General features: G+C 52.8%; 2 protein-coding genes across 6 annotated transcripts; both read left to right on the top strand.

Moving 5' to 3' along the window:
- The first annotated feature begins 35,344 nt into the window (after nt 1-35,344).
- On the top strand, nt 35,345-75,386 carry LOC137309134 (netrin-G1-like). Of its 4 annotated transcripts, XM_067977429.1 has the most exons (7): nt 35,348-35,590; nt 55,026-55,669; nt 58,718-58,890; nt 60,400-60,426; nt 69,680-69,847; nt 72,446-72,580; nt 73,924-74,153. In XM_067977429.1, the coding sequence occupies exons 1-7, from the start codon at nt 35,348-35,350 to the stop codon at nt 74,151-74,153; spliced, it is 1,620 nt and encodes a 539-aa protein (XP_067833530.1). The 4 variants fall into 4 exon arrangements, with proteins under 4 accessions (XP_067833529.1, XP_067833530.1, XP_067833528.1 ...); XM_067977428.1 differs by lacking the exon at nt 69,680-69,847 and having other exon boundaries at nt 35,345-35,590; XM_067977427.1 differs by lacking the exons at nt 69,680-69,847; nt 73,924-74,153 and adding an exon at nt 75,300-75,386.
- Nucleotides 75,387-80,043: 4,657 nt separating this feature from the next.
- On the top strand, nt 80,044-105,966 carry LOC137309120 (E3 ubiquitin/ISG15 ligase TRIM25-like). Of its 2 annotated transcripts, none has more exons than XM_067977411.1 (6): nt 80,044-80,670; nt 81,505-81,600; nt 82,290-82,520; nt 91,356-91,378; nt 92,334-92,542; nt 102,899-105,966. In XM_067977411.1, exons 1-6 carry the CDS (start codon nt 80,110-80,112, stop codon nt 103,432-103,434), a joined length of 1,656 nt encoding a protein of 551 aa, XP_067833512.1. In that variant the 5' UTR covers nt 80,044-80,109; the 3' UTR covers nt 103,435-105,966. The 2 variants fall into 2 exon arrangements, with proteins under 2 accessions (XP_067833512.1, XP_067833513.1); XM_067977412.1 differs by having other exon boundaries at nt 92,334-92,467.
- Nucleotides 105,967-140,012: the final 34,046 nt, after the last annotated feature.

A 140,012-nucleotide genomic window follows, 5' to 3' on the forward strand; every position in this document is an offset into this window, starting at 1 on the left:
CAGATAAACACATGAGGGAGAAAGGAATAGAAGGATATGGTGATAGGGTGAGATGAAGTAAGGTTGGAGGAGGCTCGTGTGGAGCATAAACGCCGGTATAGACCAGTGGGGCCGAATGGCCTGTTTCTGTGCTGTACATTCAATGTAATTCTCTGTAATATCTGGAAGCCAGTCTGGGACGAGCTGAATCAGACCTGTTCTGTCACTCGATGATGTTATTTACACTCAGTCACAAAGTCAGGGAGCTGGAAATTTAATCTCCTGATGTGAGAAATGATTAGAAAATGTGTGGGTGTCGAGACTGTAACTTTATGTCCTGTCAGTGGGGTTTTGACAAGATGCTCAAGATGGGTTAATGCTCCCTGACAGGGGAGGTTTTCAACTGTTCTCCCTGTTTACAAATCAGACTAACGACCTATAAAATTCCAGGGTCATGTTTTATTCCACAATCATCGTAGAAATAGGAACACAGGAACAGGAGGAGGCCATTCAGCCCCTCGAGCCTGTTACACAGGAACAGGAGGAGTCCATTCAGCCCCTCGAGGCTGTTGCTTAGGAATAGGAGGAGACCATTCAGCCCCTCGAGCCTGTTCCCCCATTCAATTAGATCACGTCTGATCTGTACCCAACTCCATTTACCCGCCTTTGCTCCGTCTCCCTCGATACCCTCACCCAACAAAAATCTATCGATCTCAGTCTTGAAAGCTTCAATTGACCCCCAGCATCCACAGCCTTTTGGGGGAGAGAGTTCCAGATTTCCACTCCCCTTTGTGTGAAGAAATGCTTCCTGACATCACCCCTGAACGGCCGAGCTCTAATTTTAAGATTATTCCCCCTTGTTCTGGACTCCCCCCACCAGAGGAAATAGTTTCTCTCTATCCATCCTATCAAATCCTTTAATCATTTTAAACGCCTTGATTAGATCACCCCTCAATCTTCTAAACTCGAGGGAATACAAGCCTGGTTTATGGAACCTGTCCTCATAATTTAACCCTTTCAGCCCCGGTACCATTCTGGTGAATCTGCACTGCACCCTCTCCAGGGCCAATATATCCTTCCTGAGGGGCGGTGCCCAGAACTGAACCCAGTCTCCAGATGTGGTCTGACCAGAGCTCTGAACAGCTGGAACATCACTTCCTCCCCTTTGTATTCCAGCCCCCGAGATAAAGGCCAACATTCCCAGATTTGCTGGTAAATTACTACATGGAATAATAACTCTCTAACAGCACTGTGGGAGAACCGTCACCACACGGACTGCAGTGGTTCAAGAAGAAGGCCCATCACCACCTTCTCAAGGGGCAACTAGGGATGGGCAATAAATGCCGGCCTTGCCAGCGACACTGGGAAATTCCCCGATCTCTACTTCCCGATTCACCTCCCACTTCTCTTGTCCCCTTTATTTACTCTCGGTTAATATCCGGCACTTTGGGCCTGAGCCTTGGTTTCTCGATAATATAAAATATAATAAAATAGTAAATAATGAGCCCAGTGCCCCTGAGAAAGGAGTGACTCCGACACTGGGTCCATCCTGTTCCAGGAAACAGAAGCTGGGGGTTTTCTATCTGATTCCTGCAGCAATAATCTCGCACCATCTCCTCCTGACCTCCTGGTGACCTCGACATTATTGACAATAATGTTGTGAAGTGAATGGAAATAAAAATGGGGAGAGATGTGAAACAGGCCTTCGATTCACTCTCCCCCGTTTTACACTCTCACCAGAGTCACAATCTACCCCAAACACAGACACACAGAGAGACAGACACACAGGGATAGACACAGACACACAGAGAGACACACAGAGAGAGACACACTCACACACAGACACATAGACACAGACAAACATGGACATAGACACACAGACACACAGATATACAGACACAGACACACAGACACAGACATTCGCAGAGACAATAAACTATCAGAGAAACAGGCTTATTATTTAATGAATGAAGATGATTGGCTCGATCTCTGAATCCTTCTGTAAACTTCGAAGCAGCTCATGAATCCCAGGAAATATTCCTGAGGATCAGGAGTGGGCTCCAGAAAGTCCACATCAGGCAGGAGTGATTCTGCTTCCAATATCCTCTTTAAACAAGTTTCCTTCTGCGATGTGCTGATTTAAATGTCACTCGGATCAAGTCTCTTTGTGTCAATATTACGGCTGGTTTGATTTTGCTGATGTTGGGTTGTGGTGAGTTTGAGATTTCCCTGGGTAAAGATCGCCCCCTTTAGATGTTCCCCTGTCCCTCAGCTGGTCCGAAAGCCCCAATAATACAGGAAGATAATCGGGAAACACAGAGGGAGCAGGAAGTGGGGAATGTTTCTATTCTGTGTCGTGGTTTTCACCGAATCATCAAATCATCAAATCACCGAATCATCAAATCATCAAATCACCGAATCATCAAATCACCGAATCATCAAATCATCGAATCACCAAATCATCAAATCACCGAATCATCAAATCATCAAATCACCGAATCATCAAATCATCGAATCACCAAATCACCGAATCATCAAATCATCAAATCACCAAATCATCAAATCATCAAATCACCGAATCATCGAATCATCAAATCACCGAATCATCAAATCATCGAATCACCAAATCATCAAATCACCGAATCATCGAATCACCGAATCATCGAGGGTAATTTTAACCCCAAAGAGCGGGTGAGTTGGGGGTTTGTGGGAGGTTAAAATTACAGCTTTTTGAAGCTCGGCCACAACCCGACTCCAACCCGCCCACTTCCGGGTTTAACCCCGGGGCGTTTGGACGCGGCTCAGCCCAATCCCGGAAGTCCCGCCCCCACTTAATGCCGGCGGGCGGATTGTTAAAGGGGCAATTTACCTCATTGAGATAGTTGAGGTCATTAATTTTTTGTTGATTCTCAGTCTGAAATGAATTGAAGCCTCACCTGCACGGGTTTCCCGGGGCTTCTGAATCTCGTCAGGTGAGAGGAGGTGAGAATGGCCGATCCATGAGGTGAGTGAGGGCCTTTATTGCACTGCTGGTGGGCCCAGAGGAGGAGGATTGTTCCCTCCAGGCCCAACAAGCTCACCTACTGCGATCGGACCCCCCTGAAGGTCAACCATATCCCCAACAGGGGAGCCCCGCCCACCGCTGCGATCCTCTCCAAGGACCCACCCCCCCCGACAATGATCTCTCCCTCCTCTCCGATTCCCGGCTCCTTTCCCTCCCAATTGAGGAACCGATCGGCTCATGTTTTGAGCGAAGATTCTTCGTTAAAACTCTGCTCATATGCTGCGGAACGGGCCGTCGAATCACCAGGCCCGATTTTAACCCATTCTCCCCCAGCGGGAACCGGGTGTAGAATCACCAGGCCCAATTTTAACCCATTCCCCCGCTGTGGAAACTGGGTGTAGAATCACCAGGCCCGATTTTAACCCACTGCCCCCCCTGTGGAAACTGGGTGTAGAATCACCAGGCCCGATTTTAACCCACTGCCCCCCCTGTGGGAATCGAGTGTAGAATCACCAGGCCCGATTTTAACCCACTGCCCCCCAGTGGAAACTGGGTGTAGAATCACCAGACCCAATTAGCCAATAACCAGCCGATCAATCCGACTGTCCCGTGGGAAACCCGGAAGCAAAAATAATGACCACGGATTGAGTTGTGATCACAGATTGTGACGCACTCACTTCACTTCCTGGTTCCCCGTGGGAAAATCTACCCCCCCCCCCCCCCACCACCCACCCTCGCCGCGGAGTTCTCGACTCCAAGTATAAATCATAACCATAGAATCCTCCAATCTTACAGCCCAGAAGGAGGCCATTCGGCCCATCATGCCTGTGCCGGCTCTTTGAAAGAGCTATCCAATTAATCCCACTCCCCCTGCTCTTATCCCATAACCCTGCAAATTTTCCCCTTCAAGTATTTATCCAATTCCCTTTTGAAAGTTATTATTGAATCTGCTTCCACCGCCCTTTCAGGCAGCGCATTCCAGATCAGAACAACTCGCTGCGTAAAAAATTCTCATCTCTCTTTTTGCCAATTACCTTAAATCTGTGTCCTCTGGTTACCGACCACATAACTGAAGTCCCTCATCCCTGGTCCCATTCTAGTAAATCTCCTCTGCACCCTCTCCGAGGCCTTGACATCCTTCCTAAAGTGCGGTGCCCAGAATTGGACACAATTCTCCAGCTGGGGTCTAACCAGTGATTAATGGCGTGTAACAGAAAGGCAGTGGATATTAACCCTAACTGGAGCAGGACAATCACACAACACACAGGTGGATGAGAAATGAGCAGTAATGGCCCGTAGATCAGACATTGTCAGAACAAACATTGCCCTTTGCTGCTCCATTGGGAGCCCGAGAACCATTATATAAAATCACACAGGGCACCTACAGACTCAAAGGGATGTGGAACTCGAGCAACATTCATCTCAGTAAATGTGGAGCCCGTGAGTCTGTCTTTGGGATGAGACGTTAAACCGAGGCCCCGTCTGTCCCCTCAGGTGGATGTAAAAGATCCCTCGGCACGATTTCGAAGAAGAGCAGGGGAGTTCTCCCCGGTGTCCTGGGCAATATTTATCCCTCAAACAGCACCTGAACAGATAGATGATCTGGTCATTTATTTCACTGTTTATGTGTGAAAATTGTCTGCTGTGTTTCCTACATTACAACAGTGAGTACAATTCAAAAGTACTTCATTTGCTGTAAAGCACTTTGGGATATCCTGAGTTTGTGAAAGGCGCTATATAAATGCAAGTCTTTCTTTCTCCTCTCATTCAAAACAGCAACTCGTGGGGAAGGCAGTGGGTTCGGGTGGGGGTAAGTTACTGCGGCCATTTTAATCTCTCGCCCTCCCACCTGGTTCCTGCTGGGAGAATGGGTTAAAATCGGGCCTGGTGATTCTACGCCTGGTTTCCACTGGGGGAGAATGGGTTAAAATCGGGCCTGGTGATTCTACACTCGGTTCCCACTGGGGGAGAATGGGTTAAAATCGGGTCTGGTGATTCTACACCCGGTTCCCGCTGGGGGAGAATGGGTTAAAATTGGGTCTGGTGATTCGACACCCGGTTCCCACTGGGGGAGAATGGGTTAAAATCGGGCCTGGTGATTCTACACTCGTTTCCCGCTGTGGGGGGGGAGTGGGTTAAAATCGGGCCTGGTGATTCTACACTCGATTCCCACTGGGGGGGAATGGGTTAAAATCGGGCCTGGTAATTCTACACCCGGTTCCCGGTGGGGGGTAGTGGGTTAAAATCGGGCCTGGTGATTCTACGCCCTGTTCCCGCTGGGGTAGAATGGGTTAAAATCGGGCCTGGTGATTCTACGATCCGTTCCGTAGCATCTGAGCAGAGTTTTAACGAAGAATCTTCGCCCAAAACATGAGCCGATCGGTTCCCTTTGTTTCAGACGCTGACAGACCTGTCGTGTGTTCCCAGCGTTGGTCGTTTACCATTTTACTCTCTGTAAGATCGAGGATTCGTCTGTTCCCATCGTCACCGGAGCAAGAAGTTAAAAAGATGTTTGTGTTAAATTTGAATGATTCCAACACACGACTCGTTCCCTAAAGTGCCTCAGATCAGCTGCGGAGTGAGGATTGGAAGTGGATTTATTCACAAATCAGACTCCGAGAATGTGATCAGTTCAAACAAACAGAGGCTGAACATGGAAATCTATTCAAAGGGGAATATGGAATAATACGTCAGCTGGGAAAACAGAGATTGCACCAAGTGTGTTCATTACAAACTCCAGACACGCTCAACAGCCCATAATTAGTGCTCAGTGATGTAATATTATCCTGTCAGTGTTTATTGCTTTATCACACGGTTCATTTAATGGATCAAAACAGGATTTTAACCTGCGCTCCTGACTCGCTCAGTAAGGGGACTGAGAACTGCAGTGACTGGGCCAATAGGAGGGTCGTGTCCCTGATCTCAGTTCACCCGTAGCCCAGGCCCAAAGGGTGGGGGAGGCCCATCATTTCCTGCACCGTTTTCTGTACAGAATCTTTGTGTTAAATCGATGGGGCTCAATCACAGGCTTTGGGCCTGTGCAAAAAAACAATTCCCACTCAATAGAACCTGGTTGGTCCGAGCTGGAGACCAGACTCACAGATAAAGGCGGCTCCACTAATATTTAATTCACTAATATGGCCATGATATTGAGGAATATTAAATCACACGGCCCCAGTCATTTTATACAGGCTGGTAAGATCTCCGATTCCCTCTAATGGTCGGTTCACCCACTCACAGGAAAGGAGAGACTTTTATTTAAGATTCTCCGTACGATCAGCATCGACTTTTATCTCCTTTGTGGTCGTTATATTTACAAATTGGTAAAAAGTAATGGGATATAATTATAATGGGATATAATTGTAATGGAATATAATTGTAATGGGATATAATTGTAATGAGATATAATTGTAATGGGATATAATTGTAATGGGATATAATTGTAATGTAGAGAGAGTAGATCGGGAGAAACTGTTTCCACTGGCAGGAGGGTCGGTAACCAGAGGACACAGATTTAAGATAATTGGCAAAAAAAACAGAGGGGAGATGAGGAGAATTTTTTACAGCGAGTTGTTCTGATCTGGAATGCGCTGCCTGAAAGGGCGGTGGAAGCAGATTCAATAATAACTTTCAAAAGGGAATTGGATAAATACTTGAAAAGGAGAAATTTGCAGGACTATGGGGAAAGAGCGGGGGAGTGGGACTAATTGGACAGATCTTTCAAAGAGCTGGCACAGGCACGATGGGCCGAATGGCCTCTTTCTGTGCGGTAAGATTCTGTGTCACTTTTAGCTCAGTAAGATTGAAAATAATGGTCACACAGTTTGAAAAGTTTATTTCACTCATTTGATGAACTGGTACTAGTTGGTTTGTGAATGGTTTTGAAAACAATGTAGGATTCGATTGGTCAGTTTTCTGCTGGCTTCTCATTTCTCATTGGTACTTTTTTATGCTATTAAGTTGTTCACATTTAGTCATTCAGATTCGTGATTGGCGATTTATCAGAGTGATCTTCTTTGAGCCAATCATGACTCTCTGCCCTATACACTTTGAAAATGTGACAGCCCGAGTTGTGACAGCCCGAGGTGTGACAACCCGAAGTGTGACAGTCTGAGGCATGACACCCCGAGGTGTGATACTGTGTGATGCGACCCTTGAGGTGTGACCCTGTGAGGTGTGACACCCCGAGGTGTGACACTCTGTGATGGGACCCCTGAGGTGTGACACTCTGACATGTGACACTCTGAGGTGTGACACTCTGAGGTGTAAACAATTTTACAACACCAAGTTATAGTCCAGCAATTTTATTTTAAATTCACAAGCTTTCGGAGATTTTCTCCTTCCTCAGGCAAATGTTTCAAGATCTCCTTGAAGCCTACGCATTTATACATATTGAACAATAATACATGGTGTTTACAGACTGCCCCTGCAACTGCCCGTTGCCAAGGCAATCACCGTGTTCAGACAGAGAGGTGTTACCTGCAGAACCTCCGAATACACATTCAACAAAAAAACAAACAGGGAAAAAAAACAGAGAAAAAAAAACACAGAGAGAGGCAGAAACATCCGGAAGGCAGAGAGAGCCAGCAAATGACCCATTATATTAAAAACAGATAACATTTGTTCGCTGGTGGGGTAACGTGTAGCGTGACATGAACCCAAGATCCCGGTTGAGGCCGTCCTCATGGGTGCGGAACTTGGCTATCAATTTCTGCTCGACGATTTTGCGTTGTCGTGTGTCTCGAAGGCCGCCTTGGAGTACGCTTACCCGAAGGTCGGTGGATGAATGTCCATGACTGCTGAAGTGTTCCCCGACTGGGAGGGAACCCTCCTGTTTGGCGATTGTTGCGCGGTGTCCGTTCATCCGTTGTCGCAGCGTCTGCATGGTCTCGCCAATGTACCATGCTCTGGGGCATCCTTTCCTGCAACGTATGAGGTAGACAACGTTGGCTGAGTCACAGGAGTATGAACCATGCACCTGGTGGGTGGTGTCATCTCGTGTGATGGTGGTATCTGTGTCGATGATCTGGCATGTCTTGCAGAGGTTACCGTGGCAGGGTTGTGTGGCGTCGTGGACGCTGTTCTCTTGAAAGCTAGGTAGTTTGCTGCGAACGATGGTCTGTTTGAGGTTGGGTGGCTGTTTAAAGGCGAGTAGTGGAGGTGTGGGGATGGCCATAGCGAGGTGTTTGTCCTCATTGATGACATGTTGAAGGCTGCGGAGAACATGGCGTAGTTTCTCCGCTCCGGGGAAGTACTGGACGACAAAGGGTACTCTGTTGGTTGCGTCCCGTGTTAGTCTCCTGAGGAGGTCTATGCGATTTTTTGCTGTGGCCCGTCGGAACTGTCGATCGATGAGTCGAGCGTCATATCCCGTTCTTACTAGGGCTGCAAGAAAGCAGACAAGATCCCGAAAGGACTCCAGATCACGAACCCACTCAAGTCCACATACAACTCGGATTACGCTGAGAGACTCTGCCGCCGTACCTCTCGCACACTCCGCAAAGCATCTCCACACTCTGAGGTGTGACATTTTTAAGGTGTGATATTCTGAGGTGTGAATCCTTGAGGTGTGATGCCCTGAACTGTGACATCTTAAGGTGTGACACCTCTAGTCCAAACTGTCAGCTGTGACCCTCTGAGAGCTGTGATGTGACAGGTCCATGCTCCACACAAGACTTTACAGATAGTCACACATAATTACAGATATTCTCTATAAAACGGTGTTTACCAAACATTCTGTTGGTGAAGGTCTCGGGGGGAAATGAGTCCCAGTGATTATGGGATGTCATCAGCCTGTTGTGGAGAGAGAGAGAGTTTGAAACTGTCCAATTACTGATTGTCGAGCTGTGTGATGACTGTATTTTACACGGTGATTATTATGGTGAAATGGGAGATGTTTTATTGAGAGTGTCAGTTATTACTGATGCAGCAAAACAGACGGCCGATATTTGGAAAGTGTCCATGTGTGGAACTCCTGAACTGACTGGATGGGAAAGTATTGAGAATGAGCCTCGATTTATAGTCAGTGCAGAAATATTGCAGAAATATGGAGTGAGAATTTCCTGATTGGTGAATTCATTGAGACTGCAACAACAACAACAACAACTACAACTTGCATTTATATAGCGCCTTTAACGTAGTAAAACGTCCCAAGGTGCTTCACAGGAGCGTAAATCAGACAAAAATTGACACGGAGCCACATAAGGAGATCTTAGGACAGGGGACCAAAAGCTTGGTCAAAGAGGTAGGTTTTAAGGAGCGTCTTAAAGGAGGAGAGAGAGGCGGAGAGGGGGAGAGGTTTAGGGAGGGAATTCCAGAGCTTGGGGCCCAGGCAGCTGAAGGCACGGCCGCCAATGGTGGGGTGAAGGGAGTGGGGGATGGGCAAGAGGCACAGAGATCTCGGAGGGTTGTAGGGCTGGAGGAGGTTACAGAGATGGGGAGGGGCGAGGTCAGGGAGGGATTTGAACATGAGGATGGGAATTTTAAATTTGAGGCATTAGTGGACCAAATATATATCGCAATTATATAAATGCAGCCTCATAAATGACCCTCAGTAAATTTCAACATAGTATTGTTATTATAGATAATCAAAGATATGAAGATTTTCTGGTCTAGTGGTTATGTTACTGTTTGTCCAGTAATCCAAAGGCTGGAACCAATAATCCAGAGAACAAGAGTTCAAATCACACCCGGGCAGTTTGAGAATTTAATCTCAGTTTTAAAAATCAGGAAATAAAAATCTGGTCTCAGTAAAAGTGACCATAAAACTGTCGGATTGTCGTAAAAACCCAACTGACCCACTGATACACACACCAGCCATCCTTACCCGGTCTGGGCCTATATGTGACTCCAGTCCCACACCAACGTGGTTGACCCTTAACCTCCCTCTGAAGTGGCCGAGCGAGACACTCAGTTTGTATCAAACCCGCTCCCAGTGGTTCAAGAAGAAGGCCCAGCACCACCTTCTCAGGGCGACGAGGGATGGGCAATAAATGCCGGCCTTGCCAGCGACGCCCACATCCCCAGAATGAATAAAAAATAACACACCAGCACCTTAAACTATGTGAAAATAATCCCATCTCGAATGCTGATGGTAAATAATTCATTCTGATTCCCAATGGATGGAGAATATATAAACCTGGTGCTAATGTCACCGTATAAACTGTCTCTTCATTCCACTGTTCTCAGAATTAATGCGCTTTGTGAGAAACTTCAATAGTTCAGCAAGTCATAAATATTTAACACCCAAACCTCAATGTTCACTTTAATCGAGGGTGGAGAAGGAATGATTTTGGCCTAAATTTTAACCCATTGTGGGCAGGGGGGAGAGCAGTGAAAATTGTTTTAATGACTGGGCCCAGAGCTGGGGGGGTTTCAGATCTGATTCTCGCTCAGAGTTAAATGATTGTGTTTGTTTCCCTGGTGAGGGACAAAAAATGCCGTCAGATTTCAGATTCTGCTCTGCCCCCGAGTCTCGGCCTCAGCTCATGTTTCCCGCTGCGTTTCTCAATTCTCCCAGTTTTTATTTTGATAGATCGGGCCGTCCAGGATCTAATTACCTCGAGCTCTGCTCATTTATCCTCACCCTGTTTACAGATTTTAACGCTGTAAATCCTGTTAAATTAGCAGAGCTGGGAGTTGCGGGATTGGGATGAATTCAGACGGTGTGATTCCAGCCCCAGTCCTTCGATATCCCGGGTATTAATCTCACTCCAGTTATCATCATTCACTCTGCGTTAAAACATTTTCTTTTTGCTGTTTCTATTTGTTTTAATCCCCTTCCCTCTCCCTCCCAGCTGCTCCTTGTTGGTCTGAGGTTCCACAGCTCTGGTCACTCCCTCACCCCCCCCAGTACCTCACCCCCAAGGGGCCAGTGTTCATGTGATGGTGAATGTCAGCTCGATATTCGACTTTGGGGGGAATCACAGACAAAACTGATCCTGTCTCCAACCAGTGGTTGAAGATGTTCCATAAACAGCGATGTGATAATGACCGGATAATCTGTTTTATGATGTTGGTTAAGAAATAGAAGCAGGAGTAGGCCATTCGGCCCCTCAACTCTGCTCCGCCATTCAATCAAATCATGGCTCACCTTTGACCTCAACTGGGTGCAGTAGCATCGTGGTTATGTTACTGGACTAGTAATCCAGAGGACTAATATTCCCGAGTCATGAGTTCAAATCCCGCTACGGCAGCTGGAGAATTTAAATTCAATTAAATAAAAATCTGGAATTAAAAAAAACTAGTATCAGTTATGGTGGCCATGAAACTACGGATTGCTGTAAAAACCCATCTGATTCACTAATGTCCTTTAGGGAAGGAAACCTGCCGTCCTTACCCGGTCTGCCCTATACGTGACTCCAGACCCACAGCAATGTGGTCAATTCTTAATCGCCCTCTGAAAGGGCCGAGCAAGCCACTCAATTGTTCAAGTTGGCGGCTCACCACCACCTTCTCAAGAGCAATTAGGGATGGGCAATAAATGCCGGCCCTGCCAGCGACACCCACATCCCATGAACGAATAAAAAAAACTCCACTTTCCTGCCCGATCTCCATCTCTCCATATCCCTTGATTCCCCGAGAGTCCAGAAATCTATCGGTCTCAGCCTTGAATATATTCAATGACTGAGCATCCACAGCCCTCTGTGGCAGAGAATTCCAAAGATTCACAACCCTCTGAATGAAGAGATTTCTCCTCATCTCAGTTTTAAATGGCCGACCCCTTATCCTGAGACTGTGCTCCCTCGTTCTAGACTCTCCAGCCAGGGGAAACAATCTCTCAGCATCTACCCTGTCAAGCCCCCTCAGAATCTTAAGGGATAAATATTGGCCAGGACATTAATCGGCTGATGTTCAAACCCAGAGTCCCGGGGAATTCAATCAGTGACTGTGTGATTTGCCTCTCACTCTCCTTCAGATTGTGAGGCTGTCATTTTGATCCTTGTTTCCTCCCTTCATGCCCAGTAATAGCTGACATTCCGACCTTTGGGAAGTCCCGATCAGGGATTATATATATTGTGAATTAATCCTACACTTCCCACAAGGATGGAACTGTCACTGGGAGCGTTTAGTACTCTCTCACTCCTCATCTCCCCTCAGGCCGAACAGTTATAGGCCGGTCAGTCTTACCTCGGTGGTGGGTAAACTATTAGAATCAATACTGAGAGATAGGATAAACTGTCACTTGGAAAGGCATGGTTTAATCAGGGATAGTCAGCATGGATTTGTTCAGGGAAGGTCATGCCTTACAAATCTGATTGAATTCTTTGAGGAAGTGACAAGGAGGATTGATGAGGGTAGTGCAGTGGATGTTGTCTACATGGATTTTAGTAAGGCATTTGACAAGGTCCCACATGGCAGACTGGTCAGAAAGGTAAAAGCCCATGGGATACAGGGAAATGTGACGAATTGGATCCAAAATTGGCTCAGTAACAGGAAACAAAGGGTAAAAGTCGATGGATGTCTTAGTGAATGGAAATCCGTTTCCAGTGGTGTGCCACAGGGCTCAGTGTTGGGTCCCTTGCTGTTTGTGGTTTATATTAATGATTTGGACTTGATTTGCAAACTTGCAGACGACACAAAAATTGTCCGTGTAGTTGATAGTGAAGAGGATAGCTGTAGACTCCAAGAAGATATCAATGGGTTGGTGGAGTGGGCGGAAAAGTGGCAAATGGAGTTCAACCCGGAGAAGTGTGAGGTAATGCACGTAGGGAGGGCAAACAGTAAAAGGGAATATGCAGTAAACGGGAATATATTGAGAGGGGTAGAGGAAGTGAGAGACCTTGGAGTGCATGTGCACAGGTCCCTGAAGGTGGCAGTACAGGTAGATAAGGTTGTGAAGAAGGCATACGGAATGCTCTCCGTTATTAGCCGAGGTACAGAATACAAAAGCAGGGATGTAATGATGGAACTGTATAAAACGCTGGTAAGGCCACAGCTGGAGTGTTGTGCGCAGTTCTGGTCACCACATTACAGGAAGGATGTAATTGCTCTGCAGAGAGTGCAGAGAAGATTTACAAGGATGTTGCCAGGGCTTGAAAATTGCAGCTATGAGGAGAGATTGGATAGGCTGAGGTTGTTTTCCTTGGAGCAGAGGAGGCTGAGGGGAGACTTGATTGAGGTGTACAAAATTATGAGGGGCCCAGAGAGAGGAGACAGGAAGTACCTGTTTCCCCTAGCAGAGAGTTCAAGAACTAGAGGACATAGATTTAAGCTGATTGGCGGAAGGATTAGGGGGACATGAGGAAAAACATTTTTACCCAGAGGGTGGTGGGTGTATGGAATTCACTGCCCGAATTGGTGGTAGAGGCAGGGACCCTCAACTCTTTTAAAAAGTACCTGGACCTGCACCTAAAGTGCTGTAAGCTGCAGGGCTACGGACCGGGTGCTGGAAGGTGGGATTAGAATGGGCACCTGGTTGTTCTTCGAGCCGGTGCAGACACGATGGGCTGAATGGCCCCTTCTGAGCTGTATCTTTTCTATGGTTCCATGGTTCTATATTCTTTTGCTGATTACCTTAAATCTGTGTCCTCTGGTTACCGACCCTCCTGCCAATGAAAACAGTTTCTCCTTATTTACTCTATCAAAACCCTTCATGATTTTGAACACCTCTATTAAATCTCCCCTTAACCTTCTCTGCTCTAAGGAGAACAATCCCAGCTTCTCCAGTCTCTCCACATAACTGAAGTCCCTCATCCCTGGTCCCATTCCAGTAAATCTCCTCTGCACCCTCTCCAAGGCCTTGACATCCTTCCTAAATTGCGGTGCCCAGAATTGAACACAATTCTCCAGCTGGGTCCTCACCAGTGATTTATAAAGGTTTAGCATAACTTCCTCGCTTTTGTACTCTATGCCCCTATTTATAAAGCCCAGAACCCTGTACACTATTTTAACAGCCTTATTAACTTGTCCTGCCACCTTTAAAGATTTGTGTACATCCACCCCCAGGTCTCTCTGTTCCTGCACCCCCTTTAAAATTGTACCATTTAGTTTTTATTCTTCTGACCAAAGCGAATCTCTTCACACTTCTCTTAATATAAATCAAAAAGAGCAGTGGTCCCAACACCGAGCCCTGGGGGACACCACTGTAAACTTCCCTCCAGTCTGAAAAACAACCGCTCACCACTACTCTCTGCTTTCTGTCCCTCAGACAATTTCATCCCCACACTCCCACTGTCCCTTTAATCTCATGGGCTTCACATTTGCTGACAAGTCATAGAGTCATAGAGTTATACAGCACGGATGGAGGCCCTTCGGCCCATCGTGTCCGCGCCGGCCATCAGCCCTGTCTACTCTAATCCCATATTCCAGCATTTGGTCCGTAGCCTTGTATGCTATGGCATTTCAAGTGCTCATCCAAATGCTTCTTGAATGTTGTGAGGGTTCCTGCCTCCACAACCCTTTCAGGCAGTGAGTTCCAGACTCCAACCACCCTCTGGGTGAAAAAGTTCTTTCTCAAATCCCCTCTAAACCTCCCGCCTTTTACCTTGAATCTATGTCCCCTTGTTATAGAACCCTCAACGAAGGGAAAAAGCTCCTTAGTATCCATCCTATCTGTGCCCCTCATAATTTTGTACACCTCAATCATGTCCCCCCTCAGCCTCCTCTGCTCCAAGGAAAACAAACCCAATCTTCCCAGTCTCTCTTCATAGCTGAAGCGCTCCAGCCCTGGTAACATCCTGGTGAATCTCCTCTGCACCCTCTCCAAAGCGATCACATCCTTCCTGTAGTGTGGCGACCAGAACTGCACACAGTACTCCAGCTGTGGCCTAACCAGTGTTTTATACAGCTCCATCATAACCTCCTTGCTCTTATATTCTATGCCTCGGCTAATAAAGGCAAGTATCCCATATGCCTTCTTTACCACCTTATCTACCTGTTCCGCCGCCTTCAGGGATCTGTGAACTTGCACACCAAGATCCCTCTGACCCTCTGTCTTGCCTCGGGTCCTCCCATTCATTGTGTATTCCCTTGCCTTGTTAGTCCCTCCAAAGTGCATCACCTCGCACTGTTATGTGTTTTGAAAGTCTAATATTATATATAATATATATACACATTCATATAGATATAAATATGTGTATATATAGGGTTAATGTATTTAAATATATAAATAAGTGTGTACACTTACATATACCTGCATGTCCTTCTGTACACAAACACACACACGTGTATATTGATATAAACCCATTGCCCCCGCCCTTGTCCCACACACAGGACTCTGCCCCTCACTCATTCCCCTGGAACACTGAGGGGACCCAGCCTGAGGAAGGGGATTTACAGGGAGAGTGAGACTGGCCGCGGTGAGGGGGAGGCTGCTCATTTATTCCAGGCTCCAGTTTTCGATCGCTGTCTGTATCCCAGCCATCAGCCCACAGGCAGTGTGTGCAAAGCTTTCACAGACCAGCATTAACACTGAATTAAAGGGCTGGACGGCCCCAATGTGCCGAGTGATTAGTTTCCCGTCTTGGTTCATTCAGTGCGGATGCTGCCGTGGATCGGGGGCTGGACGTGTCGAGCTATCGAGAGAGGGGAACATTCGCCCGTCTCCAGTGAACACACGACTCTCACAAACCAACCGGGATAAAACTGGAAGCTTTAAAGTGGAGCTGGGTCGGTCCAATCAGTCCTGGGAATAATCCGTGCAGGAAATAACCTTCAGAAATAGGCGGTGAGTGAGAGAGAGAGAAATCGGGGGCTCCGGGCAGGTGGATCGAGATTATTGCAGCCCAACACCATCCATTTATTACAGTGTGTGGACAGTGTACAGCCCACAGCAACAACAACAACTACCTGCATTTATATAGCGCCTTTAAGGTAGGGAAACCTCCCAAGGCCCTTCACAGGAGGGGATTATCAGACAAAACTTACACCGAGTCACATAAGGAGATATTAGGACAGGAGACCAAAAACTTGGTCAAAGAGGTGGGTTTAAAGAAGCATCTTAAAGGAGGAGAGAGAAGGGGAGAGGGGGAGAGGTTTAGGGAGGGAATTCCAGAGCTCAGGGACTCGGCAGCTGAAGGCACGGCCGCCAATGGTGGAGTGATTAAAATCGGGGATGGACAAGAGGCCAGAATTGGAGGAGCGCAGAGATCTCGGAGGGTTGTAGGGCTGGAGGAGGTTACAGAGATAGGGAGGGGCGAGGCCAGGGAGGGATTTGAACACAAGGATGAGAATTTTAAAATCGAGGCGTTCCCGGACCGGGATCCAGTGTCGGTCAGTGAGCACAGGGGGTGATGGGTGAACGGGACTCGGTGCGAGTTAGGATACGGGCAGCAGAGTTTTGGATGAGCTTTAGGGAGGATAAAGATCATTGTTTTATTCCAGTTTATACACGGTTCAGTAACACTTCCTGGTTTTATTTCAGTGACAGCAGAGTGTTCAATTTCGAAGCTCTGTTTTTATTTCGATCGATTTCTTTGTCTTCAGATATCTTTTAAATCTAATCTCAGGATCTGTTTACAGAACTCTCTCTGAATCCCAGAGTAAATTAAAGAGAGTAGGGATAATGGGTAGGTACTCACATTGGCAGGATGTGACTAGTGGAGTCCCGCAGGGATCTGTCTTGGGGCCTCAATTATTCACAATATTTATTAACAACTTAGATGAAGGCATAGAAAGTCTCATATCTAAGTTTGCCGATGACACAAAGATTGGTGGCATTGTAAGCAGTGTGGATGAAAACATAAAATTACAAAGTGATATTGATAGATGAGGTGAATGGGCAAAACTGTGACAAATGGAATTCAATGTAAACAAATGTGAGGTCATCCACTTTGGATCTAAATGGTAAAAAGTTAAAAACAGTGGATGTCCAAAGGGACTTCGGGGTTCAGGTACATCGATCATTGAAGTGTCATGAACAGGTGCAGAAAATAATCAATAAGGCTAATGGAATGCTGGCCTTTACATCGAGAGGACTAGAGTACAAGGGGACAGAAGTTATGCTGCAGCTATACAAAACCCTGGTTAGACCGCACCTGGAGTACTGTGAGCAGTTCTGGGCATCGCACCTTCGGAAGGGCATATTGGCCTTGGAGGGAGTGCAGCGGAGGTTTACTAGAATGATACCCGGACTTCAAGGGTTAAGTTACGAGGAGGGATTACACAAATTGGGGTTGTATTCTCTGGAGTTTAGAAGGTTGAGGGGTGACCTGATCGAAGTTTATAAGATATTAAGGGGAACAGATAGGGTGGATAGAGAGAAACTATTTCCGCTGGTTGGGGATTCTAGGAGTAGGGGGCACAGTCTAAAAATTAGAGCCAGACCTTTCAGGAGCGAGATTAGAAAACATTTCCACACACAAAGGGTGGTAGAAGTTTGGAACTCTCTTCCGCAAACGGCAATTGATACTAGCTCAATTGCTAAATTTAAATCTGAGATAGATAGCTTTTTGGCAACCAAAGGTATTAAGGGATATGGGCCAAAGGCAGGTATATGGAGTTAGATCACAGATCAGCCATGATCTTATCAAATGGCGGAGCAGGCTCGAGGGGCTGAATGGCCTACTCCTGTTCCTATAAATCCCTGGTTAATGCTCGTGTTGTTCTGGGGTTTCTGAAACTGCCCCGTTAATTGTTGGATATTGTTTCTTGGGAGAACAGTGTGGAGCTGTGTTTGGGGAGAGAATTCCTCTCACCCTTTATATCATTTATTAAACTCGATTCCAAATTTACTCTGGTTTCCAGTCAGGACTTAAACATCTGGAATATTAATGATGAATAATAATGAGAGAGCTGTTACTAAACGATGGAGGTTCGTTAGGAGACGGAGGCTGGTGTGAGTCAGTTTAACACAGAGAGCCCGTGTCAGTGAGAGAGAGAGTCAGACACACAGAGCAGTGTATAAACCCCTTCGTACCTGCCCTGTTACCCCGGTGGGAGCTCGATCCACTCATGCATTTTATAACATGATTGCTGATCATTAAAGAAAGAATTGCATTTATATCGTGCCTTTCACCACCTCAGGGTGTCCCAAAGGGCTTTACAGACAATTACATTCTTTCAACATTGTAGTCACTGTTGTAATGTGGGAGACACAGCAGACAATTTGTACACAGCAAGATCCCACAAACAGCAATGAGATAATGACAACATCATCTGTTTTAGTGATGTTGGTTGAGGGATAAATATTGGCCGGGACACTGGGGAGAACTCTCCTGCTCTTCCTCAAAATAGTGTCACAGGATCGTTTACATCCACCTGAGAGGACAGACGGGGCTTTGGTTTAATGTCTCATCCCAAAGATGGCACCTCTGACAGTGCAGCACTCTCTCAGTACTGACCCTCCGACAGTGCAGCACTCCCTCAGTACTGACCCTCCGACAGTGCAGCACTCCCTCAGTACTGACCCTCCGACAGCGCAGCACTCCCTCAGTACTGACCCTCCGACAGTGCAGCACTCTCTCAGTACTGCCCCTCCGACAGTGCAGCACTTCCTCGGTACTGACCCTCCGACAGTGCCGCACTCCCTCAGTACTTACCCTCGGACAGAGCAGCACTCCCTCAGTACTGCCCCTCGGACAGTGCAGCACTCCCTCAGGACTGACCCTCCGACAGTGCAGCACTCCCTCAGTACTGCCCCTCGGATAGTGCAGCACTCCCTCAGTACTGACCCTCTGACAGTGCAGCACTCCCTCAGTACTGTCCCTCGGACAGTGTGGCACTCCCTCAGTACTGACCCTCGGACAGAGCAGCACTCCCTCAGTACTGCCCCTCGGACAGTGCAGCACTCCCTCAGTACTGACCCTCGGACAGTGTGGCACTCCCTCAGTACTGACCCTCGGACAGAGCAGCACTCCCTCAGTACTGCCCCTTGGACAGTGCAACACTCCCTCAGCACTGCCTCTCGGAAAGTGCAGCACTCCCTCAGTACTGCCCCTCCGACAGTGTGGCACTCCCTCAGTACTGACTCTCTGACAGTGCTGCACTCCCTCAGTACTGCCCCTCGGACAGTGCAGCGCTCCCTCAGTACTGACCCTCCGACAGTGCAACACTCCCTCAGTACTGACCCTCCGACAGTGCAGCGCTCCCTCAGTACTGACCCTCCGACAGTGCAGCACTCCCTCAGTACTGACCCTCCGACAGTGCATTGCTCCCTCAGTACTGACCCTCCGACAGTGCTGAACTCCCTCAGTACTGACCCTCCGATATTGCAGCACTCCCTCAGTGCTGCACTGGGAGTGTCGGCCTGGATTTTGTGCTCCAATCTCTGGAGTGGGACTTGAACCCATGACCTTCTGACTCAGAGGTGAGAGTGCTGCCCACTGAGACCAGTCAGTGAATTATTTTATTATTCTAAGCCCTCAGACAGTTTGACTCCAGTCTGTTGCAGGAAATCCATCTCTGTCCGTCCATCTCCCTCCTGTCTGAGCCCCAGTCACACCTCATATAAAGCACATTACAGATTTTACAATCACTGCAACTCTCCTTATTAACGTGAGTCCAGGATTAACACCAGTCCCTGATTAACCCCACTCCCGGATTAACCCCAGTCTCTGATTAACCCCAGTCCCTGATTAACCCCAGTCCCGGATTAACCCCAGTCCCGGATTAAACCCAGTCCCGGATTAACCCCAGTCTCTGATTAACCCCAGTCCCGGATTAACCCCAGTCCCGGATTAACCCCAGTCCCTGATTAACCCCAGTCCCTGATTAACCCCAGTCCCTGATTAACCCCAGTCCCGGATTAACCCCAGTCCCGGATTAACCCCAGTCTCTGATTAACCCCAGTCCCTGATTAACCCCAGTCCCTGATTAACCCCAGTCCCGGATTAACCCCAGTCCCGGATTAACCCCAGTCCCTGATTAACCCCAGTCCCTGATTAACCCCAGTCTCTGATTAACCCCAGTCTCTGATTAACCCCAGTCCCAGATTAACCCCAGTCCCGGACTAACCCCAGTCCCTGATTAACCCCAGTCCCGGATTAACCCCAGTCTCTGATTAACCCCAGTCCCGGATTAACCCCAGTCCCGGATTAACCCCAGTCTCTGATTAACCCCAGTCCCGGATTAACCCCAGTCCCGGATTAACCTCAGTCTCTGATTAACCCCAGTCCCGGATTAACCCCAGTCCCGGATTAACCCCAGTCTCGGATTAACCCCAGTCTCTGATTAACCCCAGTCCCGGATTAACCCCAGTCCCTGATTAACCCCAGTCCCTGATTAACCCCAGTCCCTGATTAAGCCCAGTCCCTGATTAACCCCAGTCTCCGATTAACGCCAGTCTCTGATTAACCCCAGTCCCTGATTAACCCCAGTCCCGGATTAACCCCAGTCTCCGATTAACGCCAGTCTCCGATTAACCCCAGTCCCGGATTAACCCCAGTCCCTGATTAAGCCCAGTCCCTGATTAACCCCAGTCTCCGATTAACGCCAGTCTCTGATTAACCCCAGTCCCTGATTAACCCCAGTCCCGGATTAACCCCAGTCTCCGATTAACGCCAGTCTCTGATTAACCCCAGTCCCTGATTAACCCCAGTCCCGGATTAACCCCAGTCTCCGATTAACGCCAGTCTCTGATTAACCCCAGTCTCTGATTAACGCCAGTCTCTGATTAACCCCAGTCCCGGATTAACCCCAGTCTCTGATTAACCCCAGTCTCTGATTAACCCCAGTCCCGGATTAACCCCAGTCCCTGATTAACCCCAGTCTCTGATTAACCCCAGTCCCTGATTAAACCCAGTCCCTGATTAACCCCAGTCTCTGATTAACCCCAGTCCCGGATTAACCCCAGTCCCTGATTAACCCCAGTCCCTGATTAACCCCAGTCTCTGATTAACCCCAGTCCCGGATTAACCCCAGTCCCTGATTAACCCCAGTCCCTGATTAACCCCAGTCTCTGATTAACCCCAGTCCCTGATTAACCCCAGTCCCTGATTAACCCCAGTCTCTGATTAACCCCAGTCCCTGATTCACCCCAGTCCCTGATTAACCCCAGTCCCGGATTAACCCCAGTCCCTGATTAACCCCAGTCCCTGATTAACCCCAGTCTCCGATTAACCCCAGTCCCTGATTAACCCCAGTCCCGGATTAACCCCAGTCTCCGATTAACCCCAGTCTCTGATTAACCCCAGTCCCGGATTAACCCCAGTCTCTGATTAACCCCAGTCTCTGATTAACCCCAGTCTCTGATTAACCCCAGTCCCGGATTAACCCCAGTCTCTGATTAACCCCAGTCCCTGATTAACCACAGTCTCTGATTAACCCCAGTCCCGGATTAACCCCAGTCCCGGATTAACCCCAGTCCCTGATTAACCCCAGTCCCTGATTAACCCCAGTCTCTTATTAACCCCAGTCCCAGATGAACCCCAGTCCCTGATTAACCCCAGTCCCGGATTAACCCCAGTCCCTGATTAACCCCAGTCCCGGATGAACCCCAGTCCCTGATTAACCCCAGTCCCGGACTAACCCCAGTCCCTGATTAACCCCAGTCCCGGATTAACCCCAGTCTCTGATTAACTCCAGTCCCGGATTAACGCCAGTCCCTGATTAACCCCAGTCCCGGATTAACCCCAGTCCCTGATTAACCCCAGTCCCGGATTAACCCCAGTCCCTGATTAACCCCAGTCCCGGATGAACCCCAGTCCCTGATTAACCCCAGTCCCTGATTAACCCCAGTCCCGGATTAACCCCAGTCCCTGATTAACCCCAGTCCCGGATTAACGCCAGTCCCGGATTAACCCCAGTCCCTGATTAACCCCAGTCCCGGATGAACCCCAGTCCCTGATTAACCCCAGTCCCTGATTAACCCCAGTCCCGGATTAACCCCAGTCTCTGATTAACCCCAGTCCCGGATTAACCCCAGTCCCTGATTAACCCCAGTCCCTGATTAACCCCAGTCTCTGATTAACCCCAGTCCCTGATTAACCCCAGTCTCTGATTAACCCCAGTCCCGGATTAACCCCAGTCTCTGATTAACGCCAGTCCCTGATTAACCCCAGTCTCTGATTAACCCCAGTCCCGGATTAACCCCAGTCTCTGATTAACCCCAGTCTCTGATTAACACCAGTCCAGGATTAACCCCAGTCCCGGATTAACCCCAGTCCGGATTAACCCCAGTCTCTGATTAACCCCAGTCCCTGATTAACCCCAGTCTCTGATTAACCCCAGTCCCTGATTAACCCCAGTCCCGGATTAACCCCAGTCTCTGATTAACCCCAGTCCCGGATTAACCCCAGTCCGGATTAACCCCAGTCTCTGATTAACCCCAGTCCCTGATTAACCCCAGTCTCTGATTAACCCCAGTCCCTGATTAACCCCAGTCCCGGATTAACCCCAGTCCCTGATTAACCCCAGTCCCGGATTAACCCCAGTCCCTGATTAACCCCAGTCCCTGATTAACCCCAGTCCCGGATTCCCTTTCACTTGCCGTGTGTTTCTGAATGTAAATCCCTGTCACTGGGAGGCAGCAGCCGAGGTCCCGACCCCCGGTCTCAGGGTCTGTTACTGTCCGGTGCCCAAACACACGGCCGAGGGTTTGATCGAGTCGATGGTCCAGACAGTGATCTGAAGCAGGTCGATCTGGGTGTGTCGCGACTCACTGATCCGGATTAACGGGCTGAGGATTTGCTGATGCAACAATTTCGATGCCTGAAGGACAGAAGTTTATTGGGTGAGTCTCTCCGATCGGGGCACTGGGCGAGTTGGTGACTGAGGGCTTCGGACGGGGAAATTTGCGGACAATTCCAGATTAGGAGGTGTGGTTAATTCTTCAGAAGGTTAAAGGAAGCTGCTAAGGGATATTGATGAGATGGGGAATGGGCTGGACAGGGGCAGAGGGATATTGATGAGATGGGGAATGGGCTGGACAGGGGCAGAGGGATATTGATGAGATGGGGAATGGGCTGGACAGGGGCAGAGGGATATTGATGAGATGGGGAATGGGCTGGACAGGGACAGAGGGATATTGATGAGATGGGCAATGGGCTGGACAGGGACAGAGGGATATTGATGAGATGGGGAATGGGCTGGACAGGGGCAGAGGGATATTGATGAGATGGGGAATGGGCTGGACAGGGGCAGAGGGATATTGATGAGATGGGGAATGGGCTGGACAGGGGCAGAGGGATATTGATGAGATGGGGAATGGGCTGGACAGGGGCAGAGGGATATTGATGAGATGGGGAATGGGCTGGACAGGGGCAGAGGGATATTGATGAGATGGGGAATGGGCTGGACAGGGGCAGAGGGATATTGATGAGATGGGGAATGGGCTGGACAGGGACAGGGGGATATTGATGAGATGGGGAATGGGCTGGACAGGGGCAGAGGGATATTGATGAGATGGGGAATGGGCTGGACAGGGGCAGAGGGATATTGATGAGATGGGGAATGGGCTGGACAGGGGCAGAGGGATATTGATGAGATGGGGAATGGGCTGGACAGGGACAGGGGGATATTGATGAGATGGGGAATGGGCTGGACAGGGACAGAGGGATATTGATGAGATGGGGAATGGGCTGGACAGGGGCAGACGGATATTGATGAGATGGGGAATGGGCTGGACAGGGGCAGAGGGATATTGATGAGATGGGGAATGGGCTGGACAGGGGCAGAGGGATATTGATGAGATGGGGAATGGGCTGGACAGGGGCAGAGGGATATTGTTGAGATGGGGAATGGGCTGGACAGGGACAGAGGGATATTGATGAGATGGGGAATGGGCTGGACAGGGACAGAGGGATATTGATGAGATGGGGAATGGGCTGGACAGGGGCAGAGGGATATTGATGAGATGGGGAATGGGCTGGACAGGGGCAGAGGGATATTGTTGAGATGGGGAATGGGCTGGACAGGGACAGAGGGATATTGATGAGATGGGGAATGGGCTGGACAGGGACAGAGGGATATTGATGAGATGGGGAATGGGCTGGACAGGGGCCGAGGGATATTGATGAGATGGGGAATGGGCTGGACAGGGGCAGAGGGATATTGATGAGATGGGGAATGGGCTGGACAGGGGCAGAGGGATATTGATGAGATGGGGAATGGGCTGGACAGGGGCAGAGGGATATTGATGAGATGGGGAATGGGCTGGACAGGGACAGAGGGATATTGATGGGATGGGGAATGGGCTGGACAGGGGCAGAGGGATATTGTTGAGATGGGGGAATGGGCTGGACAGGGGCAGAGGGATATTGATGGGATGGGGAATGGGCTGGACAGGGGCAGAGGGATATTGATGAGATGGGGAATGGGCTGGACAGGGACAGAGGGATATTGATGAGATGGGGAATGGGCTGGACAGGGGCAGAGGGATATTGATGAGATGGGGAATGGGCTGGACAGGGACAGAGGGATATTGATGAGATGGGGAATGGGCTGGACAGGGACAGAGGGATATTGATGGGATGGGGAATGGGCTGGACAGGGGCAGAGGGATATTGATGAGATGGGGAATGGGCTGGACAGGGACAGAGGGATATTGATGAGATGGGGAATGGGCTGGACAGGGGCAGAGGGATATTGATGAGATGGGGAATGGGCTGGACAGGGACAGAGGTATATTGATGAGATGGGGAATGGGCTGGACAGGGACAGGGGGATATTGATGAGATGGGGAATGGGCTGGACAGGGGCAGAGGGATATTGATGAAATGGGGAATGGGCTGGACAGGGACCAATGGGATTCAACGTCGGTCAGTGCGAGGTGATGCATTTTGGTTAAATAAACAACTGCAGTAATTATACTGTGAATGGGAGTGGGTTCAGGACTGTGGGAAGCAGAGGGATTTGGGGGAGGACAGGGTCACAGGTCATTACAGGGACCACCTCAGGGGGAGAAGGCTGTAAAAAGCTCATGGAATTGTCGGTTTCACCTCAAAAGGTGCAGAATATAAAAACCAAGAGGTAATGATGAACCTAAATAAAACCTTAATAAGACCTCAGTTCGAGGACTGTGTACAGTATTGGGCTCCACACTGTCGGAAGGATATTGGGGTTTAGAGAGAGTAAAATACAGATTCACTGGGACGCTGCCTGGAGTGAGGGAAATAAATACCAAGAAAGACCAGAAAATGGGGTCTCTGTTTTTCTCTCTCTCTTTGTCTCTCTGTCTTTGAATGTTTCTCTCTCTCTCTCCCTTTCTGTCTTGCTCTGTATCTGTCTGTTTTTCTCTCTTTGTCTGTCTCTCTCTGTCTGTCTCTCTGTCTCTGTCAGTCTGTGTCTGTTTCTCTGATTTGTAAGATTTCTTGGAAAAATCTGTCTGTGTCTGTTTCTCTGTTTCTCTGTATCTGTCTCTGTCTCTTTCTCTCTCCCTGCACCTCTGTCTGTCTGTCCATATCTGTCTTTCTCTCTGTTTCTCTCTCTCTCTCTGGGAGTGAATGAGACGGGATCTTACAGAGTCGTGTATGATACTGAGTGGAATGGAAAAGGTTAATCCCCAGTCACTATTTTAAATTAAACCGTGACTGCAGGAGACACAGGTACAGACTGGGAAAAGGCAGGTTCAGGACTGGTGTCAGGAAGCACTTCACACAGAGAGTGACCAATATCTGAAATTAGTCCCGGAGCAGGGGAGTGGGACTGAAACCTCTGGGGCCATTCACAAGGGTCAGTTGGAGGCTGTGACGGGTGGGGCTGGGGGATTTGTAGGATTTCTTGGAAAGGTGGGGCTGGATGGGCCGAATGGCCTCTCTCTGCGTCTCTCTTAAAGCTGCCGGACTTGCCTTCATTTCTCAAGTTAAATGTCGTGGTGTGATGGGGAGCAGGAGGTACGAAGGGTCCAAGAACCCCATCACCCCAAGGTTTATGTGTTTAATCCTTCCAGAGAATCGTACGGTACAGGAGGAGGCCTTTCGGCCCATCGTGCCTGTGCCAGCTCTTTGAAAGAGCTATCCAATTAATCCCACTCCCCCGCTCTTTCCCCATAGCCCTGTATAGATGGAGCATCAGTCAGCTCTCCCGGGAATCGGGTCACCAACTCTGGTTGGACATGTTCCTGGAGGTTTCATCACATGACCTCTCACCTCCAAACACCCCATCCCCAATCTCCCGCCATTGGTCGCCCGACACATCCATCCGTGTGACTCCCCACCCCTCACTCCCACCATTGATCGCCTGACATGTCCATCCGTGTGACTCCCCACCACCTCACCCCCACCATTGATCGCCCGACATGTCCATCCGTGGGAACCTCCCCCCGCACTCCCGCCATTGGTCACCCAACACGTCCATCCTCATGATGACCTGCCTCCACACTCCCACCATTGGTCACCTGACACGTCCGTCCTACACCTCGTGTAAAGTGAACAGACTCTTTGTTACCCGATTCTTGACTGTCAGTCAAACAACCAATTTCCCCCAGCTCCAATATTTTTACAATTAATAAATGAAAATACTCAAAGAAAATGTAAACAACTTACCATTTTTAATGCCCCCATGATGTTTCTCCCCCGGTTTGCTCGCAGCGGTGTCCTGGAGATTAATCTTTTATTCCTGGAGACTCCAGGACAATCCTGGAGGGTTGGCAACCCGACCTGGGAAGGTTGTAAACAGAAACAGGACCGATCCCTGAAGTGATTCAGACATCAAACTCCAGCCCTGGACTTTCACCTCCCCTCCCCCATATTATTAAAACTGTAATTACTTCACATTTCTTGTGGTATCTTTTTTCATATTTATCAGTAACAGTAGAACACACAAGCCCAAATCCGGGCTGAATATCGGATTCATTTTGATTCGGGCAAATTTGAGTGTTAATGTAATCGGACAGATTAATGTGACGGGCTTCAGGACCACACGGAAGCTTCAGGTGGGACCATTGGTCAGAGTAACCCGGCGGGCTTTAGGACCGCGGGGAAGCCTCAGGTGGGTTGATGTTTCCAGTCTGTATCTGCTCCTGGATTGAGATTTTATTTCTCTCTCTGTGAATCTCCCCGGGACCGGGACCGGGACCAGGCCGGTCTCTCTCCCCATCTATTCCCCTCTCTCCCCATCTATTCCCCCCTCTCTCCCCATCTATTCCCCTCTCTCCCCATCTATTCCCCCCTCTCTCCCCATCTATTCCCCCCTCTCTCCCCATCTATTCCCTCTCTCTCCCCATCTATTCCCCCCCTCTCCCCATCTATTCCCCCCTCTCTCCCCATCTATTCCCCCCTCTCCCCATCTATTCCCCTCTCTCCCCATCTATTCCCCCCTCTCTCCCCATCTATTCCCTCTCTCTCCCCATCTATTCCCCCCCCTCTCCCCATCTATTCCCCCTCTCCCCCCATCTATTCCCCCCCTCTCTCCCCATCTATTCCCCCCTCTCTCCCCATCTATTCCCCCTCTCCCCCCATCTATTCCCCCCCTCTCTCCCCATCTATTCCCCCCTCTCTCTCCATCTATTCCCCCCCTCTCCCCCCCTCTCCCTCTCCCCCCATCTATTCCCCCCTCTCCCCATCTATTCCCCCCTCTCCCCCCTCTATTCCCCCTCTCCCCCCCTCTCCCTCTCCCCCCATCTATTCCCCCCTCTCTCCCCATCTATTCCCCCCTCTCTCCCCATCTATTCCCCCCTCTCCCCATCTATTCCCCCCTCTCTCCCCATCTATTCCCCCTCTCTCCCCATCTATTCCCCCCTCTCCCCATCTATTCCCCCCTCTCTCCCCATCTATTCCCTCTCTCTCCCCATCTATTCCCCCCTCTCCCCATCTATTCCCCCTCTCCCCCCATCTATTCCCCCTCTCCCCCCATCTATTCCCCCTCTCCCCATCTATTCCCCCCCTCTCCCCATCTATTCCCCCTCTCCCCCCTCTCTCTCTCCCCATCTATTCCCCCCTCTCTCCCCATCTATTCCCCCCTCTCCCCCCATCTATTCCCCCTCTCCCCCCATCTATTCCCCCTCTCCCCATCTATTCCCCTCTCTCTCCCCATCTATTCCCCCCTCTCTCCCCATCTATTCCCCCCTCTCTCCCCATCTATTCCCCCTCTCTCCCCATCTATTCCCCCCTCTCCCCATCTATTCCCCCCTCTCCCCATCTATTCCCCCCTCTCTCCCCATCTATTCCCCCCTCTCCCCATCTATTCCCCCTCTCCCCCCTCTCTCTCTCCCCATCTATTCCCCCCTCTCTCCCCATCTATTCCCCCCCTCTCCCCTCTCTCTCTCCCCATCTATTCCCCCCTCTCTCCCCATCTATTCCCCCTCTCTCCCCCCATCTATTCCCCCCTCTCTCCCCATCTATTCCCCCCCTCTCCCCATCTATTCTCCCCTCTCTCCCCATCTATTCCCCCCCTCTCCCCATCTATTCCCCCTCTCCCCCCTCTCTCTCTCCCCATCTATTCCCCCCTCTCTCCCCATCTATTCCCCCCTCTCTCCCCATCTATTCCCCCTCTCTCCCCATCTATTCCCCCCTCTCCCCATCTATTCCCCCCTCTCCCCATCTATTCCCCCCTCTCTCCCCATCTATTCCCCCCTCTCCCCATCTATTCCCCCTCTCCCCCCTCTCTCTCTCCCCATCTATTCCCCCCTCTCCCCCCATCTATTCCCCCTCTCCCCATCTATTCCCCTCTCATTTCTCTTCTCTCTTTTATCTTCTCTTCTGTCCTCTCCTCTCTCTCTCTTTCCTCTCTCTCTCTCTCCCGGTCATTTTATTTCGGGATTTATTTCCTGTCAGCAAATCCCGCGGCCGCAAAATCAACTTTAATCCGGTTTCTCTGCTAAAGTCATCGGACCCGATTGAAGAGGCTCCGTCCTGAGGAATGTGGAGCTCGGTCCCTGATCGGAGGGCGCTGATCTCGGCCAGTGTAAGTGAGACTCTGGACATGTCCCCCCGGTAGGTGGGTCTGTGTACATTGTATAGGGGGGTCTGTGTACATTGTATAGGGGGGTCTGTGTACATTGTATAGGAGGGTCTGTGTACATTGTATAGGGGGGTCTGTGTACATTGTATAGGGGGGTCTGTGTACATTGTATAGGAGGGTCTGTGTACATTGTATAGGGTCTGTGTACATTGTATAGGGGGGTCTGTGTACATTGTATAGGAGGGTCTGTGTACATTGTATAGGGTCTGTGTACATTGTATAGGGGGGTCTGTGTACATTGTATAGGGGGGTCTGTGTACATTGTATCGGGGGGTCTGTGTACATTGTATAGGGGGGTCTGTGTACATTGTATAGGGGGGGTCTGTGTACATTGTATAGGGTCTGTGTACATTGTATAGGGGGGTCTGTGTACATTGTATAGGAGGGTCTGTGTACATTGTATAGGGGGTCTGTGTACATTGTATAGGAGGGTCTGTGTACATTGTATAGGAGGGTCTGTGTACATTGTATAGGAGGGTCTGTGTGCATTGTATAGGAGGGTCTGTGTACATTGTATAGGAGGGTCTGTGTACATTGTATAGGGGGTCTGTGTACATTGTATAGGAGGGTCTGTGTACATTGTATAGGGGGTCTGTGTACATTTTATAGGAGGGTCTGTGTACATTGTATAGGGGGTCTGTGTACATTGTATAGGAGGGTCTGTGTACATTGTATAGGGGGGTCTGTGTACATTGTATAGGGGGGTCTGTGAACATTGTATAGGGGGGTCTGTGTACATTGTATCGGGGGGGTCTGTGTACATTGTATAGGGGGGTCTGTGTACATTGTATAGGGGGGGTCCGTGTACATTGTATAGGGTCTGTGTACATTGTATAGGGGGGTCTGTGTACATTGTATAGGAGGGTCGGTGTACATTGTATAGGGGGTCTGTGTACATTGTATAGGAGGGTCTGTGTACATTGTATAGGGGGTCTGTGTACATTGTATAGGAGGGTCTGTGTGCATTGTATAGGAGGGTCTGTGTACATTGTATAGGAGGGTCTGTGTACATTGTATAGGGGGTCTGTGTACATTGTATAGGAGGGTCTGTGTACATTGTATAGGGGGTCTGTGTACATTTTATAGGAGGGTCTGTGTACATTGTATAGGGGGTCTGTGTACATTGTATAGGAGGGTCTGTGTACATTGTATAGGGGGTCTGTGTACATTGTATAGGAGGGTCTGTGTACATTGTATAGGGGGTCTGTGTACATTGTATAGGAGGGTCTGTGTACATTGTATAGGGGGTCTGTGTACATTGTATAGGGGGGTCTGTGTACATTGTATAGGGGGGTCTGTGTACATTGTATAGGGGGGTCTGTGTACATTGTATAGGAGGGTCTGTGAACATTGTATAGGGGGGTCTGTGTACATTGTATAGGAGGGTCTGTGTACATTGTATAGGAGGGTCTGTGTACATTTTTTTTTTTATTCGTTCATGGGATGTGGGCGTCGCTGGCGAGGCCGGCATTTGTTGCCCATCCCTAATTGCCCTCGAGAAGGTGGTGGTGAGCCGCCTTCTTGAACCACTGCAGTCCGTGTGGTGACGGTTCTCCCACAGTGCTGTTAGGAAGGGAGTTCCAGGATTTTGACCCAGCGACAATGAAGGAACGGCGATATATTTCCAAGTCGGGATGGTATGTGACTTGGAGGGGAACGTGCAGGTGGTGTTGTTCCCATGTGCCTGCTGCTCTTGTCCTTCTAGGTGGTAGGGGTCACGGGTTTGGGAGGTGCTGTCGAAGAAGCCTTGGCGAGTTGCTGCAGTGCATCCTGTGGATGGTGCACACTGCAGACACAGTGCGCCGGTGGTGAAGGGAGTGAATGTTTAGGGTGGTGGATGGGGTGCCAATCAAGTGGGCTGCTTTATCTTGAATGGTGTCGAGCTTCTTGAGTGTTGTTGGAGCTGCACTCATCCAGGCAAGTGGAGAGTATTCCATCACACTCCTGACTTGTGCCTTGTAGATGGTGGAAAGGCTTTGGGGAGTCAGGAGGTGAGTCACTCGCCGCAGAATACCCAGCTTCTGACCTGCTCTCGTAGCCACAGTATTTATATGGCTGGTCCAGTTAAGTTTCTGGTCAATGGTGACCCCCAGGATGTTGATGTTGGGGGATACTGCGATTGTATAGGAGGGTCTGTGTACATTGTATAGGGGGGTCTGTGTACATTGTATAGGAGGGTCTGTGTACATTGTATAGGAGGGTCTGTGCACATTGTATAGGGGGGTCTGTGTACATTGTATAGGGGGGTCTGTGTACATTGTATAGGGGGGTCTGTATACATTGTATGGAAGGGTCTGTGTACATTGTATATGGGGGTCTGTGTACATTGTATAGGGGGGGTCTGTGTACATTGTATAGGGGGGTCTGTGTACATTGTATAGGAGGGTCTGTGCACATTGTAGAGGAGGGTCTGTGCACATTTTATAGTGGGGTCTGTGTACATTGTATAGCGGGGTCTGTGCGCGGTGTACGGGCTCTGTGCGCGGTGTGCGGGCTCTGTGCGCGGTGTGCGGGCTCTGTGCGCGGTGTGCGGGCTCTGTGCGCGGTGTGCGGGCTCTGTGCGCGGTGTGCGGGCTCTGTGCGCGGTGTACGGGCTCTGTGCGCGGTGTACGGGCTCTGTGTACACCGCACGGGCTCTGTGCGCGGTGTACAGGCTCTATGTACAGTGTACAGGCTCTGGGTACACTGTACGGGCTCTGTGTACGGTCCAGGGTGGGATATGCTGCTTCCTGCAATCTGACAATCTCCAACACCCACAAACTCTGATTCCCATTTCCCCCGGGCTGGAACAGGGCCCCCTGCCGGTCCGGCCCAGTCTCACACCCTGGACCACCCCCAGTTTTGGGGACAATTTCCTTTCACTGAGCGTCTCCCCCAACTCACTCCTTCCCACATTGTCTGACTTTATAAACGATTCGAGATGCAGAAGGAGCTTTCTTTATTTAATGGTTAATAAAGAAATAATCCTGAACACACAAACAATGGGATTGGATGAGCCTTAAATCAGCGTTGATGAAATGAGTTTTTGATGAGCGGCCGGTGCTGAACTTGTCCTGTTTCCCCCCGCCGTGTGTTTAATGCTCCTGTCTGGGATCAGATTCACTTCTCACAACATTTCATTTCATTTCTAAATCACAGCAGAGTTTCCAGAGCGAGGGCATCAAACCAGCCCACATCCCCGAACCAGCCACTGGGCAAGATTCACACTCCCCTCAGCTCTGAGCTGCCAATAAATTCAACCCCAACTCGCCTGTTATCGAGGTGTAATTATTCCTATTGATCTGCAGCTTGTGAAGATAATGTGATCACTGAAACAAATCTCCTAAACTAGGCCCAATATATCAAAACCTCATCAAACTCTAGTGATGTCCGACTGTGAGACCCTCGAGCCCTCCCACCCTCCGAGATCTCCGCGTTCCTCCAACTCTGGCCTCTTGTCCATCCCCCACTCCCTTCGCCCCTCCATTGGCGGCCGTGCCTTCAGCTGCCCAGGCTCGAAGCTCTGGAATTCCCTCCCTAAACCTCTCCCCCTCTCCCCCTCTCTCTCCTCCTTTAAGACCCTCCTTAAAACCCACCTCTTTGACCAAGCTTTTGGTCACCTGTCCTAATATCTCCTTATGTGGCTCAGTGTCAAATTTTATTTGATAATCGCTCCTGTGAAGTTCCTTGGGATGTTTTACTACGTTAAAGGCGCTATATAAATGCAAGCTGTTGTTGGGGTTACATAAGAACATAACACAAGAAATAGGAGCAGGAATAGGCCATTCGGCCCCTCGAGCCTGCCCCGCCATTCAATCAGATCATGGCTGATCTTCGACCTCAACTCCACTTTCCCGCCCAATCCCCATATCCCTTGATTCCCTCAGTGTCCAAAAATCGATCGATCTCAGTCTTGAATATTCTCAACGACTGAGCATCCACAGCCCTCTGGGGTAGAGAATTCTAAAGATTCACAAACCCTACGAGCAGGTGGTGTGACGTAGGAGCCAGAAGATGAGTGTGGATTGTGAGGATCGAGCTGAAGGGGAACAGCATTCCGGGGGAGGAAGGGTGACGTTCGGAGACTATTTCTGCTCACAGTGTAGCAGCTTATAAAAGGCCGTAGTATTTATTATAGAAAATGGGTTATAAATATCCCAGTTACAAGTCTGTATATCAGTCAGAGTCCAGAGTAACACATTGTGTCGTAAAATGGTCCACGGGAGGGACATCAAACCCAGAGTTTGTCAGTTTTTATTGGGGCCACTTTTAAAAAGAGAATGAGAATAATTTCACTTTTCCAGTGTGAGGAGCTGCTGAGATTGAGGTGAGATGATGGAGGGAGGGGAATATTTTTGCTTTTGCAGCTCCTTCTCACCTCTCCTGAAGGTGCTGACTCAAGTCCCACTCCAGAGACTCGAGCACTTAATCCAGGCCGACACTCCCGGTGCAGTACTGAGGGAGTGCTGCACTGTCGGAGGGTCAGTACTGAGGGAGTGCTGGACTGTCGGAGGGTCAGTACTGAGGGAGTGCTGCACTGTCGGAGGGTCAGTCCTGAGGGAGTGCTGCACTGTCGGAAGGTTAGTACTGAGGGAGTGCTGCACTGTCGGAGGGCCAGTACTGAGGGAGTGGTGCATTGTCGGAGGGTCAGTACTGAGGGAGTGCTGGACTGTCGGAGGGTCAGTACTGAGGGAGTGCTGCACTGTCGGAGGGTCAGTACTGAAGGAGTGCTGCACTGTCGGAGGGTCAGTCCTGAGGGAGTGCTGCACTGTCGGAGGGTCAGTCCTGAGGGAGTGCTGCACTGTCGGAAGGTTAGTACTGAGGGAGTGCTGCACTGTCGGAGGGTCAGTACTGAGGGAGTGCTGCACTGTCGGAAGGTCAGTCCTGAGGGAGTGCTGCACTGTTGGAGGTGCCGTTTTTCGGATGAGGTGTTAAACCGAGACCCCATCTGCCCTCTCAGGTTGATATCGATGATTCCATGGCACTATTTTTAAGAAGAGCAGGGGAGTTCTCCCCGGTGTCCTGGCCAATATTTATCCCTCAACCAACATTGTGAAGAAACAGATTATCTGGTCATTTATCTCATTGCTGTTTGTGGGATCTTGCTGTGCGCAAATTGGCTGCCGCGTTTCCTACATTACAACAGTGACTACACTTCAATAAAGTATTTCATTGGCTGTAAACGCTTTGGGACGTCCTGAGGATGTGAAAGGCCCAAAGCTGCTCAAACAAAGTCCTCCACAGAGAGAGCCAATAGAAAGTGTTTGAGTGGGAACCTCGATTCCTTGTCATTGAATTGAAGGGCTGGAGACTCTCACATTTTAAAATTGAACAAAGCTCTTTCACTTTAATCCTCACTCCAGCCAATAGGTGACCCGGCTCCGTCACACTCACTGGTTCTCAGTGTCTGCAGTTATTGGTTTATATTAAAACGAATAAAAGGCGGTAACGATTGATTCTGGGCAGTGTGGTCCTGATGATCAGGGATCCAGAGTCTGGACCTGGTGTTGTCTGAAAGGATCTTTTGATTGTCTGTAATTTCTGAATGTTGCAGTAAATCAGTGTGTTTATAATCAGATAATGAATAATATCCTTAATCCCTCAAACTCCAGTGTGTTCTATTTAATCAGTGAGCTTTTCAATAGTGGCCGAGATTTAACGGGAAAATCCCTTTACAAGATTTATTTTTATCTCGATCAGAATCCTGGGAGTTGAGTTGAAATCTTCATCTCATCGAAATCGAGATAAAATCTCAAATCCAGGCACTCGGATTGGATTAGTCAGAGTGCGGGGATTGGCTGTTAATGGGCAGTGTGAGTCTGAGGATTGGGCTCGAAGGTCAGGAGCAGAACCTGGTCCAAAATCCATTGATTTTATTTCTCTCCGAACAGGGAGCTGATGTCAGAAGGAGGAGATGATCAATGGGAGAGAGAGTCTTGTCAGGACACAGTCATCACATTGGGTCCCAGTACTGACTGATCAGCGAATAAGGACAACTGTCTGACACAGAGAACAGCTGGGGGAAAACAGCTGGAATTCAAACACCTGGAACATCTGCAAACACAGCTGTGGAAAAACAGCTGGAATCCCAACACCTAGAATATCTGCAAACACCGCTGTGGAAAAACAGCTGGAATCCTGACACCTGGAACATCTGCAAACACCACTGTGGAAAAACAGCTGGAATCCTGACACCTGGAACATCTGCAAACACCGCTGTGGAAAAACAGCTGGAATCCTGACACCTGGAACATCTGCAAACACCGCTGTGGAAAAACAGCTGGAATCCTAACACCTGACACGTTCGCAAACACAGCTGGGAAAAACAGCTGGAACCCCAACACCTGGAACATCTGCAAACACCGCTGTGGAAAAAACAGCTGGAATCCTAACACCTGACACGTTCGCAAACACAGCTGGGAAAAACAGCTGGAACCCCAACACCTGGAATATCTGCAAACACCGCTGGGGAAAAACATCTGGAATCAGTGTCCAGTCAAAGTCGGATCGTCACAGAACGTTCACACCAGACCTCGGAGTGGAGACCCCCTGAATCACCCCCAGACAGACCGAGATCACCCCCTCTCTGAGCGGGGTCCAGTCGGAACGATGCGTCTGTCCGGTTTGTTGCCCCTTCAGGCCCTTTGGACAGCCCTGTCTGTCTCCACACAGCACTTCCCGTCCTGGGGTCACTATGACCTGTGTAAGACTCAGATTCACTGGGACCAGGGGAGGAGTTGGGATTACATGGCCTGCCAGCCCGAGGCGGAGCTGGTCAGCAGGTTCCTGAGGGTGAGGTTGGATCCCCCCAACAGTACGTGTGGAGAGACCCCGGAGATGTACTGCACGCTGGTGAGTAGAAGCCTTTCACACCCAGTCTCTGTTGTGTGTCACGCTGGGAATGGACGGTCACTGAATGGCCTTTATCAAAGTGAGTCATTACATAGAATTACAGAGAATGTACAGCACAGAAACAGGCCATTCGGCCCAACTGGTCGATACTGGTGTTTATGCTCCACACGAGCCTCCTCCCACCCGGAGTATTGCACTGTCGGAGGGTCAGTACTGAGGGAGTATTGCACTGTCGGAGAGTCAGTACTGAGGGAGTGCTGCACTGTCGGAGGGTCAGTACTGAGGGAGTGCTGCACTGTCGGAGGGTCAGTAGTGAGGGAGTGCTGCACTGTCGGAGGGTCAGTAGTGAGGGAGTGCTGCACTGTCGGAGGGTCAGTACTGAGGGAGTGCTGCACTGTTGGAGGGTCAGTACTGAGCGAGTGCTGCACTGTCGGAGGTGCCGTCTTTTGGATGAGACGTTAAACCCAGATCCCATCTGCCCTCTCGGGTGGGCGTGAACGATCCCAGGGTTACTATTTTGAGGAAGAGTAGGGGAGTTCTCCCCGGTGTCCTGGGCAATATTTATCCCTCAACCAACATCAAAAACAGATGATCTGGTCAAAAAAAGTCCTTCATTGGCTGTGAAGAAAGAAACAAAGATCTTCCATTTCTATAGCGCCTTTCACATCCTCAGGACGTCCCAAATCGCTTTACAGCCAATGAGGTACATTTTGAAGTTTAGTCACTGTTGTCATGTTGGAAATGCAGCAGCCAATTTGTGCACAGCAAGATCCCACAAACAGCAATGTGAGAAATGACCCGATAATCTGATTTAATGATGTTGTTTGAGGATAAATATTAACTTCCTGCCGCCATATTGGGACCTTAGTTGGCCGGTTTACGCCTGAGAAACGGAGCCTTGTTGTTCGGCCGGTATCTCGTAGTTTGTATATTTTTTATTCTGTAACTGTGTTTTTTACTCGTGTCCTCGCTCCTTCTCTCCCAATCTGTTCCCTCTCCTGAACTTCTGTTCTCTGATTCTGTTCTCTGATTCAGTATTCAATGTGAGTGGGTGAGTGAGACGGAAAGACTGCAGGGTGAGAATGGATTCAGACTCTGGCTGTAGCGTTGGTGCAAAGACAGCAATTCCTGCACAGATGCTGCAGATTTTAAAATTCTCATCCTCGTGTTCAAATCCCTCCATGGCCTCTCCCCTCCCTATCTCTGTAACCTCGTCAACCCTACAACCCTCCGAGATCTCTGTAACCTCCCCCCAACCCTACAACCCTCCGAGATCTCTGTAACCTCATCAACCCTACAACCCTCCGAGATCTCTGTAACCTCATCAACCCTACAACCCTCCGAGATCTCTGTAACCTCGTCAACCCTACAACCCTCCGAGATCTCTGTAACCTCGTCAACCCTACAACCCTCCGAGATCTCTGTAACCTCGTCAACCCTACAACCCTCCGAGATCTCTGTAACCTCCCCCAACCCTACAACCCTCCGAGATCTCTGTAACCTCGTCAACCCTACAACCCTCCGAGATCTCTGTAACCTCGTCAACCCTACAACCCTCCGAGATCTCTGTAACCTCCCCCAACCCTACAACCCTCCGAGATCTCTGTAACCTCCCCCAACCCTACAACCTTCCGAGATCTCTGTAACCTCATCAACCCTACAACCCTCCGAGATCTCTGTAACCTCCCCAACCCTACAACCCTCCGAGATCTCTGTAACCTCGTCAACCCTACAACCCTCCGAGATCTCTGTAACCTCCCCCAACCCTACAACCCTCCGAGATCTCTGTAACCTCCCCCAACCCTACAACCCTCCGAGATCTCTGTAACCTCCCCCAACCCTACAACCCTCCGAGATCTCTGTAACCTCCCCCAACCCTACAACCCTCCGAGATCTCTTTAACCTCCCCCAACCCGACAACCCTCCGAGATCTCTGCGCTCCTCCAATTCTGGCCTTTTGTCCATCCCCAATTTTCTTCACTCCCCCATTGGCGGCCGTGCCTTCAGCTGCCTGGGCCCTGAGCTCTGGAATTCCCTCCCTCGACCTCTCCGTCTCTCCACCTCTCTCTCCTCCTTTAAGACACTCCTCAAAACTTACCTCTTTGACCAAGCTTTTGGTCACCTGTCCGAATATCTCCTTCTATGACATGGGTGTCAATTTTTGTTTGATAATCGCTCCTGTGAAGGGCTTTGGGAAGTTTTACTCCATTAAAGGCGCTATATAAATGCAGGTTCTTGTTGTGGTGATATAATGTTTGGATCCAGTGGTGTCGAGGTTCTGTTACAGGACGAGGAATCAGAGAATGTAACTTCAAATCCCACCCGGACAGTTTGAGAATTTGAGTTCAGTTTAAAAAATCTGGAAATAAAAATCTGGTCTCAGTAAAAGTGACCATGAAACTGTCGGATTGTCGTAAAAACCCAACTGGTTCATTAATGTCCTTGAGGGAAGGAAACCTGCCGTCCTTACCCGGTCTGGGCCTATATGTGACTCCAGTCTGGGGGCCGAGAGGCCCTTTAATATCGGGGCCCAGGTTTTTAAATCTCTGCATTTTTTAAATCTTTTCCTGTGAGCTGTAAAATCAGACTGAACAAAGAGCCAATGATGGACGTGTTTCTCTAAAGTGTGGGAGCTCAGGTTCGAGTTCAGAGAATGGGCTATATTTATATAAAAGGCCGCGGTTTCACCCAGTCTGACTCACATTCTGGGCTCCACTTCCCGCAATATCACTAATTTTACCAAAGTCTCTCGACAGCAGAATGAAGGGGTTACGATCAATATTTCAGCATCTCCAGGACATGATGTTCAATGTCAGCTGACCAACTGAATCCATGGCCTTGTTACTGATTATATCGCTCACCTTCTCTCCCCGGAAAGTCTGTTAATAATTGATGTAAAGTTGCTTCTCCAGAGAACAAAACATGGTTGAGGTTTGATTGAAATACTGAGGGGACAGTGTGAGGATACGGGAGGTGAGTATTGGTGAGTGAAGCAAACACTGACGGGAACATAGGAACAGCAGGAGGCCATTCAGCCCCTCGAGCCTGTTCCCCCATTCAATTAGATCATGGCTGATCTGTACCTTAACCCCATTTACCCGCCTTTGCTCCGTATCCCTCGATACCCTCACCCAACATAAATCTATCGATCTCAGTCTTGAAAGCTCCAATTGACCCCCAGCATCCACAGCCTTTTGGGGGAGAGAGTTCCAGATTTCCACTCCCCTTTGTGTGAAGAAATGTTTCCTGACATCACCCCTGAACGGCCGAGCTCTAATTTTAAGATTATTCCCCCTTGTTCTGGACTCTCCCACCAGAGGAAATAGTTTCTCTCCATCTACCCTATCGATTCCCTTTATCATTTTAAACACCTCGATCAGATCTCCCCTCAATCTTCTAAACTCGAGGGAATACAATCCTGGTTTATGCAACCTGTCCTCATAATTTGACCCATTAAGCCCCGAGTGTGCGCTGTCAGTGTGCCCGTGTTTCAGTCCGAGCAGTCCGAGCCCGCATGCAGCAAGACCTGGACAACATCCAGGCTTGGGCTCATAAGTGGCAAGTAACATTCGCACCGGACAAGTGCCAGGCAATGACCATCTCCAACAAGAGAGAGTCTAACCACCTCCCCTTGACATTCAATGGCATTACCATCGCCGAATCCCCCACCATCAACATCCTGGGGGTCACCATTGACCAGAAACTTAACTGGACCAGCCGTATAAATACTGTGGCTACAAGAGCAGGTCAGAGGCTGGGTATTCTGCGGTGAGTGACTCACCTCCTGACTCCCCAAAGCCTTTCCACCATCTACAAAGCACAAGTCAGGAGTGTGATGGAATACTCTCCACTTGCCTGGATGAGTGCAGCTCCAACAACACTCAGGAAGCTCGACACCATCCAGGACAAAGCAGCCCACTTGATTGGCACCCCATCCACCACCCTAAACATTCACTCCCTTCACCACCGGCGCACTGTGGCTGCAGTGTGTACCATCCACAGGATGCACTGCAGCAACTCGCCAAGGCTTCTTCGACAGCACCTCCCAAACCCGCAACCTCTACCACCTAGAAGGACAAGAGCAGCAGGCACATGGGAACAACACCACCTGCACGTTCCCCTCCAAGTCACACACCATCCCGACTTGGAAATATATCGCTGTTCCTTCATCGTCGCTGGGTCAAAATCCTGGAACTCCCTTCCTAACAGCACTGTGGGAGAACCGTCACCACACGGACTGCAGCGGTTCAAGAAGGCGGCTCATCACCACCTTCTCGAGGGCAATTAGGGATGGGCAATAAATGCCGGCCTCGCCAGCGATGCCCACATCCCATGAACGAATAAAATAAAAGATCAGCTTGAGTATATTATTTGGAGACCTTCCCTGAACCATTGATATCTGACCCTCCCGGACCCCGCATCAGAGCCCCCCCCCAACTGAACCCCACCAGACCCACTCCAAACCCACCCCCCCCGATCTCCCACCAGACTCCCAACACCCCCCACCAGAACCTCCCCCCGAACCCCACCAGACCCACTCCAAACCCCCCCGATCTCCCACCAGACTCCCAACACCCCCCACCAGAACCTCACACCGAACCCCACCAGACCCACCCCAAACCCCCCATCCGCCCACCAGACCCCCAACAACCCCCCCCCCAACCCCACGAGACCCACCCTGACTCACCCCCGACCCCCTCCCCCAGACCACTGCAGCACTTCGACCTTCCCCTGAACCCCCTGCCCTCAGAAAGGGTTTTAATAGAGTAAATAAGGAGAAACTGTTTCCAGTGGCAGGAGGGTCGGGAACCAGAGGACACAGATTTATGGGAATTGGTGAAAAATCCAGAGCGGAGATAAGGAGAATTTTTTTAATGTAGTGAGTTGTTCTGATCTGGAATGCGCTGCCTGACAGAGTGGTGGAAGCAGATTCAATAATAACTTTCAAAAGGGAATTGGATAAATACTTGAAAAGGAGAAATTTGCAGGGCTGTGGGGAAAGAGCAAGGGGAGTGGACGAATTGGATAGTTCTTTCAAAGAGCCAGCACAGGCTCGATGGACCGAATGGCCTCCTTCTGTGCTGTAATATTCTATGATTCTATGGACTGAGGGACACTCTGTGGGGCCTGTTGTTAGACTCACTCCCCCAGTTATATTGTTCACTCCCCCTGGACTGAGGGACACACTGTGGGGCCTGTTGTTAGACTCACTCCCCCAGTTATATTGTTCCCTCCCCCTGGACTGAGGGACACACTGTGGGCCCTGTTGTTAGACTCACTCCCCCAGTTATATTGTTCACTCCCCCTGGACTGAGGGACACACTGTGGGGCCTGTTGTTAGACTCACTCCCCCAGTTATATTGTTCACTCCCCCTGGACTGAGGGACACACTGTGGGGCCTGTTGTTAGACTCACTCCCCCAGTTATATTTTTCCCTCCCTCTCACAACCTTCTCTAAACAGACAGCTTTTCCCAACAGAAACCCTGACTGTTGTGTCGAAGGCTCAGTCCAGGCAGGAGTTTGAAGGTCGAGTTATCTCCCTGTCACCCTGTCCCTGTCTCTCCTCCCCTTCAATACACGTCCAGCTCACTCACTCACACAGAAAGGAGATGAGAAGCAGTCGGTCACTAACACTGTTTAACAAAGGAGATGGGAGATCGGAGGAGGGACTGATTCAATCTCACAACACTTCCCAACAAAAAGCAGAAACTCAATCCCATTAATTCACAAACTCAATGTTTGAGTCAAAATGAAATGGGATGAATTAAATCCACTTTCCATTTCAGTGGATTGTGTTTAAAATGTAAATGAGATGAGCTTCCTCTTTAAACCGGGCCAGGTTTCCACTTTAAAGGAGTGATGATCCTTTGTTGCTGGGTTTATTCCCCTGTGGGTCAGCATTGAGGAGTGGGGCTGTGGACAGAAGCAGGACTGACTGCCGTTTGCTTGTTAATACACGGCCCGTTCTCTGCTCGTTCACCCTTCGACCTCCCGCTGACCTCGTGCCCAGAGTCCACCTTCAGTTCGATTTGGTTCGCGGGTCGATAAACGTGTGTGAAAAGGAGACGGGATAATGTCTGGGCTCACCCTTTCCCTCCTGCATTTTCAGGGTTTCTTTCCACTCACAACAACAACTACCTGCATTTATATAGCGCCTTTAACGTAGTAAAACATCCCAAGGTGCTTCACAGGAGCGTAAATCAGACAAAAATTGACACCGAGCCAAAGATGGAGATATTAGCACAGGAGACCAAAAGCTTGGTCAAAGAGGTAGGTTTTAAGGAGGTCTTAAAGGAGGAGAGAGAGGGGGAGAGGTTTATGGAGGGAATTCCAGAGCTTAGGGTCAAGACAGCTGAAGGCACGGCCGCCAATGGAGGGGTGAAGGAAGCTGAGGATGGACAAGAGGCCAGAATTGGAGGAGTGCAGAGATCTCGGAGGGTTGTAGGGCTGGATGAGGTTACAGAGATAGGGAGGGGTGTAGGGCTGGAGGGGGTTACAGAGATAGGGAGGGGTGTGGGGCTGGAGGGGGTTACAGAGATAGGAAGGGGTGTCGGGCTGGAGGAGGTTACAGAGATAGGGAGGGGTGTAGGGCTGGAGGGGGTTACAGAGATAGGGAGGGGTGTAGGGCTGGAGGAGGTTTCAGAGATAGGGAGGGGTGTAGTGCTGGAGAGGGTTACAGAGATGGGGAGGGGTGTCGGGCTGGAGGGGGTTACAGAGATCGGGAGGGGTGTAGGGCTGGAGGAGGTTACAGAGATAGGGAGGGGCGTAGGGCTGGAGGAGGTTACAGAGATAGGGAGGGGTGTGGGGCTGGAGGAGGTTACAGAGATAGGGAGGGGTGTAGGGCTGGAGGGGGTTACAGAGATAGGGAGGGGTGTAGGGCTGGAGGAGGTTACAGAGATAGGGAGGGGCGTAGGGCTGGAGGAGGTTACAGAGATAGGGAGGGGTGTGGGGCTGGTGGAGGTTACAGAGATAGGGAGGGGTGTAGGGCTGGAGGGGGTTACAGAGATAGGGAGGGGTGTAGGGCTGGAGGAGGTTACAGAGATAGGGAGGGGTGTAGGGCTGGAGGAGGTTACAGAGATAGGGAGGGGTGTAGGGCTGGAGGGGGTTACAGAGATAGGGAGGGACGAGGCCATGGAGGGATTTAAACAAGAGGATGAGAATTTTTAAATTGAGATGTTCCTGGACCGGCAGTCGATGGAGGTCAGCGAGCCCAGGGGTGATGGGTGAACGGGACTCGGTGCGAGTTAGGATTCGGGCAGCAGAGTTTTGGATGAGCTGAAGTTCACGAGATGGGCAATGTTACGGAGGTGGAAGTCGGCGGTCTCGGTGATGGAGCCGATAAGATTGTTTATTTAGTTCTTCCCGACCAAAAGGCATCAGTTAATTCCCACCGATCTTGGTGTTGAAAATAGAATATTCCCCAGGCTCTGTAATCCCCAATTTGATTAATCTCTGGCACCAGATCAATGTCATCGTCTCCAATTCCACTTTAGTGCTAATTTGCTGATTGATTTCAGTGTTTCTTGTGTTTCAAAGCAAAAGGTCACAGAGGAAGGAAATCGGGGATGAACAAGAGGCCAGAATTGGAGGAGCGCAGAGATCTTGGAGGGTCAAAGGGCTGGAGGAGGTTACAGAGATAGGGAGGGGTGTAGGGCTGGAGGAGGTTACAGAGATAGGGAGGTGTGTAGTGCTGGAGGGGGTTACAGAGATAGGGAGGGGTGTAGGGCTGGAGGAGGTTACAGAGATAGGGAGGGGTGTAGGGCTGGAGGGGGTTACAGAGATAGGGAGGGGTGTAGTGCTCGAGTGGGTTACAGAGATAGGGAGGGGTGTTGGGCTGGAGGAGGTTACAGAGATAGGGAGGGGTGTAGGGCTGGAGGGGGTTACAGAGATAGGGAGGGGTGTAGGGCTGGAGGAGGTTACAGAGATAGGGAGGGGTGTAGGGCTGGAGGAGGTTCCAGAGTTAGGGAGGGGTGTAGGGCTGGAGGAGGTTCCAGAGATAGGGAGGGGTGTCGGTTTGGAGGAGGTTACAGAGATAGGGAGGGGTGTAGGTTTGGAGGAGGTTACAGAGATAGGGAGGGGTCAGGCCATGGATTTGAAGAAGAGCAAGAGAATTTTAAAATCAGAATTAAAATCACTGATGATTGAAATCCGAATGTGGGAAGCTTTGCCACAAGTGCTGATCGATACTGAATCATTTATAGTATTGAAAAGGTCACTGGGTAAATACTGAGAGAGGAATTAAAAAGTGTCCGAGAGCAGGAAAACAGGACCATCGAAAACCAGCCCCAATTGGGGCCGAAATTCAGCCCCGGCAAAACGGGCCAAACACTCGCCTCCTGAGTTAAAATCCCCGTCTCCAATAGAATGGGACCGGGGATGAGGGAATTCAGGTGTGGAGAGACTGGAGAAGCTGGGATTGTTCTCCTCAGAGCAGAGAAGGATAAGGGGAGATTTAACAGAGGTGTTCAATATAATGAGGGATTTTCACAGAGTAGAGAGGGAGAAACTGTTTCCAGTGGTGGGAGGGTCGGTAACCAGAGGACACAGATTTAAGGGAATTGGCAAAAAAGCCAGGGGGAGATGAGAATTTTTTTACACAGCGAGTTGTTCTGATCTGGAATGTGCTGCCTGAAAGGGCGGTGGAAGCAGATTCAATAATAACTTTCAAAAGGGAATTGGATAAATACTTGAAAAGGAAACAATTGCAGGGCTGTGAAAGAAAGGAAGACAGAGAGACTTGTGTTTCTATCACACCTTTCAGGACCTCAGGATGTCCCAAAGCTTCACAGCCAATTAAATACTTTTTTGAAGTGTGGTCACTGTTGTAATGTGGGAAAAGCAGCAGCCAATTTGCGCACAGCAAGATCCCACAAACAGCAATGAGATAAATGACCAGATAATCTGTTTTAGGTGTTGGTTGAAGGATAAATATTGACCGGGGAGAACGCCTCTGCTTGTCTTCGAATAGTGAAATGGGACTATTTACGTCCACCTGAGAGGGCAGACAGGACCTCGGTTTAATGTCTCATCCAAAAGACGGCACCTCCGACAGTGCAGCATTCCCTCAGTACTGCCCTGGGAATGTCTGCCTAGATTATGGAGCTCAAGTCTCTGGAGTAGGTCTTGAACCCACGACCTTCTGACTCAGAGGTGAGAGTGCTGCCCACTGAGCCAGTATAACCCCGTGCTGTGACCCCCAATATTCTGATTGTTTGTTTAACAGCCTGGGAACATTGTGCTGATGGTTTCAGTGACCTGTCCACTCAGACCCCGAGATCTCTCTCCTGCTCCAACACCTCAAGTACATTCCCATTTAGCACATAATCCACATCAACCTTCCCTCTGCCCAATCTCATGACCTTACATTTCTCTGTATTAAACTGGATTTGCCATTTCTCCGCCCATTGATCGAACTTGTCAAGATCCTTTTGAATTTGTTCCCATTGATATTCATCATTTTCCACTGCTCCCAAGTTGGTATCGTCTGAAAATTTGGACACAATCCCTTCCTCGAAATCATTTATAAAAATTATAAACAGCGGCCCCGACACTGAACCTTGTGACACTCCCCTGGTAACTGTCGGCCAATCAGAGACCTGCCCGTCCCCCACTACTCATTATCTACCAATCATATCCCAATCCAGTTTAATCCATTCCCATCTGTCCCGTGGGCTTGGACCTTATGTTGTTGCCTATTATTTGGGACATTGTTAAATGTCTTCCTGAATCCTGGGGAGACAACATCCACCGTCTCCCCCGATCTACTCGGTCTGTCATCTCCTCAAAGAAATCCAATCAATAAGTCAAGCATCACCTCCCATTGTCTCGAATTAGCTCTTGTCTCACAAGATGACCCTTATATTATCCCTCCCAATACTTTCAAACACTTTCCCAACACTGGAAGTAAAGCTTGTGGGTCTGTGATTCGATGGTTCATCCCTCGTCCCTTTCTGGGACTCACATTTGGGATTTTCTGATCCTCTGGGATTTGGTCCGAGTCTCGTCAACTCTGAAAAATATCCACAAGACTCTCAATCGTTTGTGTCGATTCCTTCAGACCCCTGGGATGAAACGTATCAGATCCAGGAGCCTCATCTCCCTTGAGCTTCAACAACCTCCCCAACATGTCCTCTCCACATTTCCCCATCTACATTCACCTTTAAACTGGACCCCAATTCTGACCTTTCTCCTCCCATTTCTTTTGTAAACATTGTTAAAAAACGAACGGTTAGAAGCTTCAGCAATTTCTCTATTTCCGGACGTGACCTCCCCATCGTCACAGTTTGTGACTGTGTGTAAATTTCAGGCTCCCGGTCAATGACTGACTTTATTGTGATTGGATTGTTTTGTGTCTGTAACCGTGCGGAGTCTGCTGTGTGACGGAGTCACGCCAGATGGGAGAAGAATGTGGTATTTCTGTTTGTCTGGGATTGGTTTGATGGCCGTCCATAGGAATTACTGGAGGGGAAAAGACCGAGGTCGATCTCGTTCACCTTCTACCATCCTGGTAATCACATGATCCAATGGGAATGGAGTTATTGACCAATCACAGCAATCAATCTCTATCAATGAGTCTCCAACAGACCCAGAGATGAGGTGAGGAAAACCCCCAGTGGGGGAGAGCTTTGGGAACCATAGGTCCAAAGTCCCCTGTTCCTCCCGAGCCTGTTACACTCACCACACGTCATGTCTCAAATTACTCAGATACTGGATCACAAAATATTATTTCTGAATGAAATCGATGTAATTTGTATCTGAGTGAATCAATACTAACTGTTCCCACCGTCTCCCTGGGGAACCTGTTCCATAGATTGACCACTCGCTCACTGAAATATTGTTCCCACAGATGAGTTTTGAATTGACCCCCTTCGAGCGCAGGCCGTGTCCTCGGGTTCTACTGTTCTGGACAAGGTCTACGGGGACAGGGCGGGGGAGTGGGACTAGCTGAATTGCTCTTGCATGGGGCCGGCGTGGACTCGATGGGCTGAATGGCCTCCTTCCATGCTGTAACCTTTCTATGATTCTAAGGTGAAACAGCTGGTCATGGTCGACATTATCCAGTCTCTTTAGAATCCTAAAAAACTGGAATCAGATCACCTCTAAACATTCTCTTTCCCAGTGAGAATATTCCCAATTTACATCATCGCTCCTCATAATCCAATCCCTCCATCCCCTCAATCATTCTGTATCCTTTCAATAGCTGCAATATCCTTTTTGTACTGTGGTGACCAGAACTGTACACGGTGTTCTAACATCTGTACACGGTGTTCTAACATCTGTACACGGTGTTCTAACATCTGTACACGGTGTTCTAACATCTGTACACGGTGTTCTAACATCTGTACACGGTGTTCTAACATCTGTACACTGTATTCTATGAGCTGTACACTTTATTCTGTGAATTGTACACTTTATTCTCCGTGAGGTCACACCAATGATTTATAAAGTGATGGGATTACCTCACTATTTTGCTCCCTTTAAATTCACTCACTGTCCATGAGTTTGAAGGAGGATGTGGTTAACCAGGAATCCTTGTCTCAGCGAATTCTCCACCTGTGTTGTGAGGTTTGCTCGAACTGTCGACTTAAAGGGAGGAACATCACTACTTCTGGAGAAACACAGTCTGTGTGACTCACTCGGCTAAAAGTCTGACAGCCAATTATTTCTAAATCCGAGCACCAATTATGAAAATCCCAGCGAGTCTCGACAGCTGGTGAATGTTAACGGGAAGTGTCGGCTTCTCTTCTTTGAGCCGAGTCAAGTGATTCGGTTCCATGTTCTCCAGAAATTTCTCCCAGAAAAGGGGTCCGGTGATGTGGTGATTTTGTTACAAACATGGAAATGACGGGCAGGAAAGGACCAGCTGGTCCATCAAGCCTGTTATTGGCCGAATAATCCAGAGATCGTGAGTTCAAATCCCACCATGGGCAGTTTGAGAATTTGAATTCATAGAATCGTAGAATCTTACAGCACAGAAGGAGGCCATTCAGCCCATTGTGCCTGTGCTGGCTCTTTGAAAGAGCTATCCAATTAGTCCCACTCCCCCTGCTCTTTCCCCATTGCCCTGCAAATTTTATACTTTTCAAGTATTTCTCCAATTCCCTTCAGATTTCTTGACATAAAAGGCATCAAGGGGTTTGGGGAGAGAACGGGAATATGGTATTGAGATGGAGGATCAGCCATGATCTTATTGAATGGTTCAAAGGGCTGAATTCTAACCGGACGGTGTTTTAAGAGGCTGTTTCCAGATGTTGAGGTAATGACTGACTGACCTTGTGACCCTGTCATCAGGGGATGGATTTTTCTATCGACCAGTTTGAATGATGAGGAGTCTCGGGGCCGTCTCCTGTTATTCTCTGTTTCCCGTTCTCTGTATTGCCCACGTTCATATTTAATTATAAACACAGATAGAGACAGACAGGCAAGGTCATGGGTACAAGGCCCACTCCAGAGACTCGAGCTCATAATCCAGGCCGACACTCACAGTGCAGTACTGAGGGAGTGCTGCACTGTCGGAGGGTCAGTACTGAGGGAGTGCTGCACTATCGGAAGGTCAGTACTGAGGGAGTGCTGCACTGTCGGAAGGTCAGTACTGAGGGAGTGCTGCACTGTCGGAAGGTCAGTACTGAGGGAGTGCTGCACTGTCGGAGGGTCAGTACTGAGGGAGTGCTGCACTGTCGGAGGGTCAGTACTGAGGGAGTGCTGCACTGTTGGAGGATCAGTACTGAGGGAGTGCTGCACTGTCGGAGGGTCAGTACTGAAGGATCATTGCATTGTCGGAGGGGCAGTGCTGCATAATCGGAGGGTCAGTACTGAGGGAGTGCTGCACTGTCAGAGGTGCCGTCTTTTGGATGAGATGTTAAACCGAGGCTCCGCCTGCCCTCTCAGGTCGTTGTTTAAAACTGGTTTCCCAGACAGGCCCCAGGTGACCTGATCACCTGCTCACAGCCCTGAGTCTGACTGAGGCCCACACTGGGGGACGTTAGTTTGGGGAGAAGGCCCTTTATTGGAGGCCTTTAATTAGAAGGAGGTGGTCTTTTGGACAAGGTGGTTTTAAGGTTGGAAGCTCGGTGTTGAATGAAACCTGATTGTGTTTCTATAAGGAGCGATCGACACAGGGCCCTGTCAGTAATGTGGGATTACACCACATGCCCATCACTGGGAGTCAAATCAGAGAGAACTTCAGATCAAAGGATCAGCCTGTTACCTGGGAGACTGAAAACCATCGAAAGTAGAAGGTTAATGGGATGTTGGCCTTTATCTCGGGGGCTGGAATACAAAGGGGTGGAAGTTATGTTCCAGCTGTTCAGAGCTCTGGTCAGACCACATCTGGAGACTGGGTTCAGTTCTGGGCACCGCACCTCAGGAAGGATATATTGGCCCTGGAGAGGGTGCGGTGCAGATTCACCAGAATGATACTGGGGATTAAAGGGTTAAATTATGAGGACAGATTGCATAAATATGGCTTTTATTTTCGAAGATTAAGGGGTGATCTAATTGAGGTGTTTAAAGTGATAAAAGGATTTGATAGGGTAGATGGAGAGAAACTATTTCCTCTGGTGGGAGAGTCCAGAACAAGGGGGAATAATCTTAAAATTAGAGCTCGGCCGTTCAGGGGTGATGTCAGGAAACATTTCTTCACACAAAGGGGAGTGGAAATCTGGAACTCTCTCCCCCAAAAGGCTGTGGATGCTGGGGGTCAATTGGAGCTTTCAAGACTGAGATCGATAGATTTTTGTTGGGTGAGGGTATCGAGGGATACGGAGCAAAGGAGGGTAAATGGAGTTGAGGTACAGATCAGACATGATCGAATTGAATTGCGGAGCAGGCTCGAGGTGCTGAATGGCCTCCTCCTGTTCCTGTGTAACAGGTTCGAGGGGCTGAATGGCCTCCTCCTGTTCCTGTGTAACAGGTTCGAGGGGCTGAATGGCCTCCTCCTGTTCCTATGTAACAGGCATTTGGACAGTTACATGGGTAAGATGGGTATAGAGGGATATGGGCCAAGTGCAGGCAATTGGGACTAGCTTAGTGGTATAAACTGGGCGACATGGACATGTTGGGCCGAAGGGCCTGTTTCCATGTTGTAAACTTCTATGATTCTATGATTCTATGATTTATTGCCCATCCCCAGTTGCCCTGAGAAGGTGGTGCTGGGCCTTCTTCTTGAACCACTGGGAGCGGGTTTGATACAAACTGAGTGTTTTGCTCGGCCACTTCAGAGGGAGGTTAAGGGTCAATCACGTTGGTGTGGGACTGGAGTCACATATAGGCCCAGACCGGGTAAGGACGGCAGGTTTCCTTCCCTCAAGGACATTAATGAACCAGTTGGGTTTTTACGACAATCCGACAGTTTCATGGTCACTTTTACTGAGACCAGATTTTTATTTCCTGGTTTAAACTGAGTTCCAATTCTCAAACTGCCCTGGTGGGATTTTTACTCCCGTTCTCTGGATTATTTGTCCAGTAACACACCCACTACACGACCGTATCTTATTCTGCTGTATCCGACTGGTTCACACTGACATGAACCCAACACAGTGCAGCTTTCAGAAGTAGGAAGTCTCTCGTGACGAAGCTGCTCCTTTACGACAATGGACGAGTGTTGGTAAAAAACCTCCTTAAACGTCACACAGGGTTAGAGAGAAAGAATTTGCATTTATATAGCGCCTTGCACAACCTCAGGACATCCCAAAGCGCTTCACAGCCAATGGGGGGAAAATGGCGGCCAATGTGCACACAGAAAGATCCCACAAAGAGCAATCTGATAATGACCAGATAATCCGTTTTCCTGATGGTGGTTGAGGGATAAATATTGACCAGGACACCAGGGAGAACTCCCCTGGACTGCTTCGAATAGTGCCATGGGATCATTTACATCTACCTGAGAGGACAGACGGGGCCTCGGTTTAACGTCTCATCTGAAAGACGGCACCTCCGACAGTGCAGCACTCCCTCAGTACTGACCCTCCGACAGTGCAGCACTCCCTCAGTACTGACCCTCCGACAGTGCAGCACTCCCTCAGTACCGACCCTCCGACAGTGCAGCACTCCCTCAGTACCGACCCTCCGACAGTGCAGCACTCCCTCAGTACTGACCCTCCGACAGTGCAGCACTCCCTCAGTACTGACCCTCCGACAGTGCAACACTCCCTCAGTACTGACCCTCCGACAGTGCAACACTCCCTCAGTACTGTCCCTCCGACAGTGCAGCACTCCCTCAGTACTGTCCCTCCGACAGTGTAACACTCCCTCAGTACTGTCCCTCCGACAGTGCAACACTCCCTCAGTACTGACCCTCCGACAGTGCAGCACTCCCTCAGTACTGACCCTCCGACAGTGCAACACTCCCTCAGGACTGACCTTCCGACCATGCAGCGCTCCCTCAGTACTGCCCCTCCGACAATGCAGCACTCCCTCTACTATCCCTCCGACAGTGCAGCACTCCCTCAGTACTGACCTTCCGACAGTGCAGCACTCCCTCAATACTGACCCTCCGACAATGCAGCACTCCCTCTACTATCCCTCCGACAGTGCAGCACTCCCTCAGTACTGACCCTCCGACAGTGCAGCACTCCCTCAGTACTGACCCTCCGACAGTGCAGCACTCCCTCAGGACTGACCCTCCGACAGTGCAGCACTCCCTCAGTACTGACCCTCCGACAGTGCAGCACTCCCTCAGTACTGACCTTCCGACAGTGCAGCACTCCCTCAGTACTGACCCTCCGACAGTGCAGCACTCCCTCAGTACTGACCCTCCGACAGTGCAGCACTCCCTCAGTACTGACCCTCCGACAGTGCAGCACTCCCTCAGTACTGACCCTCCGACAGTGCAGCACTCCCTCAGTACTGACCCTCCGACAGTGCAGCACTCCCTCAGTACTGACCCTCCGACAGTGCAGCACTCCCTCAGTACTGACCCTCCGACAGTGCCGCACACCCTCAGTACTGCCCCTCCGACAGTGCAGCGCTCCCTCAGTACTGATCCTCTGACAGTGCAGCACTCCCTCAGTACTGACCCTCCGACAGTGCAGCACTCCCTCAGTACTGACCCTCCGACAGTGCAGCGCTCCCTCAGTACTGACCCTCCGACAGTGCAGCACTCCCTCAGTACTGACCCTCCGACAGTGCAGCACTCCCTCAGTACTGACCCTCCGACAGTGCAGCACTCCCTCAGTACTGACCCTCCGACAGTGCAGCACTCCCTCAGTACTGACCCTCCGACAGTGCAGCACTCCCTCAGTACTGACCCTCCGACAGTGCCGCACACCCTCAGTACTGCCCCTCCGACAGTGCAGCGCTCCCTCAGTACTGATCCTCTGACAGTGCAGCACTCCCTCAGTACTGACCCTCCGACAGTGCAGCACTCCCTCAGTACTGACCCTCCGACAGTGCAGCGCTCCCTCAGTACTGACTCTCCGACAGTGCAGCGCTCCCTGATGATGGGAGAATGGGACTTGGTGCGAGTTAGGATACGGGAGGCAGAGTTTTGGATGAGCTGAAGTTTACGGAGGGTGGACGGTGGGAGGCCGGGCAGGAGAGTATTGGAATAGTCGAGCCTGGGGGTGAGAAAGGCATGGATGGTGCAGTGGAACAGTAAACAAGAAACCTGGTCCAGAAATGTGAGAATCAGAGAGAGCTCGAGCGAGTGGTGGAGAGAGACAGTCGCTCAGTCTCTCTCTTCACTCCCGCTGTGGTTTCACACTGAACTCCCACCACTGATTGCCCCTCGAGTTTCCTCACCGTTTACACACTGTCATTCCATAGAATGGTGAGTTGTAGCACTGGGACAAGGGGCTGTTAATTATGTACCGAGGACACGGCAATTCAGGAGCACTGAACATCTGGACAGTGTGATTATTCATTCATACTTTTGACAGCTTTAGGATTCTGTTACTAATGGACACTCGTTTCATTCTAAATACAGACATCAAAATAATCGATTCCAATATCCAGCTTTAGTCAGTGCCTTTAGAAAGATGCTGTGAGAATTGTAGATTCATTAATCTCGATTCTCTCTGTATACGGCCCCCTCTCCATCTTTCTCACACATTAGTTTTATTGATTGCTGCAACAGCCACTTTCTGAAGATTGCGGTCTAACAGGCGAGCTGTGTGATCATTTGGAAAAGGATGTTGGTCTGATTCCATGTTGCCGATGTTGGGGAGAGTATCAGTGTGTCCCATCCACAGGATGCACTGCAGCAACTCGCCAAGGCTTCTTCGACAGCACCTCCCAAACCCGCCACCTCCACCACCGAGAAGGACAAGGGCAGCAGGTGCATGGGAACACCGTCACCTCCAAGTTCCCCTCGAGTCACACACCATCCCGACTTATAATCAGAGAATCGTAGAATCATACAGCACTGAAGGAGGCCATTCAGCCCATCGTGCCTGTGCCGGCTCTTTGAAAGATCTATCCAATTAATCCCACTCCCCTGCTCTTTCCCCATCGTCCTGCAAATTTTTCCTTTTCAAGTATTTATCCAATTCCCTTTTGAAAGTTATTATTGAATCTGCTTCCACCGCCCTTTCAGGCAGTGCATTCCAGATCAGAACAACTCGCTGCGTAAAAAAATTCTCCACATCTCTCCTCTGGTTACCGACCCTCCTGCCACTGGAAACAGTTTCTCATTATTTACTCCATCAAAAACCCTTCATAATTTTGAACACCTCTATTAAATCTCCCCTCAACCTTCTCTACTCTGAGGAGAACAACCCCAGCTTCTCCAGTCTCTCCACATAACTGAAGTCCCTCATCCCTGGTCCCATTCTGGTAAATCTCCTCTGCACCCTCTCCGAGGCCTCGTCTGTCCTTCACCCGACTGTCGGAATCATCAGAGAATCTGGGAACATTGTGATGGGAGAATACGACCCACATAAAAGCTGATGTGTGACCTCTGATTGTCTGCGGGCCGTCGACTCATTCCCGAAACGCACCTTGTGTGAAATATGTGGAGCTGCCGCTGTCTCTGTCGCTGCTTCACTGCGGAAGGACCCTGACCTGAAGTGAGCCCGAGGGAGCCCTGCCATCTCCTACTGCTTCCTCGCAAACCAGCCGCAGATAAAGCATCATTAGGACCACAGGCTGGGCTGTGGTCTGACACCCAGAGCCCAGGATTATGGCCTGGTCGGAAATAAGGGATTGTTTTAACAACGGACTGTAAAAAGACAACTGCCCCTCGATCATTCCGCCCGGAAAACTCTCCTCCTTTCTCTCTCTCTCTCCTTTTGGGCAATAAATGCCGGCCTCACCAGCGACGCCCACATCCCGAGAATTAATAAACACAAATGATTCTTTCAGAACAACATTCCTGAGAAATTGGCTGATGATAAATTCTGTGATTCAGATATTCCGAATTCTGATACAACAAACTGCACAGTGACGGGGAATCACTCCCGGTGACGGGGAATCACTCCCGGTGACGGGGGATCACTCCCGGTGACGGGGGATCACTCCCGGTGACGGGGAATCACTCCCAGAGACGGGGAATCACCCCCGGTGACGGGGAATCACTCCCGGTGACAGGGAATCACCCCCGGTGACGGGGAATCACCCCCAGTGACGGGGAATCACCCCCAGTGACGGGGAATCACCCCCAGTGACGGGGAATCACTCCGAGTGACGGGGAATCACCCCCAGTGACGGGGAATCACCCCCAGTGACGGGGAATCACCCCCAGTGACGGGGAATCACTCCCAGTGGACAGGGAATCACCCCCAGTGGACAGGGAATCACCCCCAGTGACAGGGAATCACCCCCAGTGACGGGGAATCACTCCCGGTGACAGGGAATCACTCCCGGCGACGGGGAATCACCCCCAGTGACGGGGAATCACCCCCAGTGACGGGGAATCACCCCCAGTGACGGGGAATCACCCCCAGTGACGGGGAATCACCCCCAGTGACGGGGAATCACTCCCAGTGAGGATAAGGTGGGATCTTACAGTTGTGTTTCCAATTCCTGTGTAGTTTTACAATTCAGGTCTCTAAATATTTTAGAGGTGTGAAGCTATTTTTAGTTAGACAGAGCGAGAATCATTCCTCGACACTACAGCGATATAATTAACCAGCTGTCTAACTGTCCAGCACAGAGTGCAGTGAGATGGAGCGCGTACAGTTTAATCAAAACTTATCCCTGAGAAAATCAGAGTGGATGGATATTCCTGGATTCCAAGACAGTGCAGAGGGAGCTTTACTCTGTATCTAACCCGTGCTGTACCTGCCCTGGGAGTGTTTGATGGGACAGTGTAGAGGGAGCTTTACTCTGTATCTAACCCGTGCTGTACCTGCCCTGGGAGTGTTTGATGGGACAGTGTAGAGGGAGCTTTACTCTGTATCTAACCCGTGCTGTACCTGCCCTGGGAGTGTTTGATGGGACAGTGTAGATGGGGCCTAACTCTGTATCTAACCCGTGTTGCTCTGTGCCCAATTCCAGGAGAACCCCTACATGTGCAACAACGAGTGTGACGCTCGCACGCCCGAGCTCGCACACCCCCCCGAGCTGATGCTGGATCACGAGGGCCGGATCCCAAACACCTTTTGGCAAAGCGTCTCCTGGAGGAGTTTCCCCGAGCCCCTCCTGGTCAATATCACCCTGTCCTGGGGCAAGACCATCGAGCTGACCGAGGATATCGTCATCACCTTCGAGTCGGGCCGGCCGGAGCAGATGGTCCTGGAGAAATCTCTGGACCACGGCCGGACGTGGCAGCCCTACCAGTTCTACGCTGCCGACTGCCTCAACTCCTTCGGGATGGAGCGGAGAACGGTCCGGGATCTGAGCCCAGCCTCGGTGCTGGACATCATCTGCACGGAGGAGTACTCCAGGGGCTACGTGTGGAAGGTGGACAAGACGGTCCGCTTCGAGATCAGGGAGCGGTTCGCCCTGTTCGGGGGGCCCCTTCTCCGCAACATGGCCTCGCTCTACGGCCAGCTGGACACCACCAAGGACCTGAGGGACTTCTTCACCCTGACCGACCTGCGGGTCAGGCTGCTCCGGCCGGCCACCGGGGCCACCAGCGTCGACCAGCTCAACCTCTCCAAATACTTCTACGCCATCTCCAACGTGGAGATTCACGGACGGTGAGAGCTCCTCGTCACCTCTGCTCAGGGTCACTGATCCCACACTTCACATCCAGGGGGCGCTGTATCAGGGCAAACATCTGGGGTACGGTCCATTAGGGCAAACATCTGGGGGACAGTCCATCAGGGCAAACATCTGGGGGACGGTCTATCAGGGCCAACATCTGGGGGAAAGGTCTACCAGGGCAAACATCTGGGGGATAATCTCCCAGGGCAAACATCTGGGGGACGGTCTATCAGGGCCAACATCTGGAGGGAACTCCATCAACAATAACAACTTGCAATTATATAGCCCCTTTAACAGAGTAAAACGTCCCAAGGTGCTTCACAGTAGCGACTATCAAACAAAAATTTGATACCGAGCCACATGAGATATTCGGACAGGAGACTAAAAGCTTGTTCGAAGAGGTAGGTTTTAAGGAGCGTCTCAAAGGAGGAGAGAGAGGTGGAGAGGGGGAGAGGTTTAGGGAGGGAATTCCAGAGCTTAGCTCCCAGGCAGCTGAAGGCACGGCTGCCAATGGTGGAGTGATTAAAATTGGGGAAGCGCAAGAGGCCAGAATTGAAGAGATCTCGGAGGGTTGTCGGGCTGGAGGAGGTTACAGAGATAGGGAGGGGCGAGGCCATGGAGGGATTTGAAAACAAGGATGAGAATTTTAAAATCGAGGCGTTGCCAATGTAGGTCAGTGAGCACAGGGGTGATGGGAGAACGGGACTTGGTGTGAGTGAGGATACGGGCAGCAGAGTTAGCCTCAGACTGTGGCCGGGGAGAGGGATGGAGTCGGTGTCTGGGGAACGGAGTTTGAGGCGGGGACTGAAGACAATGGCTTCGGTCTTCCCAGTATTTATTTGGAGGAAATTTCTGCTCCTCCAGTACAGGCTGTTGGAAAAGCAGCGTGACAAATCAGAGAGAGTGGAGGGGTGGAGAGAGGTGGGGGTGAGGTAGAGCTGGGTGTCGTCAGTGTACATGTGGAACCTGACGTTGTGTTTTCAGATGATGTCACCGGGGGGGGCAGCCTGTAGATGAGAAATTCTACACTCAGCATCTGGGAGACTCACTCGAGCTTTTAGTCCAGGAGAATCTTCAGACACTAATTCGAGAACAGGAACAGGAAAATGTTTACGCTGAGGTTAATTTGCCTCCAAGGAACTGTCTGGGTTTCTGCTTAGTTCAGCAAAAAGTGCCGAGAACAGCAAATGTGCTGAATGTGTGAGGACCAATCTGCAGATTTTGAAGCTTCACCTTCCCAGTGAGTTAAACAGCGGCCCGATGCTGTTAGCACAGAATCCCCGAGACCAGCGATCTCACACTTTACAACACAGAAACCCTCACAACACACTGGGCCTTTCCACATCGTATTTACTAAAGGGAAATCTTCATCACACTCACTGTTAATGTCAGCGATGCGATTGTGTCCTTTAGAACATTAAAAAATATATTTCACAAGGAGGTGATCCCAGACCGACCTTCCCCAGAAACTGTAAACTCCCATCACAGCAACTAAACCCTCTTCAATGTGATAATGACCAAAGAATCTGTTTTATGATGTTGGTTGGTGGATAAACATTGGTCAGGACACCGGGGAGAACTCCCCCGCTCTTCTTTGAAATAATGGCTGTGGGATCTTTTACGGCCACCTGAGAGGGCAGACAGGGCCTCGGTTTAAAGTCTCATTCAAAAGACACCAACACCAATAGTGCAGCACTCCCTCAGTACTGACCCTCCGACAGTGCAGCACTCCCTCAGTACTGACCCTCCGACAGTGCAGCACTCCCTCAGTACTGACCCTCCGACAGTGCAGCACTCCCTCAGTACTGACCCTCCGACAGTGCAGCACTCCCTCAGTACTGACCCTCCGACAGTGCAGCACTCCCTCAGTACTGACCCTCCGACAGTGCAGCACTCCCTCAGTACTGACCCTCTGACAGTGTAGCACTCCCTCAGTACTGACCCTCCGACAGTGCAGCACTCCCTCAGTACTGACCATCCGACAGTGCAGCACTCCCTCAGTACTGACCCTCCGACAGTGCGGCACTCCCTCAATACTGACCCTCCGACAGTGCGGCACTCCCTCAGTACTGACCCTCCGACAGTGCAGCACATCCTCAGTACTGCCCCTCCGACAGTGCAGCTCTCCCTCAGTACTGACCCTCCGACAGTGCAGCACTCCCTCAGTACTGACCCTCCGACAGTGCAGCACTCCCTCAGTACTGACCCTCTGACAGTGCAGCACTCCCTCAGTACTGACCCTCCGACAGTGCAGCACTCCCTCAGTACTGACCCTCCGACAGTGCAGCACTCCCTCAGTACTGACCCTCCGACAGTGCAGCACTCCCTCAGTACTGACACCGGGGAGTGCCGGCCTGGATTATTTGCTCAAGTCTCTGGAGCGGGGCTTGAACTTATGACCTTCTGTCTCAGAGGCGAGATCTCAATATCTCATTGCTGTTTGTGGGATCTTGCTGTGCGTAAATTGGCTGCTGTGTTCCCCACATTACAACAGTGACTACATTTCAAATTTACTTCATTGGCTGTAAAGCACTTTGGGACGTCCTGAGGTGGTGAAAGGCGCTGTGGAAATGGGAGTTCTTTCTCTTTTTAGGGTTGACCCATGTTCCTGGTCTCTGCTGCTCCAGTCAGTGGGAATTGCCCATGAGTGGGAATTGCCCATGAGTGGGAATTGCCCCGTGCTGGGAATTGATATGCTGGGAATTGTCCTGTGCTGGGAATCGCCCCGTGCTGGGAATCGCTGTGTACTGGGTTTGTCGTCCTGTGCAGTTCGGGCCTGAGATCTTGTCACTGGGTCCAGTTTGGGGAAAGGGGAGACTGTGTGAGGGGATCACAGGCTGCCCATGTTCTGCAGGAAGGGGTTTGCATCAGTTTAAAATTCTGCAATGACCTTTAACTGGGATCCAGGACCTTCCTGTGATGGAGACACCAGGAACCTAAGCTGGTAAAGGGAGAGCTGAGCCCCGGAGCAGAGAGTCCGGTGTGTAACGGAGCTGCTCGGGGTCATTTTAAACCAGCTTGTCCCCTTGTTTTTTTGCCAGGTGTAAGTGCAATCTTCACGCCAACAACTGTGTCCTGGAGAAGGGGAAGCTGAGTTGCGAGTGTGAGCACAACACGACGGGGCCGGACTGCGGGAGATGCAAGAAAGGCTTTCAAGGCCGGCCGTGGAGAGCCGGCTCGTACCTCCCGATCCCCAAAGGGACGGCCAATATCTGTGAGTAACGAGGGCTTCTCCGGCCCCGCCTGATACCGGCGGCACCTTGGGTTTCGGTTCAGATTTCATTCTAATTCCAACTCCCGGCAATGCACCGATTCCAAAATAGAAGCAAATGGATGTTTGTGAATGAATTAATGTGTAAACAGAGACTCAGAGCGGGAGATTGGACAGAGACAGAGAACAGGAATAAGGACTGACTCCAGGGGGAGGGGACCACGAGGGGGAGGGGAAGGGGTTCAGGAGGGGGGAGAAGGGGTTCAGGAGGGGGGAGAAGGGGGTCAGGAGGGGGGAGAAGGGGTTCAGGAGGGGGGAGAAGGGGTTCAGGAGGGGGGAGAAGGGGTTCAGGAGGGGGGAGAAGGGGTTCAGGAGGGGGGAGAAGGGGTTCAGGAGGGGGGAGAAGGGGTTCAGGAGGGGGGAGAAGGGGTTCAGGAGGGGGGAGAAGGGGTTCAGGAGGGGGGAGAAGGGGTTCCGGAGGGGGGAGAAGGGGTTCCGGAGGGGGGAGAAGGGGTTCCGGAGGGGGGAGAAGGGGTTCAGGAGGGGGAGAAGGGGTTCAGGAGGGAGGGAGAAGGGGTTCAGGAGGGGGGAGAAGGGGTTCAGGAGGGGGGAGAAGGGGTTCAGGAGGGGGGAGAAGGGTTTCAGGAGGGGGGAGAAGGGGTTCCGGAGGGGGGAGAAGGGGTTCCGGAGGGGGGAGAAGGGGTTCCGGAGGGGGGAGAAGGGGTTCCGGAGGGGGGAGAAGGGGTTCCGGAGGGGGGTGATGGTCGATCCCCGGGGTGTGAATTTCCCCCGTGGCCCCTTTTTCTGTCGATTCCCTGATTCCCGGAGCCGGTTGAACGGAGGCGGCGATGGCGGCCCTGCCTTCCCACAATGCAGCGCGGCGGAGCAAAGGCCCCATCGAGAGCCCGGGCCCCGCTGCACTCTGGGAGATTGAGTCCCCTGACCCCGTGACCCCGGGGGCCGGATGTTGGCCACTGGTTGTCACAGTCCGGATGGGGAGGGGCGGAGCTGTCTGACCCTCCTCAGGCGAAGCCTCCATTCCCTCAAGGTGGGGCTCACTCTGGAATTACCACCTCCTGTATTATCCCCAACCCTCAACCCCTCCCCCTCCCCAACCCCTCCCTCCTCCCCCCAACCCTTCTCCTTGCCCTCCTCCATCACTCTCCCTCCATTCCGCTCCCCCTCCACTCCCCCAATGCTTCTCCCCCTCCCCAAATGCTCCCCTCCCCTTTCCCCATCCCCCTCCCCCGTCCAAACCACCTCCTCTCCCCCTCCTCCCTGCTCTCCCCCCTCCACTCCACTCCCCCCCATCTCGCCCCGTCCTCCCTCCTCTCCCTCCCCCTCCCCCTCCTCACCCCCCTCCCCCTCCCTTCACTCTGAAGAAATCTCCTTTCACTGTAATGTGTTTACGTTGTGTTCTGACACATTGTTCCACTAAAATACTTTATAATCCGTGTTCGACACAAACACCTGAACTCAGGCCCTGATTTTTGTTTCCGTTTCCCTCTCCAGGCCTCCCGAACACCGTCACCAGTGACCGTAAGTAGGACCTACGCTCTCTGACCTGTGACCTGCTGACCCAGAGCCCATTTCTGTATCTGGAGCGAACCTTCCCCTCGACCCCCCCTCGTGTCTCACTGACCGTGGAACAGGTGTAGGTGTGAACAGGGAGTGAGTGTGGAACAGGTGTCGGTGTGAACAGGGACTGAGTGTGGAACAGGTGTAGGTGTGAACAGGGACTGAGTGTGGAACAGGTGTAGGTGAACAGGGACTGAGTGTGGAACAGGTGTAGGTGTGAACAGGGACTGAGTGTGGAACAGGTGTGGGTGTGAACAGGGACTGAGTGTGGAACAGGTGCAGGTGTGAACAGGGAGTGAGTGTGGAACAGGTGTAGGGTGAACAGGGACTGAGTGTGGAACAGGTGTAGGTGTGAACAGGGACTGAGTGTGGAACAGGTGTGGGTGTGAACAGGGACTGAGTGTGGAACAGGTGTAGGTGTGAACAGGGAGTGAGTGTGGAACAGGTGCAGGTGTGAACAGGGACTGAGTGTATTTGTGGAAAGCTGTCTGGTTCCTGATACCGAGATCAATCGGGACCTGTTGTAATCCCGTTCTCCCAGATACAGAAATGGGAACTGGACGAGTGTCTCTCGGCCTCAATCTCTTCTCCTTCGTTTCCCGTATTTTGCATGAACTCGTTCCCGTTTATTTAACCCTTCGCATGCTGTCCATCTCATTCCAAACCATCGGCTACATTGAGCACCCAAATCAGCACCCATACTGACCGGGAGCAGAGTGTCCATAACTCCCCGTACTGACCGGGAGCAGAGTGTCCATAACTCCCCGTACTGACCGGGAGCAGAGTGTCCATAACTCCCCGTACTGACCGGGAGCAGAGTGTCCATAACTCCCCGTACTGACCGGGAGCAGAGTGTCCATAACTCCCCGTACTGACCGGGAGCAGAGTGTCCATAACTCCCCGTACTGACCGGGAGCAGAGTGTCCATAACTCCCCGTACTGACCGGGAGCAGAGTGTCCATAACTCTCCGCACTGACCGGGAGCAGAGTGTCCATAACTCCCCGTACTGACCGGGAGCAGAGTGTCCATAACTCCCCGTACTGACCGGGAGCAGAGTGTCCATAACTCCCCGTACTGACCGGGACAGAGTGTCCATAACTCCCCGTACTGACCGGGACAGAGTGTCCATAACTCCCCGTACTGACCGGGAGCAGAGTGTCCATAACTCCCCGTACTGACCGGGAGCAGAGTGTCCATAACTCCCCGTACTGACCGGGAGCAGAGTGTCCATAACTCCCCGTACTGACCGGGAGCAGAGTGTCCATAACTCCCCGTACTGACCGGGACAGAGTGTCCATAACTCCCCGTACTGACCGGGACAGAGTGTCCATAACTCCCCGTACTGACCGGGTCAGAGTGTCCATAACTACTGATACTGACCGGGAGCAGAGTGTCCATAACTCCCCGTACTGACCGGGAGCAGAGTGTCCATAACTCCCCGTACTGACCGGGAGCAGAGTGTCCATAACTCCCCGTACTGACCGGGTCAGAGTGTCCATAACTCCTGATACTGACCGGGAGCAGAGTGTCCATAACTCCCCGTACTGACCGGGAGCAGAGTGTCCATAACTCCCCGTACTGACCGGGAGCAGAGTGTCCATAACTCCCCGTACTGACCGGGAGCAGAGTGTCCATAACTCCCCGTACTGACCGGGAGCAGAGTGTCCATAACTCCCCGTACTGACCGGGAGAGAGTGTCCATAACTCCCCGTACTGACCGGGAGCAGAGTGTCCATAACTCCCCGTACTGACCGGGACAGAGTGTCCATAACTCCCCGTACTGACCGGGACAGAGTGTCCATAACTCCCCGTACTGACCGGGACAGAGTGTCCATAACTCCCCGTACTGACCGGGACAGAGTGTCCATAACTCCCCGTACTGACCGGGACAGAGTGTCCATAACTCCCCGTACTGACCGGGACAGAGTGTCCATAACTCCCCGTACTGACCGGGACAGAGTGTCCATAACTCCCCGTACTGACCGGGACAGAGTGTCCATAACTCCCCGTACTGACCGGGACAGAGTGTCCATAACTCCCCGTACTGACCGGGACAGAGTGTCCATAACTCCCCGTACTGACCGGGACAGAGTGTCCGTATCACAGTCCGATACTGGACAGGAACATGTGCGATGCTGGGACTGGGACTGGGACTGGGACACCCTGGGTTCTATGAAACGTTACACTTTGGACCCAAACCTGCCCCTTTCCTGCCCAGGTACAGCCAGAACCGACATGAAAAAACAGACCATCAAAACCTTCATCACTGGCACAAACTTAACGAAAGATAAACTCGTTCTAATGTCTTCAATGATTATCTATTTTGTCCTTAATGACTGACCGTGATTGTTACTGGATTCAGTCTCGCTGAATAATAACAGGGAGACTCAGTCAGATACTGGATCACACAGTTTGTCTTTCAAACACTCAACCTACTCGAATTACTGAAATCCCATAATAACAGCCTGTCACCAGCCTCCCCCCATTAAATCATCGGCTCCACAGACCAGATTCCAGCTAATTAGCGTTCGCTCGGCTTCGAGCTCCAACCCGGGCAGTGATTCGACCCGGAGAAGCGATTGATTGAACCGACATTGGCTCCCGGTCTAGCAACGCCTCGCAATTAAAATTCTCATCCTCACCTTCAAATCCCTCCCTGGCCTCGCCCCTCCCTATCTCTGTAACCTCCTCCAGCCCCTCGCCCCTCCCTATCTCTGTAACCTCCTCCAGCCCCACACCCCTCCCTATCTCTGTAACCCCCTCCAGCCCCACACCCCTCCCCATCTCTGTAAACCCCTCCAGCCCCTCGCCCCTCCCAATCTCTGTAACCTCCTCCAGCCCGACACCCCTCCCTATCTCTGTAACCTCCTCCAGCCCCTCGCCCCTCCCTATCTCTGTAACCCCCTCCAGCCCCACACCCCTCCCTATCTTAGTAACCTCCTCCAGCTCCTCACCCCTCCCTATCTCTGTAACCTCCTCCAGCCCTACACCCCTCCCGCTCTCTGTAACCTCCCCCAGCCCTACACACCACCCTATCTCTGTAACCTCCTCCAGCCCCTCACCCCGCCCTATCTCTGTAACCTCCTCCAGCCCTACACCCCTCCCTATCTCTGTTACCCCCTCCAGCCCTGCACCCCTCCCTATCTCTGTAACCTCCTCCAGCCCCTCACCCCTCCCTATCTGTGTAACCTCCTCCAGCCCCTCACCCCTCCCTATCTCTGTAACCTCCTCCAGCCCCTCACCCCTCCCGATCTCTGTAACTTCCTGCAGCCCCTCACCCCTCCCTATCTCTGTAACTTCCTCCAGTCCTACACCCCTCCCTATCTCTGTAACCCCCTCCAGCCCGACACCCCTCCCTATCTCTGTAACCTCCTCCAGCCCTACACCCCTCCTGATCTCTGTAACTTCCTCCAGTCCTACACCCCTCCCTATCTCTGTAACTTCCTCCAGTCCTACACCCTTCCCTATCTCTGTAACCCCCTCCAGCCCGACACCCCTCCCTATCTCTGTAACCTCCTCCAGCTCTGCACCCCTCCGAGATCTCTGCGCTCCTCCAATTCTGGCCTCTTGTCCATCCCCGATTTCCTTTGCTCCGCCATTGGCGGCCGTGCCTTCAGCTGCCGAGGTCCTAAGCTCTGGAATTCCCTCCATAAACCTCTCCACCTCTTCCCCCTCTCTCTCCTCCTTTAAAATGTTCATCAAAACCCACCTCTTTGATGAAACTTTTGGTCACCTGTCCGAATATCTCGTTATGTGGCTCGGTGTTAAATTCTGTTTGATAATCGCTCCTGTGAAGGGCCTGGGGACGTTTTACTACGTTAAAGGCGCTATATAAATGCAGGTTGTTGTTATTATCTGTGGGCGAGGGTCAGAAACTGTGACCGTTTGTTCAGATTGAATAGAATCATAGAATCATAGGATCATAGAAGTTACAACATGGAAACAGGCCCTTCGGCCCAACATGTCCATGTCGCCCAGTTTATTCCACTAAGCTAGTCCCAGTTGCCTGCACTTGGCCCATATCCCTCTATACCCATCTTACCCATGTAACTGTCCAAATGCTTTTTAAATGACAAAATTGTACCCGCCTCTACTACTGCCTCTGGCAGCTCGTTCCAGACACTCACCACCCTTTGAGTGAAAAAATTGCCCCTCTGGGCCCTTTTGTATCTCTCCCCTCTCACCTTAAATCTATGCCCCCTCGTTATAGACTCCCCTACCTTTGGGAAAAATTTTTGACTATCTACCTTATCTATGCCCCTCATTATTTTATAGACTTCTATAAGATCACCCCTTAACCTCCTACTCTCCAGGGAAAAAAGTCCCAGTCCATCTAACCTCTCCCTGTGAGTCAAACCATCAAGTCCCGGTAGCATCCTAGTAAATCTTTTCTGCACTCTTTCTAGTTTAATAATATCCTTTCTGTAATTGAGTGACCAGAACTGTACACAGTATTCCAAGTGTGGCCTTACCAATGTCCTGTACAACTTCAACAAGACATCCCAACTCCTGTATTCAATGTTCTGACCAATGAAACCAAGCATGCCGAATGCCTTCTTCACCACCCTATCCACCTGTGACTCCACTTTCAAGGAGCTATGAATCTGTACTCCTAGATCTCTTTGTTCTATAACTCTCCCCAACGCCCTACCATTAACGGAGTAGGTCCTGGCCCGATTCGATCTACCAAAATGCATCACCTCACATTTATCTAAATTAAGCTCCATCTGCCATTCATCGGCCCACTGGCCCAATTTATTAAGGTCCTGTTGCAATCCTAGATAACCTTCTTCACTGTCCACAATGCCAATAATCTTGGTGTCATTTGCAAACTTACTAAACATGCCTCCTAAATTCTCATCCAAATCATTAATATAAATAACAAATAACAGCGGACCCAGCACCGATCCCTGAGGTACACCGCTGGACACAGGCCTCCAGTTTGAAAAACAACCCTCTACAACCACCCTCTGTCTTCTGTCGTCAAGCCAATTTTGTATCCAATTGGCTACCTCACCTTGGATCCCATGAGATATAACCTTATGTAAAAAATATATTTTTAACTGAGCAACTTGACCCCTGCAAGAAGGAATTTGTTTTTATTGAAGTTTGTGAGACTCAGTTCGGAGACACAGTCAGTCGTGGGGATGGGAGCAGGAAGTTACAAAGGGACATGGACAGACTGAGTGAGTGGGCAAAACTGAGGCAGATGGAGTTCAATGTGGACAAGATATATTGGCCCTGGAGGGGGTGCAGCGCAGATTCACCAGAATGATACCGGGGCTAAAAGGGTTAAATTAAGAGGACAGGTTACATAAACCAGGCTTGTATTCCCTCGAGTTTAGAAGATTGAGGGGTGATCAGATCAAGGTGTTTAAAATGATTCAACGATTTGATAGGGCAGATAAAGAGAAACTATTTCCTCTGGTGGGAGAGTCCAGAACAAGGGGGAATAATCTTCAAATTAGAGCTCGGCCGTGCAGGGGTGATGTCAGGAAGCATTTCTTCACACAAAGGGGAGTGGAAATCTGGAACTCTCTCCCCCAAAAGGCTGTGGATGCTGGGAGTCAATTGGAGCTTTCAAGTCTGAGATCGATAGATTTTTGTTGGGTGAGGGTATTGAGGGATATGGAGCAAAGGAGGGTGAATGGAGTTGAGGTACAGATCAGCCATGATCTTATATGAACAGCAGAACAGGCTCGAGGGGCTGAATGGCCTCCTCCTGTTCCTGTGTAACAGGCTCGAGGGGCTGAATGGCCTCCTCCTGTTCCTGTGCAACAGGCTCGAGGGGCTGAATGGCCTCCTCCTGTTCCTGTGTAATAGACCGGAGGGGCTAAATGGCCTCCTCCTGTTCCTGTGTAACAGGCTCAAGGGGCTGAATGGCCTCCTCTGTTCCTGTGTAACAGGCTCGAGGGACTGAATGACCTCCTCTGTTCCTGTGTAACAGGCTCGAGGGGCTGAATGGCCTCCTCCTGTTCCAATATCCTGTGGATAGTGAGGTTTCACTGCTGACATCATCTTTAAAAAAAATCTATCAGCTGAAAAGTAACTTCTGGCAGGAAATCATTACAAACATCTGTCTGACCCCAGCAGATTGAAATCATTGCAAACATCTGTCTGACCCCAGCAGATTGAAATCATTACAAACATCTGTCTGACCCCAGCAGATTAAAATCATTACAAACATCTGTCTGACCCCAGCAGATTGAAATCATTACAAACATCTGTCTGACCCCAGCAGATTGAAATCATTACAACATCTGTCTGACCCCAGCAGATTGAAATCTGTGACGATTTTCAGAAATATTTGTTGGGTTTTGATGGAAGTGTCTGGTTGCTTGTCTCTCGGACCCACTCACTGTCCCGTGCAGTCTCGAGTCGATATGTTTGTGCGCACAGTACAGATGTTCTGTTCAGACCGCGCGTTGTTCTCCATCTGGGATTAATCTTTGCTGATTTCTCCTGACGCAGCTCATCCAAAGCAAGGTCAGACACGGCCAAGTATCTCATCACTGGAGGTCACTAACACAAAGCAAGGTCAGACACGGCCAAGTATCTCATCACTAGAGGTCACTGACACAAAGCAAGGTCAGACACGGCCAAGTATCTCATCACTGGAGGTCACTAACACAAAGCAAGGTCAGACACGGCCAAGTATCTCATCACTAGAGGTCACTGACACAAAGCAAGGTCAGACACGGCCAAGTATCTCATCACTCGGGGTCACTAACACAAAGCAAGGTCAGACACGGCCAAGTATCTCATCACTGGAGGTCACTAACACAAAGCAAGGTCAGACACGGCCAAGTATCTCATCACTGGAGGTCACTAACACAAAGCAAGGTCAGACACGGCCAAGTATCTCATCACTAGAGGTCACTGACACAAAGCAAGGTCAGACACGGCCAAGTATCTCATCACTGGAGGTCACTAACACAAAGCAAGGTCAGACACGGCCAAGTATCTCATCACTCGAGGTTACCAACACAAAGTAAGGGAGGAGCTCTCAAACAATGCTACTGGCTTACAGCAGAAAGATGAAGAAAGAAAGACTTGCATTTATATAGCGCCTTTCACAATCTCAAGACATCCCAATGTACTTTACAGCCAAAGAAGTACTTTTGAAGTGTGGTCACTGTTGTAATGTAGGAAACGCGGCAGAAAATTTGCGCACAGCAAGATCCCACAAACAGCAATAAATAAAGAGCAGATAATTTATTTTTAGTGACGTTGAGTTGAGGGATAAATATTGGCCAGGACAACGGGGAGAACTACCTTGCTCTTCGAAATACTGCCATGAGATCTTTTACGTCCACCTGAGAGGGTGGACGGGGCCTCGGTTTAATGTTTCATTCGAAAGACTGGACTTCCGACAATGCAGCACTCCCTCATTACTGCCCCTCCGACAGCGCAGCACTCCCTCATTACTGCCCCTCCGACAGTGCAGCACTCCCTCATTACTGCCCCTCCGACAGTACAGCACTCCCTCATTACTGCCCCTCCGACAGTACAGCACTCCCTCATTACTGCCCCTCCGACAGTGCAGCATTCCCTCATGACTGCCCCTCCGACAGGACAGCACTCCCTCATTACTGCCCCTCCGACAATACAGCACTCCCTCATTACTGCCCCTCCGACAGTACAACACTCCTTCATTACTGCCCCTCCGACAGTACAGCACTCCCTCAGTGCAGCGCTCCCTCATTACTGCCCCTCCGACAGTGCAGCACTCCCTCATTACTGCCCCTCCGACAGTACAACACTCCTTCATTACTGCCCCTCCGACAGTACAGCACTCCCTCAGTGCAGCGCTCCCTCATTACTGCCCCTCCGACAATGCAGCACTCCCTCATTACTGCCCCTCCGACAGTGCAGCACTCCCTCATTACTGCCCCTCCGACAGTGCAGCACTCCCTCATTACTGCACCTCCGACAATACAGCACTCCCTCATTACTGCCCCTCCGACAATACAGCACTCCCTCATTACTGCCCCTCCGACAGTGCAGCACTCCCTCATTACTGCCCCTCCGACAGTACAGCACTCCCTCATTACTGCCCCTCCGACAGTACAGCACTCCCTCATTACTGCCCCTCCGACAGTACAGCACTCCCTCATTACTGCCCCTCCGACAGTACAGCACTCCCTCATTACTGCCCCTCCGACAGTACAGCACTCCCTCATTACTGCCCCTCCGACAGTGCAGCACTCCCTCAGCACTGACCCTCCGACAGTACAGCACTCCCTCATTACTGCCCCTCCGACAGTACAGCACTCCCTCATTACTGCCCCTCCGACAGTGCAGCACTCCCTCAGTACTGACCCTCCGACAGTACAGCACTCCCTCATTACTGCCCCTCCAATAGTACAGCACTCCCTCATTACTGCCCCTCCGACAGTGCAGCACTCCCTCAGTACTGACCCTCCGACAGTACAGCACTCCCTCATTACTGACCCTCCGACAATACAGCACTCCCTCATTACTGACCCTCTGACAGTACAGCACTCCCTCATTACTGCCCCTCCGACAGTACAGCACTCCCTCATGACTGCCCCTCCGACAGTACAACACTCCCTCATTACTGCCCCTCCGACAGTACAGCACTCCCTCATTACTGCCCCTCCGACAGTACAGCACTCCCTCATTACTGCCCCTCCGACAGTACAACACTCCCTCATTACTGCCCCTCCGACAGTACAGCACTCCCTCATTACTGCCCCTCCGACAGTACAGCACTCCCTCATTACTGCCCCTCCGACAGTACAGCACTCCCTCATTACTGCCCCTCCGACAGTACAGCACTCCCTCATTACTGACCCTCCGACAGTACAGCACTCCCTCAGTACTGACCCTCCGACAGTACAGCACTCCGAGTGTTGGCCTGGATTTTAGGTTCAAGTCTCTGGAGTGGGGCTTGACCCAATGACCTTCTGACTCCGCGGTGAGAGTGCTGCCCACTGAGCCACACCACCGGACTCTATAAACCCTGGAACGTTCCCATCCATCGCCATCTGCCTGATTCAATGTGACCGTATCGAGCCAGGAGTCTGATGTTCTCCCCTCACTGCTAAAAGTCTCAGTGTCTCCCCTCCCTCCCGTTCCAGACATTTCCTCTCCGCCTCTCATTCCTGCAGCATGTGACCCGCTCGCAGTTTGCGACCCGCCTACGTCCTGTCTACGTCCCGTCTACACTTTCTGTCTTTTCCTTGCAAGACTGTGAATGTTTCGGCCACTCGAACCGGTGCAGTTACATCGAGCTGCTCACCACCACCATTTGCGTGAGCTGTAAGCACAACACGAGAGGCCGACACTGCCAGTTGTGCCGACTGGGCTATCACCGAAACCCGTCAGCAGAGCTGGACCATCACAACGTTTGCCTCGGTCAGTTCCTGTTACAATCTCCGCTCTCGCCTCCTTCCTTCACCCTTCAGATTTCAGCCCGAAACAAGATAAAGAAACAAAAAGGAACCTTCGATAGGGCTGAGCAAAAGGAATCGGCTCCCCTTTCCCCAGAGATTAGACCCGGTCCGACCTTTCCCCGGAGATCAGACCCGGTCCGACCTTTCCCCAGAGATCAGACCCGGTCCGACCTTTCCCCGGAGATCAGACCCGGTCCGACCTTTCCCCGGAGATCAGACCCGGTCCGACCTTTCCCCGGAGATCAGACCCGGTCCGACCTTTCCCCGGAGATCAGACCCGGTCCGACCTTTCCCCGGAGATCAGACCCGGTCCGACCTTTCCCCGGAGATCAGACCCGGTCCGACCTTTCCCCGGAGATCAGACCCGGTCCGACCTTTCCCCGGAGATCAGACCCGGTCCGACCTTTCCCCGGAGATCAGACCCGGTCCGACCTTTCCCCAGAGATCAGACCCGGTCCGACCTTTCCCCAGAGATCAGACCCGGTCCGACCTTTCCCCGGGGATCAGACCCGGTCCGACCTTTCCCCAGAGATCAGACCCGGTCCGACCTTTCCCCAGAGATCAGACCCGGTCCGACCTTTCCCCAGAGATCAGACCCGGTCCGACCTTTCCCCGGGGATCAGACCCGGTCCGACCTTTCCCCGGAGATCAGACCCGGTCCGACCTTTCCCCAGAGATCAGACCCGGTCCGACCTTTCCCCAGAGATCAGACCCGGTCCGACCTTTCCCCGGAGATCAGACCCGGTCCGACCTTTCCCCGGAGATCAGACCCGGTCCGACCTTTCCCCGGAGATCAGACCCGGTCCGACCTTTCCCCGGAGATCAGACCCGGTCCGACCTTTCCCCGGAGATCAGACCCGGTCCGACCTTTCCCCGGAGATCAGACCCGGTCCGACCTTTCCCCTGAGATCAGACCCGGTCCGACCTTTCCCCGGAGAACAGACCCGGTCCGACCTTTCCCCAGAGATCAGACCCGGTCCGACCTTTCCCCAGAGATCAGACCCGGTCCGACCTTTCCCCAGAGATCAGACCCGGTCCGACCTTTCCCCGGAGATCAGACCCGGTCCGACCTTTCCCCGGAGATCAGACCCGGTCCGACCTTTCCCCGGAGATCAGACCCGGTCCGACCTTTCCCCGGAGATCAGACCCGGTCTGACCTTTCCCCGGAGATCAGACCCGGTCCGACCTTTCCCCGGAGATCAGACCCGGTCCGACCTTTCCCCAGAGATCAGACCCGGTCCGACCTTTCCCCAGAGATCAGACCCGGTCCGACCTTTCCCCGGAGATCAGACCCGGTCCGACCTTTCCCCGGAGATCAGACCCGGTCCGACCTTTCCCCGGAGATCAGACCCGGTCCGACCTTTCCCCGGAGATCAGACCCGGTCCGACCTTTCCCCGGAGATCAGACCCGGTCTGACCTTTCCCCGGAGATCAGACCCGGTCCGACCTTTCCCTGGCGATGAGGCCTGGCCCTGAGGTAAATTGAAAGCCCTGTGTTGTGACGATATTATCATTGCTTCCCTGTCTCCATTGTTTTTCTGGAATTTGTATGTTGTTTGTTCTCTCGGCAAACGAACATCCTTCATCGTAGCAGCATCACTCGCCTCTGCTCAATGTTACCCTCCCCCATTGTCTAACATCAATGTTCTCTCTCCATTTCCTCATCTCCTTCCCATTCTCCACACATAGAATTACAGAGAATGTACAGCACAGAAACAGGCCATTCGGCCCAACTGGACTGTACCGGTGTTTATGCTCCACACGTGGCTCCTCCCACCTTACTTCATCTCATCCTATCAGCAGATCCTTCTATTCCTTTCTCTCTCGTGTTTATCTAGCTTCCCCTTAAATGCAACTATGCTATTTGCCTCAACTACAGTGAGTTCCACATTCTCACCACTCTCTGGATCGAGAAGTTTCTCCTGAATTCCTTATTGGATTTATTAGTGACAGTCTTATATTTATGGCCCCTAGTTTCGGTCTCCCCCACAAATGGAAACATCTTCTCTCCGTCTATCTTATCAAACCCTTTCATAATTTTGAAGACCTCTATCAGGTCACCCCTCAGTCTTCTCTTTTCTTGAGAAAAGAGCCCCAGCCTATTCCATCTTTCCTGATATTTATAACCTCTCAGTTCTGGTATCATCCTTATGATTTTTTGCACCCTCTCCAGTGTCTCTCTATCCTTTTTATAATATGGAGACCAGAACTGTGCACAATTCTCCAAGTGTGGTCTAACCAAGGTTCTGTCCAAGTTTAACATAACCTCTCTGATTGTGAATTCTCTCCCTCTAATAATGAACCCCGGAGCTTGGTTTGCTTTTTATGGTCTTGTTAACCTGCGTTAATTGTGTGCAGTCGCCCCAAGGAGTGGAACACGGGCCGTGTCCAATCAGTGTGTGGACGATTGACGCTGTTTGTAAACTGTTGGAGACTTGTTTCCCCCCAGAGTCGGCTCGTCCCCTGTCCTGGGCCCGAGTCATTTGTGTCCCTGAGGTTGTGTCGATGGGTTTTATTGGGAACAGCCATGTGCAGTGTGTGTGTTGTCTTGTTTCTGCAGACTGTCAGTGTCACCCCTATGGCTCACTCCATGATCGCTGTAATGAGACGGGATATTGTGACTGTAAGGAGGGGACAGCAGGGCCCAAGTGTGACAAGTGCCTGCCCGGATATTACTGGCACAGGGGCTGCCGAGGTAAGTAACCGTTCCAGCACCAGCCCCTCCCTCACTCCGCCTGGCTCCTGTGTGTCAGGATCAGCAGTGGATCCGATAGCAGAGATACCAGGGGGGGGAACACAAAGGCTTTTAGACAAGGAGCCCTCCTGGGTTCCCCCATCACCCTGAGAAACAATTAGTGGCACAGCTCCTCGCAAAGGGAGGGACTGGAGTTCAGTGAGGAGCATTTCATAGAATCAGACAGCACACAAGGAGGCCATTCAGCCCATCGAGGCAGTGCTGGCTCTTTGAAAGAGCGATCCTATTAGTCTCACTCCCCCTGCTCTTTCCCCATAGCCCTGCAAATTTTTCCCCTTCAAGTATTTATTCAATTATCTTTTGAAAGTTATTATTGAATCTGCTTCCAGATCAGAACAACTCACTGTGTAAAAACATTCACCTCATCTCCCCTCTGGTTATTTTGCCAATTACCTTAAATCTGTGTCCTCTGGTTACTGACCCTCCTGCCAGTGGAAACAGTTTCTCCTTATTTACTCTATTAAAACCCCTCATAATTTTTAACCCCTCTATTAAATCTCCCCTTAACCTTCTCAGTTCTGAAGAGAACAATCCCAGCTTCTCCAGTCTCTCCACATAACTCAAGTCCCTCATCTCTGGTATCATTCTGGTAAATCTCCTCTGCACCCTCTCCAAGGCCTTGACATCCTTCCTAAAGTGCGGTGCCCAGAATTGGACACAATAATTTGACACAGAATTTAACCCTCAGTCTCTCCTTCAGTATTTAATCATCAATTTAGTCCTATTCACCCATCACCCCTGTGATCTCTGACCTACATTGGCTCCCGGTCCAGCAACACCTCAATTTTAAGATTCACATCCTCACATTGAAATCCCTCCGTTGCCTCGCCCCTCCCTATCTCTGTAACCTTCTTCAGCCCGACACCCCTCCGAGATCTCTGCGCTCCCCCAATTCTGGCCTCTTGCACATCCCCCATTTCCTTCACCCCCCCCATTGGCGGCCGTGCCTTCAGCTGTCTGGACCTTAAACTCTGGAATTCCCCCCAAACCTCTTCGCCTCTCCCCTTCTCTCTCCTCCTTTAAGACCCTCCTTAAAATCTACCTCTTTGACCAAGCTTTTGGTCCCCTATCCTAATATCTCCTTATGTGGTTCAGTGTTAATTTTGGTCTGATTTACGCTCCTGTGAAGCACCTTGGGCCGTTTTACTACGTTAAAGGCGCTATATAAATGCAAGTAATTGTTGGTGTAAAAGTGAAACACTGGGAGCGGCGACAGTTCAAACAATCTCTGAGGTCAGGAGATTTTCAGTGACCTGACGTTTCTTTTCTCTGACCTCTTGCAGCCGGCGTGTGCGATAACTTGCTGACGCGGTGTCAGAACGGAGGAGTGTGCGAGGACAATGGGAGGTGTCGCTGTCCCGCTCCCTACACCGGGCTCCTGTGTGAGAAAGGCCAGTGTGGGAAGGAAGCAGGAGGGTGTGTCTCCCAATCCCCCCGGGACCCCACCTTACACCGGGTGCTGCTGTCACTGACTGCGCTGCTAACCACCGCTAACGGACGCCCGGCGCTCTGACCCGCTTCCAGCGCCACGGACGCTCACGGGAAGGTGCAAAGAGCGGAGGAGAATCCAGCGTTTACTGCGTCCCTGTTAAACACGGTCCCCGCCCTCCGGCCCGGGAAAGGCAAACTGTAACCCAGGCCTGAGCCCACCCACCCACCCACCGAGCCCGACTGTATCTCCGAGCCCTGAAGGAATGGGCAGTCAGTGGGGACTGTACTTTCAGACCCCCCGCCGGAGGGAGGGTGGGAGGGAGGGAGGGAGCTGCTAATATTCATTCTCCAATCGCCAGCCTGGCCTCGGATGGCCAGCTTTGGGAAAGAAGAAAGAAAGACTTGCATTTATATAGCACCTTTCACCACCTCAGGACGTCCCAAAGAGCTTTACAGACAATGAAGTACTTTTGAAGTGTCGTCACTGTTGGAATGTAGGAAACACGGCAGAAAATTTGTGGAGCTCAGAGGAGGCCGTTCCCCGCTCTGGTGCAGCCCTCGCTCGCTCGCCCCTCACTCACTCCCTCTCCCTCACTCTCTCCCTTCCTCACTCTCCCTCACACCCTCATTCACTCCTCACTCACTCTGTCCCTCCACTCACTCAATCCACACTCCCTCCCTCCCTCACTTCATTCATTCACTCCCTCAGTCACTCCACTCACTCATCAATTGCTTGCCCCTCACTCACTCACTCCCTCCATCCCTCTCACTCCTCACTCTCCACACTCACTCCTTCACTCCCTCCCTCACTCTTTCCCTCACTCCTTCCCTCCCTCACTCCCTCCCTCACTCACTCAGTCACTCACTCATTCCTCACTCACTCACTCCCTCACTCACTGCGAGGGATTGCTGTTGGTACATCGTGACCTGAGGAAATCTGTGGGCCGGCTTCGAGCGGCCTACAACCTGGGCTTTAGTGACCGTTGTGTGTAATCCTGGAGCGCATCAGAGCGATGGGGGAATAATCCTGAGCAGTGAGTGGAGAGTGTTAGTGCGTTTATCGATTCTTTTGTATTAAGATGAAGTTATTTTCTTGCAATCCCACAATGTTCCATGTAGTTTTTGTGTGAATCGCGGTTTGTGTTGAATATATCTCTCACTGTGTAATTCCCAGCGACGGGGGGAATGAGACGGTTTTATTTTATTTGGATGATTTTCCTGTGCACAGATTTCTCTGTAACTGCAACGTGCTGACATCAAAGAATCTGAGTTTACAGCTCTGGAAAGTGTCATAAGATCCAGGAAAGGATTTGATGCTTTTCTCTGGACAACAATAAAAGCTGCTGCAGAAAGTGTCCTGGTCTCCTGATCTGGGTCCTGACTATGTGTCTGTGGGAATGGGTTCAGGGGGAGGGGGAAGGGGTTGAGGGGCAGGGGAGTGGGTTGAGGGGGAGGGAAAGGGGTTGAGGGGAAGGGGTTAAGGGGGTTAGGAAGGGGGTTCGGGGGGGAGTGTCCCGGGTCGGTTCCGGTCCTGGGTTCCCCGATTCCAGGAGCCTGTTGAACGGGAGCCATCGACAGATTGGGCCGTATTGCACTCTGGGAGATTGAGTGACCTGACCCCGTGACCCCAGACAGGCGGCGGAGGGGGAGGGGGACAGTGGCCAGGGAGGAGGGGAGGGGGTGGAATCAGCAGCATGGGAACGGAGTTTGTGGCGGGGATCGAAGACACCGGCTGAAATTTTAACTCCAAGCTGTGAAGTCGGCGGGGGGCGAATTCCCTGAGTCCGGGTTTCCCGGACGTCCTTAGGATTTTGACGTCAGGACGTCTTTTAGGTTTTTTTGCGCCCAAAAGTTCGTCTGGATTGACAGGCTGGTCTCAGTCGGACGGGAGAAGAGCAAGGAAGATGATGTGAGGGGTGAGTGTTAGACGGAGGGCGGGAGGGAGGTATTGGGGCTGGAATTCACCGGGGGTGAAGGGTCGATAGTCATCAGGGGTCATCGGGGGTTGGCACCAGCGGGCAGGAGTAATCGCAGGGTACAGGGGTCATCATGGGAGGTGTCAGAGATTGTGGGGGATGTCGGAGATCGTGGTGAGGTCGGAGATCGTGGTGGGGTCCCAGATCATGTGGGGGTCGCAGGTTGTGGGGGGTCGCAGGTCGTGGGGGGGTCAGAGATCGTGAGGGGTCAGAGATCGTGGTAGGGTTGGAAATCGTGGGTGGGGTCACAGATGGTGATGGGGTCGGAGATTGTTGTGGGGGGATCGGCGACCGTGGCGAGGGGGGGGTCGGAGATCGTGGTGGGGTCGGAGATCGTGGGGGGGGGGTCTGAGATTGTAGGGGCAGGTTGGAGATTGTGTGTCGGGGGGTCAGAGATCATGGGGCGGAGGGGTTGCCCCAGGGAAGCTTGTTGGGCCTGGGGGAAGCACTCCTGCTCCTCCGGGCCCACAAGCCCTGCGATAAAGGCTCTCACCTGCTGTTTGGGGCCTTCTCACCTCCTCTCACGAGGCGTGAAGGAGAAGGCCCGGGAATCCAGACAAAGCAGCACTCCCTCCGCACTGCCCTGGAGTGGCAGCTTGGATCATGAGCTCAAACTCCCGAGCCCCAGCAAGTCGCACAACTCTCTAGTCCCAGAATAGAACATGTTACCAACTGAGCTCTGCACCGGTCAGGCAGCATCTGAGGGGCAACGTTTTGGGTGGGATCCTGAGTCAGTTCTGCTGTTTATCGCCAGCAATTTGTTTTATTCAAAGTACAGATGCCATTTTGTCGAAATGTCTTTAATCTAAAAACGGAGAAACAGTGTACACACGCTGACACTAAAGGAATTGAAGGTGAAATATTAGTGAGCATTCCTGGTTCCTTTCAGAGACCGAGCAATCAGTTATTGAAGCCCCCCTGCCCATGGTTTAGTGGGTAAAGTGTAACTGGTCTGATGTGTTGACCGTGGGCTCCACATGGTCTCGGTCTCATTAAACTGGGGCAGGACAAAGAATCAGTCAGGGTTAAATTTATATTTATCAGTGACTTGGATGAAGGAATAGAGAGCCGTGTTTCTCAGTTTGCTGACGACACTAAGTTAGGTGACACAGTAAATAGTGTAGATGGGAGCAGAAAGTTGCAAAGGGACATTGGTCGATTCAGTGAGTGGGCAAAACTGGGGCAGATGGAGTTCAATGTGGGGAAGTGTGAGGTCATTCACTTTGGACCGAAGAAAGATCGATCAGAGTATTTTCTAAATGGTGAGAAGCCGGGAACTGTGGAGGAGCCGAGAGATTTAGGGGTCCAAGTACAGAAATCACTAAACGCCAGTGGACAGGTACAAAAAACAATTAAAAAGGCGAATGGGATGTTGGTCTTTATCTCGGGGGCTGGAATACAAAGGGGAGGAAGTGATGTTCCAGCTGCACAGAGCTCTGGTCAGACCACATCTGGAGACTGGGTTCAGTTCTGGGCACCGCACCTCAGGAAGGATATATTGGCCCTGGAGTGGGTGCAGCGCAGATTCACCAGAATGTTCTTATTAGGGCGGGAAAGTGGAATTCAGGTGAAAGATCAGCCATGATCTGATTGAATGGCGGAGCAGGCTCGAGGGGCCGTATGGCCGACTCCTGCTCCTAGTTCTTATGTTCTTATATCGGGGCTGGAAAGGTTAAATTACGAGGCCAGGCTGCACACACTAGGCTCATATGCCCTGAGTCTCGAAGATTAAGGGGTGATCTAATTGAATATTTAAAATGATTAAAGGATTCGATAGGGTAGATGAAGAGAAATTATTTCCTCTGGTGGGGGAGTCCAGAACAAGGGGGAATAATCTTAAAATTAGAGCTCGGCCGTTCAGGGGTGATGTCAGGAAGCATTTCTTCACACAAAGGGGAGTGGAAATCTGGAACTTTCTCCCCCAAAAAGCTGTTGAGGCTGGGGGTCAATTGAAAATTTGAAAACTGAGATTGATAGATTTTTGTTGGGTGAGGGGATTAAGGGTTAGATGGAGTTAAGATACAGATCAGCCATGATCTAATTGAATGGCGGAACAGGCTGGAGGGGATGAATGGCCTCCTCCTGCTCCTATGTTCCCATAACCAGAATTGGACACAGTGCTCGGGGTGGGTCTGACCAGAACTGGACACAGTACTCGAGGTGGGTCTGACCAGAACTGGACACAGTGCTCGAGGTGGGTCTGACCAGAACTGCACACAGTACTCGGGGTGGGTCTGACCAGAACTGGACACAGTGCTCGGGGTGGGTCTGACCAGAACTGGACACAGTACTCGGGGTGGGTCTGACCAGAACTGGACACAGTGCTCGGGGTGGGTCTGACCAGAACTGGACACAGTGCTCGGGGTGGGTCTGACCAGAACTGGACACAGTGCTGGAATGGGTCTGACCAGAACTGGACACAGTACTCGGGGTGGGTCTGACCAGAACTGGACACAGTGCTCGGGGTGGGTCTGACCAGAACTGGACACAGTACTGGAATGGGTCTGACCAGAACTGGACACAGTACTCGGGGTGGGTCTGACCAGAACTGGACACAGTACTCGAGTGGGTCTGACCAGAGCCCTGTACTGTTTGACCATGACTTCCTCTGACTGTATTCTCCTGTTTTTGATTTGTTGTCCAACATTCTTTTGTCTTTGTTGGTTTGCAGCTCTGTGTTGGTCGGACATGTTTCGTGTTGAGTTTACTGAGACTTGTAGCCTCTGCTGCTTTGCTTTTCTTCATCGGTCTTTGCCCCACCGATAAGAACATAAGAAATAGGAGCAGGAGTAGGCCAGAGGGCCCCTCGAGCCTGCTCCGCAATTCAATAAGATCACGGCCAATCTTCAACCTCAACTCCACTTTCCCGCCTGATCCCCATATTCGTTGATTCACCTAGAACCCAAAAATCTGTCTATCTCGGCCTTGATTATACTCAACGACTGAGCATCCACAGCCCTCTGGGGTAGAGAATTCCAAAGATTCACAACCCTCTGAGTGAAGAAATTCCTCCTCATCACAGTCTTAAATGGCCGACCCCTTATCCTGAGACTTTGCCCCCTCGTTCTGGACTCTCCAGCCAGGGGAAACAGCCTCTCAGCATTTACCCTGACAAGCCCCCCTCAGAATCTAATATGTTTCAATGAGATCACCTCTCTTCTAAACTCCAGAGTGTATCGGCCCATTCTACTCAATCTCTCCTCAGAGTACAACCCTCTCATTCCAGGAATTAATCGAGTGAACCTCTAAGGCCAGTATATCCTTCCGTAGATAAGGAGACCAAAACTGAACACAGCACTCCAGGTGAGGTCTCACCAAAGCCCTGTACAATTGTAGTAAGACTTCCTTACTCTTGTACTCCACCCGCTTGCAATAAAGGCCAACATTCCATTTGCCTTCCTAATTGCCTGCTGTACCTGCATGCTAACTTTTGTGTTTCTTGTACGAGGACACCCAGATCTCTCTGAACACCAACATTTAATAGTTTCTCACCATTTAAGCAATATTCTGTTTTTCTATTCTTCCCACAAAAGTGAATAACCTCACATTTCCCCACATTATACTCCATCTGCCACCTTCTCGCCCACTCACTTAACCTGTTCATATCCCTTTGCAGAATTCCTGTGTCCTCACAGCTTACTTTCCCACCGATGAACATTTTAACTTTTTCTGTATATTTTCTATTCCTCCCAGAGAGCTCCTTCCCTTTCCTCTCTGGGGGATTTGTGAAGGTTATTGTTCCTCTTTATATCAGTTTTAAATCATTTGTTAAACCGTTTAGGGTCTGGTCTGAGCTGATTAGTTTTCGGTTTGTGTTTACTGAGCCCAGCTTGCTGTATTCTGGCTTCAGATTGTAAAATTGCAATCTTGTTTTTCTGATTTTTGTTTCTGAGCTGCTACTGCAGGCCTGAAAGGGTTAATCTTCAACCAAAGTGAGTCATGAAACTTAAACTAACTTTGTCACTCCTTGCACCGAGTGTTTATGAGAATTTCACTTCCTGCTCTGGTTCCTCTCTCTCTCTCTCTCTGTTCTGTGTGAAAACTCTTTCAGGTGCTGCAGGAATGGAGCCCGGAGCTTTAGAGGATGAATTAACCTGTGCTGTGTGTCTCCAGGTGTACCAGGACCCGGTGATATTACCCTGTCTGCACAGTTTCTGTTTGAAATGTATTGAGGGAGTTTGGGCCCAGACAGCAGGCCCAGAAGGGTTTGAGTGCCCTCAGTGTCGCCGGAAATTCAACCCCAGGCCCAGTCTGGAGAGAAACTTCACGCTGTGTAATATCGTGGAGAAATACAATCGCTCACAGCCTCCTGCTGATTCAGCCGGTGTCATGTGTGAATATTGTGATGAGACTCCAACCCTGGCTGTGAAGACGTGTCTGAAATGTGAAGCTTCCTTTTGCTCCCGTCATTTAAAACCACATTTATGGAAAGAGGCCTTGAAAGATCACACCCTAATCGAGCCTACGGCTGACCTTACAGAGAGACAGTGCCTTGACCATAAGAAGGTCTTTGAATACTACTGTAAAGATGATGCAGAGTGTGTGTGTGTTTCCTGTACAATAACAGGGAAACATAAATTCCACACACTGCTGAGCCTCGATCAGGCACAAGCTGCAATTAAGGTGAGTGACACAATTCCTGATATTAAATACAGTGAGGGAGAGTTTTCCTGTTAATGATGAACATTAATTCGAACTGATTGCAGACAGTGCTGATTTAGCCCAGTGTTTTCTTTCTGCCCGGAGTCTGCGTTTATGGCTGTTTGTTTTTTGTCAGTCAGATTTGCTCCCTCCCCTTTCTCTTACAGTCTGTCTGAGAGAACAGGGTGGGCAGTGGGAGGGGTGTGAGAGTGACCCAGGGAGACTGCCCCTCACCCACACTCAGCCCCTCCTGGTGAGGGCATTGTGGAGCTCAGTAATTCACTGTGTGGGCACCTGTGAGAACTGGCACTCCATGGCATAGGGCTGTAGAGCAGAGCATGTTGGAGCCCTGTGTAACGCTGGGGTATTCTGACATCTGACCATCAGGGAGAGGACCATCACCGGTGGGGGGAGTGAGGGACACCCACGGGGGGTGACTCAGGGGCTGGGGGGAGAAACTGTTTCTCACAACAAGAGGGAATTGGTGTTTGAGAAATGCTGGTGTGACTGAGTCTGTCTCCCTTTCCCCTCGGCTGATTCCTGGAAATGGAGGAGCTGAGTCCGTGTGAAAATGCAGCACACGGTGTGTCAGTGTGAAAAAAAGCCGGTGTGTGTGGTCACTCAGTTTATACAGGGCGGGGAGCGCCTCTTTACTGAGAGCCACAGAAGGGAATATTTCTGCTCAGGGCCCAGACACTGAGAATCCCCCAAACCACTTTCTATCCACACCCAGTGGGGTCACTCCTGGAACGGAATCATTTCCCCTTTAAATTCTAGTTTGAATCCCTTTTGAAAACTTTCCAATTGCCTTTACAGGAAGAATTGGAGAGAGAAATCGAGAGGCTTCGGGGAGTCCAGCAGAATTGTTCCAGTAAACAGCGAGACTTGGAGAGATCAGAAGCTGAAATAAAGGTAGGGAAAAGTGGGACTGGATTTTCTCTGGAATCTGCAGCCAATTCAGGACAAACTCTGGGAAATTCCTCCCCAGCTCCCTTTTAAAGGGTGGGAGTGACTCCAAACCCCCCACATGTTCAGGGAGTCTATTCCAGAGATCGAGGACTCTGGTGTCTAACCTAACTCTGTGCCTATGGATTTTATACACAGACCCTCTGGTCCTACCATCCCGATCCATCTCAATACCTCACCCAACCAGTGAGTCCAATAATCCCTCCATCATTTTAAAAACCTCAATCCTGTCCCTCTCGGCCTTTCTCTAAATGACCCTCCCTCTTGGAGACGATCCTCAGAATTAAATCCATTAGACTACGTGTCATTCTGGCCACCGTCCTCTCCAGAGTCTTGATCTCCTTCACCAGGTGTGGGCACCAAAACTGGACCCATCACTCCAGGTGTGGATGGACCAGGTGGCAGTGCCATACACAGTCTAAATACAGTGCTCTTTCTTTTAAACTCAAGGCTCAAGGCAACACTCGTTAAACTCTGTTTTCTCTCCCAGTGGACACCCCCCACTGCTCGTCGATCTTTAATGGGTGATCGAGTAGTGATCGAAACAAACTGTCCCGTCCCTGGAAAGTGCCGTGTGCTCAGGGTAAGAGCTGTGTGGAAGGGCCGTTTGTAATGAGAGTTGGTTTGGGTTTCAGACACGAATCAATGAGCTGAAAGGAAAGCTATCGAAGAGCTACTCTGACTGGAGGAGACAGCTGGAAGAAGATGAAGAATACGCACTGAAACTGATCGATGAGGAGGGGCTCCGAGCTCTCTCACAGATTAGAAGCTGTTCTGAAGCATTAAACAAGAGGATGGAACAGATGACATTAATAGATGGAGAATACCAGAGTCTGGAACAGAGGGACCCTCTCTCCTTTATTCAGGTACATCTTCAATATAAACAGGGCCATGTCTGGGGAATGGGGCGTTTCTGTGAGGCTGGTGTGAGGGCTGAATTGTTTGAAGATTGTTGGTGGGGCCCAGCAATGGTGCTGCCCCCTCAGCCCTGCCCCAGGAGTGTTGGTGCTGCCCCCTCAGCCCTGCCCCATGGGTGTTGGTGCTGCCCCCTCAGCCCTGCCCCAGGAGTGTCGGTGCTGCCCCCTCAGCCCTGCCCCAGGAGTGTTGGAGCTGCCCCCACAGCCCTGCCCCAGGAGTGTTGGTGCTGCCCCCTCAGCCCTGCCCCAGGAGTGTTGGTGCTGCCCCCTCAGCCCTGCCCCAGGAGTGTTGGTGCTGCCCCCTCAGCCCTGCCCCAGGAGTGTTGGTGCTGCCCCCTCAGCCCTGCCCCAGGAGTGTTGGTGCTGCCCCCTCAGCCCTGCCCCAGGAGTGTTGGTGCTGCCCCCTCAGCCCTGCCCCAGGAGTGTTGGTGCTGCCCCAGGATGGAGTGCAGTGAAATGTTGGATTATTCCCCATTCCTGTGACTGGCCCCACCTACTGTTATACACTGAACTCTTTACTCTCAATCCCAAATTCACGGTTTGGTTTCATTGGGTTTTGATTTGTTTGTTGTTTTAACAATCGAATAGTGATAATGGGGGAGTTCAATTATCCGAATAGAGACTGGGGAAAAAACAAAGTAAAGGGCAAAGAGGGGGAGGAATTCCCCAAATGTGTTCAGGAGAACTTTCTTCAATATGTTTCCAGTCCAACGAAGAAGGAAGCAGTGCTGGATCTAGTTCTGGGAAATGAAGTGGGGCAAGTGGAGCATGTTTCAGTGGGCGAGCATTTGGGAAACAGTGATCACAATGTCATCAGGTTTAGAAAAGTAATGGAAAAGGACAAGAAACAATCAAATGTAAAAATACTCAACTGGAGGAGGGTTAATTTCTGTGAGTTGAAAAGGGATCTGGCCCAGGTGGATTGGAATCAAAGATTGTCAGGTAAAGCAGTAAATGAGCAATGGGAGGCCTTCAAAGAGGAGATAGTTCGGGTACAGACTGGACACATTCCCACGAGGGGGAAAGGAAGGGCATCCAAAGCTAGAGCTCCCTGGATGATTGAAGAAATAGAGATTAAAATGAAACAGAGAAAGGAGGCTTATGATAAATGTCAGGTTCATAATAGACAGTAATCACAGTAGAGAATCAAACAGAATACAGAGAGTGCAGAGGAGAACTGGAAAAGGAAATGAAAGGGGCAAAGATAATGGGGGTGATTTTAATCCCCAAGAACGGGTGGGTTGGGGGCGGGTGGGAGTTGAAAATCGTTATCTTTTGGGTCGCAACCACAACATTTTCAGACTTTGCCTTCGCAGTGGAAAGCCTGGACTTTCACCGCCCACATTAAACCCAGAAGTGAAGCCAGGTTGCAGTTGCGACCCAAGAAACAACTATTTTCACCTCCCACGCGACCCCAACCCACCCGTTCTTGGGGGTTAAAATCACCCCCAATGTATGAGAAAAGATTAGCGGGTAACATGAAGTCTTTTAGAATCTTATAAAGAGTAAAAGGACAGTCAGTGGAAATCTTCTTGTGGAGGCAGAGGGTGTCGCTGAGGTACTAAATGGATAATTTGCATCGGTCTTCACTAAAGAAGAAGATGCTGCCAATCTTACAGTAAAGGAGGAGGCGGTAGAGAAATTGGAGAGGATAAAAAACCACTAAAACGGCTGGCAGTGCCCAAAGTAGAGAAGTCCGGGTGGGATGCATCCGAGGTTGCTGAGGGAAGTAAGGGTGGAAATAGTGGAGGCTCTGATTACCACCTACCATCCTCCCTCAGCTGATGAATCAGTCCTCCTCCATGTTGAACACCACGTGGAGGAAGCACTGAGGGTAGCAAGGGCACAAAATGTACCCTGGGTGGGGGACTTCAATGTCCATCACCAAGAGTGGCTCGGTAGCACCACTACTGACCGAGCTGGCCGAGTCCTGAAGGACATAGCTGCTAGACTGGGCCTGCGGCAGGTGGTGAGCGAACCAACACGAGGGAAAAACTTACTTGACCTCGTCCTCACCAATCTACCTGTCGCAAATGCATCTGTCCATGACAGTATTGGTAGGAGTGACCACCGCACAGTCCTCGTGGAGATGAAATCCCGTCTTCGCACTGAGGACACCATCCAACGTGTTGTGTGGCACTACCACCGTGCTAAATGGGATAGATTCAGAACAGATCTAGCAGCTCAAAACTGGGCATCCATGAGGCGCTGTGGGCCATCAGCAGCAGCAGAATTGTATTCCAGCACAATCTGTAACCTCATGGCCCGGCATATTCCTCACTCTACCATTACCAACAAGCCAGGGGATCAACCCTGGTTCAATGAGGAGTGTAGAAGAGCATGCCAGGAGCAGCACCAGGCGTACCTAAAAATGAGGTGCCAACCTGGTGAAGCTACAACTCAGGACTACATGCATGCTAAACAGCGGAAGCAACATGCTATAGACAGAGCTAAGCGATTCCACAACCAACGGATCAGATCAAAGCTCTGCAGTCCTGCCACATCCAATCGTGAATGGTGGTGGACAATTAAACAACTAACGGGAGGAGGAGGCTCTGCAAACATCCCCATTCTCAATGATGGCGGAGTCCAGCACGTGAGTGCAAAAGACAAGGCTGAAGCGTTTGCAACCATCTTCAGCCAGAAGTGCCGAGTGGATAATCCATCTCAGCCTCCTCCCGATATCCCCACCATCACGGAAGCCAGTCTTCGGCCAATTCGATTCACTCCACGTGATATCAAGAAACGGCTGAGTGCACTGGATACAGCAAAGGCTATGGGCCCCGACAACATCCCAGCTGTAGTGCTGAAGACTTGTGCTCCAGAACTAGCTGCGCCTCTAGCCAAGCTGTTCCAGTACAGCTACAACACTGGCATCCACCCGACAATGTGGAAAATTGCCCAGGTATGTCCTGTCCACAAAAAGCAGGACAAATCCAATCCGGCCAATTACCGCCCCATCAGTCTACTCTCAATCATCAGCAAAGTGATGGAAGGTGTCGTCGACAGTGCTATCAAGCGGCACTTACTCACCAATAACCTGCTCACCGATGCTCAGTTTGGGTTCCGCCAGGACCACTCGGCTCCAGACCTCATTACAGCCTTGGTCCAAACATGGACAAAAGAGCTGAATTCCAGAGGTGAGGTGAGAGTGACTGCCCTTGACATCAAGGCAGCATTTGACCGAGTGTGGCACCAAGGAGCCCTAGTAAAATTGAAGTCAATGGGAATCAGGGGGAAAACTCTCCAGTGGCTGGAGTCATACCTAGCACAAAGGAAGATGGTAGTGGTTGTTGGAGGCCAAGCATCTCAGCCCCAGGGCATTGCTGCAGGAGTTCCTCAGGGCAGTGTCCTAGGCCCAACCATCTTCAGCTGCTTCATCAATGACCTTCCCTCCATCATAAGGTCAGAAATGGGGATGTTCGCTGATGACTGCACAGTGTTCAGTTCCATTCACAACCCCTCAGATAATGAAGCAGTCCGAGCCCGCATGCAGCAAGACCTGGACAACATCCAGGCTTGGGCTGATAAGTGGCAAGTAACATTCGCGCCAGATAAGTGCCAGGCAATGACCATCTCCAACAAGAGAGAGTCTAACCACCTCCCCTTGACATTCAACGGCATTACCATCGCCGAATCCCCCACCATCAACATCCTGGGGGTCACCATTGACCAGAAACTTAACTGGACCAGCCATATAAATACTGTGGCTACGAGAGCAGGTCAGAGGCTGGGTATTCTGCGGCGAGTGACTCACCTCCTGACTCCCCAAAGCCTTTCCACCATCTACAAGGCACAAGTCAGGAGTGTGATGGAATACTCTCCACTTGCCTGGATGAGTGCAGCTCCAACAACACTCAAGAAGCTCGACACCATCCAAGATAAAGCAGCCCGCTTGATTGGCACCCCATCCACCACCCTAAACATTCACTCCCTTCACCACCGGCGCACTGTGGCTGCAGTGTGCACCATCCACAGGATGCACTGCAGCAACTCGCCAAGGCTTCTTCGACAGCACCTCCCAAACCCGCGACCTCTACCACCTAGAAGGACAAGGGCAGCAGGCACATGGGAACAACACCACCTGCACGTTCCCCTCCAAGTCACACACCATCCCGACTTGGAAATATATCGCCGTTCCTTCATTGTCGCTGGGTCAAAATCCTGGAACTCCCTTCCTAACAGCACTGTGGGAGAACCGTCACCACACGGACTGCAGCGGTTCAAGAAGGCGGCTCACCACCACCTTCTCAAGGGCAATTAGGGATGGGCAATAAATGCCGGCCTTGCCAGCGACGCCCACATCCCGTGAACGAATAAAAAAAAAACTTCCAATCCTATGGGAATTTTGCCAGAGGACTGGAGGATTGCAAATGTTACACCTCTGTTCCAAAAAGGGGAGAGGGATAAACCCGGCAACTACAGGCCAATCAGCCTAACGTCGATGGTGGGGAAATTTCTAGAGACAATAATCTGAGACAAAATTAATTGTCACTTGGAAGAACATGGGATAATAAACAACAGCCAACATTAGCTTGGCAGCGGGATGGGAACCTGAGCGTAGATTCAGAAGGGAGGGAAGCAAAGCTGGAAATGGAAAGCAGAAAATTAGTGAGCAAGTTTGGAAGGCAGAAGAAACAAAGGCTAGAAAACAGACAACAAAGGAGTTTGGCAGTGCTTAATGGTGCAGACTTCAATGCAAGGAGTCGAGTGAATAAGGCAGATGAGCTGAGGGCACAGATAGACATGTGGAAGTATGATATCATAACTATTACTGAAACATGGCTCAAAGAAGGGCAGGAATGGCAGCTCAACATTCCTGGTTACAGAATTTTCAGATGAGATAGAGAGGGGGATAAAAAGGGAGGGGAGGGTGGTCGCAATATTGGTTAAAGAGACAATTACAGCTGTGAGGAGGGATGATACGTTAGAAGGATCATCAAATGAGGCCTAATGGTGGAACTGAAAAACAAAAAAAAGGCAATCACACTGCTGGGAGTGTACAATAGACCCCCAAACAGACAGAGGGAGATAGAACAGCAAATACGTAGGCAAATTTCTGAGAAGTGCAAAAACAATAGGGTAGTAATAGTCGGGGATTTCAACTACCCTAATATTAACTGGGATAGAAACAGTGTAAAAGGCATCGAGCGTAGAATTTTTAAATTGCATGCAGGAAAACTTTTTTTATCCAGTGCATTGCAAGTCCAAGAAGATAGGCGGCAGTTCTGGATTTGGTTTTAGGGAATGAAGTTGGGCAGGTGGAAGGAGTATCAGTGGGAGAGCATTTTCGTGGTAGTGATCATAATTCAATTAGATTTAGTGTCGTTATGGAAAAGGACAAAGATAGACCAGGAGTAAAAGTTCTCAATTGGGGAAAGGCCAGTTTTACTAAGTTGAGATGTGATTTGACAAAAGTGGACTGGAAACAGCTACTTGAAGGTAAATCAGTGTCAGAGCAGTGGGAGGCATTCAAGGAGGAGATAGTGAGGGTTCAGAGCAAATATGTTCCCACAAAGAAAAAGGGTGGGACTCCCAAATCTCGAGCCTCCTGGATATCATGGAGCATACAGGATAGGATAAGGCAAAAAAGGGAAGCTTATGTCAGATACGGAGAGCTCAATACTGCAGAAAGCCTAAAGTATAGAAAGTGAAGGGGTGAAATTAAAAAGGAAATTAGGAAAGCAAAAAGGGGGCAGGAAAAAATACTGGTGAGTAAAATCAAGGAAAGCCCAAAGATGTTTTATAAATACATAAAGAGCAAGAGGATAATTAAGGAAAGAGTAGGGCCTATTCGAGACCAAAAAGGTAACTTGTGTGTGGAGGCGGAAGACGTGGGTATGGTTCTTAATGAATATTTGCGTCTGCCTTAACGAAAGAGAGGGTTGATGCAGACATTGTAGTTAAGGAGGAGGAGTGTGAAATATTGGAGGGGATCAATGTAGTGAGAGAGGAAGTATTAAGGGGATTAGCATCTTTGAAAGTAGATAAATCGCCAAGCCTGGATGAAATGTATCCCAGGCTGTTAAGAGAAGTACAGGAGGAAATAGCAGAGGCTCTGACCAGCATTTTCCAATCCTCTCTGGCTACAGGCGTGGTGCCAGAGGACTGGAGGACTGCTAATGTTGTACTGTTGTTTAAGAAGGGAGAAAGGGATAGACCGAGTAATTACAGGCCAGTCAGTCTAACCTTGGTCGTGGGCAAATTATTGGAAAAAATTCTGAGGGACAGTATTAATCGTCACTTAGAAAGGCACGGATTAATCAAGGACAGTCAGCGTGGATTTGTTAAGTGACATTCGTGTCTGACTAACTTGATTGAATTTTTTGAGGTGGTAACAAGGAGGGTCGATGAGGGTAGCGCGTTTGATGTAGTCTACATGGATTTTAGCAAGGCTTTTGACAAGGTCCCACATGGCAGACTGGTCAAAAAAGTAAAAGCCCATGGGATCCAAGGGAAAGTGGCAAGTTGGATCCAAAATTGGCTCAGTGGCAGGATACAAAGGGTAATGGTCGATGGGTGTTTTTATGACTGGAAGGCTGTTTCCAGTGGGGTTCCACATGGCTCAGCACTCGTTCCCTTGCTTTTTGTGGTATATATCAATGATTTAGACTTAAATGTAGGGGGCATGATTAAGAAGTTTACAGATGATACAAAAATTGGCCGTGTGGTTGATAGTGAGGAGGAAAGCTGCAGACTGCAGGAAGACATCAGTGGACTGGTCAGGTGGGCAGAAAAGTGGCAAATGGAATTCAATCTGGGGAAGTGTGAGGTAATGCATTTCGGAAGGTCAAACAAGGCAAGGGAATACAAAATAAATGGGAGGATACTGAGAGGTGTAGAGGAACAGAGGCATGTCCACAGATCCCTGAAGATAGGAGGACAGGTAGATAAGGTGGTTAAGAAGGCATACGGGATACTTTCCTTTATTAGCCGAGGCATAGAATAGAAGAACAGGGAGGTTATGCTGGAACTGTATAAAACACGAGTTAGGCCACAGCTAGAGTACTGCGTACAGTTCTGGTCACCACATTACAGGAAAGATGTGATTGCACTCGAGAGGGTACAGAGAAGATTTACAAGGATGTTGCCAGGACTGAAGTATTTTAGCTATGAGGAAAGATTGGATAGTCTGGGGTTGTTTTCTTTGGAACGGAGGAGGCTGAGGGGAGATTTAATTGAGGTGTATAAAATGATGAGGAGCCTAGATAGAGTGGATAGAAAGGACCTTTTTCCCTTAGCAGGGCGGTCAATAACCAGGGGGCATAGATTTAAAGTGATTGGTAGAAGGATTAGAGGTGAGTTGAGGAGAAATCTTTTCACCCAGAGGGTGGTGGGGGTCTGGAACTCACTGCCTGAGAGGGTGGTAGAGGCAGAAACCCTCAACTCATTTAGAAAGTACTTGGATGTGCACTTGATGTGCTGTAACCTACAGGGCTACGGACCAAGTGCTGGAAAGTGGGATTAAGCTGGATAACTCTTTTTCGGCTGTCACAGATACGATGGGCCGAATGGCCTCCTTCTGTGCTGTAAATTTCTATGATTCTATAATTCTATGCTTTGTTAAAGGTAAATTGAGTCTGACTAACTTGATTGAATTCTTCGATGAAAACTTGTTAGCAAAATTGAAGCCCATGGGATTAAAGGGACAGTGGCAGTGTGGACACGAGATATGCTCAGAGACAGAAAGCAGAGAGTAGTGGTGAACGGTTGTTTTTCAGACTGGAGGGAAGTTTACAGTGGTGTTCCCCAGGGGTCAGTGTTAGGACCATTGCTCTTTTTGATATATATTGATGACCTGGACTTGGGTATAGAGGGCATAATTTCAAAGTCTGCAGACGACACAAAACTTGGAAATGTAGTAAACAGTGAGGAGGATAATTGCAAACTTCAGGAGGACATGGACAGACTGGTGAAATGGGCGGACACATGGCAGATGCAATTTAACACAGAGAAGTGTGAAGTGATGCATTTTGGGAGGAAAAATGAGGAGAGGCAACAGAAACTAAATGGTACAATTTTAAAGGGGGTGCAGGAACAGAGAGACCTGGGGGTGTATGTACACAAATCTTTGAAGGTGACAGGACAAGTTAATAAGACTGTTAAAAAAGCACACAGGATCCTTGGCTTTATAAATAAAGGCATAGAGTACAAAAGCGAGGAAGTTATGCTAAACCTTTATAAATCTCTGGTTATGCCCCAGTTGGAGTATTGTGGCCAATTCTGGGCACCACCCTTTAGGAATGATGTCAAGGCCTTAGAGGGTGCAGAAGAGATTTACCAGAATGATACCAGGGACGAGGGACTTCAGTGACGTGGAGAGACTGGAGAAGCTGGGGTTGTTTTCCTTAGAGTAGAGAAGGTTAAGAGGAGATTTAATAGAGATGTTCAAAATTACGAGGCGTTTTGATAGAGTAGAGAGGGAGAAACTGTTTCCACTGGCAGGAGGGTCGGTAACCAGAGGACACAGATTTAAGGTAATTGGCAAAAGAACCAGAGGGGAGATGAGGAGAATTTTTTTACGCAGCGAGTTGTTCTGATCTGGAATGCACTGCCTGAAAGGGCGGTGGAAGCAGATTCAATAATAACTTTCAAAAGGGAATTGGATAAATACTTGAAAAGGAGAAATTTACAGGGCTATGGGGGAAAGAGCAGGGGGAGTGGGACTAATTAGATAGCTCTTTCAAAGAGCCAGCACAGGCACGATGGGCCGAATGGCCTCCTCCTGTGCAGTATGATTCGATGATTCTATTGACTGATTTGATCTCCTCTCTTTATTCACAGAACTCGAAGCAGCTCCTTTCCAGGTAAGTTCCTCTCAGTCATACAGTACCTGCTGCTGATAGGGAACCTTCACCTGTATCTGGGAGAAGAGTGAAAGTAGAATCACCGCTTGGAAACCTCCCCAGATCAGGGGCTTCCAAATGGGGCGAATATTGAGTGATGTTTAACTGTGGTTTGAGGGGTTCTTGGCTCAGGCAGCCTGTGGGAAATGGGAGTGAGATGGGCTGTTCCATCGGTGTGTAGAGCTTCTCAGGAACCTGTTAGACAGGAATTGAGAGCGAGAGAAACCTGCAGTGACCTGTATCTAACCGAGGCTTCCTAAAGGCTCCATGTGTGTCAGTGACAGCTTTATTCCATTGGGTCAGGAAGTGCTGTGTGATTGGCTTGTTCTATCAACCAGCCCATGGAGAAATGAGGAGAGGGGCAGGTCCCAGTGTCAGAGTGACAGTAAAATGTCTTGTGATTGGCTCATTCTATCCACTAACAGAGAAATGAGTGTGTGCTGAAATGTCCCAGTAATGTCAGTGTGACTGGACACTCTGTGAGGGAATCCCACCGATCCCAGGTCCCTGGGAGGCTGTTCCTTCTCCTCTCCTCACTTCACATGATCGTAGTGAGTGTGTTCCTGCAGAGAGGGAGGAGCACAGACTGGAGACCCTCGGGATAATAATAATTATTAATAATGGAAAGATAAGGGCTCCAGTACAGAGAAACTGGACTGAACACAGATGGCTTTGAAAATCACAAACTGAGCTGAAGTGACAGCAAACCAGGATCCCACTGCTCGTGTGGAGATCAGTGTGAATGCAGGGAGACTGCAAATCCCGGGATTCTGCCATTCTCAGGATAGGTTGCTGCGGGGTGTCAGTACGAGCATTAGAAGGGGTGCAGGTTGTTGCACTGATCACTCGTTCCCCTTTGGGTTTCCGATCTGAAATGTCCCCACTGATAAAAACATTCTCTCCTCTTTCATTACAGAGTGACTGAGACTCAGAGAGTCACAGACCCAGATGTTCCAGCGCTCACCCTGAACCTGTCCAAAATATCTCAACTTATCCAGAAGAGGCTGAATGGATCGGAAAAGTACCACTCAGACATATTGGGAATAATAAGTAAGAACGTGCAGCTTTTCTCCAATTCTGGGCACCACACTTTAGGAGAGATGTCAAGGTTAAGAATTTCAAGAGGTGAGGAGGCACTTAGATTAAAGCCCTCAGGTTAGAGATGATTGCCGTTGGCTGGGCTTGTCTGAGACATGAAGAAACTGTTATTGAATCATTAAAATAAGATTTCCAAGGGGATTACGATCAATATACTGATTGGACTGAAAGAGGAGGAAGGCGGTGTGTACTGAGGACATCTGAATGGAGAAGCGGGGAAGTTATGTTAAACTTGTATCAAACCTTGGTTAGACCACACTTGGAGCACTGTGCACAGTTCTGGTCTCCATATACCTTGGTTAACCCTCACTTGGAGTACTGTGCACAGTTCTGGTCTCCATATACCTTGGTTAGACCTCACTTGGAGGACTGTGCACAGTTCTGGTCTCCATATACCTTGGTTAACCCTCACTTGGAGCACTGTGCACAGTTCTGGTCTCCATATACCTTGGTTAGACCTCACTTGGAGGACTGTGCACTGTTCTGGTCTCCATATACCTTGGTTAACCCTCACTTGGAGCACTGTTAACAGTTCTGATCTCCATATACCTTGGTTAGACCTCACTTGGAGCACTGTGCACAGTTCTGGTCTCCATATACCTTGGTTAGACCACACTTGGAGTACTGCGTACAGTTCTGGTCACCACATCACAGGAAGGATGTAATTGCACTGGAGAGGGTACAGAGGAGATTTACGAGGATGTTGCCAGGACTGGAGAACTTTAGCTATGAGGAAAGATTGGACAGGCTGGGGTTGTTCTCTTTGGAATAGAGGAGGCTGAGGTGTACAAAATTATGAGAAGGCTTGATAGAGTGGATAGGAAGGACCTGTTTCCCTTCGCAGAGAGGTCAATAACCAGGGGACATAGATTAAACTGATTGGTAGAAGGATTAGACAGGAGCTGAGGAAAAGAAATTTCACCCAATGGGCGGTGGGGGTCTGGAACTCACTGCCTGAGAGGGTGGTAGAGGCAGAAACCCTCAACTCATTTAAAAAGTACCAGGATGTGCACCTGAAGTGTCGTAACTACAACTCTACGGGTCAAGTGCTGGAAAGTGGGATTAGGCTGGGTGGCTCATTTTTGGTTCGCGCACACAATGGGCCGAATGGCCTCCTTCTGTGCCGTAACTTTTCTATGATTCTATACTGTGCACTGTTCTGGTCTCCATATATCTTGGATAGACCACACTTGGAGTCCGGTGCACAGTTCTGGTCTCAATATTATAAAAAGGATATGGAGGCACTGGATAATGTGCAAAAAAGATTCACAAGGATGATGACAGAACGGAGAGGTTATAAATATCAGGAAAGATTGAACAGGCTGGGGCTCTTTTCTCTCGAAAAGAGAAGGCAGAGGGGTGACCCTCAGGGGTGATAAGATTATGAAAGGGTTTGATAGGGTAGACGTAAGGAAGATGTTTACACTTGTGGGGAGACCAAAACTAGGGTCATAAATATAAGATAGTCACAAATAAATCCAATAGGGAACTCAGGAGAATCTTCTTTACTGAGAGAGTGGTGAGAATGTGGAACTCGCTACCACAAGGAATAGTTGAGGTGAACACACAGATACATTTAAGGGGAAGCTGGATAAAGACATGAGGGGGAAAGGAATAGAAGGATATGCTGATAGGGTGAGATCAAGTTGGAGGGAAGAGGCTTGTGTGGAGCATTAACACCAGCATGGACCAGTTGGGCCAAATGGCCTGTTTCTCTGCTGTTCATTCTGTGTAATTCTATTTATGTCGAGGCCTTGGAGAGGGTGCAGAGGAGATGTACTAGAATGGTACAGGGATGAGGGACCTCAGTTATGTGGAGAGATTAGAGAAACTGGGATTGTTCTCTTTACATCGAGTCACATCAAGTCTACAGCACAGAAACAGGCCATTCGGCCCAACTGGTCCATGCCGGAGTTTATGCTCCACATGGGCCTCCCCTCTCCCTACTTCATCTCACCCTATCAGGATACCCTTCTATTCCTTTCTCCATCATGTGTTTATCGAGCTTCTTCTTAAATACATCTGTGCTATTTGCCTGAACTGCTCCTTGTGGTGGTGAGTATGAATTCCCTACTGGATTTATTCGCGACTATTTCATATTTATGACCTCTAGTTTTGGACTCCCCCACAAGTGTAAACATTTTCTCTCCGTCTACCCTATCAAACCCTTTCATTATCTTAAAAACCTCGATCAGGTCACCCCTCAGCCTTCTCTTTTCTAGAGTAAAGAGTCCCAGCCTGTTCAGCCTTTCCTGATAAGTTTATCCTTTCAGTTCTGATATCATCCTTGTGAATCTTTTTTTGCACCCTCTCCAATGCCTCTATACACTATTTATAATATGGAGACCAGAACTGTTCACAATACTCCAAGTGTGGTCTAACCAAGATTCTATATAAGTTCAACATAACTTCTTTGCTTTTCAATTCTACCCATCTAGAAATGAGCCCCAGTGCTTGATTTGCCTTTTTATGGCCTTATTAACCTGTGTCGCTACTTTTAGTGATTTGTGTGTCTGTACCCCCAGATCCCTTTGCTCCTCTACCCCATTTAGACTCTTATTGAACAAGCAGTTTGTGGCCTCTTTATTCTTCCTACCAAAATGCACCACCTCACACTTATCTATATTGCAATTCATTTGCCAATTACAGCCGACTCTGTAAGTTTATTAATGTCCCCTTGTATTTTGACACACTCTTCCTTTGTATTAACTACACCCCCCAATTTGGTGTCGCCTGCAAATTTTGAAATTGTACTTCTGATTCCCGAATACAAATCATTAATGTAAATTGTGAACAACAGTGGTCCCAGCACCGATCCCTGGGGAACACCACTTTTGCCAGTCTGAGTAACTACCCTTAATCCCTGCTCTCTGTTTTCTGTTTTGTAGCCAACTTGCTATCCATTATCAGCTCATTTATCCTTTGTGCAGAGAAGGTTAAGGGCAGATTTAATCGAGGAGTTCAAAATTTTGAGTGATTTTCCTGGAGTAGAGAGGGAGAAACTGTTTCCAATGGCAGGAGGGTCGGTAACCAGAGGACACAGATTTAAGGTAATCGGCAAAAGAACCAGAGGGGAGATTTGGAGAATTTTTTTTACAGCGAGTTGTTCTGATTTGGAATGCGCTGCCTGAAAGGGCGGTGGAAGCAGATTCAATAATAACTTTCAAAAGGGAATTGGATAAATACTTGAAAAGGAAAAATTTGCAGGGCTATGTGGAAAGAGCGGGGAAGTGGGACTAATTGGATAGCTCTTTCAAAGAGCCGGCACAGGCACGATGGGCTGAATGGCCTCCTTCTGTGCTGTAAGATTCTATGATTCTATTGGGGACTGCCAGCATAGAATCATAGAAAGGTTACAGCACGGAAGGAGGCCATTCGGCCCATTGAGTTCACGCCTGCTCTATGCTAAACCAATCCAGCTAGTCCCACTCCCCCGCCCTTTCCCTGTACCACTGCAGATTTTTTCCTTTCAAGTAGTTATCCAGTTCCCTTTTGAAGGCCATGATTGAATCTGCCTCCACCACCCCCTCGGGCAGTGCATTCCAGATCCTAACCACTCGCTGTGTAAAAAAGTTTTTCCTCATATCACCTTTGGTTCTTTTGCCAATCACCTTCAATCTATATCCTCTCATTCTTGACCCTTCCGCCAATGGGAACAGTTTCCCTCTATCTACTCTGTCCAGACCTTTCATGATTTTGAATACCTCGATCAAATCTCCTCTCAACCATCTCTGTTCCAAGGAGAAGAACCCCAGCTTCTCCAGTCTATCCACATAACTAAAGTCCCTCATCCCTGGAATCATTCTAGTAAATCTTTTCTGCACCCTCTGTCAGGCCTTTACACCTTTCCTAAAGTGCGGTTCCCAGAACTGGACACAATACTCCAGTTGTGGCTGAACCAGTGAATTATAAAGGTTCATCATGACTTCCTTGCTTTTGTACACTATGCCTCAATGTATAAAGCCCAGGATCTCTCTGTTCCTGTACCCCTTTTAGAGTTGTGCCCACTAGTTTATATTGCCTCTCCTCATTCTTCCTACTAAAATGTATCACTTTGCATTTTTCTGCGTTAAACTTCATGCCACGTGTCCGCCCAGGCCACCTGCCTGTCTATACCTCTTGAAGTCTATCACTATCCTCCTCACTGTTTACTACCCTTCCAAGTTTTGTGTCATCTGCAAATTTTGAAATTGTCCCCTCCACACCCAAGTCATGAATATATATCAAGGAAAGTAGCTCTAAGCACTGGCACCTAATAGACCACATCATCGTCCGAGCGAGGGACCGCAAAGATGTCCGCATCACCCGCGCCATGCCTGGAGCCGACGACTGCTGGACTGACCACCGACGAATCCACTCTACCATCTCCATCAACCTGGCCCCAAACCGGCAGCGGCAGAAAAACCTCTGCCGCAGGAGACTTAATGTCGCTGGACTCAAAGACCCTGCGAAGAAAGACCGACTCAGCCGTCGCCTTACAACCAATCTGGCGACGACCAACGATCCAGAGTCACAGAGTGCCCACAGCGTCTGGTCCGCCCTAAAAGCCACCATAGTCAGCACCTGCGAGGAAACGCTCGGTCTCTCGACCAGGAAACACCAAGACTGGTTCGACGAGAACGATCAGGAGATCCAGGATCTCCTAGACCGTAAAAGCAAGGCGTTCCTGAATTGGCAGCTCCACCAAAACTCGAGTGAGAGGAAACAAGCCTCCAGGCAACTGAAGGCCGAGGTGCAACAAAGAACCCGTGACCTAAAGAACAGATGGTGGGTGGAAAGAGCGCAGGAAACTCAGCAACTCGCCGACAACCACGACGTGCGCGGCTTCTTCAGCGCAATTAAAGCCATCCACGGTCCGAGTACCCAGGGACCTACCCCACTGAGAGCCAAACATGGAGAGGCGCTCATCAAAGACAGAGAGGCAGTCAACGCCCGCTGGAGAGAGCACTTCGAGGACCTCCTCAACCAAGACCCAGTCCTCGACGCAAGTACCCTCGACACCGTCCCGCAACACGCGACCCGCCACCATCTCAGCACAACCCCAGCCCGCCACCATCTCAGCACAACCCCAGCCCGCCACCATCTCAGCACAACCCCAGCCCGCCGCCATCTCAGCACAACCCCAGCCCGCCACCATCTCAGCACAACCCCAGCCCGCCGCCATCTCAGCACAACCCCAGCCCGCCACCATCTCAGCACAACCCCAGCCCGCCACCATCTCAGCACAACCCCAGCCCGCCACCATCTCAGCTCAACCCCAGCCCGCCACCATCTCAGCACAACCCCAGCCCGCCACCATCTCAGCACAACCCCAGCCCGCCACCATCTCAGCACAACCCCAGCCCGCCACCATCTCAGCACAACCCCAGCCCGTCATCAGGTCAAAAAAGCCATTCGACAACTGAAAAACAACAATGCCCCCGGTGCTGATGGAATCCCCGCTGAAGTACGAAAACACGGCGGAGAGGCACTCTTGACACGAATACACGACCTTATCACCCTTGTCTGGAAGGAAGAGAGCATGCTGGGAGATCTCAGAGACGCCGTAATTGTGACCATCTTCAAGAAAGGAGATAGGTCCGACTGTGGAAATTACAGAGGGATTTCCCTAATGTCCACCACGGGAAAGGTCATCGCGAGAATCCTCCTCAACCACCTCCTTCCAGTGGCCGAAGAGCTCCTCCCTGAGTCTCAATGCGGCTTCCACCCGTCAAGAGGCACAATGGACATGATCTTTAGCACGGGACAAATCCAGGAAAAGTGCAGGGAGCAGCATCAACCTCTGTAGATGGCCTTCTTCGATCTCGCAAAGGCCTTCGACTCTGTCAACCATGAGGAATTGTGGAGCATCCTCCTCAAATTCGGCTACCCGCAGAAATTCGTCACCATTCTCCACCTGCTCCACGATGACATGCGAGCCGTGATCCTCACCAACGGATCCACCACAGACCCAATACGAGTGCAAACTGGGGGTCAAGCAGGGCTGTGTCATCGCACCAACGCTCTTCTCCATCTTCCTCGCTGCAACACTCCACCCCATCACCATGAAGCTCCCCGCCGGAGTGGAGCTAACCTACAGGACAAGCGGGAAACTGTTCAACCTTCGACACCTCCAGGCCAGAACCAAAACCACCCCAACTTCTGTCATCGAGCTGCAGTACGCAGACGATGCCAGCGTGCGCGCACACTCAGAGGCCGAGCTACAAACCATCGTCGACGCATTCACCGAGGTGTATGAGAGAATGGGACTCGGGCTAAACATCCCGAAAACAAAGGTCCTCTCCCAGCCCGCTCCTGCCACATAACACTGCCCCCCGACCATCAAGATCCACGGTGAGCCTCTGGACAGCGTGGATCATTTCCCATACCTCGGGAGCCTCCTCTCGGTGCGAGCAGACATCGATGATGAAATTCAACATCGACTCCAATGCGCCAGTGACACCTGAGGAACAGAGTGTTCGAAGACCGAGACCTCAAATCCAGCACCAAGCTCATGGTCGACAGAGCAGCCATGGTCCCCGCCCTCCTGTACACATCAGAAACATGGACAATGTACAGCAGACACCTCAAATCACTGGAGAGATATCACCAACGTTGCCTCTGCAAAATCCTGCAAATCCACTGGCGGGATAGACGCACCAACGTGAGCGTTCTCTCCCAGGCTAATATCCCCAGTATCGAGGCACTGGTCACGCTCAACCAGCTGCGCTGGGCGGGCCACATTGTCTGCATGCCCGACACAAGATTCCCTAAACAAGTGCTCTACTCCGAGCTCCGCAATGGCAGGCGATCACTAGGAGGGCAGAGGAAACGCGAGACGGACACTCTCAAAGCCTCCCTAAAAAAATGCAACATCCCCACTGACACGTGGGAATCGCTTGCCCTAAATCGCCCAAACTGGAGAAGAAGCATCCACAAAGGCGCCAATTACCTCGAGCGTCACCGAGTGGAGCACGCGGAGGCCAAGCGTAAGCAGCAAAAAGAGCGCACAGAATCCAGAGCGTCTCACCCACCCACCTTATCAAACACTACCTGCCCCACCTGTGGCAGAGTCTGCGGCTCCAGGATTGGACTATTCAGCCACCGCAGAACCCACCCTCCCGGAGTGGAAGCAAGTCATCCTCGACCCTGAGGGACTGCCAAAGAAGAAGATTTATCAAGAAAAGTAGTGGTCCCAGCACCAACCCCTGGGGAACACCACTGCACACCTCCCTCCAGTCCGAAAAACAACCGTTCACCACTACTCTCTGTTTCCTGTCACTTAGCCAATTCTGTATCCATGTTTTCACTGCCCCCTTTATTCCATGGGCTGCAATCTTGATGATAAGCTGACCATGCGGCACTTTATCAAACGCCTTTTGGAAGTCCATATACATCACATCAACTGTATTACCCTCATCTACCCTCTCTGTTACCTCATCAAAAAACTCTATCAGGTTAGTTAAACACGATTTGCCTTTGACAAATCCGTGCTGGCTTTCCCTATTCAATCCACACTTGACCAAGTGATTGTTAATTCTGTCCCGGATTATCGTTTCTAAAAGTTTCCCCACCACTGAGGTTAAACTGACTGGCCTATAGTTGCTGGGTTTATCCTAACACCCTCTTTTGAACAAGGGTGTAACATTTGTGATTCTCCAGTCCTCTGGCACTGCCCCCCGTATCGACAGATGTTTGGAAAGTTATGGCCAGTTAGCAGGTCGGGTTAGTTGTGTTCAGACAGCTGGGAATATCCCCGAACTTTAATCTCGGGTCCCTGTGTGTGTGGATCAGGAGCCTGAGATTAATACTCAGTCGCCAGTGACACCTGCTTTAAACATTCCTCACTGGAATGGGCCAAAGCTTCACCCCCCCCATGGGTCAGGTAGGGGCGGGGTTACACACTGTCAATCAGAGTGTCTCTTAAAGGGACACTGTCCCTCACAGGGCTGTCAGTATCTGTGCTCCGGGGAGGGGGCAGAATCAGGTCCACAGGGGCAGCTCCTGTCCCAGGGATCGTCATCGAGCAGTCGACAGGGATCAGGGGGAGAGCGGGAATATTCCAAGGTGTGTTTATATCACAGGGGATCACACTGTTCATAATTTCTATTTAACTCTTTCTGTTTCTATTTAACCCTTTCTTTCTCGGTGATGTTTCTTCAGTCGGGGTTCAGTGCGAGGGATTCGAGGGTCGAGTTCCTGCACCTGTTCCCTCCTCGCAGCTTGGAATTGGTCCAAGTCTGAGACCCAGGGCCAGAGGGAGTGTTGGTGAATTCAGAGTGAACAGGGAGCAACAGTTTAATGTACAGAAGGGACATCAGATTCATCTCAATTCACAACTGAATCCTCACTGCTGTGTGGAAATTAATGGAGACTTTAATCAGAGCTGTGAGCAGGATGGAACAGTAACAGGAGGGAGAGAGCCCAGGGCACACTCCTGTATTCAGGATGGAACAGTAACAGGAGGGAGAGGGCCCAGGGCACACTCCTGTATTCAGGATGGGACAGTAACAGGAGGGAGAGAGCCCAGGGCACACTCCTGTATTGAGGATGGGACAGTAACAGGAGGGAGAGAGCCCAGGACACACTGCTGTACTCAGGATGGAACAGTAACAGGAGGGAGAGAGCCCAGGGCACACTCCTGTATTGAGGATGGAACGGTAACAGGAGGGAGAGAGCCCAGGACACACTCCTGTATTCAGGATGGGACAGTAACAGGAGGGAGAGAGCCCAGGGCACACTCCTGTATTCAGGATGGGACAGTAACAGGAGGGAGAGAGCTCAGGGCACACTCCTGTATTGAGGATGGAACAGTAACAGGAGGGAGAGAGCCCAGGACACACTCCTGCATTCAGGATGGGACAGTAACAGGAGGGAGAGAGCCCAGGGCACACTCCTGTATTCAGGATGGAACAGTAACAGGAGGGAGAGAGCCCAGGGCACACTCCTCTATCCAAGATGGGACAGTAACAGGAGGGAGAGAGCCCAGGGCACACTCCTGTATTCAGGATGGAACAGTAACAGGAGGGAGAGAGCCCAGGGCACACTCCTGTATTCAGGATGGAACAGTAACAGGAGGGAGAGAGCCCAGGGCACACTCCTGTATTCCGGATGGGACAGTAACAGGAGGGAGAGAGCCCAGGGCACACTCCTGTATTCAGCATGGGGCAGTTACTGGAGGGAGAGAGGCCAGGGCACACTCCTGTATTCAGGATGGAACAGTAACAGGAGGGAGAGGGCCCAGGGCACACTCCTGTATTCAGGATGGGACAGTAACAGGAGGGAGAGAGCCCAGGGCACACTCCTGTATTCAGGATGGGACAGTAACAGGAGGGAGAGAGCCCAGGGCACACTCCTGTATTCAGGATGGGACAGTAACAGGAGGGAGAGCGCCCAGGGCACACTCCTGTATTCAGGATGGGACAGTAACAGGAGGGAGAGAGCCCAGGACACACGCCTGTATTCAGGATGAAACAGTAACAGGAGGGAGAGAGCCCAGGGCACACTCCTGTTTTCAGGATGAGACAGTAACAGGAGGGAGAGAGCCCAGGACACACGCCTGCATTCAGGATGGAACAGTAACAGGAGGGAGAGAGCCCAGGGCACACTCCTGTATTCAGGATGGGACAGTAACAGGAGGGAGAGAGCCCAGGGCACACTCGTTTATTCAGGATGGGACAGTAACAGGAGGGAGAGAGCCCAGGGCACACTCCTGTATTCAGGATGGGACAGTAACAGGAGGGAGAGAGCCCAGGGCACACTCCTGTATTCAGGATGGGACAGTAACAGGAGGGAGAGAGCCCAGGACACACTCCTGTATTCAGGATGGAACAGTAACAGGAGGGAGAGAGCCCAGGACACACTCCTGTGTTCAGGATGGAACAGTAACAGGAGGGAGAGAGCCCAGGACACACTCCTGTATTCAGGATGGAACAGTAACAGGAGGGAGAGAGCCCAGGGCACACTCCTGTATTCAGGATGGAACAGTAACAGGAGGGAGAGAGCCCAGGACACACTCCTGTGAGCTGTGTATTCCCAGTACAGCCAGTGCTGAGATTGTGGGGCTGTAACTGAGTCTGTGGGATGTGTTGTGTGCCGGTGAATCCCCTCCATTGTGTCTGGGAGAACGTGTGCACAGTGCCAGGGGCTTGTGTGATTAAACTGACTGCTACTGTGTGTCTCCACTGCAGTGTTTGCACTGAGTGTACAGCACTGGGACCCACACACTGCTATTTAACAGGGATTCTGATCAAAGGCCATTTATTTAACAGGGGATGAACACAGTCTCAGAGGTAATATGGGGCTGACAGTGTCTGGGAAATACTGACACTCCCACCCTGCAGCTGTCAATCATTGATGGGAGTGGAATAACCCTGTCTGACCAATCTCTTCTCTCCTCTCTAGAGCAAAGGTCAGCGATGAGCCTGGATCGAAAGACAGCAAACTGGAACTTGGTTCTGTCGGATGATCTGAGATCAGTAACAGGGACTGGACAGGATCAGCCCTACCCACCTCACCCAGAGAGGTTTAAAGACTGGCCCCAAGTCCTCTGCTCCCAGAGTTTCTCCTCAGGATCCCATTCCTGGGATGTGGAGACTGATGGGAAATACTGGAGAATAGGGATTGTGTGTGGGAGTGCAGAGAGAGAGGGGGGAGAGTCTGGTCTCGGGGTCAGCAGTAAATCCTGGTGTTTACGTTATTCTGTTTTGTTTGGTGTTGATTCTCTCGGAGCCGGTCACAATTCCCAGTTCACTCGCCTCCCACTGATCCTGTCTGAGAGCCGGATCCGAGTTCAGTTGGACTACGAGGCCGGGACTGTGTCATTTCACCGGGTCACTGACTCACTGACACATTTACACACATTTCAAACCACATTCACTGAACCCGTGTTTCCGGCATTTTGTTGTTGGAAAGAAACATCCCTAAACCTGTTAAATTAATCCTGATTGTGGAGACTCAGTGACATCACTTCCTGTTCAGGACTGCTGTCACTTCCAGGTCTGCCCTTCTGATGATGTCACTTCCAGGACTGCTCTTCTGATGATGTCACTTCCAGGTCTGCCCCTCTGATGATGTCACTTCCAGGTCTGCCCCTCTGATGATGTCACTTCCAGGAGTCCCCCTCTGATGATGTCACTCCCCATCTGCCCCTCTGATGATGTCACTCCTGGCTCCACCCCCTCTAATTATGTCACTTCCAGGACTGCCCTTCTTTGTGAGGATCTGTCACTAAAGCTCAAAATAGCTGCTTTTGGTGAGTTTCCTTGTAATTCGTAGCGTTCCAATTAATTGTCTCCTTCAGTTGTAGAATTTTACCACTTCAGTTCCAGAATTATCGTGGTATTAATCACAGTAGTGAATCAGAATAGTGGCAGGCACGACTGTATTAATCACAATAGTGAATGGTAGTGACAGGGCACGACTGCATTAATCACAGTAGTGAATGGTAGTGACAGGGCACGACTGTATTAATCACAGTAGTGACAGGGCACGACTGTATGAATCTCAGTAGTGAATGGTAGTGACAGGGCACGACTGTATGAATCTCAGTAGTGAATGGTAGTGACAGGGCACGACTGTATGAATCTCAGTAGTGAATGGTAGTGACAGGGCACGGTCCCTTTAAAGTGCTGCTGTGAAAATCTGAGGCTGGGGTTTGAAATTGTTCTTTGACGGTCACTCCAAACAGCGATGGTGAATCGACAGCCCGAGTTACACTGACTTCAGTGGGAAAGAAAATGGTGCGGGTGTAAAATGGGCTGTCCATTCACTATTGCCCGTGTTGCACGAACACCAGAGACTAATTTCACCCCCGGGGTCTCCTGGGCATCGCTGAGAGCTTCTGGGACTGCCCAGGGGGGTAACACATCTGTCCAAAACTAAGTAAATGTATTGATTCATTGGACCAGACTGGGAACTTTTAATTTATGTTTTATGGGGTGGTGATTTTTAGTTTATTGGACAGTAAGGTTCCTCCAGGGCTCACAACCAACAGGAAATGGGAATATTATGGGATGTTACTGAGGTGACTGAGTGTGTGAGATGCAAACAGGAAAATTGCCCCACCAATTGGGTCTACAATCAGCGTCCCAGGTGGTCATGGGTGATAATGGGACATTTTGTGATAACCAAAAACCAAAGGGTCAGGAAAACGATGTGTGAGTGACCGGTGAGAAACAAAGATCACCTGGGAACAACCCCCAAAGGGCATCAATCAGGAATCAATACACAATCCAGTGAAAGTCAGGAAAGGGGAGTTAACAATCGTTAATTGATAGCTTTCTCTTGGAGATGGTTGTGTCCTTACTTATACTGAACAGTGAGAAGAATATTTTATAACCTGGGCTCTACCCGAGAGATCGGGACCACGCAGGGGGAGATAAGCAAAGACCTCCAGACACCCCCCGGTCTGTTGATCAGATGGCCTGAAAGCACAGGAATGGCTTGTATTTGATGTCACGTTCGGTGTGATTTTGGGAAACAGCTGTGTGTGTAAATGTGATATTTTGCACGTGAGGCAACCAGTCTGTGGAATGCATGATGGAGATGCCCTGAAGGACGGGTCTCAGACATGCTCAGTCACGTTGACAACACCACTACATGAAATGGTTAATGTGCTCAGGAGAGTGAGGACAGATACTGGATCACCACTGATTTACACTTGGTAATCAAGGCACTGACACATGCTCCATAGAGAAACCGACTAGTTAATGAAACAATCAGGACAGTGTTAAACACACTGGTACCCATCAGAGGGACTGAAATTAAAGTAAAGACGGACATAGAATTTGGATTTCCAAAATTCAGGGTTGGGTTCCTTTGAGTTAACGATGAAATTGGGAAACTGAGGGCCAGGGAAAAATAATACTGAGCCTGAATTATCCACAAGATGGATAATGGTAAAAAGGAGAGCTGGAGGATCTTTTAAGTCCAAGATTTCTTGATAATATGGTGGTATTTGGGGGGAGCCTAGTTTCTGTAGTTTTCTGTACAATGTATTATGATTTTCTTTGTCTGTATCATGATGTGTGATATTAACCAAATGAAACTTAGATTAGAAGAGCAAATGGCTGGAGATCGGTCTGTGATGCTCACAGGATGAGGACCTGAGATAAGGCCCCAGGATCCCACAAAGGAGGGTGGGGGGAGATTGTAGAAGATTAAGACTGAGAAGTAATGAGGGAAATCACTTTCTTAGATTACTTCTGCAGTTTAAAACCCCTAATATTGATAGACTGACAGTGCATTCAAAACAACGTAATGCTGACATTGAAAAGGGGACCTCTCCCCCTGGGGATCATGAATGGAGGGAGGTCATCTATAATGTGGGACAGCATCCTTGGGTGAAAATCATGTCTCTGCTTTTTGTTATTATACAGCTTGTTGTGATTGTAACACTTTTCTTTCTCATTTGTCGTATTTGAAAGAACTTTTGTGTAAATGTCACGATGATTAAACTTCTTGTAACAATGTTTAACCTGATCTGTGGTGAGTGCAATTCAGATTCAATGAATGGGTTAAAGTGAGTTGTTCGATCTCACACTCACTTGAGGGGCGACTAAAGGATTTTGGACTTTCAACACCAGTTATTAATTACCTGCTAAAGGAGCTGAGTTTGGTTAAAAGTATTAATTCAACAAAGGAACGGTTAAACTGACTGTTCAAGGCAGCATGCTGGGAAGGTTGGCCACATTGGAAAAGTCTCATTCAGCAGATTGTCTCGAAGGTTAAAGGTAAGACAGATGCAAGGCCTTGAAAGTCTGTGAGAAGCTGTTGTAAACATCAGATGCTGTAATATCAACTTGTTCAAACCATGGGAAAGAGAGAGAGAGAAAACTAACAACAGTGAGTTTTGCCAGCAAGAGTGGGGGGACGTGAGGAGGGAGAAGAGGGAAGAAGGGGAGGAGATTGGGGGTAGGGGAGGGAGGAAGAGAGGGGGGAGGGGGAGGGGGAGGGGATGCGGGGAGGGGGACATGAGGCCTGGTTCCCACACTCCTCGTCGGCCAAGTTTTGTATCATCTGCAAATTTTGAAAATTTTGAAATTTTGGGGGAGGGGAGAAGGAGAGGAGAGAAGAAGGGGAGGGGGTGGGGAGGGAGGAATGGAGGTGAGGGTGACGATCCGGATTCTTTCCCCTCAGTCTGGTTCAGTAAAAACTGAAGTCGAATACATTTTAAAGTTCAACATAACTTTAATAGCAGGGTTCTTAGTCTGCAGCATTGATTTGGACTCCTGATAGAGTCCCTCTATGCTGGCAGAGCAAGAACAAGAAACATACAGAAATCCACACGTTTTTATACAAATCAATAGGGTTGGAACATACCTAACGAGGGTCAACACCAATCATAAGCCGGGCATAGGTTGCCATGCGAGGTTACATTATTTCCGGCCAATCATAAATAATCATGTGCTGACCATGTTGCTGTTAGACATCAAAGGGGATACTTCCTCACTTTCCAACTTGGAATGTTCTTTCCTGTTCCTTCTGTTCCTTATCTCCCAACCTGGAATGTCTTTCAACTTTGGCTAAGCTCGTTACCTATACTGATCTGCCATAAACATGGAGACATTCAGACCAGTCCTTGAATCACATCAAAGATTCTACATTGCTAAGACAATGCAAACCTGCTGACTACGCAAACATATGGCCCAGCAGGAGGGCCAGGCCACCTGTACCAATCTCAGTTACTAACTAATTAACCCTTTCTAACCATTTTGCATTCTGCTTCTTTGCCACGGAGGCATTTTAATATTTTACCGAAAACTGACCACGTAGGGATTCTCATTGGCAGAGGGAGGGGACGGGATGCGGGGAGGGGGACGTGAGGCCTGGTTCCCACACTCCCCGTGGGCCACTGTTTACTGCACTTTCAAGTTTTGAATCATCTGCAAATTTTGAAATTGTGCCCTCAACACCCAGGTCCAAATTGAAAAGAGAAGATTGTGACGTTCGAATTAACCGATCGAAAACATTCCAAGTGAGCAGAGATTCATCAAAGAATTCACCACAACACGTCTCTCAATAAATGCCCTGCTTCCCTCCGCCTTTTACGAGTTGTTTTAATATATTTTCATTCTTTGTCACTGACACATAAATCAGAGGAGGAAATTTCAGCTGCAATGAGATTCCTGTGAGATGGGCCTTGTCCCATTAGCTGCAGTGTTACAAGAACAACAGAAACTTGTATTTATAAAGCACCTTTAACGTCGTAAAATATCACAATGCGCTTCACAGGAGCAATCAAACCAAAATTAACACCAAGTCAAAGAAAAAGACATTAGGTCAGGTGACCAAAAGCTTGGTCAAAGAGGTGGGTTTTAAGGAGAGTCTTGAAGGAGGAGAGAGAGGGAGAGAGGGGGAGAGGTTTAGGGAGGGAATTCCAGAGCTTAGGGCCTCGGCAGCTGAAGGCACGGCCGCCAATGGTGGAGCGATAAAAATCGGGGATGCACAACAGGCCAGAATTGGAGGAACACAGAGATCCCGGAGGATTGTAGGGCTGGAGGGGGTAACAGAGATAGGGAGGGGTGCAGGACTGGAGGAGGTTACAGAGATAGGGAGGGATGTCGGGCTGGAGGAGGTTACAGAGATAGGGAGGGGTGTAGGACTGGAGGGGATGACAGAGAAAGGGAGGGGTGAAGGGCTGGAGGGGGTGACAGAGATAGGGAGGGGTGTAGGGCTGGAGGGGGTTACAGAGATGGGGAGGGGTGTGGGGCTGGAGAAGGTTACAGAAATAGGGAGAGGTGTAGGGCTGGAGAAGGTTACAGAGATGGGGAGGTGTGTAGGGCTGGAGGGGGTTACAGAGATAGGGAGGGTGTAGGGCTGGAGAAGGTTACAGAGATGGGAAGGGGTGTAGGGCTGGAGGGGGTTACAGAGATGGGGAGGGGTGTAGGGCTGGAGAAGGTTACAGAGATGCGAAGGGGTGTAGGGCTGGAGGGGGTTACAGAGATAGGGAGGGGTGTCGGGCTGGAGGGGGTTACAGAGATAGGGAGAGGTGTAGGGCTGGAGGGGGTTACAGAGATAGGGAGAAGTGTAGGGCTGGAGAAGGTGACAGAGAAGCGAAGGGGTGTAGGGCTGGAGGGGGTTACAGAGATAGGGAGGGGTGTAGGGCTGGAGGGGGGTGACAGAGACAGGGAGGGGTGTGGGGCTGGAGGGGGTTACAGAGATGGGGAGGGGTGTTGGGCTGGAGGGGGTTACAGAGATAGGGAGGGGTGTTGGGCTGGAGGGGGTTACAGAGATAGGGAGGGGTGTTGGGCTGGAGGGGGTTACAGAGATAGGGAGGGGTGTTGGGCTGGAGGGGGTTACAGAGATAGGGAGGGGTGTAGGGCTGGAGGGGGATACAGAGATAGGGAGGGGTGTTGGGCTGGAGGGGGTTACAGAGATAGGGAGGGGTGTTGGGCTGGAGGGGGTTACAGAGATAGGGAGGGGTGTTGGGCTGGAGGGGGTTACAGAGATAGGGAGGGGTGTTGGGCTGGAGGGGGTTACAGAGATGGGGAGGGGTGTTGGGCTGGAGGGGGTTACAGAGATAGGGAGGGGTGTTGGGCTGGAGGGGGTTACAGAGATAGGGAGGGGTGTTGGGCTGGAGGGGGTTACAGAGATGGGGAGGGGTGTTGGGCTGGAGGGGGTTACAGAGATGGGGAGGGGTGTAGGGCTGGAGGGGGTTTCAGAGATAGGGAGGGGTGTAGGGCTGGAGGAGGTTACAGAGATCGGGAGGGGTGTAGGGCTGGAGGGGGTTACAGGGTTGGAGGGGGTTACAGAGATAGGGAGGGGTGTAGGGCTGGAGGGGGTGACAGAGATAGGGAGGGGGGTAGGGCTGGAGGGGGTGACAGAGATAGGGAGGGGTGTAGGGCTGGAGGGGGTTACAGAGATCGGGAGGGGTGTCGGGCTGGAGGGGGTTACAGAGATAGGGAGGGGCGAGGGGCTGGAGGAGGTTACAGAGATAGGGAGGGGTGTAGGGCTGGAGGGGGTTACAGAGATAGGGAGGGGTGTTGGGCTGGAGGGGGTTACAGAGATCGGGAGGGGTGTCAGGCTGGAGGGGGTTGCAGAGATAGGGAGGGGTGTTGGGCTGGAGGGGGTTGGAGACGGTGAGGGGTGTCGGGCTGGAGGGGGTTACAGAGATAGGGAGGACGATAGGGCTGGAGGGGGTTACAGAGATGGGGAGGGGTGTCGGGCTGGAGGGGGTTTCTGAGATCGGGAGGTGTGTAGGGCTGGAGGGAGTTACAGGGTTGGAGGGGGTTACAGAGATAGGGAGGGGTGAGGGGCTGGAGGAGGTTACAGAGATAGGGAGGGGTGAGGGGCTGGAGGAGGTTACAGAGATCGGGAGGGGTGTAGGGCTGGAGGGGGTTACAGAGATCGGGAGGGGTGTCAGGCTGGAAAGGGTTTCAGAGATAGGGAGGGGTTTTGGGCTGGAGGGGGTTTCAGCGCTGGAGGGGGTTACAGAGATGGGGAGGGGTATCGGGCTGGAGGAGGTTACAGAGATAGGGAGGGGTGTAGGGCAGGAGGGGGTTACAGAGATAGGGAGGGGTGGAGGGCTGGAGGGGGTGACAGAGATAGGGAGGGGTGTAGGGCTGGAGGTGGTTACAGAGATGGGGAAGGGTGTAGGGCTGGAGGTGGTTACAGAGATAGGGAGGGGTGTAGAGCTGGAGGGGGTTACAGAGATGGGGAGGGGTGTAGGGCTGGAGGGGGTTACAGAGATAGGGAGGGGTGTAGAGCTGGAGGGGGTTACAGAGATGGGGAGGGGTGTAGGGCTGGAGGGGGTTGCAGAGTTAGGGAGGGGTGTCGGGCTGGAGGGGGTTACAGAGAAGGGGAGGGGTGTCGGGCTGGAGGGGGTTACAGAGATAGTGAGGGGTGTAGGGCTGGAGGAGGTTACAGAGATAGGGAGGGGTGTCGTGCTGGAGGGGGTTACAGAGATGGGGAGGGGTGTCGGGCTGGAGGGGGTTACAGAGATGGGGAGGGGTGTAGGGCTGGAGGGGGATACAGAGTTAGGGAGGGGTGTCGGGCTGGAGGGGGTTACAGAGATGGGGAGGGGTGTAGGGCTGGAGGGGTTTGCAGAGTTAGGGAGGGGTGTCGGGCTGGAGGGGGTTACAGAGATAGGGAGGGGTGTAGGGCTGGAGGGGGTTCCAGAGACGGGGAGGGGTGCAGGGCTGGAGGGGGTTACAGAGATAGGGAGGGGTGCAGGGCTGGAGGGGGTTACAGAGATAGGGAGGGGTGTCGGGCTGGAGTGCGTTACAGAGATGGGGAGAGGTGTTGGGCTGGAGGGGGTTACAGAGATGGGGAGGGGTGTAGGGCTGGAGGGGGTGAGAGATGGGGAGGGGTGTTGGGCTGGAGGGGGTTCCAGAGATAGGGAGGGGTGTAGGGCTGGAGGGAGTTACAGAGATCGGGAGGGGTGTAGGGCTGGAGAAGGTTACAGAAAAAGGGAGGGGTGTAGGGCTGGAGGGGGTTACAGAGATAGGGAGGGGTGTAGGGCTGGAGAAGGTTACAGAAAAAGGGAGGGGTGTAGGGCTGGAGGGGGTTACAGAGATAGGGAGGGGTGTTGAGCTGGAGGGGGTTACAGAGAAAGGGCGGGGTGTGGGGCTGGAGGGGGTTACAGAGATGGGGAGGGGTGTAGGGCTGGAGGGGGTGACAGAGACAGGGAGGCGTGTTGGGCTGGAGGGGGTTACAGAGATAGGGAGGGGTGTTGGGCTGGAGGGGGTTACAGAGATGGGGAGGGGTGTCGGGCTGGATGGGGTTTCAGAGATAGGGAGGGGTGTAGGGCTGGAGGGGGTGACAGAGATAGGGAGGGGGGTAGGGCTGGAGGGGGTTACAGAGATAGGGAGGGGTGTAGGGCTGGAGGGGGTTACAGAGATAGGGAGGGGTGTCGGGCTGGAGGAGGTTACAGAGATAGGGAGGGGTGTAGGGCTGGAGGGGGTGACAGAGATAGGGAGGGGTGTTGGGCTGGAGGGGGTTACAGAGATAGGGAGGGGTGTTGGGCTGGAGGGGGTTGGAGACGGTGAGGGGTGTCGGGCTGGAGGGGGTTACAGAGACAGGGAGGACGATAGGGCTGGAGGGGGTGACAGAGATGGGGAGGGGTGTCGGGCTGGAGGGGGTTTCTGAGATCGGGAGGTGTGTAGGGCTGGAGGGGGTTACAGAGATAGGGAGGGGTGTTGGGCTGGAGGAGGTTACAGAGATAGGGAGGGGTGTAGGGCTGTAGGGGGTTACAGAGATAGGGAGGGGTGTAGGGCTGGAGGGGGTTACAGAGATAGGGAGGGGTGTTGGGCTGGAGGAGGTTACAGAGATAGGGAGGGGTGTAGGGCTGGAGGGGGTTACAGAGATAGGGAGGGTTGTGGGGCTGGAGGAGGTTACAGAGATAGGGAGGGGTGAGGGGCTGGAGGAGGTTACAGAGATAGGGAGGGGTGAGGGGCTGGAGGAGGTTACAGAGATAGGGAGGGGTGTCGGGCTGGAGGAGGTTACAGAGATCGGGAGGGGTGTCAGGCTGGAGGGGGTTAGAGATGGGGAGGGGTGTGGGGCTCGAGGGGGTTACAGAGATAGGGAGGGGTGTAGGGCTGGAGGAGATGACAGAGATAGGGAGGGGTTTTGGGCTGGAGGGGGTTTCAGCGCTGGAGGAGGTTACAGAGATAGGGAGGGGTGTCGGGCTGGAGGGGGTTACAGAGATGGGGAGGGGTATCGGGCTGGAGAAGGTTACAGAGATAGGGAGGGGTGTAGGGCTGGAGGGGGTTACAGAGATAGGGAGGGGTGTAGGGCAGGAGGGGGTTACAGAGATAGGGAGGGGTGGAGGGCTGGAGGGGGGTGACAGAGATAGGGAGGGGTGTAGGGCTGGAGGTGGTTACAGAGATGGGGAGGGGTGTAGGGCTGGAGGTGGTTACAGAGTTAGGGAGGGGTGTCGGGCTGGAGGGGGTTACAGAGATGGGGAGGGGTGTCGGGCTGGAGGGGGTTACAGAGAAGGGGAGGGGTGTCGGGCTGGAGGGGGTTACAGAGAAGGGGAGGGGTGTCGGGCTGGAGGGGGTTACAGAGAAGGGGAGGGGTGTAGGGCTGGAGGAGGTTACAGAGATAGGGAGGGGTGTCGTGCTGGAGGGGGTTACAGAGATGGGGAGGGGTGTAGGGCTGGAGGGGGTTTCAGAGTTAGGGAGGGGTGTCGGGCTGGAGAGGGTTACAGAGATGGGGAGGGGTGTAGGGCTGGAGGTGGATACAGAGATAGGGAGGGGTGTTGGGCTGGAGGAGGTTACAGAGATAGGGAGGGGTGTAGAGCTGGAGGGGGTTACAGAGATGGGGAGGGGTGTAGGGCTGGAGGGGGTTACAGAGATAGGGAGGGGTGTAGAGCTGGAGGGGGTTACAGAGATGGGGAGGGGTGTAGGGCTGGAGGGGGTTGCAGAGTTAGGGAGGGGTGTCGGGCTGGAGGGGGTTACAGAGAAGGGGAGGGGTGTCGGGCTGGAGGGGGGTTACAGAGATAGTGAGGGGTGTAGGGCTGGAGGAGGTTACAGAGATAGGGAGGGGTGTCGTGCTGGAGGGGGTTACAGAGATGGGGAGGGGTGTCGGGCTGGAGGGGGTTACAGAGATGGGGAGGGGTGTAGGGCTGGAGGGGGATACAGAGTTAGGGAGGGGTGTCGGGCTGGAGGGGGTTACAGAGATGGGGAGTGGTGTAGGGCTGGAGGGGTTTGCAGAGTTAGGGAGGGGTGTCGGGCTGGAGGGGGTTACAGAGATAGGGAGGGGTGTAGGGCTGGAGGGGGTTCCAGAGACGGGGAGGGGTGCAGGGCTGGAGGGGGTTACAGAGATAGGGAGGGGTGCAGGGCTGGAGGGGGTTACAGAGATAGGGAGGGGTGTCGGGCTGGAGTGCGTTACAGAGATGGGGAGAGGTGTTGGGCTGGAGGGGGTTACAGAGATGGGGAGGGGTGTAGGGCTGGAGGGGGGTGAGAGATGGGGAGGGGTGTTGGGCTGGAGGGGGTTCCAGAGATAGGGAGGGGTGTAGGGCTGGAGGGAGTTACAGAGATCGGGAGGGGTGTCGGGCTGGAGAAGGTTACAGAAAAAGGGAGGGGTGTAGGGCTGGAGGGGGTTACAGAGATAGGGAGGGGTGTAGGGCTGGAGAAGGTTACAGAAAAAGGGAGGGGTGTAGGGCTGGAGGGGGTTACAGAGATAGGGAGGGGTGTTGAGCTGGAGGGGGTTACAGAGAAAGGGGCGGGGTGTGGGGCTGGAGGGGGTTACAGAGATGGGGAGGGGTGTAGGGCTGGAGGGGGTGACAGAGACAGGGAGGCGTGTTGGGCTGGAGGGGGTTACAGAGATAGGGAGGGGTGTTGGGCTGGAGGGGGTTACAGAGATGGGGAGGGGTGTCGGGCTGGATGGGGTTTCAGAGATAGGGAGGGGTGTAGGGCTGGAGGGGGTGACAGAGATAGGGAGGGGGGTAGGGCTGGAGGGGGTTACAGAGATAGGGAGGGGTGTAGGGCTGGAGGGGGTTACAGAGATAGGGAGGGGTGTCGGGCTGGAGGAGGTTACAGAGATAGGGAGGGGTGTAGGGCTGGAGGGGGGTGACAGAGATAGGGAGGGGTGTTGGGCTGGAGGGGGTTACAGAGATAGGGAGGGGTGTTGGGCTGGAGGGGGTTGGAGACGGTGAGGGGTGTCGGGCTGGAGGGGGTTACAGAGACAGGGAGGACGATAGGGCTGGAGGGGGTGACAGAGATGGGGAGGGGTGTCGGGCTGGAGGGGGTTTCTGAGATCGGGAGGTGTGTAGGGCTGGAGGGGGTTACAGAGATAGGGAGGGGTGTTGGGCTGGAGGAGGTTACAGAGATAGGGAGGGGTGTAGGGCTGTAGGGGGTTACAGAGATAGGGAGGGGTGTAGGGCTGGAGGGGGTTACAGAGATAGGGAGGGGTGTTGGGCTGGAGGAGGTTACAGAGATAGGGAGGGGTGTAGGGCTGGAGGGGGTTACAGAGATAGGGAGGGTTGTGGGGCTGGAGGAGGTTACAGAGATAGGGAGGGGTGAGGGGCTGGAGGAGGTTACAGAGATAGGGAGGGGTGAGGGGCTGGAGGAGGTTACAGAGATAGGGAGGGGTGTCGGGCTGGAGGAGGTTACAGAGATCGGGAGGGGGTGTCAGGCTGGAGGGGGTTAGAGATGGGGAGGGGTGTGGGGCTCGAGGGGGTTACAGAGATAGGGAGGGGTGTAGGGCTGGAGGAGATGACAGAGATAGGGAGGGGTTTTGGGCTGGAGGGGGTTTCAGCGCTGGAGGAGGTTACAGAGACAGGGAGGGGTGTCGGGCTGGAGGGGGTTACAGAGATGGGGAGGGGTATCGGGCTGGAGAAGGTTACAGAGATAGGGAGGGGTGTAGGGCTGGAGGGGGTTACAGAGATAGGGAGGGGTGTAGGGCAGGAGGGGGTTACAGAGATAGGGAGGGGTGGAGGGCTGGAGGGGGTGACAGAGATAGGGAGGGGTGTAGGGCTGGAGGTGGTTACAGAGATGGGGAGGGGTGTAGGGCTGGAGGTGGTTACAGAGTTAGGGAGGGGTGTCGGGCTGGAGGGGGTTACAGAGATGGGGAGGGGTGTCGGGCTGGAGGGGGTTACAGAGAAGGGGAGGGGTGTCGGGCTGGAGGGGGTTACAGAGAAGGGGAGGGGTGTCGGGCTGGAGGGGGTTACAGAGAAGGGGAGGGGTGTAGGGCTGGAGGAGGTTACAGAGATAGGGAGGGGTGTCGTGCTGGAGGGGGTTACAGAGATGGGGAGGGGTGTAGGGCTGGAGGGGGTTTCAGAGTTAGGGAGGGGTGTCGGGCTGGAGAGGGTTACAGAGATGGGGAGGGGTGTAGGGCTGGAGGTGGGTACAGAGATAGGGAGGGGTGTTGGGCTGGAGGAGGTTACAGAGATAGGGAGGGGTGTAGGGCTGGAGGGGGTTACAGAGATAGGGAGGGGTGTAGGGCTGGAGGGGGTTACAGAGATAGGGAGGGGTGTAGGGCTGGAGGGGGTTACAGAGATAGGGAGGGGTGTAGGGCTGGAGGGGGTTACAGAGATAGGGAGGGGTGTAGGGCTGGAGGGGGTTACAGAGATAGGGAGGGGTGTCGGGCTGGAGGGGGTTACAGAGATAGGGAGGGGTGTCGGGCTGGAGGGGGTTACAGAGATAGGGAGGGGTGTAGGGCTGGAGGGGGTTCCAGAGACGGGGAGGGGTGCAGGGCTGGAGGGGGTTACAGAGATAGGGAGGGGTGCAGGGCTGGAGGGGGTTACAGAGATAGGGAGGGGTGTCGGGCTGGAGTGCGTTACAGAGATGGGGAGGGGGTGTTGGGCTGGAGGGGGTTACAGAGATGGGGAGGGGTGTAGGGCTGGAGGGGGGTGAGAGATGGGGAGGGGTGTTGGACTGGAGGGGGTTCCAGAGATAGGGAGGGGTGTAGGGCTGGAGGGGGTTACAGAGATGGGGAGGGGTGTCGGGCTGGAGGAGGTTGCAGAGATGGGGAGGAGTGTGGGGCTGGAGGGAGTTACAGAGATAGGGAGGGGTGTAGGGCTGGAGGGGGTTACAGAGATAGGGAGGGGTGTCGGGCTGGAGGAGGTTACAGAGATAGGGAGGGGTGTAGGGCTGGAGGGGGTGACAGAGATAGGGAGGGGTGTTGGGCTGGAGGGGGTTACAGAGATAGGGAGGGGTGTTGGGCTGGAGGGGGTTGGAGACGGTGAGGGGTGTCGGGCTGGAGGGGGTTACAGAGACAGGGAGGACGATAGGGCTGGAGGGGGTGACAGAGATGGGGAGGGGTGTCGGGCTGGAGGGGGTTTCTGAGATCGGGAGGTGTGTAGGGCTGGAGGGGGTTACAGAGATAGGGAGGGGTGTTGGGCTGGAGGAGGTTACAGAGATAGGGAGGGGTGTAGGGCTGTAGGGGGTTACAGAGATAGGGAGGGGTGTAGGGCTGGAGGGGGTTACAGAGATAGGGAGGGGTGTTGGGCTGGAGGAGGTTACAGAGATAGGGAGGGGTGTAGGGCTGGAGGGGGTTACAGAGATAGGGAGGGTTGTGGGGCTGGAGGAGGTTACAGAGATAGGGAGGGGTGAGGGGCTGGAGGAGGTTACAGAGATAGGGAGGGGTGAGGGGCTGGAGGAGGTTACAGAGATAGGGAGGGGTGTCGGGCTGGAGGAGGTTACAGAGATCGGGAGGGGTGTCAGGCTGGAGGGGGTTCGAGATGGGGAGGGGTGTGGGGCTCGAGGGGGTTACAGAGATAGGGAGGGGTGTAGGGCTGGAGGAGATGACAGAGATAGGGAGGGGTTTTGGGCTGGAGGGGGTTTCAGCGCTGGAGGAGGTTACAGAGATAGGGAGGGGTGTCGGGCTGGAGGGGGTTACAGAGATGGGGAGGGGTATCGGGCTGGAGAAGGTTACAGAGATAGGGAGGGGTGTAGGGCTGGAGGGGGTTACAGAGATAGGGAGGGGTGTAGGGCAGGAGGGGGTTACAGAGATAGGGAGGGGTGGAGGGCTGGAGGGGGTGACAGAGATAGGGAGGGGTGTAGGGCTGGAGGTGGTTACAGAGATGGGGAGGGGTGTAGGGCTGGAGGTGGTTACAGAGTTAGGGAGGGGTGTCGGGCTGGAGGGGGTTACAGAGATGGGGAGGGGTGTCGGGCTGGAGGGGGTTACAGAGAAGGGGAGGGGTGTCGGGCTGGAGGGGGTTACAGAGAAGGGGAGGGGTGTCGGGCTGGAGGGGGTTACAGAGAAGGGGAGGGGTGTAGGGCTGGAGGAGGTTACAGAGATAGGGAGGGGTGTCGTGCTGGAGGGGGTTACAGAGATGGGGAGGGGTGTAGGGCTGGAGGGGGTTTCAGAGTTAGGGAGGGGTGTCGGGCTGGAGAGGGTTACAGAGATGGGGAGGGGTGTAGGGCTGGAGGTGGATACAGAGATAGGGAGGGGTGTTGGGCTGGAGGAGGTTACAGAGATAGGGAGGGGTGTAGGGCTGGAGGGGGTTACAGAGATAGGGAGGGGGTGTAGGGCTGGAGGGGGTTACAGAGATAGGGAGGGGTGTAGGGCTGGAGGGGGTTACAGAGATAGGGAGGGGTGTAGGGCTGGAGGGGGTTACAGAGATAGGGAGGGGTGTAGGGCTGGAGGGGGTTACAGAGATAGGGAGGGGTGTCGGGCTGGAGGGGGTTACAGAGATAGGGAGGGGTGTCGGGCTGGAGGGGGTTACAGAGATAGGGAGGGGTGTAGGGCTGGAGGGGGTTCCAGAGACGGGGAGGGGTGCAGGGCTGGAGGGGGTTACAGAGATAGGGAGGGGTGCAGGGCTGGAGGGGGTTACAGAGATAGGGAGGGGTGTCGGGCTGGAGTGCGTTACAGAGATGGGGAGGGGTGTTGGGCTGGAGGGGGTTACAGAGATGGGGAGGGGTGTAGGGCTGGAGGGGGTGAGAGATGGGGAGGGGTGTTGGACTGGAGGGGGTTCCAGAGATAGGGAGGGGTGTAGGGCTGGAGGGGGTTACAGAGATGGGGAGGGGTGTCGGGCTGGAGGAGGTTGCAGAGATGGGGAGGAGTGTGGGGCTGGAGGGAGTTACAGAGATAGGGAGGGGTGTTGGGCTGGAGGGGGTTACAGAGATGGGGAGGGGGTGTGGGGCTGGAGGGGGTTACAGAGATAGGGAGGGGTGTATGGCTGGAGGGAGTTACAGAGATAGGGAGGGGTGTGGGGCTGGAGGTGGTTACAGAGATGGGGAGGGGTGTCGGGCTGGAGGGGGGTTACAGAGATAGGGAGGGGTGTGGGGCTGGAGGTGGTTACAGAGATAGGGAGGGGTGTGGGGCTGGAGGTGGTTACAGAGATGGGGAGGGGTGTCGTGCTGGAGGCGGTTACAGAGATGGGGAGGGGTGTCGGGCTGGAGGGAGTTGCATAGATAGGGACGGTCGTAGGGCTGGAGGGGGGTTACAGGGTTGGAGGGGGTTACAGAGATGGGGAGGGGTGTTGGGCTGGAGGAGGTTACAGAGATGGGGAGGGGTGTCGGACTGGAGCTAGTTACAGAGATGGGGAGGGGTGTAGTCCTGGAGGGGGTTACAGAGATCGGGTGTGCTGTCGGGCTGGAGGGGGTTACAGAGATAGGGAGGGGTGTAGGGCTGGAGGGGGTTAGAGATGGGGAGGGGTGTTGGGCTGGAGGTAGTTACAGAGATCGGGAGGGGTGTAGGGCAGGAGGGAGTTACAGAGATAGGGAGGGGTGTGGGGCTGGAGGAGGTTACAGAGATGGGGAGGGGTGTCGGACTGGAGGTAGTTACAGAGATCGGGAGGGGTGTAGGGCAGGAGGGGGGTTACAGGGTTGGAGGGGGTTACAGAGATAGGGAGGGGTGTCGGGCTGGAGGGGGTTACAGAGATAGGGAGGGGTGTAGGGCAGGAGGGGGGTTACAGGGTTGGAGGGGGTTACAGAGATAGGGAGGGGTGTAGGGCAGGAGGGGGGTTACAGGGTTGGAGGGGGTTACAGAGATAGGGAGGGGTGTCGGTCTGGAGGGTGTTCCAGAGATGGGGGGGATGTTGGGCTGGAGGGGGTTACAGAGATGGGGAGGTGTGTAGGGCTGGAGGGGGTTACAGAGATGGGGAGGGGTGTAGGGCTGGAGGGGGTTACAGAGATCGGGAGGGCTGTCGGCCTGGAGGGGGTTACAGAGATGGGGAGGGGTGTTGGGCTGGTGGAGGTTGCAGAGATGGGGAGGGGTGTCGGACTGGAGGGGGTTACAGAGATGGGGAGGGGTTTAGGGCTGGAGGGGGTTACAGGGCTGGAGGGGTTGACAGAGATGGGGAGGGGTGTTGGACTGGAGCTAGTTACAGAGATAGGGAGGGGCGAGGGGCTGGAGGAGGTTACAGAGATGGGGAGGGGTGTCGGGCTGGAGGGGGTTACAGAGATGGGGAGGGGTGTCGTGCTGGAGGGGGTTACAGAGATGGGGAGGGGTGTAGGGCTGGAGGGGGTTAGAGATGGGGAGGGGTGTTGGGCTGGAGGGGGTTACAGAGATGGGGAGGGGTGTAGGGCTGGAGGGGGTTAGAGATGGGGAGGGGTGTTGGGCTGGAGGGGGTTACAGAGATGGGGAGGGGTGTAGGGCTGGAGGGGGCCAGAGATGGGGAGGGGTGTAGGGCTGGAGGGTGTTACAGAGATGGGGAGGGGTGTTGGGCTGGAGGAGGTTGCAGAGATGGGGAGGGGGTGTCGGGCTGGAGGGGGTTACAGAGATCTGGAGGGGGTTACAGAGATGGGGAGGGGTGTCGGGCTGGAGGTTGTTACAGAGATCGGGAGGGGTGTCGGGCTGGAGGGGGTTACAGAGATCTGGAGGGGTGTCGGGCTGGAGGGGTTTACAGAGATGGGGAGGGGTGTCGGGCTGGAGGGGTTTACAGAGATAGGGAGGGGTGTCAGGCTGGAGGGGGTTACAGAGATGGGAAGGGGTGTCGGGCTGGAGGGGTTTGCAGAGATGGGGTGGGGTGTAGGGCTGGAGGGGTTTACAGAGATGGGGAGGGGTGTCGGGCTGGAGGGGTTTACAGAGATGGGGAGGGGTGTCGGGCTGGAGGGGTTTACAGAGATAGGGAGGGGTGTCAGGCTGGAGGGGGTTACAGAGATGGGAAGGGGTGTCGGGCTGGAGGGGTTTGCAGAGATGGGGAGGGGTGTCGGGCTGGAGGGGGTTACAGAGATAGGGAGGGGTGTCGGACTGGAGCTAGTTACAGAGATCGGGAGTGCTGTCGGGCTGGAGGGGGTTACAGAGATAGGGAGGGGTGTAGGGCTGGAGGGGGTTCCAGAGACGGGGAGGGGTGCAGGGCTGGAGGGGGTTACAGAGATAGGGAGGGGTGCAGGGCTGGAGGGGGTTACAGAGATAGGGAGGGGTGTCGGGCTGGAGTGCGTTACAGAGATGGGGAGAGGTGTTGGGCTGGAGGGGGTTACAGAGATGGGGAGGGGTGTAGGGCTGGAGGGGGTGAGAGATGGGGAGGGGTGTTGGGCTGGAGGGGGTTCCAGAGATAGGGAGGGGTGTAGGGCTGGAGGGAGTTACAGAGATCGGGAGGGGTGTAGGGCTGGAGAAGGTTACAGAAAAAGGGAGGGGTGTAGGGCTGGAGGGGGTTACAGAGATAGGGAGGGGTGTAGGGCTGGAGAAGGTTACAGAAAAAGGGAGGGGTGTAGGGCTGGAGGGGGTTACAGAGATAGGGAGGGGTGTTGAGCTGGAGGGGGTTACAGAGAAAGGGCGGGGTGTGGGGCTGGAGGGGGTTACAGAGATGGGGAGGGGTGTAGGGCTGGAGGGGGTGACAGAGACAGGGAGGCGTGTTGGGCTGGAGGGGGTTACAGAGATAGGGAGGGGGGTAGGGCTGGAGGGGGTTACAGAGATAGGGAGGGGTGTAGGGCTGGAGGGGGTTACAGAGATAGGGAGGGGTGTCGGGCTGGAGGAGGTTACAGAGATAGGGAGGGGTGTAGGGCTGGAGGGGGTGACAGAGATAGGGAGGGGTGTTGGGCTGGAGGGGGTTACAGAGATAGGGAGGGGTGTTGGGCTGGAGGGGGTTGGAGACGGTGAGGGGTGTCGGGCTGGAGGGGGTTACAGAGACAGGGAGGACGATAGGGCTGGAGGGGGTGACAGAGATGGGGAGGGGTGTCGGGCTGGAGGGGGTTTCTGAGATCGGGAGGTGTGTAGGGCTGGAGGGGGTTACAGAGATAGGGAGGGGTGATGGGCTGGAGGAGGTTACAGAGATAGGGAGGGGTGTAGGGCTGTAGGGGGTTACAGAGATAGGGAGGGGTGTAGGGCTGGAGGGGGTTACAGAGATAGGGAGGGGTGTTGGGCTGGAGGAGGTTACAGAGATAGGGAGGGGTGTAGGGCTGGAGGGGGTTACAGAGATAGGGAGGGTTGTGGGGCTGGAGGAGGTTACAGAGATAGGGAGGGGTGAGGGGCTGGAGGAGGTTACAGAGATAGGGAGGGGTGAGGGGCTGGAGGAGGTTACAGAGATAGGGAGGGGTGTCGGGCTGGAGGAGGTTACAGAGATCGGGAGGGGTGTCAGGCTGGAGGGGGTTAGAGATGGGGAGGGGTGTGGGGCTCGAGGGGGTTACAGAGATAGGGAGGGGTGTAGGGCTGGAGGAGATGACAGAGATAGGGAGGGGTTTTGGGCTGGAGGGGGTTTCAGCGCTGGAGGAGGTTACAGAGATAGGGAGGGGTGTCGGGCTGGAGGGGGTTACAGAGATGGGGAGGGGTATCGGGCTGGAGAAGGTTACAGAGATAGGGAGGGGTGTAGGGCTGGAGGGGGTTACAGAGATAGGGAGGGGTGTAGGGCAGGAGGGGGTTACAGAGATAGGGAGGGGTGGAGGGCTGGAGGGGGTTACAGAGAAGGGGAGGGGTGTCGGGCTGGAGGGGGTTACAGAGAAGGGGAGGGGTGTCGGGCTGGAGGGGGTTACAGAGAAGGGGAGGGGTGTAGGGCTGGAGGAGGTTACAGAGATAGGGAGGGGTGTCGTGCTGGAGGGGGTTACAGAGATGGGGAGGGGTGTAGGGCTGGAGGGGGTTTCAGAGTTAGGGAGGGGTGTCGGGCTGGAGAGGGTTACAGAGATGGGGAGGGGTGTAGGGCTGGAGGTGGATACAGAGATAGGGAGGGGTGTTGGGCTGGAGGAGGTTACAGAGATAGGGAGGGGTGTAGGGCTGGAGGGGGTTACAGAGATAGGGAGGGGTGTAGGGCTGGAGGGGGTTACAGAGATAGGGAGGGGTGTAGGGCTGGAGGGGGTTACAGAGATAGGGAGGGGTGTAGGGCTGGAGGGGGTTACAGAGATAGGGAGGGGTGTAGGGCTGGAGGGGGTTACAGAGATAGGGAGGGGTGTCGGGCTGGAGGGGGTTACAGAGATAGGGAGGGGTGTCGGGCTGGAGGGGGTTACAGAGATAGGGAGGGGTGTAGGGCTGGAGGGGGTTCCAGAGACGGGGAGGGGTGCAGGGCTGGAGGGGGTTACAGAGATAGGGAGGGGTGCAGGGCTGGCGGGGGTTACAGAGATAGGGAGGGGTGTCGGGCTGGAGTGCGTTACAGAGATGGGGAGGGGTGTTGGGCTGGAGGGGGTTACAGAGATGGGGAGGGGTGTTGGGCTGGAGGGGGTGAGAGATGGGGAGGGGTGTTGGACTGGAGGGGGTTCCAGAGATAGGGAGGGGTGTAGGGCTGGAGGGGGTTACAGAGATGGGGAGGGGTGTCGGGCTGGAGGAGGTTGCAGAGATGGGGAGGAGTGTGGGGCTGGAGGGAGTTACAGAGATAGGGAGGGGTGTTGGGCTGGAGGGGGTTACAGAGATGGGGAGGGGTGTGGGGCTGGAGGGGGTTACAGAGATAGGGAGGGGTGTATGGCTGGAGGGAGTTACAGAGATAGGGAGGGGTGTGGGGCTGGAGGTGGTTACAGAGATGGGGAGGGGTGTAGGGCTGGAGGGGGTTAGAGATGGGGAGGGGTGTTGGGCTGGAGGTAGTTACAGAGATCGGGAGGGGTGTAGGGCAGGAGGGAGTTACAGAGATAGGGAGGGGTGTGGGGCTGGAGGAGGTTACAGAGATGGGGAGGGGTGTCGGACTGGAGGTAGTTACAGAGATCGGGAGGGGTGTAGGGCAGGAGGGGGGTTACAGGGTTGGAGGGGGTTACAGAGATAGGGAGGGGTGTCGGGCTGGAGGGGGTTACAGAGATAGGGAGGGGTGTAGGGCAGGAGGGGGGTTACAGGGTTGGAGGGGGTTACAGAGATAGGGAGGGGTGTAGGGCAGGAGGGGGGTTACAGGGTTGGAGGGGGTTACAGAGATAGGGAGGGGTGTCGGTCTGGAGGGTGTTCCAGAGATGGGGGGGATGTTGGGCTGGAGGGGGTTACAGAGATGGGGAGGTGTGTAGGGCTGGAGGGGGTTACAGAGATGGGGAGGGGTGTAGGGCTGGAGGGGGTTACAGAGATCGGGAGGGCTGTCGGCCTGGAGGGGGTTACAGAGATGGGGAGGGGTGTTGGGCTGGTGGAGGTTGCAGAGATGGGGAGGGGTGTCGGACTGGAGGGGGTTACAGAGATGGGGAGGGGTTTAGGGCTGGAGGGGGTTACAGGGCTGGAGGGGTTGACAGAGATGGGGAGGGGTGTTGGACTGGAGCTAGTTACAGAGATAGGGAGGGGCGAGGGGCTGGAGGAGGTTACAGAGATGGGGAGGGGTGTCGGGCTGGAGGGGGTTACAGAGATGGGGAGGGGTGTCGTGCTGGAGGGGGTTACAGAGATGGGGAGGGGTGTAGGGCTGGAGGGGGTTAGAGATGGGGAGGGGTGTTGGGCTGGAGGGGGTTACAGAGATGGGGAGGGGTGTAGGGCTGGAGGGGGTTAGAGATGGGGAGGGGTGTTGGGCTGGAGGGGGTTACAGAGATGGGGAGGGGTGTAGGGCTGGAGGGGGCCAGAGATGGGGAGGGGTGTAGGGCTGGAGGGTGTTACAGAGATGGGGAGGGGTGTTGGGCTGGAGGAGGTTGCAGAGATGGGGAGGGGTGTCGGGCTGGAGGGGGTTACAGAGATCTGGAGGGGGTTACAGAGATGGGGAGGGGTGTCGGGCTGGAGGTTGTTACAGAGATCGGGAGGGGTGTCGGGCTGGAGGGGGTTACAGAGATCTGGAGGGGTGTCGGGCTGGAGGGGTTTACAGAGATGGGGAGGGGTGTCGGGCTGGAGGGGTTTACAGAGATAGGGAGGGGTGTCAGGCTGGAGGGGGTTACAGAGATGGGAAGGGGTGTCGGGCTGGAGGGGTTTGCAGAGATGGGGTGGGGTGTAGGGCTGGAGGGGTTTACAGAGATGGGGAGGGGTGTCGGGCTGGAGGGGTTTACAGAGATGGGGAGGGGTGTCGGGCTGGAGGGGTTTACAGAGATAGGGAGGGGTGTCAGGCTGGAGGGGGTTACAGAGATGGGAAGGGGTGTCGGGCTGGAGGGGTTTGCAGAGATGGGGAGGGGTGTCGGGCTGGAGGGGGTTACAGAGATAGGGAGGGGTGTCGGACTGGAGCTAGTTACAGAGATCGGGAGTGCTGTCGGGCTGGAGGGGGTTACAGAGATAGGGAGGGGTGTAGGGCTGGAGGGGGTTCCAGAGACGGGGAGGGGTGCAGGGCTGGAGGGGGTTACAGAGATAGGGAGGGGTGCAGGGCTGGAGGGGGTTACAGAGATAGGGAGGGGTGTCGGGCTGGAGTGCGTTACAGAGATGGGGAGAGGTGTTGGGCTGGAGGGGGTTACAGAGATGGGGAGGGGTGTAGGGCTGGAGGGGGTGAGAGATGGGGAGGGGTGTTGGGCTGGAGGGGGTTCCAGAGATAGGGAGGGGTGTAGGGCTGGAGGGAGTTACAGAGATCGGGAGGGGTGTAGGGCTGGAGAAGGTTACAGAAAAAGGGAGGGGTGTAGGGCTGGAGGGGGTTACAGAGATAGGGAGGGGTGTAGGGCTGGAGAAGGTTACAGAAAAAGGGAGGGGTGTAGGGCTGGAGGGGGTTACAGAGATAGGGAGGGGTGTTGAGCTGGAGGGGGTTACAGAGAAAGGGCGGGGTGTGGGGCTGGAGGGGGTTACAGAGATGGGGAGGGGTGTAGGGCTGGAGGGGGTGACAGAGACAGGGAGGCGTGTTGGGCTGGAGGGGGTTACAGAGATAGGGAGGGGGGTAGGGCTGGAGGGGGTTACAGAGATAGGGAGGGGTGTAGGGCTGGAGGGGGTTACAGAGATAGGGAGGGGTGTCGGGCTGGAGGAGGTTACAGAGATAGGGAGGGGTGTAGGGCTGGAGGGGGTGACAGAGATAGGGAGGAGTGTTGGGCTGGAGGGGGTTACAGAGATAGGGAGGGGTGTTGGGCTGGAGGGGGTTGGAGACGGTGAGGGGTGTCGGGCTGGAGGGGGTTACAGAGACAGGGAGGACGATAGGGCTGGAGGGGGTGACAGAGATGGGGAGGGGTGTCGGGCTGGAGGGGGTTTCTGAGATCGGGAGGTGTGTAGGGCTGGAGGGGGTTACAGAGATAGGGAGGGGTGTTGGGCTGGAGGAGGTTACAGAGATAGGGAGGGGTGTAGGGCTGTAGGGGGTTACAGAGATAGGGAGGGGTGTAGGGCTGGAGGGGGTTACAGAGATAGGGAGGGGTGTTGGGCTGGAGGAGGTTACAGAGATAGGGAGGGGTGTAGGGCTGGAGGGGGTTACAGAGATAGGGAGGGTTGTGGGGCTGGAGGAGGTTACAGAGATAGGGAGGGGTGAGGGGCTGGAGGAGGTTACAGAGATAGGGAGGGGTGAGGGGCTGGAGGAGGTTACAGAGATAGGGAGGGGTGTCGGGCTGGAGGAGGTTACAGAGATCGGGAGGGGTGTCAGGCTGGAGGGGGTTAGAGATGGGGAGGGGTGTGGGGCTCGAGGGGGTTACAGAGATAGGGAGGGGTGTAGGGCTGGAGGAGATGACAGAGATAGGGAGGGGTTTTGGGCTGGAGGGGGTTTCAGCGCTGGAGGAGGTTACAGAGATAGGGAGGGGTGTCGGGCTGGAGGGGGTTACAGAGATGGGGAGGGGTATCGGGCTGGAGAAGGTTACAGAGATAGGGAGGGGTGTAGGGCTGGAGGGGGTTACAGAGATAGGGAGGGGTGTAGGGCAGGAGGGGGTTACAGAGATAGGGAGGGGTGGAGGGCTGGAGGGGGTTACAGAGAAGGGGAGGGGTGTCGGGCTGGAGGGGGTTACAGAGAAGGGGAGGGGTGTCGGGCTGGAGGGGGTTACAGAGAAGGGGAGGGGTGTAGGGCTGGAGGAGGTTACAGAGATAGGGAGGGGTGTCGTGCTGGAGGGGGTTACAGAGATGGGGAGGGGTGTAGGGCTGGAGGGGGTTTCAGAGTTAGGGAGGGGTGTCGGGCTGGAGAGGGTTACAGAGATGGGGAGGGGTGTAGGGCTGGAGGTGGATACAGAGATAGGGAGGGGTGTTGGGCTGGAGGAGGTTACAGAGATAGGGAGGGGTGTAGGGCTGGAGGGGGTTACAGAGATAGGGAGGGGTGTAGGGCTGGAGGGGGTTACAGAGATAGGGAGGGGTGTAGGGCTGGAGGGGGTTACAGAGATAGGGAGGGGTGTAGGGCTGGAGGGGGTTACAGAGATAGGGAGGGGTGTAGGGCTGGAGGGGGTTACAGAGATAGGGAGGGGTGTCGGGCTGGAGGGGGTTACAGAGATAGGGAGGGGTGTCGGGCTGGAGGGGGTTACAGAGATAGGGAGGGGTGTAGGGCTGGAGGGGGTTCCAGAGACGGGGAGGGGTGCAGGGCTGGAGGGGGTTACAGAGATAGGGAGGGGTGCAGGGCTGGAGGGGGTTACAGAGATAGGGAGGGGTGTCGGGCTGGAGTGCGTTACAGAGATGGGGAGGGGTGTTGGGCTGGAGGGGGTTACAGAGATGGGGAGGGGTGTTGGGCTGGAGGGGGTGAGAGATGGGGAGGGGTGTTGGACTGGAGGGGGTTCCAGAGATAGGGAGGGGTGTAGGGCTGGAGGGGGTTACAGAGATGGGGAGGGGTGTCGGGCTGGAGGAGGTTGCAGAGATGGGGAGGAGTGTGGGGCTGGAGGGAGTTACAGAGATAGGGAGGGGTGTTGGGCTGGAGGGGGTTACAGAGATGGGGAGGGGTGTGGGGCTGGAGGGGGTTACAGAGATAGGGAGGGGTGTATGGCTGGAGGGAGTTACAGAGATAGGGAGGGGTGTGGGGCTGGAGGTGGTTACAGAGATGGGGAGGGGTGTCGGGCTGGAGGGGGTTACAGAGATAGGGAGGGGTGTGGGGCTGGAGGTGGTTGCAGAGATAGGGATTTTGTGGGGCTGGAGGTGGTTACAGAGATGGGGAGGGGTGTCGTGCTGGAGGCGGTTACAGAGATGGGGAGGGGTGTCGGGCTGGAGGGAGTTGCATAGATAGGGAGGGTCGTAGGGCTGGAGGGGGGTTACAGGGTTGGAGGGGGTTACAGAGATGGGGAGGGGTGTTGGGCTGGAGGAGGTTACAGAGATGGGGAGGGGTGTCGGACTGGAGCTAGTTACAGAGATGGGGAGGGGTGTAGTCCTGGAGGGGGTTACAGAGATCGGGTGTGCTGTCGGGCTGGAGGGGGTTACAGAGATAGGGAGGGGTGTAGGGCTGGAGGGGGGTTACAGGGTTGGAGGGGGTTACAGAGATAGGGAGGGGTGTCGGGCTGGAGGGGGTTACAGAGATAGGGAGGGGTGTCGGACTGGAGGTAGTTACAGAGATCGGGAGGGGTGTAGGGCAGGAGGGGGGTTACAGGGTTGGAGGGGGTTACAGAGATAGGGAGGGGTGTCGGGCTGGAGGGGGTTACAGAGATAGGGAGGGGTGTAGGGCAGGAGGGGGGTTACAGGGTTGGAGGGGGTTACAGAGATAGGGAGGGGTGTAGGGCAGGAGGGGGGTTACAGGGTTGGAGGGGGTTACAGAGATAGGGAGGGGTGTCGGTCTGGAGGGTGTTCCAGAGATGGGGGGGATGTTGGGCTGGAGGGGGTTACAGAGATGGGGAGGTGTGTAGGGCTGGAGGGGGTTACAGAGATGGGGAGGGGTGTAGGGCTGGAGGGGGTTACAGAGATCGGGAGGGCTGTCGGCCTGGAGGGGGTTACAGAGATGGGGAGGGGTGTTGGGCTGGTGGAGGTTGCAGAGATGGGGAGGGGTGTCGGACTGGAGGGGGTTACAGAGATGGGGAGGGGTTTAGGGCTGGAGGGGGTTACAGGGCTGGAGGGGTTGACAGAGATGGGGAGGGGTGTTGGACTGGAGCTAGTTACAGAGATAGGGAGGGGCGAGGGGCTGGAGGAGGTTACAGAGATGGGGAGGGGTGTCGGGCTGGAGGGGGTTACAGAGATGGGGAGGGGTGTCGTGCTGGAGGGGGTTACAGAGATGGGGAGGGGTGTAGGGCTGGAGGGGGTTAGAGATGGGGAGGGGTGTTGGGCTGGAGGGGGTTACAGAGATGGGGAGGGGTGTAGGGCTGGAGGGGGTTAGAGATGGGGAGGGGTGTTGGGCTGGAGGGGGTTACAGAGATGGGGAGGGGTGTAGGGCTGGAGGGGGCCAGAGATGGGGAGGGGTGTAGGGCTGGAGGGTGTTACAGAGATGGGGAGGGGTGTTGGGCTGGAGGAGGTTGCAGAGATGGGGAGGGGTGTCGGGCTGGAGGGGGTTACAGAGATCTGGAGGGGGTTACAGAGATGGGGAGGGGTGTCGGGCTGGAGGTTGTTACAGAGATCGGGAGGGGTGTCGGGCTGGAGGGGGTTACAGAGATCTGGAGGGGGGTACAGAGATGGGGAGGGGTGTAGGGCTGGAGGGGTTTACAGAGATGGGGAGGGGTGTCGGGCTGGAGGGGTTTACAGAGATGGGGAGGGGTGTCGGGCTGGAGGGGTTTACAGAGATAGGGAGGGGTGTCAGGCTGGAGGGGGTTACAGAGATGGGAAGGGGTGTCGGGCTGGAGGGGTTTGCAGAGATGGGGAGGGGTGTCGGGCTGGAGGGGGTTACAGAGATAGGGAGGGGTGTCGGACTGGAGCTAGTTACAGAGATCGGGAGTGCTGTCGGGCTGGAGGGGGTTACAGAGATGGGGAGGGGTGTAGGGCTGGAGGGGGTTACAGAGATGGGGAGGGGTGTTGGGCTGGAAGGGGTTACAGAGATGGGGATGGGTGTTGGGCTGGAAGGGGTTACAGAGATGGGGATGGGTGTTGGGTTGGAGGGCGTGACAGAGATGGGGAGGGGTGTCGGGCTGGAGGGGGTTACAGAGATAGGGAGGGGTGTTGGGCTGGAAGGGGTTACAGAGATGGGGATGGGTGTTGGGTTGGAGGGCGTGACAGAGATGGGGAGGGGTGTCGGGCTGGAGGGGGTTACAGAGATGGGGAGGGGTGTTGGGCTGGAAGGGGTTACAGAGATGGGGAGGGGTGTCGGGCTGGAGGGGGTTACAGAGATAGGGAGGGGTGTTGGGTTGGAGGGCGTGACAGAGATAGGGAGGGGTGTTGGGTTGGAGGGGGTTACAGAGATAGGGAGGGGTGTCGGTCTGGAGGGTGTTCCAGAGATGGGGGGGATGTTGGGCTGGAGGGATTTTCAGAGATCTGGAGGTGTGTAGGGCTGGAGGGGGGTTATAGAGATCGGGAGGGGTGTCGTGCTGGAGGGAGTTGCATCGATAGGGAGGGGTGTAGGGCTGGAGGGGGTTAGAGATGGGGAGGGGTGTCGGGCTGGAGGGGGTTAGAGATGGGGAGGGGTGTCGGGCTGGAGGGGGTTACAGAGATAGGGAGGGGTGTCGGGCTGGAGGGGGTGAGAGATGGGGAGGGGTGTCGGGCTGGAGGGGGTTACAGAGATAGGGAGGGGTGTCGGGCTGGAGGGTGTTACAGAGATGGGGAGGGGTGTCGGGCTGGAGGGGGTTCCAGAGATGGGGAGGGGTGTTGGGCTGGAGGGGGTTCCAGAGATGGGGAGGGGTGTTGGGCTGGAGGAGGTTACAGAGATAGGGAGGGGTGTAGGGCTGGAGGGGGTTACAGAGATAGGGAGGGGTGTAGGGCTGGAGGGGGTTACAGAGATAGGGAGGGGTGTAGGGCTGGAGGGGGTTACAGAGATAGGGAGGGGTGTAGGGCTGGAGGGGGTTACAGAGATAGGGAGGGGTGTAGGGCTGGAGGGGGTTACAGAGATAGGGAGGGGTGTCGGGCTGGAGGGGGTTACAGAGATAGGGAGGGGTGTCGGGCTGGAGGGGGTTACAGAGATAGGGAGGGGTGTAGGGCTGGAGGGGGTTCCAGAGACGGGGAGGGGTGCAGGGCTGGAGGGGGTTACAGAGATAGGGAGGGGTGCAGGGCTGGAGGGGGTTACAGAGATAGGGAGGGGTGTCGGGCTGGAGTGCGTTACAGAGATGGGGAGGGGTGTTGGGCTGGAGGGGGTTACAGAGATGGGGAGGGGTGTTGGGCTGGAGGGGGTGAGAGATGGGGAGGGGTGTTGGACTGGAGGGGGTTCCAGAGATAGGGATGGGTGTAGGGCTGGAGGGGGTTACAGAGATGGGGAGGGGTGTCGGGCTGGAGGAGGTTGCAGAGATGGGGAGGAGTGTGGGGCTGGAGGGAGTTACAGAGATAGGGAGGGGTGTTGGGCTGGAGGGGGTTACAGAGATGGGGAGGGGTGTGGGGCTGGAGGGGGTTACAGAGATAGGGAGGGGTGTATGGCTGGAGGGAGTTACAGAGATAGGGAGGGGTGTGGGGCTGGAGGTGGTTACAGAGATGGGGAGGGGTGTCGGGCTGGAGGGGGTTACAGAGATAGGGAGGGGTGTGGGGCTGGAGGTGGTTACAGAGATAGGGATTTTGTGGGGCTGGAGGTGGTTACAGAGATGGGGAGGGGTGTCGTGCTGGAGGCGGTTACAGAGATGGGGAGGGGTGTCGGGCTGGAGGGAGTTGCATAGATAGGGAGGGTCGTAGGGCTGGAGGGGGGTTACAGGGTTGGAGGGGGTTACAGAGATGGGGAGGGGTGTTGGGCTGGAGGAGGTTACAGAGATGGGGAGGGGTGTCGGACTGGAGCTAGTTACAGAGATGGGGAGGGGTGTAGTCCTGGAGGGGGTTACAGAGATCGGGTGTGCTGTCGGGCTGGAGGGGGTTACAGAGATAGGGAGGGGTGTAGGGCTGGAGGGGGGTTCCAGGGTTGGAGGGGGTTACAGAGATAGGGAGGGGTGTCGGGCTGGAGGGGGTTACAGAGATAGGGAGGGGTGTCGGACTGGAGGTAGTTACAGAGATCGGGAGGGGTGTAGGGCAGGAGGGGGGTTACAGGGTTGGAGGGGGTTACAGAGATAGGGAGGGGTGTCGGGCTGGAGGGGGTTACAGAGATAGGGAGGGGTGTAGGGCAGGAGGGGGGTTACAGGGTTGGAGGGGGTTACAGAGATAGGGAGGGGTGTAGGGCAGGAGGGGGGTTACAGGGTTGGAGGGGGTTACAGAGATAGGGAGGGGTGTCGGTCTGGAGGGTGTTCCAGAGATGGGGGGGATGTTGGGCTGGAGGGGGTTACAGAGATGGGGAGGTGTGTAGGGCTGGAGGGGGTTACAGAGATGGGGAGGGGTGTAGGGCTGGAGGGGGTTACAGAGATCGGGAGGGCTGTCGGCCTGGAGGGGGTTACAGAGATGGGGAGGGGTGTTGGGCTGGTGGAGGTTGCAGAGATGGGGAGGGGTGTCGGACTGGAGGGGGTTACAGAGATGGGGAGGGGTTTAGGGCTGGAGGGGGTTACAGGGCTGGAGGGGTTGACAGAGATGGGGAGGGGTGTTGGACTGGAGCTAGTTACAGAGATAGGGAGGGGCGAGGGGCTGGAGGAGGTTACAGAGATGGGGAGGGGTGTCGGGCTGGAGGGGGTTACAGAGATGGGGAGGGGTGTCGTGCTGGAGGGGGTTACAGAGATGGGGAGGGGTGTAGGGCTGGAGGGGGTTAGAGATGGGGAGGGGTGTTGGGCTGGAGGGGGTTACAGAGATGGGGAGGGGTGTAGGGCTGGAGGGGGTTAGAGATGGGGAGGGGTGTTGGGCTGGAGGGGGTTACAGAGATGGGGAGGGGTGTAGGGCTGGAGGGGGCCAGAGATGGGGAGGGGTGTAGGGCTGGAGGGTGTTACAGAGATGGGGAGGGGTGTTGGGCTGGAGGAGGTTGCAGAGATGGGGAGGGGTGTCGGGCTGGAGGGGGTTACAGAGATCTGGAGGGGGTTACAGAGATGGGGAGGGGTGTCGGGCTGGAGGTTGTTACAGAGATCGGGAGGGGTGTCGGGCTGGAGGGGGTTACAGAGATCTGGAGGGGGGTACAGAGATGGGGAGGGGTGTAGGGCTGGAGGGGTTTACAGAGATGGGGAGGGGTGTCGGGCTGGAGGGGTTTACAGAGATGGGGAGGGGTGTCGGGCTGGAGGGGTTTACAGAGATAGGGAGGGGTGTCAGGCTGGAGGGGGTTACAGAGATGGGAAGGGGTGTCGGGCTGGAGGGGTTTGCAGAGATGGGGAGGGGTGTCGGGCTGGAGGGGGTTACAGAGATAGGGAGGGGTGTCGGACTGGAGCTAGTTACAGAGATCGGGAGTGCTGTCGGGCTGGAGGGGGTTACAGAGATGGGGAGGGGTGTAGGGCTGGAGGGGGTTACAGAGATGGGGAGGGGTGTTGGGCTGGAAGGGGTTACAGAGATGGGGATGGGTGTTGGGCTGGAAGGGGTTACAGAGATGGGGATGGGTGTTGGGTTGGAGGGCGTGACAGAGATGGGGAGGGGTGTCGGGCTGGAGGGGGTTACAGAGATAGGGAGGGGTGTTGGGCTGGAAGGGGTTACAGAGATGGGGATGGGTGTTGGGTTGGAGGGCGTGACAGAGATGGGGAGGGGTGTCGGGCTGGAGGGGGTTACAGAGATGGGGAGGGGTGTTGGGCTGGAAGGGGTTACAGAGATGGGGAGGGGTGTCGGGCTGGAGGGGGTTACAGAGATAGGGAGGGGTGTTGGGTTGGAGGGCGTGACAGAGATAGGGAGGGGTGTTGGGTTGGAGGGGGTTACAGAGATAGGGAGGGGTGTCGGTCTGGAGGGTGTTCCAGAGATGGGGGGGATGTTGGGCTGGAGGGATTTTCAGAGATCTGGAGGTGTGTAGGGCTGGAGGGGGGTTATAGAGATAGGGAGGGGTGTCGTGCTGGAGGGAGTTGCATCGATAGGGAGGGGTGTAGGGCTGGAGGGGGTTAGAGATGGGGAGGGGTGTCGGGCTGGAGGGGGTTACAGAGATAGGGAGGGGTGTCGGGCTGGAGGGGGTTAGAGATGGGGAGGGGTGTCGGGCTGGAGGGGGTTAGAGATGGGGAGGGGTGTCGGGCTGGAGGGGGTTACAGAGATAGGGAGGGGTGTCGGGCTGGAGGGGGTGAGAGATGGGGAGGGGTGTCGGGCTGGAGGGGGTTACAGAGATAGGGAGGGGTGTCGGGCTGGAGGGTGTTACAGAGATGGGGAGGGGTGTCGGGCTGGAGGGGGTTCCAGAGATGGGGAGGGGTGTTGGGCTGGAGGGGGTTCCAGAGATGGGGAGGGGTGTTGGGCTGGAGGGGGTTAGAGAGATGGGGAGGGGTGTTGGGCTGGAGGGGGTTCCAGAGATGGGGAGGGGTGTCGGGCTGGAGGAGGTTACAGAGATGGGGAGGGGTGTCGGGCTGGAGGGGGTTACAGAGATGGGGAGGGGTGTAGGGCTGGAGGGGGTTACAGAGATGGGGAGGGGTGTAGGGCTGGAGGGGGTTACAGAGATGGGGAGGGGTGTAGGGCTGGAGGGGGTTACAGAGATGGGGAGGGGTTTCGGGCTGGAGGGGGTTACAGAGATGGGGAGGGGTGTCGGGCTGGAGGGGGTTACAGAGATGGGGAGGGGTGTAGGGCTGGAGGGGGTTACAGAGATCGGGAGGGCTGTCGGGCTGGAGGGGGTTACAGAGATGGGGAGGGGTGTTGGGCTGGAGGGGGTTACAGAGATCTGGAGGGGGTTACAGAGATGGGGAGGGGTGTCGGGCTGGAGGGGGTTACAGAGATAGGGAGGGGTGTCGGGCTGGAGGGTGTTACAGAGATGGGGAGGGGTATTGGGCTGGAGGGGGTTACTGAGATGGGGAGGGGTGTTGGGCTGGAGGGGGTTACAGAGATGGGGAGGGGTGTAGGGCTGGAGGGGGTTACAGAGATGGGGAGGGGTGTTGGGCTGGAGGGGGTTACAGAGATGGGGAGGGGTGTAGGGGGGAGGGGGTTAGAGATGGGGAGGGGTGTGGGGCTGGAGGGGGTTACAGAGATGGGGAGGGGTGTCGGGCTGGAGGGGGTTACAAAGATGGGGACGGGTGTAGGGCTGGAGGGGGTTACAGAGATGGGGAGGGGTGTCGGGCTGGAGGAGGTTACAGAGATGGGGAGGGGTGTAGGGCTGGAGGGGGTTACAGAGATAGGGAGGGGTGTCGGGCTGGAGGGGGTTACAAAGATGGGGAGGGGTGTAGGGCTGGAGGGGGTTACAGAGATGGGGAAACCTTCAATCACACTTCACTAAAGCCGTTCTCTCCATTACAAGTTTATCTGTTACGATCTGATGCCCTCGACCTGCACAGAGAGCAGCCGGCTACAGAAATCTGGTGATTTAATTTAATATTGAAGTGTTGTGATGTCTGGGGCCAGAGGAATAAATGTCTTCTCGTGATGTTTATTGCTTTATCTCAATCTGGACGATTGCCCTGGTAACAACACAGATACAGTAAAGATGTGATGTGCCCGTAAATCGATCAGAACAGGATGAACATTAATGGCCTCCTGCAATAACTCACCACAGTAACACTGGGTGCTGGTCACACTTCACTGTCACACCTCAGACGACACAAATCGACACCATTCCAGTTCACTCTCTGACCTTGCCCCATTCTCTCTGTGACCCAGAATGATTGTGTCTGGTGTTGGACGTGTCCGGGGTCAGGCTGGGGTCGCACAGTCTGAAATCCAGCAGTGATGATCATGATGTCCTGTGACCCCGGGGTCAACTTCTGCTCCGTCCATCACCATGGGGTTCAGTGATGAAATGAGATATCTGCTCCATCATTGGAGCGCACACAATGGGGGGGATTTTAACCCAACCGGCCCGGGGGGAGACTGATGGGATCGGATCGGATCGACTATTTACAGCCCCTCCCCCCACTCCCCGATCTTACTCTGCATTGACATCAATGAGCTCATAATCCAGGCCGACACACAGTGCAGTACTGAGGGAGAGCTGCACTGTCGGAGGGTCAGTACTGAGGGAGTGCGGCACTGTCGGAGGGTCAGTACTGAGGGAGTGCGGCACTGTCGGAGGGTCAGTACTGAGGGAGTGCTGCACTGTCAGAGGGTCAGTACTGAGGGAGCGCTGCACTGTCGGAGGGTCAGTACTGAGGGAGTGCTGCACTGTCGGAGGGTCAGTACTGAGGGAGTGCGGCACTGTCGGAGGGTCAGTACTGAGGGAGTGCTGCACTGTCGGAGGGTCAGTACTGAGGGAGTGCGGCACTGTCGGAGGGTCAGTACTGAGGGAGAGCTGCACTGTCGGAGGGTCAGTACTGAGGGAGTGCTGCACTGTCGGAGGGTCAGTACTGAGGGAGTGCTGCACTGTCGGAGGGTCAGCACTGAGGGAGTGCTGCACTGTCGGAGGGTCAGCACTGAGGGAGTGCTGCACTGTCGGAGGGTCAGTACTGAGGGAGCGCTGCACTGTCAGAGGGTCAGTACTGAGGGAGCGCTGCACTGTCGGAGGGTCAGTACTGAGGGAGCGCTGCACTGTCAGGGTCAGTACTGAGGGAGTGCAGCACTGTCGGAGGGTCAGTACTGAGGGAGTGCAGCGCTGTCGGAGGGTCAGTACTGAGGGAGTGCTGCACTGTCGGAGGGTCAGTACTGAGGGAGTGCTGCACTGTCGGAGGGTCAGTACTGAGGGAGTGCTGCACTGTCGGAGGGGCAGTTCTGAGGGAGTGCTGCACTGTCGGAGGGTCAGTACTGAGGGAGTGCTGCACTGTCGGAGGGTCAGTACTGAGGGAGTGCTGCACTGTCGGAGGGGCAGTTCTGAGGGAGTGCTGCACTGTCGGAGGGTCAGCACTGAGGGAGTGCTGCACTGTCGGAGGGTCAGCACTGAGGGAGTGCTGCACTGTCGGAGGGTCAGTACTGAGGGAGCGCTGCACTGTCAGAGGGTCAGTACTGAGGGAGTGCTGCACTGTCGGAGGGTCAGTACTGAGGGAGTGCTGCACTGTCGGAGGGTCAGTACTGAGGGAGTGCTGCACTGTCGGAGGGTCAGTACTGAGGGAGTGCTACACTGTCGGAGGGTCAGTACTGAGGGAGTGCCACACTGTCGGAGGGTCAGTGCTGAGGGAGTGCCGCACTGTCGGAGGGTCAGTGCTGAGGGAGTGCCGCACTGTCGGAGGGTCAGTACTGAGGGAGTGCTGCACTGTCGGAGGGTCAGTGCTGAGGGAGTGCTGCACTGTCGGAGGTTCAGTACTGAGGGAGCTCTGCACTGTCAGAGGGGCAGTCCTAAGGGAGTGCTGCACTGTCGGAGGGGCAGGACTGAGGGAGTGCTGCACCGTCGCAGGGGCAGTACTGAGGGAGTGCTGCACTGTCGGAGGGGCAGTACTGAGGGAGTGCTGCAGTGTCGGAGGGTCAGTACTGAGGGAGTGCTGCACTGTCGAAGGGTCAGTACTGAGGGAGCGCTGCACTGTCGAAGGGTCAGCACTGAGGGAGCGCTGCACTGTCGGAGGGTCAGCACTGAGGGAGCGCTGCACTGTCGGAGGGGCAGCACTGAGGGAGCGCTGCACTGTCGGAGGGGCAGCACTGAGGGAGCGCTGCACTGTCGGAGGGGCAGCACTGAGGGAGCGCTGCACTGTCGGAGGGGCAGCACTGAGGGAGTGCTGCACTGTCGGAGGGGGCAGCACTGAGGGAGTGCTGCACTGTCGGAGGGTCAGTACTGAGGGAGTGCTGCACTGTCGGAGGGGCAGTAATGAGGGAGTGCTGCACTGTCGCAGGGTCAGTACTGAGGGAGCGCTGCCTTGTCGGAGGGGCAGTACTGAGGGAGCGCTGCACTGTCGGAGGGTCAGTCCTGAGGGAGCGCTGCACTGTCGGAGGGTCAGTCCTGAGGGAGTGCTGCACTGTCGGAGGGGCAGTACTGAGGGAGCGCTGCACTGTCGGAGGGTCAGTACTGAGGGAGCGCTGCACTGTCGGAGGGTCAGTACTGAGGGAGTGCTGCACTGTCGGAGGGGGCAGTTCTGAGGGCGTGCTGCACTGTCGGAGGGCAGTACGAAGGGAGTGCTGCACTGTCGGAGGGGCAGTCCTGAGGGAGTGCTGCACTGTCGGAGGGGGCAGTACTGAGGGACTGCTGTACTGTCGGAGGGTCAGTACTGAGGGAGTGCAGCACTGTCGGAGGGTCAGTACTGAGGGAGTGCAGCGCTGTCGGAGGGTCAGTACTGAGGGAGTGCTGCACTGTCGGAGGGTCAGTACTGAGGGAGTGCTGCACTGTCGGAGGGTCAGTACTGAGGGAGTGCTGCACTGTCGGAGGGGCAGTTCTGAGGGAGTGCTGCACTGTCGGAGGGTCAGTACTGAGGGAGTGCTGCACTGTCGGAGGGTCAGTACTGAGGGAGTGCTGCACTGTCGGAGGGGCAGTTCTGAGGGAGTTGCTGCACTGTCGGAGGGTCAGTACTGAGGGAGTGCTGCACTGTCGGAGGGTCAGTACTGAGGGAGTGCTGCACTGTCGGAGGGTCAGTACTGAGGGAGTGCTGCACTGTCGGAGGGGCAGTTCTGAGGGAGTGCTGCACTGTCGGAGGGTCAGTACTGAGGGAGTGCTGCACTGTCGGAGGGTCAGTACTGAGGGAGCGCTGCACTGTCGGAGGGGCAGTACTGAGGAAGTTACGTGGAGACTGGAGAATTAGGATGGTTCTCCTCAGAGTCGAGAAAGTTAAGTGGAGATTTAATGGAGGTTTTCAAAATCATGAGGGGAGAAAAATTGGACAGGGGCCGTTTTTGGGCGTAGGTAGTGTGATGTGCTGTTACCCAGAGCCCAATGACCCCTGTGCAGGACACAAGATTCAGCCCACCCGAGGACTCTCCTGCAATCAGCGTCCATCCCAGGCCTTGCGGGTGGAATCAATGCAATTCATACTTTCCCATCACCAGAGGGAGCTCAATCTCTTAAAGGGAGGATGTTTCTCAGAAATCTCTTAAAGGTAGCTGGTACCTGTTATTTGCTGAAAATAACAGTCCACTGTCTGCACGGAGTCTGAATGGAGACCAGACATCGCACACATAAAACACAGATGCAGATCCCATCCTTATGTTTGCACACATATGTTAAAACATTGAATAAAGGTTGCGCACCACTAAATCGCACATCCTCCAATCTGCACACCAGACCTCACCAATCTGCCGATCTGAGTTGGTACCAGGCCTGTGAGAGTGCGTGCACCAAGGTTCTCTGCTGATGCACTACAGACCTTGGGTGCAAGAGATGGACAGAAGGAGGGACATCCTATAACCGCGGGGGGCAAGAGGCTCTCCAGACATAGATCCAAAAGGCAGTGGGAGGCAGCGGGGGACGAAGTCAATGCAAGGCGCACAGCATCATGAACATGGATGCAGTGCAGGAAGAAGTTCAATGCTTTGACATGAGTGGTCAAGGTGAGTGAGGTCAACTGTCAAATGGCGTCTCCGACCAACTGCACCACACACGACACCCCCATCACCCACACACCAATAAACTCTTCCCATCAATACTCAACTCTTCCAATCAGATGCTTCCTCTCACTCTTACACATTACCACTGTTTCAAGCCGCCCACCCACAACTCACAGGCCACACCCACTGGCAGCTATTCAACCATGACAGGCACATCACCCAAGCACACGTCCCGCTTTCTTGCAGGAGAAGGTGGCGCATATCAAGAGGCAGCAAGTGGCAGTGGCATTTAGCCCCTCGAGCCTGTTCCACCATTCAATGAGATCATGGTGGACCTGTGACCTAACTCCATATACCCGTCATAGCCCCATATCCCTTAATACCCTTGGTTCACAGAAATCGATCAATCTCAGATTTAACATTCACAATTGAGCGAGCATCAACTGCTATCTGCAGAAGAGTGTTCCAAACATCTCCCACCCTTTGCGTGTCGAAGCAGTTCCTAACTTCACTCCTGCACATCCTGGCTCTAAATGTTGGGCTATGTCCCCGCGTCCGAGTATTGAAGTGTAGGAGACCTCCAAAAACAGTTACAAATGTCTCAGCAGCCAGAGGCAATAATCCAGTCACTAACCTGTAAATCCTGCATGGTCCCTTTAAATAGCGGTGGTGGGGGGTCCTCCAGGCACCGAAGACACGTTCAGATGGTCGGGGTTAAGACTGTGCGTTGAGTTCAGCGTTAGGTCCCAAAATGGTGTCGATCACTTTAAATCAGCGTTTCACACTGATTGAAGCCATTTTCTCCCCACTTTACATGATTCCAGCGTTCGTTATCTGCGCCTGCGCAAACTCCGATACCAAGATGGCGTCTGGCGCACGTCACACAGGAAACGTGCGTGCACATCCATGATGGCATTTTGGATGTCGGAGAGGCCGTGTGGCGTCGAAACAACGGGCACTTTAGCGCCTTCTGTCTCCTGCCTCTGAACCAATTCCCTCCCATGTCAATCGGTTGCCTCCAGTTCCAGGAGCTCTCATGTTTGTGAACAGTCTCTCATGTGGAACCTTGTCGAATGTCTTCTGAAACTCCAGACTCACATTTCACCAATGAGTGCAGGCCCACACGGACTCTGTCCCCCCCCCATTCCCACACGGACTCTGTTCCCCCCCCATTCCCACACGGACTCTGTCCCCCCCCATTCCCACACGGACTCTGTCCCCCCCCATTCCCACACGGACTCTGTCCCCCCCCCCCACTCCCACACGGACTCTGTCCCCCCCCATTCCCACACGGACTCTGTCCCCCCCCCCCACTCCCACACGGACTCTGTCCCCCCCCACTCCCACACGGACTCTGTCCCCCCCCCCCACTCCCACACGGACTCTGTCCCCCCCACTCCCACACGGACTCTGTCCCCCACCCCACTCCCACACGGACTCTGTCCCCCCCCCCCCCATTCCCACACGGACTCTGTCCCCCCCCCCCCCCATTCCCACACGGACTCTGTCCCCCCCCCCATTCCCACACGGACTCTGTCCCCCCCCCCATTCCCACACGGACTCTGTCCCCCCCCATTCCCACACGGACTCTGTCCCCCCCCCCATTCCCACACGGACTCTGTCCCCA

The sequence above is a fragment of the Heptranchias perlo genome, unplaced genomic scaffold (genome assembly GCF_035084215.1).
Source record: "Heptranchias perlo isolate sHepPer1 unplaced genomic scaffold, sHepPer1.hap1 HAP1_SCAFFOLD_148, whole genome shotgun sequence".
Lineage (NCBI taxonomy): Eukaryota > Metazoa > Chordata > Chondrichthyes > Hexanchiformes > Hexanchidae > Heptranchias > Heptranchias perlo.

Bases quoted from the DNA above. Each gene is read 5' to 3' on its own strand.
- LOC137309134 (XM_067977429.1), top strand. From the start codon at position 35,348: ATGCGTCTGTCCGGTTTGTTGCCCCTTCAGGCCCTTTGGACAGCCCTG. The intron at 55,670-58,717 runs GTGAGAGCTCCT...TTTTTTTGCCAG, and splicing joins AACGTGGAGATTCACGGACG to GTGTAAGTGCAATCTTCACG. The intron at 60,427-69,679 runs GTAAGTAGGACC...TTTCCTTGCAAG, and splicing joins GAACACCGTCACCAGTGACC to ACTGTGAATGTTTCGGCCAC.
- LOC137309120 (XM_067977411.1), top strand. From the start codon at position 80,110: ATGGAGCCCGGAGCTTTAGAGGATGAATTAACCTGTGCTGTGTGTCTC. The intron at 80,671-81,504 runs GTGAGTGACACA...TTGCCTTTACAG, and splicing joins AGGCACAAGCTGCAATTAAG to GAAGAATTGGAGAGAGAAAT. The intron at 81,601-82,289 runs GTAGGGAAAAGT...TTTGGGTTTCAG, and splicing joins GATCAGAAGCTGAAATAAAG to ACACGAATCAATGAGCTGAA.